The 143,082-nt window shown below is 61.6% G+C and overlaps 2 protein-coding genes across 3 annotated transcripts; both read right to left on the reverse strand.

Moving 5' to 3' along the window:
* Positions 1–303: 303 nt before the first annotated feature.
* chmp7 (charged multivesicular body protein 7) lies at positions 304–17,964 on the reverse strand. 2 transcript variants are annotated; one of them, XM_072485924.1, is made up of 10 exons: positions 17,664–17,964; positions 15,441–15,612; positions 15,172–15,357; positions 5,667–5,800; positions 4,800–4,848; positions 3,003–3,122; positions 2,743–2,841; positions 2,131–2,191; positions 1,577–1,701; positions 304–1,098 (listed from the first exon to the last, which is right to left on the reverse strand). In XM_072485924.1, the coding sequence occupies exons 1-10, from the start codon at positions 17,936–17,938 to the stop codon at positions 1,069–1,071; spliced, it is 1,251 nt and encodes a 416-aa protein (XP_072342025.1). In that variant the 5' UTR covers positions 17,939–17,964; the 3' UTR covers positions 304–1,068. The 2 variants fall into 2 exon arrangements, with proteins under 2 accessions (XP_072342025.1, XP_072342024.1); XM_072485923.1 differs by having other exon boundaries at positions 1,522–1,701; positions 17,664–17,963.
* Positions 17,965–26,414: 8,450 nt separating this feature from the next.
* lgi3 (leucine-rich repeat LGI family, member 3) lies at positions 26,415–61,904 on the reverse strand. Its single transcript, XM_072485925.1, has 8 exons — positions 61,348–61,904; positions 51,890–51,961; positions 48,494–48,565; positions 48,331–48,402; positions 47,624–47,695; positions 44,927–45,096; positions 32,052–32,216; positions 26,415–29,486 (listed from the first exon to the last, which is right to left on the reverse strand). The coding sequence occupies exons 1-8, from the start codon at positions 61,554–61,556 to the stop codon at positions 28,669–28,671; spliced, it is 1,650 nt and encodes a 549-aa protein (XP_072342026.1). The 5' UTR covers positions 61,557–61,904; the 3' UTR covers positions 26,415–28,668.
* Between the last annotated feature and the right edge of the window lie 81,178 nt (positions 61,905–143,082).

A 143,082-nucleotide genomic window follows, 5' to 3' on the forward strand; every position in this document is an offset into this window, starting at 1 on the left:
TGCATGTCGAAGTAACCCTTGTGTGTAAATAAACCATCTTTGGACTTGAACTGACTAACTGGTTGTGTGGTCATTTGACCGATATACGGGAAGCCTTGTGGTTCAGTAAGAGAAACAGAAACACCCACAGCATAGGCGACGTTGTTGGGACATAACATAAAGAGAGCCTCAGTACCATATTGGCGACTCTAAAGAGCAACATTATTGGCGACTCTCGTATTGCATTGCATCAAATTGGCAACAGTTACCACGCACCAAACAGACGTCTTCACCAATGAAGAAAAGAGGAGAGGCGGAATGATGCACAGTTTAAAAAAAAAACCAAATCTTTATTTCAATCAGACGAACCAATATTCTACAATCCCTGGTTTTGGCTACCACGTTCGACAGAAACAAGACATTACATTGACCACAAAGACTTCATACAACGATGAGAATGGAAACCAACGCCAGTGCGCCTGGCTGCTCTTGCTAAGATCCAGAGACTGGACAATTCCGAGTCGCCAGGGCCACGCGGCGTAGAAACGCCACTGAAATCGTGCTCAATGATTAGAGTGAAAATTAGGGTCAGGCCCACAACTTCAGCATTACTTCCCGGGGAAACCTGTCACACGTCGGGCATGCAAAGCGTCATCATTTGAACATGGATTTTAATTCATCAATCCGCTGTATATCTGCTTTGAGCTCAGCCCAGTCCCATGGAGGGACGCCATTCCGCCCAGCGGTATCCTTGATGGTCGGAAGGCCAGAATCAGTGCGGCCTCCTGGACGCCCCATGGTAGCAACTGACGCGTCAGAAGGGGGGGGGGGGGGGGAAAGAGAGCGATCAAGTGCAGGTTTGAGGATCCAGGAGTGGATCTGTGTCCGACAAACAAAACTTCCGATTAATCCGAGCTCCCAAGGCAAATCCAAAAGGACGGAAACGCGTCTTCCTTGGACACAAGTGTTGGCTTTGCGAGTCTCTCGGCTTCCCAAAAGGGTCAGTGGGGAGGGGGGGGGGGGGGGGGGGTGGGAAACGCCACCATTTCCTCCGTGGTTACTGCGCCAGTTCTAGCGAGGTCGAGCTTTTCACGGTGGGGCCAGTGCTGGCTTCGGCACCTGAGAACGAGAAGGAGAAGACTTTCATACTGGCTGCAAGACCAAATGTCAAAACGTGAAGCCCACCAGAGCCTCGGCAGATGTCGCGGAGCCACCCCCCCCCCCCCCCTCAATTTTTGGGTTAAGTGTCACCATTGCAAACAGACAAGGGGGCCACAGGAAGGGTTGTCAATGAAGGGGACCGGACGCCCCGTTTGAAGAAGGCTCCACCCCGCCCCATTGTCGGACTGAACGGTTAGAGGTTTACTTACTTGCACGTCGGAGTCTCCATCTGAGCGGGAATTCTGTAAGGGTCTGCGTAACAGGCTCGGCCTGGAAAATTAGTGAGAGCTGTCGCCCCCCCCCCCCCCCCCACCACCCCGCCTCCCCCACCCACACCGCCACCGCACGCCCCAGCTCTCAAACAGGGAGCTGCAGGTTTACCAGTTTCCGAGAGCATGAGCTTCGCGAGCCGGGCTTCCAGTTCACCATCCATCACCTCAGGCAGCTTCACGCTGGGCGATCCGGGGAGCGGCCTGGTCGGGGCGTCCGGGAGCACGTGGGTCTTCTCCGGCGCGTCTTCCAGCAGCGCGTTCAACTCGGCTTCCAGTTCGTCCTCGTCCCCTACATCGGAACGGGGGGGGGGGGGGAAGAAAAGGCAACCGTTACTTGGCAGACCACCGACATCCCAACAACTCCCAGAGGGGTGGGCGGGCGGGGGGGGGGGGGTCCGACAGTCACGCGCGCATCCATCGACCCGCTGAAACAGCTAAAAGCTGCTCGGAACGTGCGCGGGCCACCCAGGGGGGAGCACGGGATTAACCAGCCCACTGCATCGCAGACAGATGAAACCGCACGGCGGGGACGGGCCAGCTCGGAGACTGGGAACCTCGGCTGCAGGGCAGAAAGCAGCACCGGACAGATTAGGATTGAAGGCAGAACAATTTGAAGTCGCCGCTGAACCTTGGGAGAGGAATCGAGTGCAGGAATCTGGCAGGCCCTGCTTGGAGCAATCCGGTCGAATAGAACATTGCACTCGGCTGCAGAACTCACCCATCGCGTTCAGGTTTTCACCAGCAAGGGTCTGGTTTATGTCATCCTGTGTCTCACAGAACTGGGGGGGGGGGGGGGGGGGGGAGGAAAAAGAAAAGACAAACGGTGAGATCGCCCATATCAGTCCTCACGATGACCCCCAACCCACTCGACACTGTCTCCGCTGAACACTGACTTACTGAACACGGTTTCACTTTAACATCAGTAATTCCGTGTTCGTGTGCGCTTTCAACAGATTCATGTTAACGTCGTTTGCCTTCGTGTGGCCTGCCTGCTGGCACGACCTTCCGCCCTGGCCCAGAGCCCCTCTTCGTCGACCCAGCACACCCCCCCCCCCCCCGTTTCTGCTCTAGGCCGCTCTTCAGCTGGCCCCTCTACACCCCCCCCCCCCGCCCGCCCGGCTTCCGCTCCGACCCCGCTCTGCGGTCCTGGGCTCCACCTGGTGGCAGAGGTGGGTGGGTGCAGGCCGCCTGCGACCGCTCGACGTCCGCCGACAGACGGGTGGTCAGGGGGACCCAGCGTGCCACTTTCCCAGTCCTCGCTCCAGGGTGCGGCGGCGAGGCGGGCTCCCCGATTCCCCGTGGAAAGAAAAAAGGGGGCAGGTCTCCTCACCTGTTCGATTTGATCCATCAGCCTGTCCACTTTCTCCACAGTGACGTCTTTCATCGACTTTCGCAACGCTCCCAGCCCAGCCTGATAGGCCTCCACCACCTGGCAACAAGCAGGGGGGGGGAGAAAAGAGGACACAGTTTTGTTTAATAACAGGGAATCATAATGGGATCTTTCTTCCCCCAACCAAGGATTTCATACGTCGAACTCCAGCAGTGGGCTGCGAAGTCAGGGAGCGCGCGGATAAGGGAAGCTTTCCTTACTGTTTTATCAGTCTGGGAAGAGTAAATGCGATCCAGGATGGCCTGAATGGTGTGGAGCTTGGCTTCAATGCTCGCCAAGCGTTTGTCTGTCCTCTTCTTCACTCTCAGGGATTTCAGTGCCTGCAAGACAAGCCAGCAAAGAGGAGGTTATCTTGTACACCCCAAAGCTACAGCAACGAACCCACCCGCCACACACTGTCTGGCTGCCCCTTGCAGCCTCCCGAGCGGGACGATACTGCCCTGGGCTGGCATTCATGTGCTGCTCTCTGACACAACAGGAGGGAGGGTGTGCAAGATACAGGAGCAGAATGAGACCATTTGGCCCGTCCTCTCTCCTCCGCCATTCGATCTTGGCTGATCTCACCCCCCCCCCCCGCCTCAACTCCACCCACCTGCCCCAACTCCAAGTCTGCACAAGGCTCTCATCGAATTTACAGTGCAGAAGGAGGCCATTCGGCCCATCGAGTCCGCACCGGCTCTTGGAAAGAGCACCCTACCCAAGGTCAACACCTCCACCCTATCCCCATAACCCAGTAACCCCACCCAACACCAAGGGCAATTTTGGACACTAAGGGCAATTTATTATGGCCAATCCACCTAACCCGCACATCTTTGGACTGTGGGGGGAAACCGGAGCACCCGGAGGAAACCCACGCACACACGGGGGAGGACGTGCAGACTCCGCACAGACAGTGACCCAAGCCGGAATCGAACCTGGGACCCTGGAGCTGTGAAGCAATTGTGCTACCCACAATTCTACCGTGCTGCCCCTAGGGCAGCCCCTCTCCTGTCCAAAGACAACCGCTGCCTTGCTCTGCCTGGGAATAAGCTCTCTCGGGTTTCCCAGCATTGCAATGGGTAACTTCGTCCTTCCCTTTTCTCGTTCATTTCCACATAACCAATCAATTTCTCAACTTGCTGCCCCCCCCCCCTCCACTGTTGACCACAGCCTCTGACTAGTTCTGGGCCAGATGTTCAAGTCCTAGTAAGACAATAGAGGACTGCCAGCCAGCAACAATATACAGAGAGGGGAGAAAAGGAACAGGCACTCAAAACCCCTTGGTGGGGTAAGACCCCACCGCTTGCGGCTCCGACACGATCCTGAAACTTTTGAAAAGTGCGACGCCAAAATACAATTACCCGTGCTGAAAACAAAACGATGGCAGCAGACACGGTTCAATCAAATTCCTCTGGAATACAGAGCCAGCAGGGTTTTTAGAAGCGTTTGGCAAGCCAGGGAGCTCAGAATGCTGTACTGAGAGGCTGCAAGGAAGCCGTCACTCGGTATCTTGAAAGTGTTGCGCCCGGTTTTGCAAAGTAGCCCCCCTGAGAAGGAATCTACTGCCGATCAGAGATCTTTGGGGGAAAATCCGCTCCGTGCAAGTACACCCAGGAAGACAACTGAATCAAACGGCCAAGTCAAGACCAGCCCAAGGACAGTGAACTGTATACTCCTTTCTTTGACCTTCTTCACGAATGGCAAAAAAAATCTTTATGCTTTGTTCTGCCTTGTGTACTAGTGTGTGTGTGTGTGTGTGGGCACGAACGGCGGTTATGATTCACCGAACTATTTATAAATTCGGGAAGTAGCTTCAATAAACCCATCTTGTTCCTCGTTTGAACTCAGAAAACACGCCTGGCTAATTCTTCATCATCTGAAAGTGTTAATGGTGGGACTCCAGCAATATGGAGTCGAAACGTGGTAATGTTCATGCGGACAATCGACAGGGGCCCAGGAAAGGGGGGAGCCAGCACCAAAATAGCATTAAATGGTCAACCGAGAGCGCCGTTACTCACCAGGTTCTTTTTGCCAGCTCTCAAATGGCTCCTTGCGTCCTCCATGCATCTGGGGAAAAGATTTTTTCTTTCAGTGAACGGGCTTGATTAAGCGGCTAAGTTCATTTCAAAAAGAAACGCACAAATATCAACGCTCTCTTTTTCTCTCCCTCCCGCTCGTGCCCCCGCCTCGGGCGACCGTCTGGGTTGGGGTTCGCACCCTGTACCTAGAACCTAGTCGGTGAGAGGCGACTGCACTCAGTCCCAGGTTCCCCACCGCACAGCCGGAGAAAGCACCGACGCGGAGATCGCGAGACGGCAATGTGCTTGGCTGAATCTCCCGCCCGTCTAAAAGGACACCCACATGGAGCCTGATCAGCAACCTTGGCTAAGTTACTCTTGGACACCTCTTGAAATGGCCACGCCCCAAGTACTCATTCCTGGAGAACTAGTTACCAGCTTGCTAACCTGTTAACCTATCCTCCACCCACACAAATATATCGCCACCCCCCACCAATCCCATGTGACTAATTGTACACAATAATCTCTTTTGTCGCACCTTACTGAATGTTTTTTTAAAAATCCAAATATACTACATCGACTGGTTTCCCTTTATCCACCCTTCGAGTGACATTGCCAAAAAAACAAGATGTGTCGAACAAGTGTCCATGTGTTTGGATAGACACGGGGCAATGGTTGCACTATTGGTCAGAGGCCATTGAGGGACGTAGCAAATTTCATTGGGGAATGGAGAGATTAAACACAACTGCATTTTGGCCAACGGGTGAACTCGGGTTTTGCTCTGGACTTGAAACACAATATTGACCAAGGAAAAATCTCTCGGCCAGACAGCACTGCAAAGTCAGGGTTTTCGTTTCCTCGATGTACCTTTCGCCTTCCTGCGCCAGAGCTTCTATTTTCTGTGTCAATGTCTTTTCACACTTCACCAGCTGGTACACTCCGACATCGACCTCAGTGACTGCTGAAACTTCCTTAGCAGGGGAGTGGCTGAACTTCACAATCTGTACGGCAGGTTAAAAGGAAACAGTCAGTCTGGGAAAACTCTCCTACTGGCTCGAAAGTACAAAACTGCACTCATTCACAATTACTCCACCAGACATCAGGGTGATCAGCACTAACTAATATGTCAAACCGAGGGCTGATATGCATTGGTGGATAACGTAGAGGGAGCTTCACTCTGTATCTAACCCCGTGCTGTACGTGTCCTGGGAGTGTTTGATGGGGACAGTGTAGAGGGAGCTTTACTCTGTATCTAACCCCGTGCTGTACCTGTCCTGGGAGTGTTTGATGAAGACAGTGTAGAGGGAACTTTACTCTGTATCTAACCCCGTGCTGTACCTGTCCTGGGAGTGTTTGATGCGGACAGTGTAGAGGGAGCTTTACTCTGTATCTAACCCCGTGCTGTACCTGTCCTGGGAATGTTTGGTGGGGACAGTGTAGAGGGAGCTTTACTCTGTATCTAACCCCGTGCTGTACCTGTCCTGGGAGTGTTTGATGGGGACAGTGTAGAGGGAGCTTTACTCTGTATCTAACCCCGTGCTGTACCTGTCCTGGGAGTGTTTGATGGGGACAGTGTAGCGGGAGCTTTACTCTGTATCTAACCCCGTGCTGTACCTGTCCTGGGAGTGTTTGGTGGGGACAGTGTAGCGGGAGCTTTACTCTGTATCTAACCCCGCGCTGTACCTGTCCTGGGAGTGTTTGATGGGACAGTGTAGAGGGAGCTTTACTCTGTATCTAACCCCGTGCTGTACCTGTCCTGGGAGTGTTTGGTGGGGACAGTGTAGCGGGAGCTTTACTCTGTATCTAACCCCGTGCTGTACCTGTCCTGGGAGTGTTTGATGAGGACCAGTGTCGAGGGAGCTTTACTCTGTATCTAACCCCGTGCTGTACGTGTCCTGGGAGTGTTTGATGGGGACAGTGTAGAGGGAGCTTTACTCTGTATCTAACCCCGCGCTGTACCTGTCCTGGGAGTGTTTGATGGGACAGTGTAGAGGGAGCTTTACTCTGTATCTAACCCCGTGCTGTACCTGTCCTGGGAGTGTTTGATGGGGACAGTGTAGAGGGAGCTTTACTCTGTATCTAACCCCGTGCTGTACCTGTCCTGGGAGTGTTTGATGCGGACAGTGTAGAGGGAGCTTTACTCTGTATCTAACCCCGTGCTGTACCTGTCCTGGGAATGTTTGATGGAGACAGTGTAGAGGGAGCTTTACTCTGTATCTAACCCCGTGCTGTACCTGTCCTGGGAGTGTTTGATGGGGACAGTGTAGCGGGAGCTTTACTCTGTATCTAACCCCGTGCTGTACCTGTCCTGGGAGTGTTTGATGGAGACAGTGGAGAGCTTGACTCTGTATCTAACCCCGTGCTGTACCTGTCCTGGGAGTGTTTGGTGGGGACAGTGTAGCGGGAGCTTTACTCTGTATCTAACCCCGCGCTGTACCTGTCCTGGGAGTGTTTGATGGGACAGTGTAGAGGGAGCTTTACTCTGTATCTAACCCCGTGCTGTACCTGTCCTGGGAGTGTTTGGTGGGGACAGTGTAGCGGGAGCTTTACTCTGTATCTAACCCCGTGCTGTACCTGTCCTGGGAGTGTTTGATGAGGACCAGTGTCGAGGGAGCTTTACTCTGTATCTAACCCCGTGCTGTACGTGTCCTGGGAGTGTTTGATGGGGACAGTGTAGAGGGAGCTTTACTCTGTATCTAACCCCGCGCTGTACCTGTCCTGGGAGTGTTTGATGGGACAGTGTAGAGGGAGCTTTACTCTGTATCTAACCCCGTGCTGTACCTGTCCTGGGAGTGTTTGGTGGGGACAGTGTAGCGGGAGCTTTACTCTGTATCTAACCCCGTGCTGTACCCGTCCTGGGAGTGTTTGATGAGGACCAGTGTCGAGGGAGCTTTACTCTGTATCTAACCCCGTGCTGTACCTGTCCTGGGGGTGTTTGATGGGACAATGTAGAGGGAGCTTTACTCTGTATCTAACCCCGTGCTGTACCTGCTCTGGGAGTGTTTGATGGGGACAGTGTAGAGGGAGTTTACTCTGTATCTAACCCCGTGCTGTACCTGTCCTGGGAGTGTTTGACAGGGACAGTGTAGAGGGAGCTTTACGGACCGTTTAGCACAGAGCTAAATCGCTGGCTTTGAAAGCAGACCAAGGCAGACCAGCAGCATGGTTCGATTCCCGTAACAGCCTCCCCGAACAGGCGCCGGAATGTGGCGACTAGGGGCTTTTCACAGGAACTTCATTTGAAGCCTACTTGTGACAATTAGCGATTTTCGTTTCATTTCATTTTTCACTCTGTCTCTAACCCCGTGCTGTACCTGTCCTGGGAGTGTTTGATGGGGACAGTGTAGAGGGAGCTTTACTCTGTATCTAACCCTGTGCTGTACCTGTCCTGGGAGTGTTTGATGGGGACAGTGTAGAGGGAGCTTTACTCTGTATCTAACCCAGTGCTGTGCCTGTCCTGGGGGTGTTTGATGGGGACAGTGTAGAGGGAGCTTCACTCTGTATCTAATCCCATGCTGTACCTGTCCTGGGAGTGTTTGATGGAGACAGTGTAGAGAGAGCTTTAATCTGTATCTAACCCCGTGCTGTACCTGTCCTGGGAGTGTTTGATGGGGACAGTGTAGAGGGAGCTTTACTCTGTATCTAACCCAGTGCTGTGCCTGTCCTGGGGGTGTTTGATGGGGACAGTGTAGAGGGAGCTTCACTCTGTATCTAATCCCATGCTGTACCTGTCCTGGGAGTGTTTGATGGAAACAGTGTAGAAGGAGCTTTACTCTGTATCTAACCCCGTGCTGTACCTGTCCTGGGAGTGTTTGATGGGGACAGTGTAGAGGGAACTTTACTCTGTATCTAACCCCCGTGCTGTACCTGTCCTGGGAGTGTTTGATGGGGACAGTGTAGAGGGAGCTTTACTGTGTATCTAACCCTGTGCTGTACCGGTCCTGGGAGTGTTTGATGTGGACAGTGTAGAGGGAGATTTACTCTGTATCTAACCCCGTGCTGTACCTGTCCTGGGAGTGTTTGATGGGGACAGTGTAGAGGGAGCTTTACTCTGTATCTAACCCCGTGCTGTCCCTGTCCTGGGAGTGTTTGATGGGGACAGTGTAGAGGGAGCTTCACTCTGTATCTAACCCCGTGCTGTACCTGTCCTGGGAGTGTTTGATGGGGACAGTGTAGAGGGAGCTTTACTCTGTATCTAACCCCGTGCTGTACCTGTCCTGGGAGTGTTTGATGGGTACAGTATAGAGGGAGCTTTACTCTGTATCTAACCCCGTGCTGTACCTGTCCTGCGAGTGTTTGATGGGGACAGTACAGAGGGAGCTTTACTCTGTATCTAACCCCGTGCTGTACCTGTCCTGGGAGTGTTTGATGGGGACAGTGTAGAGGGAGCTTTACTCTGTATCTAACCCCGTGCTGTACCTGTCCTGGGAGTGTTTGATGGGGTCAGTGTAGAGGGAGCTTTACTCTGTATCTAACCCCGTGCTGTACCTGTCCTGGGAGTGTTTGATGGGGACAGTGTAGAGGGAGTTTTACTCTGTATCTAACCCCATGCTGTACCTGTCCTGGGAGTGTTTAATGGGGACAGTGTAGAGGGAGCTTTACTCTGTATCTAACCCGGTGCTGTACCTGTCCTGGGAGTGTTTAATGGGGACAGTGTAGAGGGAGCTTTACTCTGTATCTAACCCCGTGCTGTACCTGTCCTGGGAGTGTTTGATGGGGACGGTGTAGAGGGAGCTTTACTCTGTATCTAACCCCGTGCTGTACCTGTCCTGGGAGTGTTTGATGGGGACAGTGTAGAGGGAGCTTTACTCTGTATCTAACCCCGTGCTGTACCTGTCCTGGGAGTGTTTGATGGGGACAGTGTAGAGAGAGATTTACTCTGTATCTAACCCCGCGCTGTACCTGTCCTGGGAGTGTTTGATGGGGACAGTGTAGAGGGAGCTTTACTCTGTATCTAACCCCGTGCTGTACCTGTCCTGGGAGTGTTTGATGGGGACAGTGTAGAGGGAGCTTCACTCTGTATCTAACCCAGTGCTGTACCTGTCCTGGGAGTGTTTGATGGGGACAGTATAGAGGGAGCTTTACTCTGTATCTAACCCCGTGCTGTACCTGTCCTGGGAGTGTTTGATGGGGTCAGTGTAGAGGGAGCTTTACTCTGTATCTAACCCCGTGCTGTACCTGTCCTGGGAGTGTTTGATGGGGACAGTGTAGAGGGAGTTTTACTCTGTATCTAACCCCATGCTGTACCTGTCCTGGGAGTGTTTAATGGGGACAGTGTAGAGGGAGCTTTACTCTGTATCTAACCCGGTGCTGTACCTGTCCTGGGAGTGTTTAATGGGGACAGTGTAGAGGGAGCTTTACTCTGTATCTAACCCCGTGCTGTACCTGTCCTGGGAGTGTTTGATGGGGACGGTGTAGAGGGAGCTTTACTCTGTATCTAACCCCGTGCTGTACCTGTCCTGGGAGTGTTTGATGGGGACAGTGTAGAGGGAGCTTTACTCTGTATCTAACCCCGTGCTGTACCTGTCCTGGGAGTGTTTGATGGGGACAGTGTAGAGAGAGATTTACTCTGTATCTAACCCCGCGCTGTACCTGTCCTGGGAGTGTTTGATGGGGACAGTGTAGAGGGAGCTTTACTCTGTATCTAACCCCGTGCTGTACCTGTCCTGGGAGTGTTTGATGGGGACAGTGTAGAGGGAGCTTCACTCTGTATCTAACCCAGTGCTGTACCTGTCCTGGGAGTGTTTGATGGGGACAGTATAGAGGGAGCTTTACTCTGTATCTAACCCCGTGCTGTACCTGTCCAGGGAGTGTTTGATGGGGACAGTGTAGAGGGAGCTTTACTCTGTATCTAACCCCATGCTGTACATGTCCTGTGATTGTTTGATGGAGACAGTGTAGAGGGAGCTTCACTCTGTATCTAACCCAGTGCTGTACCTGTCCTGGGAGTGTTTGATGGGGACAGTATAGAGGGAGCTTTACTCTGTATCTAACCCCGTGCTGTACCTGTCCTGGGAGTGTTTGATGGGGACAGTGTAGAGGGAGCGTTACTCTGTATCTAACCCCGTGCTGTACCTGTCCTGGGAGTGTTTGATGGGGACAGTGTAGAGGGAGCTTTACTCTGTATCTAACCCCGTGCTGTACCTGTCCTGGGAGTGTTTGATGGGGACAGTGTCGAGGGAGCTTTACTCTGTATCTAACCCCGTGCTGTACCTGTCCTGGGAGTGTTTGATGGGGACAGTGTAGAGGGAGCTTTACTCTGTATCTAACCCCGTTCTGTACCTGTCCTGGGATGGTTTGATGGGGACAGTGTAGAGGGAGCTTTACTCTGTATCTAACCCCGTGCTGTACCTGTCCTGGGAGTGTTTGATGGGGACAGTGTAGAGGGAGCTTTACTCTGTATCTAACCCCGTGCTGTACCTGTCCTGTGAGTGTTTGATGGGGACAGTGTAGAGGGAGCTTTACTCTGTATCTAACCCCGTGCTGTACCTGTCCTGGGAGTGTTTGATGGGGACAGTGTAGAGGGAGCTTTACTCTGTATCTAACCCCGTGCTGTACCTGTCCTGGGAATGTTTGATGGGGACAGTGTAGAGGGAGCTTTACTCTGTATCTAACCCCGTGCTGTACCTGTCCTGGGAGTGTTTGATGGGACAGTGTAGAGGGAGCTTTACTCTGTATCTAACCCCGTGCTGTACCTGTCCTGGGAGTGTTTGATGGGGACAGTGTAGAGGGAGCTTTACTCTGTATCTAACCCCGTGCTGCAACCGGCCAGCACTTTATCGTAGTCAACAGTGAATACAGAACTATTCCCGGACTCTCATATCCCTCACCATGATCAATTAAACTCAGCAAAGGAAAAAGGTGAACGCAAACCACATGTGGACAGAAACAGTGATCTGCTGCTGCCGAGAATGCCCAAACTGCTGTTGGCGGACGAGGAGGTGAGCGAGCGGGTCCGAGGAAGTATAGAGAGGTACTTGGAGACCAACGACAACGGGGAGGTCCGAGTGGGGATGGTGTGGGAGGCACTGAAGGCATTGGTGAGGGGAGAGCTGATCTCCATTAGGACCCACAAAGAGCGGAGGGAGTGGGGGGAGAGGGAGAGGCTGGTGGGGGAGATGGTGAGGGTAGACAGGAGGTATGCGGAAGAGCCTGAGGAAGGATTGTTGAGGAAGAGGCGCAGCCTCCAGGTCGAATTTGACCTAGTGACCACCAGGAAGGCGGAGGTGCAGTGGAGGAAGGCCCAGGGGGCGGTCTACGAGTATGGGGAAAAGGCAAGCCGGATGCTGGCGCATCAGCTTCGGAAGCTGGACGCAGCTAGGGAGATCGGGGGAGTTAAGGACAGGGGAGGGAGCGTGGTGCGGAGTGGGGTTGGCAATGGGGTCTTCAGGGACTTTTATGAGGAATTGTACCGATCCGAGCCCCCACGGGAGGAGGGAGGGATGGGCCATTTCCTGGACCAATTGAGGTTTCCAAAGGTGGAAGAGGGACTGGTGGCGGGACTGGGGGCCCCGATTGGGCTGGAGGAGCTGATCAAAGGGATAGGAAGCATGCAGGCGGGGAAGGCACCGGGGCCGGACGGTTTCCCGGTCGAGTTCTATAAAAAATATATGGACCTGTTGGGCCCGCTGTTAGTTAGGACCTTCAATGAGACAAGGGAGGAGGGGGCTTTACCCCCGACGATGTCCCGGGCACTGATCTCCTTGATCCTGAAGCGGGACAAGCATCCCCTACAATGTGGGTCTTACAGACCGATTTCCGTGCTAAATGTAGATCTTAGTCCCGAGGATTGAGGATTGTGTGCCGCAGATAATCCATGAAGACCAGACGGGGTTTGTGAAGGGGAGACAGTTGAACGTGAATGTGCGGAGGCTTTTGAACGTTATCATGATGCCGGCGAGGGAGGGGGAGGCGGAGATAGTGGTGGCGATGGATGCTGAGAAAGCCTTCGATAGGGTAGAGTGGGGGTACCTGTGGGAGGTGCTGAAGAGTTTCGGGTTTGGGGAGGGGTTTGTCAGGTGGGTTAGGCTGTTGTATGAGGTCCCGATGGCGAGTGTGGCCACAAATAGGAGGAGGTCCGAGTATTTTCGGTTGCACCGAGGGACGAGACAGGGGTGTCCCCTGTCCCCCCTGCTCTTCGCACTGGCGATTGAACCCCTGGCTATGGCACTGAGGGAGTCGAGGAACAGGAGGGGGTTGGTGCGGGGTGGGGAGGAGCATAGGGTGTTGCTTTATGCGGACGACCTGCTGCTGTATGTGGCGGACCCGGTGCGAGGAATGCCAGAGGTAATGAGGATCCTTAGGGAATTCGGGGACTTTTCGGGGTACAAACTCAATATGGGGAAGAGCGAGCTGTTCGTAGTTCAGCTAAGGGACCAGGAGAGTGGGATTGGCGAGCTCCCACTAAAAAGGGCGGAGAGGAGCTTCAGATATTTGGGGGTCCAAGTGGCCAGGAGCTGGGGGGCCCTGCATAGGCTTAACTTTACAAGGCTGGTGGAGCAAATGGAGGAGTTCAAGAGGTGGGACGCGTTGCCACTGTCCCTGGCGGGTAGGGTGCAGTCAATCAAAATGACGGTGCTCCCAAGGTTTTTGTTCCTGTTCCAGTGCCTCCCCGTGTTTATTCCGAAGGCTTTTTTCAGGTGGGTTAACAGGAGTATAATGGGTTTTGCGTGGGCTAGAGGGACTCCGATGGTGAGAAGGGTGCTCCTGGAGCGGAGTAGTGATAGGGGGGGGCTGGCGCTGCCCAACCTCTGTGGGTACTACTGGGCCGCCAATGCGACAATGGTGTGCAAGTGGGTGATGGAGGGGGAGGGGGCTGCATGGAAGAGGCTGGAGACGGCATCTTGTGTGGGTACGAGTCTGGGGGCGCTGGCAACGGCACCGCTGCCACTCCCTCCAAGGAGGTATACCACGAGCCCGGTGGTGGTGGCGGCCCTCAAAATTTGGGGGCAGTGGAGGCGGCATAGGGGGGAAGTTAGGGCCTCGGCGTGGACCCCATTACGGGGGAACCACCGGTTCGCCCCAGGAAGAACAGGTGGAGGGTTTGCGGGGTGGCACAGGGCAGGCATACGAAAGTTGGGGGACCTGTTTGTGGACGGGAAGTTCGCGAGCTTGGGTGAGCTGGAGGAGAAGTACGGGCTCCCCCCGGGGAACACCTTCAGGTACTTACAGGTAAGGGCGTTTGCCAGACGGCAGGTGGTGGAATTCCCGCGGCTACTGCCACACACAGTACAGGACAGGGTGCTCTCGGGGGGGGGGGGGGGGGGGGAGATCTTGGAAACTTACCAGGTGATGCAAGAGGAGGAGGAGGCCTCGGTGGAGGAGCTGAAAGGTAAGTGGGAGGAGGAGTTGGGAGGGGATATCGAAGAGGGGGCGTGGGCAGATGCCCTAGGGAGGGTGAACTCTTCCTCTTCATCCGCGAGGCCCAGCCTCACACAGTTTAAGGTGCTGCACAGGGCACACATGACCGGGACAAGGATGAGCAGGTTCTTTGGGGGTGAGGACATGTGTGTTACGTGCTCAGGGAGCCCAGCAAATCACACCCATATGTTCTGGGCATGCCCAGCGCTGGAGGAATTTTGGAAGGGCGTAGCGAGGACGGTGTCGAGGGTGGTAGGATCCAGGGTCAAACCGGGCTGGGGGATCGCAATATTTGGGGTGGCTGAGGAGCCGGGAGTACAGGAGGCGAAAGAGGCCTTTACGTCCCTGGTAGCCCGGCGGAGGATTCTTCTTCAGTGGAAGGATGCGAGGCCCCCAAGTGTGGAACCCTGGATCAACGATATGGCAGGGTTCATTAAATTGGGGAGGGTGAAATTCGCCTTGAGAGGGTCAGTACAAGGGCTCTTGAGGCGGTGGCAACCATTCTTGGACTTTCTGGCAGAACGATAGACATTGGTCAACGGCAGCAGCAGCTCGGGGGTGGGGGGGGGGGGTGGACTTTATTTTGGTTTATTTTATTTACACTGGAGAGTCTGAGAGGGTGTATACACCTGTTGTCTTAAGTCGGGGTGTTAATGTTAATTTATTATTTAGGTACGGGGGGGGGGGTTTGGGGGTTTGCTTTTTTTAGATTGTGTTTTGTACTTAACCCTGTTGGGTTCTTTATTCTTTCTCATTTTATTGTTGATATTTTATGAAAACCTTTAATAAACATTATTTTCTTTAAAAAAAAGAGAATGACCAAACTCAGAGTAATGATAGGAACATGGAGGAACAGCCCAGCTGCAGCTCCACATTCCACCAGCAGTACACCCAAAGCATCCGCGTTTCAGAGAAGCACACGGCTGCTGAACAGCCCGTGGCAACTGCGCGGGAGCCGCTCTCCGTGCGCCCAGCACTGCTCAGAACCCGTCGCCTGCCCGCGCGTGCTCACCTTATCGCCATCGACTTCAGTAACCATGACCCGCTTCTCTTTCTGCAGCTGCAGCAGGCACAGACAGAAGGTCTTCTCGTCGGCGCACACACTCTGACACACCTCCTGCAGCCTGGCGAAGGCGACCACGGGCTGCGAGGGCTCCAGGGAATTCTGGCAGAGCTGCAGGACCTCGGCCGCCTTCTCCTGGGGGCGGGGACAAAGCGTTACGGTCGGAATGATCGTTATCGCGACACCCGGGAACACATATAAACGTGCACCGTTCTCACCTTAATACGCTCGACAATGACATAAGCTTCATCCGGCGAAATGGCGTTGTTCCCGAACAAAGAGCCCAGCGTCCACTTTAGGGGCTTAATCAGAAACAAGCCCACACTCCAGGCCAGCCAGCCGGCATCCACGCTGGCTGCAAAACTCGACTCCTTCTGAATCAGCCCTCGCCTTGGGAGTGACAGAGAGGGTGGACAAAGGAGTCAACACGCGCAACAGACCTATACAGAATGAGCAAATGTTATCAACAGTAAATGGGGTGGGGTAAGAAAGGGGAACAGAGGAGGGGACCATAGAAAGAGGGGAAATGGACATAGGGGAGAGGCACGTGTTGGAGGGGGGGCACTGTGCAGACCGAGGGGTGGGGGGGGGAACATTGCGGACTGGGGTGGGTGGGGTACCATGCGACCGGGGGGGGGGGGGGGCACCTCGTGTACCGAGGGCAGGGGCACTGTGCAGACCGAGTTGGGGGGGTTGGAGCACCACACAGACTGGGGAGGGGGGGGGGCCGCACAGGTCAGGGTGGGGCTGTTTGAGGGGGGGGGGGGGCGGGGGGAGTGGTGTGTGGAAGGGCACAGAGCGGAACTGGGGGGTGAGTGCACTGCATGGGCCAGGGAGACGGCAGTGTGGAGGCTGGTGGCACCACATGGAACGAGGGGTCGGGGCACAGGACAGGGAGGGGGCAGTGTGAACCGCAGGCGGAGGAGGTGCGTTCACCGGAACTTGACCCAAGTGGATGGGGGAATGGACCCTAACCCCGCTGGCAGAACATTCTGCAGCATTGCACCATGGAGTCATCTCACACTGCGTTACTGCCTCACCTCACTCACCGGGGAGGGGCCGCACCCTCACTCACCGGGGAGGGGCCGCACCCTCACTCACCGGGGAGGGGCCCGCACTCACCGGGGAGGGGCCGCACCCTCACTCACCGGGGAGGGGCCCGCACTCACCGGGGAGGGGCCGCACCCTCACTCACCGGGGAGGGGCCCGCACCCTCACTCACCGGGGAGGGGCCGCACCCTCACTCACCGGGGAGGGGCCGCACCCTCACTCACCGGGGAGGGGCCCGCACCCTCACTCACCGGGGAGGGGCCTGCACCCTCACTCACCGGGGAGGGGCCCGCACCCTCACTCACCGGGGAGGGGCCGCACCCTCACTCACCGGGGAGGGGCCGCACCCTCACTCACCGGGGAGGGGCCGCACCCTCACTCACCGGGGAGGGGCCGCACCCTCACTCACCGGGGAGGGGCCCGCACTCACCGGGGAGGGGCCGCACCCTCACTCACCGGGGAGGGGCCCGCACTCACCGGGGAGGGGCCGCACCCTCACTCACCGGGGAGGGGCCCGCACCCTCACTCACCGGGGAGGGGCCGCACCCTCACTCACCGGGGAGGGGCCGCACCCTCACTCACCGGGGAGGGGCCCGCACCCTCACTCACCGGGGAGGGGCCTGCACCCTCACTCACCGGGGAGGGGCCCGCACCCTCACTCACCGGGGAGGGGCCGCACCCTCACTCACCGGGGAGGGGCCGCACCCTCACTCACCGGGGAGGGGCCGCACCCTCACTCACCGGGGAGGGGCCGCACTCACCGGGGAGGGGCCGCACCCTCACTCACCCGGCTGTTGAACCAGGGAGTCCTCACCCCCACTCACCTGGCTGTTGAACTGTGTGGGCCCTCACCCCCTTGCCCTTTCTCACCTGGCTGTTGAACTGTGTGGGCCCTCACCCCCTTGCCCTTTCTCACCGGGCTATTGAACTGTGTGGGCCCTCACCCCCTCGCCCTCTCTCACCGGGCTGTTGAACTGTGTGGGCCCTCACCCCCTTGCCCTCTCTCACCCCCTTGCCCTCTCTCACCGGGCTGTTGAACTGTGTGGGCCCTCACCCCCTTGCCCTCGCTCACCTGGCTGTTGAACTGTGTGGGCCCTCACCCCCTTGCCCTCGCTCACCGGGCTGTTGAACTGTGTGGGCCCTCACCCCCTTGCCCTCTCTCACCGGGCTGTTGAACTGTGTGGGCCCTCACCCCCTTGCCCTCTCTCACCGGGCTGTTGAACTGTGTGGGCCCTCACCCCCTTGCCCTCACTCACCTGGCTGTTGAACTGTGTGGGCCCTCACCCCCTTGCCCTCTCGCCCCGGGCTGCTGGACCGGGTGCCCCCTCGCCCCCCCGCCCCGGGCCCGGGCGCCCCCCCGCCCCGCGCGCCCCCCGCCCCGCCCCCCTCACCTGGCCATGTCGTGCAGCACGGTGCCGAGGCCGAGCGGCGCGGCCCCCTTCCTGCGGAACCAGGCGCCGAGCTCCCGGGGCCGGAAGGCCAGCCGGCCGCGGCGGGCCGCCTCCCGCAGCACCAGCGGCGCCCAGAAGGCCAGCTTGGCGTCCCAGTCCGAGCTGTTCACCTCGCGGCTCCGCTTGAAGGCCGAGAAGAGGAAGGCCATGCGCTGCTCATCGGCCCAGTCCGGGCAGGGCTCCCCGGGCGGCTCCCCGGCGCCGGCCGCCGCCATCGCTCCGGGCTCGGGGGTGCAGTGCGCAGCGGCGCCCGGCGGGGGGCGACAGAGCGCAGTACCAGCAACTGCATTCCTATATCTCCTTCCCCGTCCTCCGCAGCGTCCCCCAGTCTCCCCGAGCCGGAGCTGCGCCCTCTTTACTGACATTTCTGCAAAAAAAAAATGTTTTTAGAGCCCCCCCGATTCTTATTTCCCCCCCAATTAAGGGTCAACTTAGCGTTGCCTGTCCACCTCTTCTTTGGGTTGTGGGGGGGGGGGCGACCCACGCCGACACGGGGAGAACGCGCAAACTCCACACGGACTAGGGCGGCAGGGCGGGGCAGTGGTTAGCGCCGCCGCCTCGCGCCGCGGTTCCTACATTACAGCGGTGACCGACGCAGCAAAAAGAGGGCGCTCGGGCGGCGCAGTGGGTTAGCACCGCTGCCTCGCGCCGCCCAGGGCCCCGGGGTCGATCCCGGCCCCGGGCCACTGCCCGTGTGGGGTTTGCGCATTCTCCCCGTGTCTGCGTGGGTCTCGCCCCCACAAACGTCAAAAGATGTGCAGGGCGGGGGGATCGGGCCGCGCGACATTCCCCACTTCACTGGAAAAAGTGAATTGGGCGCTCTAAATTTAAACCAAACTCCATACGGACAGTGACCCAGAACCGGGATCGAACCCGAGTCCTCGGCGCCGTGAGGCAGCAGGGCTAACCATTGCGCCACCCTAGCACCCTCTTTCTTTTTGCTGTGTTAGTCACTGTTGTAATGGAGGAACCGTGGCTGACAACAATTAGGTCAACTTACTTTGGCTTTCAATTTATTTTGTTATGTTCTGACTCCTCCCGAGTTAGAAGCCAACGGTTCAGAGAATCATAGAATCCCTACAGTGAAGAAAGAGGCCATTCTGCCCATCGAGTCTGCACCGACATTTAGAAAGACCACCTCACCTAGGCCCAAACCCCCACCCTGTCACTCCGCTCTTCAGGGACAATTTAGCGTGGCCAATCCACCGAACCTGCACAACTTTGGACTGTGGGAGGAAACCGGAGCGCCCGGAGGAAACCCCCGCAGACACGGGGAGAACGTGCAGACTCCGCACAGTCACCCCAGGCCGGAATGGAACCCGGATCCTTGCTGAACCCAGGATTCCCGAACTCAGTTTCAAATTCCTAGGTGTGCACATCACCCAACAATCAGTCCTGGTCCACCCACTGTTGAGAAATAATAAATTCTTTCCCCGTCAGTCTGGCCTCAATAAAACTCGAGATGGATTTGTAGGCATAGCATTAGTTATTTTTATTTGACTTCACAAAAACCCAGACCGCAAGCTGCCTCCTGGGTCTCCAGAATCGAGTGATTCTGCAGAACAAAGAAATCTCTACCAACACATTCAAATGGCATCAAGTTTCACATACACGATTCCCAGAGGTCATCCTATACCCCTCCTGACCTGGCCATACATCCTAATTGGCTCACTTCTCATTCCTTAACCCTGGGCCTCTTGTTACCCAGCATCCTTTTCTCCTCATACTCTAAACACCCCATCCCCCCCTCCTTTGCCATGCTCTCTGAAATCCTTTGTCTGTGAACTAACATGAATTAGACTGGCCTATATCTACGTTACAGCAACTAATATCTTTAAAGTAACTATTTTATATCACATTCGTCTCTGTGAGGCAGCCGTGCTAACCACCATGTGTGGTTCTCCCTCAGTAATACAGAGAAAAGAACCGGCAACTTTCCACCTTAAACTAAATGGAGAGCTCCTGACGGTAATCTAAATTGCGCTTTGAACTTCTAACTTTCAATTCAGGGCCCAAAGATTTGATGCCCGCTTTCCCAAAGCCGACGGAGAACTAGGAGCTCCTTTCAGTGAAAGTTGGGGAACAGGAATTACTTCAAAGGCATGACAGAGCAAATGGCCTCCTTCAGCTGTGCTTGCTTGGACTGTATTTATATAGAAGACTGTACAGATATCAGAATACAGGAGGGGGATTGAGAACCTAGTGGAGTGGCGCAGAGACAACAATCTCTCCCTCAATGCCAGCAAAACTAAAGAGCTGGTCATTGACTTCAGGAAGCAAAGTACTGTACACACCCCTGTCAGCATCAACGGGGCCGAGGTGGAGATGGTTAGCAGTTTCAAATTCCTAGGGGTGCACATCACCAACAATCTGTCCTGGTCCACCCACGTCGACGCTACGGCCAAGAAAGCACAACAGCACCTTCACTTCCTCAGGAAACTAAGGAAACTCGGCATGTCCACATTAACCCTTACCAACTTTTACAGATGCACCATAGAAAGCATCCTATCAGGCTGCATCACAGCCTGGTATGGCAACTGCTCGGCCCAAGACCGTAGGAAATTCCAGAGAGTCGTGAACACCGCCCAGTCCATCACACGAACCCGCCTCCCATCCATCGACTCCGTCTACACCTCCTGCTGCCTGGGGAAAGCGGGCAGCATAATCAAAGACCCCCTCCCACCCGGCTTACTCACTCTTCCAACCTCTTTCATCGGGCAGGAGACACAGAAGTCTGAGAACACGATTCAAAAACAGCTCCTTCCCCGCTGTTAGCAGACTCCTGAGTGAGCCTCTTATGGACTGAGCTGTTCTCCCCACGCATCTTCTCTACTGAGTAGCACTACCCTCGGTATGCTCACCCTGAGCCTGTGTCTGTATTTACATTGTGTATTTATTGTACGTCCTAAGTTTTCATGTATGGAGTGATCTGCCTGGACTGAACACAGAACAATACTTTTCACTGTAACTCGGTACACGTGACATTAAATCCAATCCAATTCAAAGAGACTTCCGGGTGCGGCGATGACCAGCTGAGTCGCACGTTTCGGCAGCTCCCGGTGGAACGGACTTTTGGGCTCTTGATAGGAGCCCCAACGGCAATTTTAACGGCTAAAAACACCGTGCGGTAAACCAGAAGGGTGTTCCCCCTGGACACGGATGGAAAAAGGAGAGGAAAGTGGCCGGATTGCAGTGGATCCTTTGGAACAACGGCAAGGAAGGCAAGCAGAAACCAAGATGGCGTCGGAAGGTGGCAGTTTCATATGGGGCCCTGAACAACAAGAGTTCTTGAAACGCTGCGTGGAGGAGATAAAAAAGGAAATGAAGAAAGAGTTGTTGGCCCCGATATTACAGGCGATTGAAGGGCTGAAAGAGGAACAAAAGACCCAGGAGCAGGAGCTTCGGGTCGTGAAGGCGAAAGCAGCAGAGAATGAGAACGATATACAGGGCCTGGTGGTGAAGTCGGAGATACAGGAGGCACACCAGAAACGATCTGTGGAGAGGTTGGAGGCACTGGAAAACAACGCAAGGAGGAACTTGAGGATTCTTGGCCTTCCTGAAGGTGTGGAGGGGGCGGACGTCGGGGCATATGTGAGCACGATGCTGCACTCGTTAATGGGAGCGGAGGCCCCGACGGGTCCGTTGGAGGTGGAGGGAGCATACCGAGTTATGGTGCGAGGATCGAGAGCAGGAGAAACTCCCAGAGCCATAGTGGTGAGATTCCTCCGTTTTAAGGATAGAGAAATGGTCCTTAGATGGGCGAAGAAAACTCGGTGTAGTAAATGGGAGAACGCGGTGATCCGCGTTTATCAAGATTGGAGTGCGGAGGTGGCGAGAAGGAGGGCGAGCTTTAATCGGGCCAAAGCGGTACTTCACAAAAAGAAGATAAAATTTGGAATGCTGCAACCGGCAAGACTGTGGGTCACATATCAAGGGAGGCACCACTACTTTGAAACGGCGGATGAAGCGTGGACTTTTATTGTAGAAGAAAAATTGGAATGATTGGATTATGAAAATGAACGTTTGGACAAAGTGGTGGGGCGAATGGGGGGGGGGCGAAGAGGGGTTTTATGTTTTAATCCTGCGGTATGGTAACTTTTCTTTCTCCCACAGGTGGTGATGGGGGAGGTGGGGAGGGAGAGGAGATGGGGCGTTGGCCATGGGAGGCGGGGCCGAGGGAGAGGCGCGGGCTTGGTTCCCGCGCTATGATAATTATGGCGGGAATAGAGAAGCAGGAAGGAGGGGGCGTCGCACGGTGCGAGCCGTGATCACGGGGGGAAGCCGAGGTCAGCCAGAGTTTGCTGACTTCTGGGAGCAACATGGGGGGAGTAATTACGCTAGCGGGGGGTCTAGCAGGGGGGGGGGAGGGGGGAATTACTGGGTTGCTGCTGCTGGGGAAAGGGGGGAGAGGGTACGGGAAAGGATGGGCGGGGGGGCACCGTCTGGGAGAGATACAGCTGCGTGGGAACTGGGTGAGAAGCTGGAAAAAGATGATGGCTAACCGGCAAGGGGGGGGGTGGTGGGAAGCCCCCCAACTCGGCTGATCACGTGGAACGTGAGGGGGCTTAACGGGCCGATAAAGAGGGCACGAGTACTCGCACACCTTAAGAAACTTAAAGCAGATGTGGTTATGCTACAGGAAACGCACCTGAAACTGATAGACCAGGTTAGGTTGCGCAAAGGATGGGTGGGGCAGGTGTTCCATTCGGGGCTAGATGCGAAAAACAGGGGGGTGGCTATATTAGTGGGGAAGCGGGTAATGTTCGAGGCGAAGACTATAGTGGCGGATAACGGGGGCAGATACGTGATGGTGAGTGGCAAATTACAGGGAGAGATGGTGGTTTTGGTAAACGTGTATGCCCCGAACTGGGACGATGCCAACTTTATGAGGCGAATGCTGGGACGCATTCCGGACCTAGAGACCGGAAAGCTGATAATGGGGGGAGACTTTAACACGGTGTTGGAACCAAGGCTGGATAGGTCGAAGTCCAGGACTGGTAGGAGGCCGGCAGCAGCCAAGGTGCTTAAGGATTTTATGGAGCAGATGGGAGGGGTGGACCCGTGGAGATTCAGTAGACCTAGGAGTAAGGAGTTCTCATTTTTCTCCAATGTCCATAAAGTCTATTCACGCATAGACTTTTTTGTGTTGGGTAGGGCATTGATCCCGAGGGTGAGGGGAACGGAATATACGGCTATAGCCATTTCGGATCATGCCCCACACTGGGTAGACTTGGAGATAGGGGAGGAAACAAGAGGGCGCCCACCCTGGAGAATGGACATGGGACTAATGGCGGATGAGGGGGTGTGCCTAAGGGTGAGGGGATGCATTGAAAAGTACTTGGAACTCAATGACAATGGGGAGGTTCAGGTGGGAGTGGTCTGGGAGGCGTTGAAGGCGGTGGTTAGAGGGGAGCTGATATCAATAAGGACACATAAAGGGAAGCAGGAGAGTAAGGAACGGGAGCGGTTGCTGCAAGAACTTTTGAGGGTGGATAGACAATATGCGGAAGCACCGGAGGAGGGACTGTACAGGGAAAGGCAAAGGCTGCATGTGGAATTTGACTTGCTGACTACAGGCACTGCAGAGGCACAATGGAGGAAGGCGCAGGGTGTACAGTATGAATATGGAGAGAAGGCGAGCAGATTGCTGGCACACCAATTGAGGAAAAGGGGAGCAGCGAGGGAAATAGGGGGGGTGAGGGACGAGGAAGGAGAGACGGAGCGGGGAGCGGAGAGAGTGAACGAAGTGTTCAAGACATTTTATAAAAAATTGTATGAAGCTCAACCCCCGGATGGGAGGGAGAGAATGATGGATTTTTTGGATCGGCTGGAAATTCCCAAGGTGGAAGAGCAGGAAAGGGTGGGACTGGGAGCACAGATCACGGTAGAAGAAGTGGTGAAAGGAATTAGGAACATGCAGACGGGAAAGGCCCCGGGTCTGGACGGATTCCCAGTTGAATTTTACAGAAAATATTTGGACTTGCTTGCCCCGCTACTGACGAGGACCTTTAACGAGGCAAAGGAAAGGGGACAACTGCCCCCGACTATGTCAGAAGCAACGATATCGCTTCTCTTAAAGAAGGAAAAGGATCCGCTACAATGCGGGTCCTACAGACCAATTTCCCTCCTCAAATTGGATGCCAAGGTCCTGGCCAAGGTAATGGCAATGAGAATAGAGGAATGTGTCCCGGGGGTGGTTCATGAGGACCAAACTGGGTTTGTGAAGGGGAGACAGCTGAACACGAATATACGGAGGCTGTTAGGGGTAATGATGATGGCCCCACCAGAGGGTGAAACGGAGATAGTAGTGGCGATGGATGCCGAGAAAGCATTTGATAGAGTGGAATGGGATTATCTGTGGGAGGTGTTGAGGAGATTTGGGTTTGGAGAGGGGTATGTTAGATGGGTGCAGCTGTTGTATAGGGCCCCAGTGGCGAGTGTGGTCACGAATGGACGGGGATCGGCATATTTTCGGCTCCATAGAGGGACAAGGCAGGGATGTCCTCTGTCCCCATTACTGTTTGCACTGGCGATTGAGCCCCTGGCGATAGCGCTGAGAGGTTCCAAGAGATGGAGGGGAATACTTAGGGGAGGAGAAGAACACCGGGTATCTTTATATGCGGATGATCTGCTACTATATGTGGCGGATCCAGCGGAGGGGATGCCAGAAATAATGCGGATACTTGGGGAGTTTGGGGATTTTTCAGGGTATAAATTGAACATGGGGAAGAGTGAGCTGTTTGTGGTGCATCCAGGGGAGCAGAGTAGAGAAATAGAAGACCTACCGTTGAGGAAGGTAACAAGAGACTTTCGTTACCTGGGGATCCAGATAGCTAAGAATTGGGGCACATTGCACAGGCTAAATTTGACGCGGTTGGTGGAACAGATGGAGGAAGATTTCAAGAGATGGGATATGGTAGCATTGTCAATGGCAGGGAGGGTGCAGGCGGTTAAGATGGTGGTCCTCCCGAGATTCCTCTTTGTGTTTCAGTGCCTCCCGGTGGTGATCACGAAGGCTTTTTTCAAAAGGATAGAAAAGAGTATCATGGGTTTTGTTTGGGCCGGGAAGACTCCGAGAGTGAGGAAGGGATTCTTACAGTGTAGTAGGGATGGGGGGGGGGGCTGGCACTACCGAGCCTAAGTGAGTATTATTGGGCCGCTAATATTTCAATGGTGAGTAAGTGGATGGGAGAGGAGGAAGGAGCGGCGTGGAAGAGATTAGAGAGGGCGTCCTGTAGGGGGACCAGCCTGCAGGCTATGGTGACAGCCCCATTGCCGTTCTCACCAAGGAACTATACCACAAGTCCGGTGGTGGTAGCTACACTGAAGATTTGGGGACAGTGGAGACGACATAGGGGAAAGACCGGAGCATTGGGGGGGTCCCCGATAAGAAACAACCATAGGTTTGCCCCGGGGGGAATGGATGGGGGATGTGGAATGTGGCAAAGAGCAGGTATAACGCAATTGAAAGATCTATTTGTGGATGGGAAGTTCGCGAGTCTGGGAGCGCTGACTGAGAAATATGGGTTGCCCCAAGGGAATGCATTCAGGTACATGCAATTGAGGGCTTTTGCGAGGCAACAGGTGAGGGAATTCCCGCAGCTCCCGACACAAGAGGTGCAGGACAGAGTCATCTCGAAGAAATGGGTGGGGGACGGTAAGGTGTCGGATATATATATAGGGAAATGAGGGATGAAGGGGAGACTATGGTGGACGAACTAAAAGGGAAATGGGAAGAAGAGCTAGGGGAGGAGATCGAGGAGGGGCTGTGGGCAGATGCCCTAAACAGGGTAAACTCGTCGTCCTCGTGCGCCAGGCTAAGCCTGATTCAGTTTAAGGTATTACACAGGGCACATATGACTGGAACACGGCTCAGTAAATTTTTTGGGGTGGAGGATAGGTGTGCGAGGTGCTCGAGAAGCCCAGCGAATCATACCCATATGTTTTGGTCATGCCCGGCACTACAGGGGTTTTGGATGGGGGTGACAAAGGTGCTTTCGAAAGTAGTAGGAGTCTGGGTCTAACCAAGCTGGGGGTTGGCTATATTTGGGGTTGCACAAGAGCCGGGAGTGCAGGAGGCGAGAGAGGCCGATGTTTTGGCCTTTGCGTCCCTAGTAGCCCGGCGCAGGATATTGCTAATGTGGAAAGAAGCCAAGCCCCCGGGGGTGGAGACCTGGATAAATGATATGGCGGGGTTCATAAAGTTAGAGCGGATTAAGTTCGTCCTAAGGGGGTCGGCTCAAGGGTTTACCAGGCGGTGGCAACCGTTCGTCGAATATCTTGCGGAAAGATAGATGGGGGAAAAAAGAAGGCAGCAGCAGCAGCCCAGGACTTGGGGGGGGGGGGGGTGGCCTGAGACAAGGCAGTTGCCAATTAGGGCTAGTTTTTATTTTTGTTATTTAATATTTATTTATTTGTTGTTGTTTTCTTTTGTTCTTGTTTAAATAAAAAAGGTCATTATTATCTGTATTGTTATAATGTTGTGTAAAGGATGCACAATGTACTGTGTTGGTTGACCAAAAATTTTCAATAAAATATTATTTTTAAAAAAAAAAAAATCCAATCCAATTCCAAGGACTTCACTCTCGTTTGAAGACCGTTCCCTCGTCGCCAGCATTCCAGCTCCTTCTGGCCACATCTCCGAGACTGCGAGGAAGATGAACTCCAAAGTACAGGCAATTAACAATTGCGGGAATTTATTTCTCCAGTTTATTCAAGAACACCATGAAAGGAGAGATGCTACATTGTTCTAAACAATTCTGACAATCTGTTTCAAAATATACGGCATGAAGACATTTTCAGAAATGTATTTTGCCGCTGTTGACAGGACTGTAAACACTTCCATATTTGGAAAGATCAAACAAAATGCTCCTAACTTGTGTTTTCAGCAGAGAAACAGCTCCATGAAACAGGGATTTTTAAAAAAAATGGGTCTCCTGCATGGTCTGAACTCTTTCAAAGAGTTCGGAGTCCCAGGATGTTTAAAATGTCTATGACAAGATTAAGAAATTAAAATATGGGCCAGCGAAAGCCAAATACAACCATCCGTTTGTGGTGAGGTACACACGCAAAGGTATACAGTTGGATGTATGACCTCTGACCAGCAGGTGGGGACGGTGATCCACCATGTGACTCCACAGATTGGGCAGTTGGTAGTAAGTCGTATTAGAGGACAGTTCGCATTAGAAGTAGTTCCATGAGAATTCACTTATTCGTTACCGTTTGTGTTATAGTTCGTTAGTTATCTTTCCACGTGTTCCTTTTGTTAATAAACTACTTTATTAGTCAAAGAACTAGATGTTCGGTGTGCATCTGTATCACGGGCACAGCACAGAACATAACGTTGGGCAGCTCAAACATCAACATCGGGTTGAATCAGAACCGGTAAAGGTGACAGGAAGAAAGACCTGCACTTTTATCGGGCCTTTCACAATGTTCCAAAGTACTTTCTGGTCAATCAAATACTTTTTAGTCACCATTGAAATCTGGAAACCAATTGGTGCACAATGAGCTCCCACAAACAGCAATGCAATAACCGTATGTCAACAGATAGCTTAATCGTAACTGATAACTTCACGGGATCCATGCTTGATAACCGGTTCTGAAAGGGGGGAAGTGGAAGCGAGCGCACAGAGGGAGTGTTGGTGGAATCATCATACAATTAGAGGGGACAAGGACCTACGCCTGAGGAGCATAAAGGGTGGGGCCCGAGGAAAGTGAGAACAAGACACAAAGAACCCTCGTTTATCTGGCGAGTTTCACATTCATTGGACGGCATCCCACAGGTTACTCCATGTTCGGAAATGTTAATTCGGGGGATGCATATTCACCAGGACAAGCCCCCCCCCCCTCTCCTTTCCAGAGTTTCGTGGGGGTCTTTGACATCCGCCTGAGGGGGCCGATGATGCTGACGATTGTTTTGCGAATGAGATTGTGGCGTGAATAGCGCAGCTACCCATTTGTCGAGTCCCGTCCCACCTCCCGCCCCCCCCTGTGTCAGAATAACCCATTCCAAATCTGGCCAGCTCAATGGGTGAGCCAATTCTCTAGAGAGGAAGCAGAGGAGGGCGGATTCTGGATAAGGCAAAGGGGGAGGTGGGCGGTGTGGCAGTTGGTAGTAAGTCGTATTAGAGGATAGTCGCGTTAGAAGTAGCTCCATGAGAATTCACTTATTCGTTCCCATTTGTGTTATAGTTCGTTAGTTATCGGGTTGTGGGGGATGTAGTTAGGCTGGATGCCGATTTGAGGTTACCATCAAATCGGCCGTGATCTTATAAAATGGGAGAGCAGGCTCGAGGGGCTGAGTGGCCTCCTCCTTATTCGTATGCTCGGATATTGATAATCAGTTGATAATTCAGGAGGGATCTAGGGATCGGGGTAGCGGCGAATCCATCGAAGCCATACAGCGCTGAAGGAGGTCCATTGAGTCTGCACTGACCCTCCAAAAGAGCACCCGGCCTAGACCCATTCCCCCGGCCTATCCCTGTAACCCCATAACCTCCACATCTTTGGACTGCGGGAGGAAACCGGAGCACCCGGAGGAAACCCACGCAGACACGGGGGAGAACGCGCAGACTCCGCACAGGCAGTGACCCAAGCCGGGAATCGAACCCGGGACCCTGGCGCTGTGAGGCAGCAGGGCTAACCACCGTGCCGTGAGTGAGGGTTGGGAGCGGTTGAGTATTAGAAGGCCACAAAAAAAGGCGGAGGCGAGGTTGGATCATTGGCGTAGGTCCGGACGATTCGCTCGGCTGAGGATCTGACTTCGCCTCAAAAAAACCTTGCTGACTGTACAGACTCGGATTTCGTGAGAAAAGCTGGGGACGATTTTCACGCCTAGTTTGCATTTGGGAAACATTTGGGACATCCCCTCAGAAACGGGGCTGTCTCGTCTGAACCGGACGAGTGACAATCTGGAAGTAAGCTGCTGCTTTGAAGGTCTGAGTTAAACACTGGTGTCGACCACCATGTGTCTGTAGATAACTGTGTTCCCTTTGAAACTGGGGGCCAGCACAAGGTGCATGCCGTCGATGGAGACCAGTTGGAAAGCGCGTGGAGCTCGCACGCTCCAGTCCTGGAAGCGGTCGAAGCCCAGCTTCTCGGCATCCCACAGGTAGACGTGGGAGAACGAGAAGTCGCTCCCGAGGACCACGTACTGCCACTGCGCCACCCGGAAAGGCTGCACGACCATGGCGCCCCGGGAGGGCAGCGCCTGGATTTCGGTGAAACGCTGGCTCTCCCACTTGACCACCCTGGAGTCGCCGATGAAGTGGGACAGGCAGAGGTAGACCGCCTTCCTGACCCGGAAGTGCTTCACGGCGTGGACGTCCAGCATGTTGGGGATCTCGGTGAGATAGGCAAACTGACGTTGGGCGCGGTTCCACTGGTAGATGACGGGCGTCTGAGTGCTGCTGGAGAGGATCAGCTTGGGTTTATTGTCCACGTCAACGTACTCGACGTCTGTGTCCCTGTGCCACGGGTGCAGAGAGTGGTGGGAATAAAAGCCCCCGTTGCTCCACTTGTAAATGGTGCTCACCCCGGCCTTTGAGCTGTCCGCGATGACAAAGTACTGCTCCCCCTCGATGGTGAAGGCCACAATGTCGTTAGGCTTGCGAATTCTGGTGGGGTCAATGTCCTGGATCCTGATGAAGGTGCCCCCGTAGCTGTCCCAGCGGTAGATGTGCGAGCCACGGAACAACTGGGCCACCACGACGTAGAGTTGTCCCTCGATCACCAGCGGTTTGCAGTACACAGCGGAGTGAGCTGCCGGGGACAAAAAGAAGCTTATTTCCCTGGCTGGCAACCCGGAAGAAATTCAACACCAAAGCTCGCCTTGCCCGCAGGCTCCTCCTCGACCACCACCGCCCCCCCCCACTCTTATACTATCCCACTTGCTACCTTACGCTGTCTTGTCAATCTGTGAGCCTGGACTGCGAGAGTGGGCTGGCTACTTCAATACGAAGGGCGTCACGGGTGAGGTCGAAACGGTCGTCGCCAACTGCTTGGACATCCACATTCAAATTGGGGATCGTAAGTGGCTTGCTGGGGGCTGAAGGTGGGGATCAATGCTGGGGAGGGAAGGGCCAGGAAGTGCACAGAAGTCAGAGGAATAGAGAGGGGGGGGCAATTGCATTCCGCAGCTATGTTCGTGGCCGATTAGACCTGGATGAGGGAGCATGCGGTGTCCATCGGGAACATTCCATGGCCGTTGGGTACCGCGGGGTTTGTGAGGGCCTGGCTTTCCCCCATCAATCACATTTTGATTTCACGTCTTAAATTTCCTGCGCTTTTATTATTTTATCCATTTGCGACAGTCTCTTCAATTTGCCCCTCGGATAATGTGATTCCCTTTACTTAGTTCTTTATGATGTGGAGATGCCGGCGTTGGACTGGGGTGAGCACAGTACGAAGTCTTACAACACCAGGTTAAAGTCCAACAGGTTTGTTTCGATGTCACTAGCTTTCGGAGCGCTGCTCCTTCCTCACTGACACGGCTACACAATGACATTAATAAGTTCCATCCAACCATCAGACTCACCATGGACTACTCTCCAAAATCAGTCGCATTCTTGGACACACTCGTCTCCATCAAGGACGGTCACCTCAGCACTTCGCTTTACCGCAAACCCACGGATAACCTCACGATGCTCCACTTCTCCAGCTTCCACCCTAAACACATTCAAGAAGCCATCCCCTATGGACAAGCGCTCCGTAGACACAGGATTTGCTCAGACGAGGAGGAGCGTAACAGACATCTACAGACGTTGAAAGATGCCCTCGTACGAACGGGATATGGCACTCGACTCATCGATCGACAGTTCCAACTCGCCACAGCGAAAAACCGGACCGACCTCCTCAGAAGACAAACATGGGACACAACCGACAGAATACCCTTCGTTGTCCAGTACTTCCCCGGAGCGGAGAAACTACGTCATCTTCTTCACAGCCTTCAACACGTCATTGATGACGATGAACATCTTGCCAAGGTCATCCCCACACCCCCACTACTTGCCTTCAAACAACCGCGCAACCTCAAACGAACCATTGTTTGCAGCAAACTACCCAGTCTTCAGAACAGTGACCACGACACCACACAACCCTGTCATGGCAATCTCTGCAAGACGTGCCAGATCATCGACATGGATACCACTATTACACGTGAGAACACCACCCACCAGGTACGCGGTACATACTCGTGCGACTCGGCCAACGTTGTCTACCTCATACGCTGCAGGAAAGGATGTCCCGAAGCGTGGTACATTGGCGAGACCATGCAGACGCTGCGACAACGAATGAACGGACATCGCGCGACAATCACCAGGCAGGAATGTTCCCTTCCAGTCGGGGAACACTTCAACAGTCAAGGGCATTCAGCCTCTGATCTCCGGGTAAGCGTTCTCCAAGGCGGCCTTCAGGACCCGCGACAACGCAGAATCGCCGAGCAGAAACTTATAGCCAAGTTCCGCACACATGAGTGCGGCCTCAACCGGGAGTTGGGATTCATGTCGCATTACATTCATCCCCCACCATCTGGCCTGCGAAATCCTACCAACTGTCCTGGCTTGAGACAATTCACACCTCTTTAATCTGGGGTTACCCCATCTCTGGATCTGTAAAGATTTAATCACCTGCGAATGCTCGCATTCCAAGCATTGTTTGGCATCTTTGAATCTGTCTATATATGTGTTTCTGGAACAGACCTCTCCATTCACCTGAGGAAGGAGCAGCGCTCCGAAAGCTAGTGACATCGAAACAAACCTGTTGGACTTTAACCTGGTGTTGTAAGACTTCGTACTTAGTTCTTTATGTTATACAAAATAGTTGGCGGGGCGGGGGTGCTGTTTGACCGGCTGGGGAATGTTACAGAGCTAATAATAATCTTTATTATTGTCACAAGTAGGCTTACATTAACGCTGCAATGAGGTTACTGTGAAAATCCCCTCGTCGCCACATTCCGGCGCCTGTTCGGGTACACAGAGGGAGAATTCAGAATGTCCAATTCACCTAACAAGCACGTCTTTCGGGACTTGTGGGAGGAAACCGGAGCACCCGGAGGAAACCCACGCAGACACGGGAGAACGTGCAGACTCCGCACAGACTGTGAACCAAGCCGGGAATCGAACCCGGGACCCCGGCGCTGTGGAGCAACAGTGCTAACCACTGTGCTACCGCGCCGCCCATTCGGGATAACTATTCCATGACCTCAATCTCTGCAGGGAAAGTTAGGGAATCCAGCGACTGGAATGCAGGCGATCATCTTGGGACAGCAGAACAGACTCCCACCGTGCCAACCAGTCAAACTGTCTCAGGTAGATTCGGAATGCTTACCAGAGATATTATCTGACTTCCTGAAGACCATTTCGACATGGTCCCACATGAAGAAAGTGCAGTTCCCATTGTTTATTTGGGCAAATGTTATGTACAGGTCATCAGCGTACGTGAAGGACTCAATGGAGATAGCCTGGAATGGTAGGGTCTGATACATCGTGAATTCTGAAAGATAAATCAAAAATAATGTCAATTTGTTACTGCTTTATGTGGTATTTGATCAGGACATCATGATATTGGAGCTTGATATAAATTGGCTGCAGTATACGCTGGGATTCATAAAGAACACACACACATCCACCAAGTCACGCTTCGGCACCTCAACTGCAAAGCTCCCTCTTCAATAGTCATTTAAACCCTCCCAGGACAGGTACAGCACGGGGTTAGATACAGAGTAAAGCTCCCTCTACACTGTCCCCATCAAACACTCCCAGGACAGGTACAGCACGGGGTTAGATACAGAGTAAAGCTCCCTCTACACTGTCCCCATCAAACACTCCCAGGACAGGTACAGCACGGGGTTAGATACAGAGTAAAGCTCCCTCGACACTGTCTCCATCAAACACTCCCAGGACAGGAACAGCACGGGGTTAGATACAGAGTAAAGCTCCCGCTACACTGTCCCCATCAAACACTCCCAGGACAGGTACAGCACGGGGTTAGATACAGAGTAAAGCTCCCTCTACACTGTCCCCATCAAACACTCCCAGGACAGGTACAGCACGGGGTTAGATACAGAGTAAAGCTCCCTCTACACTGTCCCCATCAAACACTCCCAGGACAGGTACAGCACGGGGTTAGATACAGAGTAAAGCTCCCTCGACACTGTCTCCATCAAACACTCCCAGGACAGGTACAGCACGGGGTTAGATACAGAGTAAAGCTCCCTCTACACTGTCCCCCATCACACACTCCCAGGACAGGTACAGCACGGGGTTAGATACTGAGTAAAGCTCCCTCTACACTGTCCCCATCAAACTCTCCCAGGACGGGTACAGCACGGTGTTAGATACAGAGTAAAGCTCCCTCTACACTGTCCCCATCAAACACTCCCAGGACAGGTACAGCACGGGGTTAGATACAGAGTAAAGTTCCCTCTACACTGTCCCCATCAAACACTCCCAGGACAGGTACAGCACGGAGTTAGATACAGAGTAAAGCTCCCTCTACACTGTCCCCATCAAACACTCCCAGGACAGGTACAGCATGGGGTTAGATACAGAGTAAAGCTCCCTCTATACTGTCCCCATCACACACTCCCAGGACTGGTACAGCACGGGGTTAGGTACAGAGTAAAGCTTCCTCTACACTGTCCCCATCACACACTCCCAGGACAGATGAAGCACGGGGGTAGATACAGAGTAAAGCTTCCTCTACACTGTCCCCATCAAACACTCCCAGGACAGGTACAGCACAGGGTTAGTGTGGTAGTATGTATTAGGGGTCATGTGGGACTGGAAGCCCTAATGTCATTGGCTGACAGATCCCGGGTCCTGGTTGGCCGTTGACCTCTAGCTCCGCCCTAAAGGCGGAGTATAAGAAGCCGAAGTCCTCCCCCGCAGGCCATTCTACTAACGAGCTGCGGGGGAACAGACACGCTTAATAAAGCCTCATCGACTTCACTCTATTCGTCTCACGGAGTCTTTGTGCGCTACAATTTATTAAGCGTGCCTAAAAAGGACTATGGAGCTCAGGATCATTCCGGAATGCCTGAGGATCAGCCCCCACGCAGTGAACGCGGCAGCAGCCTTCAAGCACTGGCAGACTTGTTTCGAGGCCTACCTCAGAACGGCCACCGGCCGGGTCACAGAAGACCAAAAACTACAGGTCCTGCACTCGAGGGTAAGCACGGAGATCTTCTCCCTCATCGAAGACTCGGAGGATTTCCAGACGGCGTTCGCAGCACTGAAAAGTCTCTATGTCCGCCCAGTTAACCAAATCTACGCTCGCTACCAGCTCGCGACGAGGCGGCAAGGTCCCGGAGAATCGATGGATGAGTTCTACGCCGCGCTGCTGATTTTGGGACGAGCCTGTAGCTGCCCTTCGGTGAACGCAAATGAACACACGGACATGTTAATGCGCCATGCTTTTGTGGCAGGTATGAATTCCTCCCAAATCCGCCAAAGACTTCTAGAAAGAGAGTCGCTAGGACTCTCAGAGGCCCGAGCCCTAGCAGCCTCCCTAGACATGGCCGCGCGTAATACCCGCGCCTACGGCCCTGACCGCGCGGCAACCCATTGGGCTCCGTACGTACCCGTCGCGACAAACCCCCCCCCCCCGGACACCCCACAGGCTTGCGCGGTCCAAACGCCAAGTCGCACCGGGGGCGCCCGCTGCTATTTCTGCGGCCAGGCGAAACACCCCCGGCAGCGCTGCCCAGCCCGCACAGCAATCTGCAAGAGCTGCGGGAAAAAGGGCGATTTCGCGGTTGTGTGCCGGTCCCGCGAGGTCGCCGCTGTCCCGGGAGAACAGGGAGCCCTGCAAGCCGTTTACGCTCCCCAACCCCCCCAGCGCCCCATGTACGACCCGCAGACGCAGCCGCTCTGGGTCCCGACCACCGCGGTCCCGGGAGAACAGGGAGCCCTGCACGCCGCTTACGCTCCCCAACCCCTCCCCCCGCACCCCATGTATGACCCGCCGGCGCTACCACTTTGGGTCCCGACCACCACTCCCCACGGAGAAGAGGGAGTTCTGGGCGTCTCTAACGCCCTCCTAACCCCCCCCCCCCGCGCCCCACGTCTGACCCGCCGGCGCTACCAACTTGGGTCCCGACCACCGCTGTCCCCGGAGATGAGGGAGCCCCGCGCGGTCCTAACGCTCCCCAACCCCCCCAGCGCCCCATGTGCGACCTGCAGGCACCGCCATTTTGGGTCCCGGCCACCACGAGGGGAGGAAGGGCGCCGCCATCTTGGACCACCCCAAACCTCTATGACGCGTGGGGGTGGCCATTTTGTCCACCCCCGCCGCCATCTTGTGACCCCCCAGCCATGTGCGATGTATGGGGGCGGCCATTTTGTTCATCCCCGACGCCATCTTGGACGGCAACAAAGGACCCCACTCCGCTACTACAACCACGTCTCGCTTCAATTACGCTCGATCAAGCTCGGCCCCGGACACTCCAGACGACGACGACAACGGTGCTAATAAACGGCCACGAGACACCATGCCTAGTCGACTCCGGGAGCACGGAGAGCTTTATCCACCCCGACACGGTAAGACGCTGTTCCTTGACCACCTATCCCAGCGCACAAAAGATTTCCCTAGCTGCAGGATCCCACTCCGTACAGATCCAAGGATTCTGCATAGTTACCCTAACGGTGCAGGGGAGGGAATTCAAAAACTACAAACTAAACGTCCTTCCCCAACTCTGCGCCCCCACTTTACTGGGATTAGATTTCCAATGCAATCTACAGAGCCTTACGTTCAAATTCGGCGGCCCCATACCCCCACTCACTATCTGCGGCCTCGCAACCCTCAAGGTGCAACCCCCGTCCTTGTTTGCGAACCTCACCCCGGATTGCAAACCCGTTGCCACTAGGAGCAGACGGTACAGCGCCCAGGACCGGACCTTCATTTGGTCCGAAGTCCAGCGGCTACTAAAGGAAGGCATAACCCAGGCCAACAATAGTCCCTGGAGAGCGCAGGTGGTAGTAGTGAAGACAGGGGAGAAACAAAGGATGGTCACGACGAATGTGATATAAAATAGTTACTTTAGAGATATTAGTTAATGTAATGTAAAAATAAGCCACTTTGATTCTGGCAAGTAGTGACAAAGGATTTTAGACCGCATGGAAAAAAGCAGGAAGAGGTGTGTCTATGAGAGTGATGCTGAATTGATAGGGGCCGGAGAAAGGGATTGGAAGTGAGCCAATCAGAATAGATCAAACAAGTCAGGAGGGACATATGATGACCTATGGGTGTCGAGTATGTGAAACTTGATGCCATTTGAATGTATCAGTACTGATCTCTTTGTCTGGGACATTCACTTAGTCCCGGGGCTGCAGAGAGCAACATGTTATCTGTATCACTGTGGACTAGGTAGCTTGCAAGCTGAATAAAATAACTATTGTTATACTTGCAAATCCATCTCGACTTTTATTGAGGCCAGACTGACGGATAAAGAAATTTGGGATTCAACAGTCATAGACTATAGCCAGACCATCAACAGGTACACACAACTAGACGCGTACCCTCTCCCCCGCATATCCGACATGGTCAATCGGATTGCCCAATATAAAGTCTTCTCCACAGTGGACCTCAAGTCCGCCTACCATCAGCTCCCCATCCGCCCAAGTGACCGCAAGTACACAGCCTTCGAGGCAGACGGGCGATTATACCATTTCCTAAGGGTCCCATTTGGCGTCACAAACGGGGTCTCGGTCTTCCATCGGGAGATGGACCGAATGGTTGATCAACATGGGTTGCGGGCCACGTTCCCGTATCTCGACAATGTAACCATCTGCGGCCACGACCAGCAGGACCATGACGCCAACCTCCAAAAATTCCTCCAGACCGCCAAAGCCTTGAACCTCACGTACAACGAGGACAAGTGCGTTTTTAGCACCAATCGGCTAGCCATTCTGGGCTACGTAGTGCGCAATGGGATAATGGGCCCCGACCCCGAACGTATGCGCGCACTCATGGAATTTCCCCTCCCGCACTGCTCCAAAGCCCTGAAACGCTGCCTGGGGTTTTTTTCATACTACGCCCAGTGGGTCCCCCAGTACGCAGACAAGGCCCGCCCCCTAATACAGACCACGACCTTCCCTCTGTCGACAGAGGCTTGCCAGGCCTTCAGCCGCATCAAAGCGGATATCGCAAAGGCCACGATGCGCGCCATCGACGAGTCCCTCCCCTTCCAGGTCGAGAGCGACGCCTCAGACATAGCTCTAGCGACCACCCTTAACCAAGCGGGCAGACCCGTGGCCTTTTTCTCCCGGACCCTCCACTCCTCAGAAATCCGCCACCCCTCAGTGGAAAAGGAAGCCCAAGCCATAGTGGAAGCTATGCGACATTGGAGGCATTACCTAGCCGGCAGGAGATTCACTCTCCTCACTGACCAACGGTCGGTAGCCTTCATGTTCGATAATGCACTGCGGGGCAAAATCAAAAACGACAAGATCTTAAGGTGGAGGATCGAGCTCTCCACCTTCAACTACGAGATTTTGTATCGTCCCGGAAAGCTGAACGAGCCGTCCAATGCCCTATCCCGCGGCACATGTGCCAACGCACAAATTAACCGCCTCCAAATCCTCCACGAGGACCTCTGCCACCCGGGGGTCACTCGGTTTTTCCACTTTATCAAGTCCCGCAACCTCCCGTACTCTTTAGAGGAGGTCCGTACAGTCACAAGGGACTGCCACATCTGCGCGGAATGCAAACCGCATTTTTTCAGGCCGGATGGTGCGCACCTGATTAAGGCTTCCCGCCCCTTTGAACGCCTTAGTCTCGATTTCAAAGGGCCCCTCCCCTCCACCGACCGCAACACATACATTCTTAATGTGGTGGATGAATACTCCCGCTTCCCATTCGCCATTCCCTGCTCTGACATGACCGCGGCCACAGTCATTAAAGCCCTGAACACCATCTTCACACTGTTCGGTTGCCCCGCATACGTCCACAGCGACAGGGGGTCCTCTTTCATGAGTGACGAGCTGCGCCAGTTCCTGCTCAGCAAGGGCATAGCCTCAAGCAGGACGACCAGCTACAACCCCCGGGGGAACGGCCAAGTAGAAAGGGAGAACGGCACGGTCTGGAAGACCGTCCTACTGGCCCTACGGTCCAGGGACCTCCCAGTTTCACGGTGGCAGGAGGTCCTCCCGGACGCTCTCCACTCCATCCGGTCGCTATTATGTACGAGCACTAATCAAACGCCTCACGAGCGTCTCCTTGTCTTCCCTAGGAGGTCCTCCTCTGGAACGTCGCTGCCGACCTGGCTGGTGGCCCCAGGACCCATCTTGCTCCGAAAGCATGTGCGGGCACATAAGGCGGACCCGTTGGTCGAAAGGGTTCACCTCCTCCACGCGAACCCTCAGTACGCTTACGTGGAGTACCCCGACGGCCGACAGGACACGGTCTCCCTGCGGGATCTGGCGCCCGCCGGCAACACACACACCCCCCCGACACCATTCACCCAACCCCCCCCCTTCCTGCCACCGCCGCACCCCGCGACCGCCCCCTTCCCAGGAGGATCGGTTCCCCTCCCCTCAGGCCCGACCAAGAATAAACCCCAAGCGGAAACCGTAAGGCTCCCGGAGACGACAACACCGATACAAGCACCACCACCACCACCGGGGCCGAGGCGATCGACACGGACGACCAGACCGCCCGACCGACTCGTGGCATCGATCTAAATCAATATATGGACTTTTCACAAGAACATTTTGCTTTTCTCCCGATACCTTCTGTAAATAGTTGAAACAGGACAAAATTGTACAATACTGTATTGCCATGTGAATTTTTTTTTTCCTCCCAGGACCAGCCCTGTAAACCCTTACCACCATACGAAGCATCACCCCGCCGGGTTCATTTTTGACAAGGGGTGAATGTGGTAGTATGTATTAGGGGTCATGTGGGACTGGAAGCCCTAATGTCATTGGCTGACAGATCCCAGGTCCTGGTTGGCCGTTGACCTCTAGCTCCGCCCTGAAGGCGGAGTATAAGAAGCCGGAGTCCTCCACTGCAGGCCATTCTACTATCGAGCTGTGGGGGAACAGACACGCTTAATAAAGCCTCATCGACTTCACTCTATTCGTCTCACGGAGTCTTTGTGCGCTACAGTTAGATACAGAGTAAAGCTCCCTCTACACTGTCCCCAATAAACACTCCCAGGACAGGTACAGCACGGGGATAGATACAGAGTAAAGCTCCCTCTACACTGTCCCCAACACACACTCCCAGGATCGGTACAGCACGGGGTTAGATACAGAGTAAAGCTCCCTCTACACTGTCCCCATCAAACACCCTCAGGACAGGTATTGCACGGGGTTAGATACAGAGTAAAGCTCCCTCTACACTGTCCCCATCAAACACACCCACGACAGGTACAGCATGGTGTTAGATACAGAGTAAAGCTCCCAATACACTGTCCCCATCAAACACTCCCAGGACAGGTACAGCATGGGGTTAGATACAGAGTAAAGCTCCCTCTACACTGTCCCCAACACACACTCCCAGGACAGATACAGCACGGGGTTAGATACAGAGTAAAGGTCCCTCTACTCTGTCCCCATCAAACACTCCCAGGACAGGTACAGCACGAGGTTAGATACAGTGTAAAGCTCCCTCTACACTGTCCCCATCAAACACACCCACGACAGGTACAGCATGGTGTTAGATACAGAGTAAAGCTCCCAATACACTGTCCCCATCAAACACTCCCAGGACAGGTACAGCATGGGGTTAGATACAGAGTAAAGCTCCCTCTACACTGTCCCCAACACACACTCCCAGGACAGGTACAGCACGGGGTTAGATACAGAGTAAAGGTCCCTCTACTCTGTCCCCATCAAACTCTCCCAGGACAGGTACAGCACGGGGTTAGATACAGAGTAAAGCTCCCTCTACACTGTCCCCATCACACACTCCCAGGACAGGTACAGCACGGGGTTAGATACTGAGTTAAGCTCCCTCGACACTGTCCCCCATAACACTCCCAGGACTGGTACAGCACGGGGTTAGGTACAGAGTAAAGCTTCCTCTACACTGTCCCCATCACACACTCCCAGGACAGGTACAGCACGGTGTTAGATACAGTGTAAAGCTCCCTCTACACTGTCCCCATCAAACACTCAAAGGACAGGTACAGCACGGGGTTAGATACAGAGTAAAGCTCCCTCTACACTTCCCCATCAAACACTCCCAGGACAGGTACAGCACGGGGTTAGATACAGAGTAAAGCTCCCTCTACACTGTCCCCATCACACAATCCCAGGACAGGTACAGCACGGGGTTAGATACAGAGTAAAGCTCCCTCCACACTGTCCCCCATCAAACACTCCCAGGACTGGTACAGCACGGGGTTAGATACAGAGTAAAGCTCCCTCTACACTGACCCCATCAAACACTCCCAGGACAGACGCAGCACGGGGGTAGATACAGAGTGAAGCTCCCTCTACACTGTCCCCAATAAACACTCCCAGGACAGGTACATCACAGGGTTAGATACAGAGTAAAGCTCCCTCTACACTGTCCCCAATAAACACTCCCAGGACAGGTACAGCACGGGGTTAGATACAGAGTAAAGCTCCCTCTACACTGTCCCCATCAAACACTCCCAGGACAGGTACAGCACGGGGTTAGATACAGAGTAAAGCTCCCTCTACACTGTCTCCATCAAACACTCCCAGGACAGGTACAGCAGTGGGTTAGATACAGAGTAAAGCTCCCTCTCCACTGTCTCCATCAAACACTCCCAGGACAGGTACAGCACGGAGTGAGATACAGAGTAAAGCTCCCTCTACACTGTCCCCATCAAACACTCCCAGGACAGGTACAGCACGGGGTTAGATACAGGGTAAAGCTCCCTCTACACTGTCCCCACCAAACACTCCCAGGACAGGTACCGCACGGGGTTAGATACAGAGTAAAGCTCCCTCTACACTGTCCCCTCAAACACTCCCAGGACAGGTACAGCACGGGGTAGATACAGACTAAAGCTCCCTCTACACTGTCCCCATCAAACACTCCCAGGACAGGGACAGCACGCGGTTAGATACAGAGTAAAGCTCCCTCTACACTGTCCCCATCAAACACTCCCAGGACAGGTACAGCACGGGGTTAGATACAGAGTAAAGCTCCCTCTGCACTGTCCCCATCAAACACTCCCAGGACAGGGACAGCACGGGGTTAGATACAGAGTAAAGTTCCCTCTACACTGTCCCCATCAAACACTCCCAGGACAGGTACAGCATGGGGTTAGATACAGAGTAAAGCTCCCTCTACACTGTCCCCATCAAACACTCCCAGGACAGGGACAGCACGGGGTTAGATACAGAGTAAAGCTCCCTCTACACTGTCCCCATCACACACTCCCAGGACAGATACAGCACGGGGTTAGATACAGAGTAAAGCTCCCTCTACACTGTCATAGAACATAGAACATAGAACAATACAGCGCAGTACAGGCCCTTCGGCCCACGATGTTGCACCGAAACAAAAGCCATCTAACCTACACTCTGCCATTATCATCCATATGTTTATCTAATAAACTTTTAAATGCCCTCAATGTTGGCGAGTTCACTACTGTAGCAGGTAGGGCATTCCACGGCCTCACTACTCTTTGCGTAAAGAACCTACCTCTGACCTCTGTCCTATATCTATTACCCCTCAGTTTAAAGTTATGTCCCCTCGTGCCAGCCATATCCATCCGCGGGAGAAGGCTCTCACTGTCCACCCTATCCAACCCCCTGATCATTTTGTATGCCTCTATTAAGTCTCCTCTTAACCTTCTTCTCTCCAACGAAAACAACCTCAAGTCCATCAGCCTTTCCTCATAAGATTTTCCCTCCATACCAGGCAACATCCTGGTAAATCTCCTCTGCACCCGCTCCAAAGCCTCCACGTCCTTCCTATAATGCGGTGACCAGAACTGTACGCAATACTCCAAATGCGGCCGTACCAGAGTTCTGTACAGCTGCAACATGACCTCCCGACTCCGGAACTCAATCCCTCTACCAATAAAGGCCAACACTCCATAGGCCTTCTTCACAACCCTATCAACCTGGGTGGCAACTTTCAGGGATCTATGTACATGGACACCTAGATCCCTCTGCTCATCCACACTTTCAAGAACTTTACCATTAGCCAAATATTCCGCATTCCTGTTATTCCTTCCAAAGTGAATCACCTCACACTTCTCTACATTAAACTCCATTTGCCACCTCTCAGCCCAGCTCTGCAGCTTATCTATATCCCTCTGTAACCTGCTACATCCTTCCACACTATCGACAACACCACCGACTTTAGTATCGTCTGCAAATTTACTCACCCACCCTTCTGCGCCTTCCTCTAGGTCATTGATAAAAATGACAAACAGCAACGGCCCCAGAACAGATCCTTGTGGTACTCCACTTGTGACTGTACTCCATTCTGAACATTTCCCATCAACCACCACCCTCTGTCTTCTTTCAGCTAGCCAATTTCTGATCCACATCTCTAAATCACCCTCAATCCCCAGCCTCCGTATTTTTTGCAATAGCCTACCGTGGGGAACCTTATCAAATGCTTTGCTGAAATCCATATACACCACATCAACTGCTCTACCCTCGTCTACCTGTTCAGTCACCTTCTCAAAGAACTCAATAAGGTTTGTGAGGCATGACCTACCCTTCACAAAGCCATGCTGACTATCCCTGATCATATTATTCCTATCTAGATGATTATAAATCTTGTCTCTTATAATCCCCTCCAAGACTTTACCCACTACAGACGTGAGGCTCACCGGTCTATAGTTGCCGGGGTTGTCTCTGCTCCCCTTTTTGAACAAAGGGACCACATTTGCTGTCCTCCAGTCCTCTGGCACTATTCCTGTAACCAATGATGACATAAAAATCAAAGCCAAAGGTCCAGCAATCTCTTCCCTGGCCTCCCAGAGAATCCTAGGATAAATCCCATCAGGTCCCGGGGACTTATCTATTTTCAGCCTGTCCAGAATTGCCAACACCTCTTCCCTACGTACCTCAATGCCATCTATTCTATTAGCCTGGGGCTCAGCATTCTCCTCCACAACATTATCTTTTTCCTGAGTGAATACTGACGAAAAATATTCATTTAGTATCTCGCCTATCTCTTCAGACTCCACACACAATTTCCCATCCCTGTCCTTGACTGGTCCTACTCTTTCCCTAGTCATTCGCTTATTCCTGACATATTCCTGTCCCCATCAAACACTCCCAGGACAGGTACAGCACGGGGTGAGATACAGAGTAAAGCTCCCTCTACACTGTCCCCATCAAACACTCCCAGGACAGGTACAGCACGGGGTTAGATACAGAGTAAAGCTCCCTCTACACTGTCCCAATCAAACACTCCCAGGACAGGTACAGCACGGGGTTAGATACAGAGTAAAACTCCCTCTACGCTGTCCCCATCAAACACTCCCAGGACAGGTACAGCACGGGGTTTTATACAGAGTAAAGCTCCCTCTACACTGTCTCCATCAAACACTCCCAGGACAGGTACAGCACGGGGTTAGATACAGAGTAAAGTTCCCTCTACACTGTCCCCCATCAAACACTCCCAGGGCAGGTGCAGCACGGGGTTAGATACAGAGTAAAGCTCCCTCTACACTGTCCCCATCAAACACTCCCAGGACAGGTACAGCACGGGGTTAGATACAGAGTAAAGCTCCCTCTACACTGTCTCCATCAACACTCCCAGGACAGGTACAGCACGGGGTTAGATACAGAGTAAAGCTCCCTCTACACTGTCCCCATCAAACACTCCCAGGACAGGTACAGCATGGGATTAGATACAGAGTAAAGCTCCCTCTACACTGCCCCCATTAAACACTCCCAGGGCAGGTACAGCACGGGGTTAGATACAGAGTAAAGCTCCCTCTACACTGTCCCCATCAAACACTCCCAGGACAGGTACAGCACGGGGTTAGATACAGAGTAAAGCTCCCTCTACACTGTCCCCATCAAACACTCCCAGGACAGGTACAGCACGGGGTTAGATACAGAGTAAAGCTCCCTCTACACTGTCTCCATCAACACTCCCAGGACAGGTACAGCACGGGGTTAGATACAGAGTAAAGCTCCCTCTACACTGTCCCCATCAAACACTCCCAGGACAGGTACAGCATGGGATTAGATACAGAGTAAAGCTCCCTCTGCACTGTCCCCATCATAGACTCCCAGGACAGGTACAGCACGGGGTTAGATACAGAGTAAAGCTCCCTCTACACTGTCCCCATCAAACACTCCCAGGACAGGTACAGCACGGGGTTAGATACAGAGTAAAGCTCCCTCTGCACTGTCCCCATCAAACACTCCCAGGGCAGGTACAGCACGGGGTTAGATACAGAGTAAAGCTTCCCTCTACACTGTCCCCATCAAACACTCCCAGGACAGGTACAGCACGGGGTTAGATACAGAGTAAAGCTCCCTCTACACTGTCCCCATCAAACACTCCCAGGACAGGTACAGCACGGGGTTAGATACAGAGTAAAGCTCCCTCTACACTGTCCCAATCAAACACTCCCAGGACAGGTACAGCACGGGGTTAGATACAGAGTAAAGCTCCCTCTACACTGTCCCCATCAAACACTCCCAGGACAGGTACAGCATGGGATTAGATACAGAGTAAAGCTCCCTCTGCACTGTCCCCATCATAGACTCCCAGGACAGGTACAGCACGGGGTTAGATACAGAGTAAAGCTCCCTCTACACTGTCCCCATCAAACACTCCCAGGACAGGTACAGCACGGGGTTAGATACAGAGTAAAGCTCCCTCTGCACTGTCCCCATCAAACACTCCCAGGGCAGGTACAGCACGGGGTTAGATACAGAGTAAAGCTTCCCTCTACACTGTCCCCATCAAACACTCCCAGGACAGGTACAGCACGGGGTTAGATACAGAGTAAAGCTCCCTCTACACTGTCCCCATCAAACACTCCCAGGACAGGTACAGCACGGGGTTAGATACAGAGTAAAGCTCCCTCTACACTGTCCCCATCAAACACTCCCAGGACAGGTACAGCACGGGGTTAGACAGGTTGAATGGGCTGAAATGCTTTAGGAATTAACCTGATAGCGAGTGAACTGAACAGCCTCTCCAATGCCAGAGTGGTGCTGAGGAGACGGAACAGCAACTCGACCTGGAATCAGTTGACCCATTCGGGAAGGTTTACAGAAATAGCATTACGTGCCAACCTGTTCTGACGCACTCAAAGTCCTTGATTGGGAGCTGGTTGATCCTGACGTTCTGGTATCTGTTTGGACTGGTACAGTACACTGTCGGCACTGTGGAATTGGTTGTCTGTAGCCATGCAATCAGCCATTTTACCTGACAGTCACAATGGAAAGCGTTCCCACGGAGATCCCTGCAAAGGATTCAGAGGTACAAGTTGCGTTGTGCAGTATCAAAGTAAGTTTGAGTACAAACGGGTGACAGGAGTGGTGCAGGGAGGAATCTCACGCAGGATTGGCAATTGTGTAAAAGCAGTGCCAATGCATTTTGGGTAGCACGGTGACACAACGCCAGGGACCCTCACATCTTCCAGGGTTCGATTCCGGCCTCGGGTGACTGTGTGGAGTTTGCACGTTCTCCCCCGTGTGTGCGAGGGTTTCCTCCTGGTGTTCCGGTTTCCTCCCACAGTCCAAGGATGTGCAGGTTAGGTGGATCGGCCGCGCTAAATTGCCCCTTAGTGTCCAAAAAAAGGTCAAGTGGGATTGCTGGGTTATGGGGATAGGGTGGAGGTGTGGGCTTGGGTCGGGTGCTCTTTCCAAGGCCCGGTGCAGACTCGATGGGCCGAATGGCCTCCTTCTGCACTGTAAATTCCGTGAGGATAAAATTTGTGACTTTGATAAAAGGTGATTCTGTGTCCGGGAGGGCTGGGGACCTGATTGCAAGGCCTCTGTGGGCACAATGGGCAAGTATTTGAGGTGGGTGGTGGGCCGGGAGGTTACCACAAAGCCGTCAGACAACGTGAAATGGTGGGCAGATGCCCCACGCCAACAGATCACCAGATTCATTTCTGAGTGGAAGGAGTGAGTCCTCCTACAGTGCAGAAGGAGGCCATTTGGCCCATCGAGTCTGCACCGACCCTCCAAAAGAGCACCAAGGCCCACTCCCCCACCCTATCCCTGTAACCCTGTCTAACCTGCACATTGCTGGACACTCAGGGGCAATTGATCGCGGCCGATCCACCTAACCTGCTCATCTTTGGACGGCGGGAGGAAACCGGAGCGCCGGAGGAAACCCACGCAGACACGGGGGAGGACGTGCAAGCTCTACACGTGCACTCACCCGAGGCCGGAATAGAACCCGGGACCCTGGCGCTGTGAGGCAGCAGTGCTAACCACCGTGCCATTTTGAAATGGAGGAGCATTCGCAGGAGCCTTTGCTGAACTGGATTGTAGTTTATTTTTGTTCTGCTGACCTTTTCTCAGATGCTGGCACTTTGCACTGCCGGGAAAGGGCAAACCGGCGTTCAGGGTTTCACTGTCTACAGAATGGGTGAACCCACTGTTACGGTTCCGGACCACACTCCAATCAGACGAGACCCCAACAATCTTTCAATGTAAAACTGTGAGGAGAGGAGAATTCACCCCACGAGTCATTCCACTGATAAATAGGGACCTTTCATATTAAAAACAAACTTCATTATTAACGCAGTATTAACCTTCTTTATCTTATCTCCAATTAAGCAAAACCCATTACTGATCAAAAGCCGCTTGTAAATAAAGTGAGCAAACACAGGGATGCTTGCTGCATACTTGTGTCGGGATTTCCTTTCAGAAATGTGGAGAGATCCCCTTTTGGCACCGGCTGCAAATCCTTCTGTCTCTGACAGCAAGGTCTGCTGCTCAATTTTTAAACTCCTTGCATAGTGCCAAATCTATAAATTCCAAAACTACAGCCAGACCTGGCTCCTCCCATTAAGTACATCATCTTTATCACACTCAGTTCCTATGACCTGCTTACCCAAGTGGAAACTCAATGTCTCAAATTATCTACTCTCCAGCAATCATAATAAAGTTCCATTAGCCCCCTCTTTCGTGCACAAGCAAATGGTTGAAATGAATGATCCCATTTTAACGGCAGCTTAATTGCACCTTTTGCAGACATACTGCGTATCTGTATGCTAAACCAAGATTTTGAAAATACGACTGCAACTCGTTAACTCGGACCTCCAATAATATTGTTGCAACAGATTATATATAATACAATCTATATAACAATTACATACATTTGACACAACAGATTAACCAATAAATCTGTGGGATGTGCCTGGATGATGCTCACGAGTGCAGAGGCGGATTGCAATGAAACACACCATGCCTCGGCACAGGATCCCAGCCAATGTGGCAGGGCCCCCACGCCAGTGCAATGGGCGTCTAATCATGAGCCTGATTATTCTGCATTTGCTGGTAGGCCCCAGGGGAGGCCTCCAACAGCGTTGGCGCGTCAGCCGCGTTGGGATGTCGAGTGAGGCAGGACGGGTCCTTGAAGGCTCCAGGCCTGTGAGATGGTGAGGTTGGGAGAGGGTGAGTGGTGGGAGATGGGGTGGGGGATGGGTTGAGGGTAAGAGTATGAGGGCGTGAGGGTGAGAGTGTGACGGGCCTGAGAAACGAAGGTGAGAACGGAGCCCTGCGAACTGTAAATCCACCTCTGCATGAGTGACCATTTTGATTCAGGAATATTGCAATATGATTGAAACAGGGAGTTTATATTGCAAATGTATTGCTTATCCTCAACTGTTGAAAATTCTCCTGAGATAGAATTCAGCTCTGAAATAATTGCATTCGAACGTGGCAAGATTGCGCCCTGCGATTTCACTCCATGCCTCTGTTTTGTCAACGAAATACTGCTCTCGTCTTCAAACTGTGAAGAAACAAGTCACTCACAAATGTGTCAGGACGGGTAGGTCCGCGAAGATGTCCCTGGGAAGCGTCAGCAAATTGTTGTTTCCCAATGAGCTGGAAAGGGAATAAATGATTAAATATGGCGTGACAGAAAAACAAGAAATTTTAGTGGATAAGAACATATACGAGCAGGAGTCGGCCACCTGGCCCCTCGAGCCTGCTCCACCATTCAATGAGATCATGGCTGATCTTTTGTGGACTCAGCTCCACTTTCCGGCCCGAACACCATAACCCTTAATCCCTTTATTCTTCAAAAAACTATCTATCTTTATCTTAAAAACATTTAATGAAGGAGCCTCAACTGCTTCACTGGGCAGGGAATTCCATAGATTCACAACCCTTTGGGTGAAGAAGTTCCTCCTAAACTCAGTCCTAAATCTACTTCCTCTTATTTTGAGGCTAAGCCCCCTAGTTCTGCTTTCACCCGCCAGTGGAAACAACCTGCCTGCATCTATCCTATCCCCTTCATAATTTTATATGTTTCTATAAGATCCCCCCTCATCCTTCTAAATTCCAACGAGTACAGTCCCAGTCTCCTCAACCTCTCCTCGTAATCCAACTGCAAAATTTATTGCCCGTCCCTAATTGCCCTGCAGAAGGTGGTGGTGATCATCCCTCGCTGATCCTCACTGGTGGCTCCATCTGTTAGAACCCAGGGTGCAGTAGCCGCTCACTGCCGAAAGACTTACAGGTGATTCAGAGACTTGAGTCCTCGGAAGGCGTATTTGGAGAGCGCCTGGATGCTGTTGTTCTCGATGAAGCTGCGGACGTACAAAGATAGGGCAGAGTTCAGCACAGGCGTTTCCCCGCAGAGCTTGACTGAAGCTCCGTCGAAAGAAGGCAGCTACTTACAGGTACTGAAGGTGAGATAAGCCATCGAACGCATCATTCCCAATCAGGCTGAAGGAGTTTGAGTTCATCAAGCTGAAGGGGAGAGAGAGCGGAGAGAAAACATATCACCAGCATCGTGTTACCTCTTTCGGACTGCTAGATAACTTGTGACCTGATGCCTACCCTCCTTGACCGCGAGCTATCGATTTCTTGCCTTTGTGAATTCAAATGACTTTAGGTGGGCGCACAATTTTTCACGTGTTTTTTTTCAAATAAATCTAGTACACCCAATTCATTTTTTCCAATTAAGGGACAATTTAGCCTGGCCAATCCACCTACCCTGCACATCTTTCGGTGGTGCGGGCTGTAAAAGTAAAAATGGGAAAACATGCCATTTTAAACATGGAAGTCTGGCAATACCTGGAGACGGCTGCATGAAATGAAAATCGCTGATTGTCACAAGTAGGCTTCAAATGAAGTGACTGTGAAAAGCCCCGAGTCGCCACATTCCGGCGCCTGTTCGGGGAGGCTGGTACGGGAATCGAACCGTGCTGCTGGCCTGCCTTGGTCTGCTTTCAAAGCCAGCGATTCAGCCCTGTGCTAAACAGCCGCTACATGAGAGAACGCAGGGAAAAATCCCGAGAAGGGTTAACAGTAGCTGCAAAAGAAGGTTTTGAGATGCAGACAGCCTTCATCAAACAGGTGTTAAGAAAACAGCTGGTGACTATTCAAGCTGCAAAATTGACGCAAGTCTTTTAAGTCACAGCAGATTGGACTTTTAGTCAGATGGGGAAAAAAAGCAATATTTCGCACCTTATTTGAAGTTAATTATTTTAGTAAGCAGCTAAAAAAGAATTGCTAGGATCTTCGGTTGAATTGGGTGACAAATGTTTAGGTGTGAAATTCTGCTGACACTGGGTGAATATGGGAAGCTGGAGACAACGTGACAACGGGAACACACGTTAACCCCAAATCGGAGTCAGAGTTCTGACAAGTTAAGGGCACTATCTGGTAATAAAGCAACTTTAGAAGTGACAGAAACCAGATGTAACACCCCTCTGGGATCAAAGCACTTTTGAACACCACAAGGGAAACAATGTAATCAGAGTTCTATGAGCTGAAGTCATGCTCAATATGAATACATAGTCGTGTTAGAAATAATTCAGATTAAAGGTGCCTTGTGCAATCAAGAGTAAAATAAAGTTACTTTACGATAATGTCATATAAACTTAATAACTGCTAGAAGGAGAATATAAACCCTTAAACCGGGGACAACCAGCAGAGTCAGCTCTCATAGCTGCCCTCGGTCATGGGAAGGAGAGAGCACAGAAACCGAGCAGAACAGCGAATCCATCTGAGGAAGACCAGAAGCTAAAGAAGAGAGATTGCCAAGGTGGACCTGAAGGTCTTTTCAACCAACCAAGAGATCCAGAAGCAAGATCTTTTTACTTTTCTGTGAAGACAGTGATTGCATCTTTTAAAAGAAAAAATATAACAAAAAAATAACAAAGTTTTAACCTGAAACAGTGGTTATTACAAATTCTACTTTACTTACTGAGCAATGCGGGACCCAGGATCAATGCTACTAAGTGGTAAGTAGATAACATTCTTCTATGAAGATATGGGTTATACCGGGGGATAACTTGAAAATATAGTTTGACTTGAATAGCACCCACCTAAGTCTTCATAGGAGTCAGGGAGTGAGAATCCCTGTTCACCATTTCGACTGTCTTATTGGCCCTTTTTGGTACAGGGGGAATCCTAAGAGTAGTGGTGAGTTTTTTTACTTCAGGGCGAAACCCACGCAAACACAGGGAGAAAATGCAAACTCCACACGGCCAGTGACCCAGAGCCGGGATCGAACCTGGGACCTCGGCGCCGTGAGGCAGCAGCGCTAACCACTGCGCCACCGTGCTGCCCCTCAAGTGATTTTTTAAAAAGTGATAACTTAAAAACTTTTATGGTAAGTCGCACAGCGCTTAAGTGGGCCTCATTAAGCCTTTATTCAGCTCATTAAATGTGACGCATACTCTGACAGTGTTACTGTCTGCTGACTGGGAGATTGAGACTGGGAGACTATTACACTTTGCCAAGCATTATTGCTGAACAGTCAAAGAGAGAAAGCAAATTGATAACTGATCGACGAATGCAATGAACTGGGTGGGTCTGATAATCTCTGAAGCTAATGTGAGCCTAATGGCCTGCTGTTCTGATGTGGTGACTCGATAGCTCTCACCTGAGCGCAGGACATGTGGGGCAGTCGGTAGCGCCCTTGCCAACCTGTAAAACCACCTGACACATGACAACGGCAGGCAGGTAAGAACGGGAGAGATCCCTGATCAGCATGTGGCGGAGAGAAGTTGGAGCCTCTGCCATCAATATCCACAGCGGCCTGCATGTTGCCGCGGCAACAAAATTAAATCACTGGTCCGGGGGGGGGGGGGGGGGGAGACTCCAGTGTTGACCATTTTTCCCAGCAGCCACCATGGGATCTTTGAACAAGTTTTCCTGAGGAAAACATTTGCCCGATCCATAAGGAAAAGTCCGGAGAATATCTTTTGGAGTTATAGTTGGGATCAGGTCAGATTCTTGAGGCGAGGCGCAGAGGTATCTGAGAATGTTTATCCAATATTATCAAATTAAATGAAATGAAATGAAATGGAAATCGCTTATTGTCACAAGTAGGCTTCAAATGAAGTTACTGTGAAAAACCCCTAGTCGCCACATTCCGGCGCCTGTTCGGGGAGGCTGTTACGGGAATAAAACACAGCACATTAGTTCAGGCGCTCCAGACTGGTTTCTAATAAAACATCTAATGCCTACGATTGCAGGATCAACGAAACCCTAAATCCTTTCCACATCCCATGTACCAAGCGTATCCGATCAATGACTCCAGTGTCAGGAGCCTGACTCGGAAAATTAATCCCATTTAATCACTGGATTCCTCTGTTTGAATTCTTTAAGAAACAAAAATTTCAAATAAATTTAAAGTACCCAGTAATTTTGTTTCCCACTGAAGGGGCAATTTAGCGCGGCCAATCCACCTACCCTGCACATCTTTTTGGGTTGTGGGGGTGAGGCCCACGCAGACACGGGGAGAATGCGCAAACTTCACACGGACAGTGACCCAGAGCCGGGATCGAACCCGGGTCCTCCGCGCCGTGAGGCAGCAGTGCTAACCACTGCGTCGCCGTGCCGCCCTGTCCTGTTTGAATTCTGAAGATTTGGAAAGAGCTTTCCTCAAACAATCTTGATTCATTGATGGGGCAACTTGTAAATCAGAAGGCCAAGACCAGTCCGTTTCTGGGGTTTGAGCGACGCACAACTGAAGGGGGATGTTTAAGATGATGCACAGAGACAAAGACTTGTTCAGTCCGTGAAGGACAAAACCATCCAATTCCCCCATTCTATACTTACAGGAATTGCAGAGTTCGGAGGTGGGAAAAGGCACGTTCGGGAATTTGACTGAATTTTGCTTTGACGAAAGTTCTGGAAGACCAAAATGACACATTGTTGAATAACTCACACCCGACAGTAACTTAACAATGACAATGCTCTTTGGAAATATGGTGAAACGTTCTTTAGTGTAACGCAAGTAACACTTGCACAACTATCTATTCTGTCATTCAATTGTTATTTTTAAAAATAATGCACCAGACTACGTTTGACATTAAATGTACACTGTAAATCTAACCTGTTAACAGCACGGGGTTAGATACCGAGTAAAGCTCCCTCTCCACTGTCCCCATCAAACACTCCCAGGACAGGTACAGCACGGGGTTAGATACAGAGTAAAGCTCCCTCTACACTGTCCCCATCAAACACTCCCAGGACAGGTACAGCATTGGGTTAGATACAGAGTAAAGCTCCCTCTACACTGTCCCCATCAAACACTCCCAGGACAGGTACAGCATGGGGTTAGATACAGAGTAAAGCTCCCTTACACTGTCCCCATCAAACACTCCCAGGACAGGTACAGCACGGTGTTAGATACAGAGTAAAGCTCCCTCTACACTGTCCCCATCAAACACTCCCAGGACAGGTACAGCACGGGGTTAGATACAGAGTAAAGCTCCCTCTACACTGTCCCCATCAAACACTCCCAGGACAGGTACAGCACGGTGTTAGATACAGAGCGAAGCTCCCTCTACACTGTCCCCATTAAACATTCCGAGGACTGGTACAGCACGGGGTTAGATACAGAGTAAAGCTCCCTCTACACTGTCCCCATCAAACACTCCCAGGACAGGTACAGCACGGGGTTAGATACAGAGTAAAGCTCCCTCTACACTGTCCCCATCAAACACTCCCAGGACAGGTACAGCATGCGGTTAGATACAGAGTAAAGCTCCCTCTACACTGTCCCCATCAAACACTCCCAGGACAGGTACAGCACGGGGTTAGATACAGAGTAAAGCTCCCTCTCCACTGTCCCCATCAAACACTCCCAGGACAGGTACAGCACGGTGTTAGATACAGAGTAAAGCTCCCTCTACACTGTCCCCATCAAACACTCCCAGGACTGGTACAGCACGGGGTTAGATACAGAGTAAAGCTCCCTCTACACTGTCCCCATCAAACACTCCCAGGACAGGTACAGCACGGGGATAGATACAGAGTAAAGCTCCCTCTACACTGTCCCCATCAAACACTCCCAGGACAGGTACAGCATGCGGTTAGATACAGAGTAAAGCTCCCTCTACACTGTCCCCATCAAACACTCCCAGGACAGGTACAGCACGGGGTTAGATACAGAGTAAAGCTCCCTCTCCACTGTCCCCATCAAACACTCCCAGGACAGGTACAGCACGGGGTTAGATACAGAGTAAAGCTCCCTCTACACTGCCCCCATCAAACACTCCCAGGACAGGTACAGCACGGGGTTAGATACCGAGTAAAGCTCCCTCTATACTGCCCCCATCAAACTCTCCCAGGACAGGTACAGCACAGGGCTGGATGCCGAGTAAAGCTCCCTCTGCACTGCCCCCATCAAACATTCCCAGGAATGGTACAGCACGGGGTTAGATACAGAGTAAAGCTCTCTCTACACTGTCCCCATCAAACACTCCCAGGACACGTACAGCATGGGGATAGATACAGAGTAAATTTCCCTCTACACTGTCCCCTTCAAACATTCCCAGGACAAGTACAGCACGGGTTAGATACAGAGTAAAGCTCCCTCTACACTGTCTCCATCAAACACTCCCAGGGCAGGTACAGCACGGGATTAGATACAGAGTAAAGCTCCCTCTACACTGTCCCCATCAAACACTCACAGGACAGGTACAGCACGGGGTTAGATACAGAGTAAAGCTCCCTCTGCACTGTCCCCACCAAACACTCACAGGACAGGTACAGCACGGAGTTAGATACAGAGTAAAGCTCCCTCTACACTGTCCCCATCAAACACTCCCAGGGCAGGTACAACACGGGTTAGATACAGAGTAAAGCCCCTCTACACTGGCCCCAGCAAACACTCCCAGGACAGGTACAGCACGGGGATAGAAACAGAGTAAATTTCCCTCTACACTGTCCCCTTCAAACATTCCCAGGACAAGTACAGCACGGGTTAGATACAGAGTAAAGCTCCCTCTACACTGTCTCCATCAAACACTCCCAGGGCAGGTACAGCACGGGGTTAGATACAGAGTAAAGCTCCCTCTACACTGTCCCCATCAAACACTCACAGGACAGGTACAGCACGGGGTTAGATACAGAGTAAAGCTCCCTCTGCACTGTCCCAATCAAACACTCTCAGGACAGGGACAGCACGGGGTTAGATACAGAGTAAAGCTCCCTCTGCACTGTCCCCACCAAACACTTCCAGGACAGGTACAGCACGGAGTTAGATACAGAGTAAAGCTCCCTCGACACTGTCCCCATCAAACACTCCCAGGGCAAGTACAACACGGGTTAGATACAGAGTAAAGCCCCCTCTACACTGGCCCCATCAAACACTCCCAGGACAGGTACAGCACGGGGTTAGATACAGAGTAAAGCTTCCTCTACACTGTCCCCATTAAACACTCCCAGGGCAGGTACAACACAGGGTTAGATACAGAGTAAAGCCCCCTCTACACTGTCCCCATCAAACATTCCCAGGACAGGTACAGCACAGGGCTAGATACAGAGCAAAGCTCCCTCTCCACTGTCCCCATCAAACACTCCCAGGACAGTTACAGCACGGGGTTAGATACAGAGTAAAGCTCCCTCCACACTGACCCCATCAAACACTCCCAGGACAGGTGGAGCAGTGTTAGATACAGAGTAAAGCTCCCTCTACACTGTCCCCATCAAACACTCCCAGGACTAGTACAGCACAGGGTTAGATACAGAGTAAAGCTCCCTCTACACTGCCCCCATCAAACACTCCCAGGAAAGGTACAGCACGAGGTTAGATGCAGAGTAAGCTCCCTCTACACTGGCCCCATCAAACACTCACAGGACAGGTACAGCACGGGGATAGATACAGAGTAAAGCTCCCTCTACACTGTCCCATCAAACACTCCCAGGACTGGTACAGCACGAGGTTAGATACAGAGTAAAGCTCCCTCTACACTGTCCCCATCAAACACTCCCAGGACAGGTACAGCACGGGGTTAGATACAGAGTAAAGCTCCCTCTACACTGTCCCCATCAAACACTCCCAGGACAGGTACAGCACGGGGTTAGATACAGAGTAAAGCTCCCTCTACACTGTCTCCATCAACACTCCCAGGACAGGTACAGCACGGGGTTAGATACAGAGTAAAGCTCTCTCTACACTGTCCCCATCAAACACTCCCAGGACACGTACAGCATGGGGATAGATACAGAGTAAATTTCCCTCTACACTGTCCCCTTCAAACATTCCCAGGACAAGTACAGCACGGGTTAGATACAGAGTAAAGCTCCCTCTACACTGTCTCCATCAAACACTCCCAGGGCAGGTACAGCACGGGATTAGATACAGAGTAAAGCTCCCTCTACACTGTCCCCATCAAACACTCCCAGGACAGGTACAGCACGGGGTTAGATACAGAGTAAAGCTCCCTCTGCACTGTCCCCACCAAACACTCACAGGACAGGTACAGCACGGAGTTAGATACAGAGTAAAGCTCCCTCTACACTGTCCCCATCAAACACTCCCAGGGCAGGTACAACACGGGTTAGATACAGAGTAAAGCCCCTCTACACTGGCCCCAGCAAACACTCCCAGGACAGGTACAGCACGGGGATAGATACAGAGTAAATTTCCCTCTACACTGTCCCCTTCAAACACTCTCAGGACAGGGACAGCACGGGGTTAGATACAGAGTAAAGCTCCCTCTGCACTGTCCCCACCAAACACTTCCAGGACAGGTACAGCACGGAGTTAGATACAGAGTAAAGCTCCCTCGACACTGTCCCCATCAAACACTCCCAGGGCAAGTACAACACGGGTTAGATACAGAGTAAAGCCCCCTCTACACTGGCCCCATCAAACACTCCCAGGACAGGTACAGCACGGGGTTAGATACAGAGTAAAGCTTCCTCTACACTGTCCCCATTAAACACTCCCAGGGCAGGTACAACACAGGGTTAGATACAGAGTAAAGCCCCCTCTACACTGTCCCCATCAAACATTCCCAGGACAGGTACAGCACAGGGCTAGATACAGAGCAAAGCTCCCTCTCCACTGTCCCCATCAAACACTCCCAGGACAGTTACAGCACGGGGTTAGATACAGAGTAAAGCTCCCTCCACACTGACCCCATCAAACACTCCCAGGACAGGTGGAGCAGTGTTAGATACAGAGTAAAGCTCCCTCTACACTGTCCCCATCAAACACTCCCAGGACTAGTACAGCACAGGGTTAGATACAGAGTAAAGCTCCCTCTACACTGCCCCCATCAAACACTCCCAGGAAAGGTACAGCACGAGGTTAGATGCAGAGTAAGCTCCCTCTACACTGGCCCCATCAAACACTCACAGGACAGGTACAGCACGGGGATAGATACAGAGTAAAGCTCCCTCTACACTGTCCCATCAAACACTCCCAGGACTGGTACAGCACGAGGTTAGATACAGAGTAAGCTCCCTCTACACTGGTCCCATCAAACACTCCCAGGACAGGAACAGCACGGGGTTAGATACAGAGATAAGCTCCCTCCACACTGTCCCCCGGTGTGTCATTATATAATATACACCGGAGTGTGATACACAGTAACACGGTGTGTTATTATATAATATACACAGGAGTACGATACACAGTAACACGGTGTGTTGTTATATAATATACACAGGAGTGTTGTACACAGTAACACGGTGTGTTATTATATAATATACACAGGAGTGTTGTACACAGTAACACGGTGTGTCATTATATAATATACACAGGAGTGTTATACACAGTAACACGGTGTGTTATTATATAATATACACAGGAGTGTTGTACACAGTAACACGATGTGTCATTATATAATATACACCGGAGTGTGATACACAGTAACACGGTGTGTTATTATATAATATACACAGGAGTATTATACACACTAACACGGTGTGTCATTATATAATTTACACAGGAGTGTGATACACAGTAACACGGTGTGTTTTTATATAATATACACAGGAGTGTGATACACAGTAACACGGTGTATCATTATATAATATACACAGGAGTGTGATACACAGTAACACGGTGTGTTATTATATAATATACACAGGAGTGTGATACACAGTAACACAGTGTGTTACTATATAATAGACACAGGAGTGTGATACACAGTAACACGCTGTGTTATTATATAATATACACAGGAGTGTGATACACAGTAACACGGTGTGTTATTGTATAATATACACAGGAGTGTTATACACAGTAACACGGTGTGTTGTTATATAATATACACAGGAGTGCTATACACAGTAACACGGTGTGTTAATATATAATATACACAGGAGTGTTATACACAGTAACACGGTGTGTCATTATATAATATACACAGGAGTGTGATACACAGTAACATGGTGTGTTATTATATAATATACACAGGAGTGTTATACACAGTAACACGGTGTGTTTTTATATAATATACACAGGAGTGTGATACACAGTAACACGGTGTATCATTATATTATATACACAGGAGTGTGATACACAGTAACACAGTGTGTTATTATATAATATACACAGGAGTGTGATACACAGTAACATAGTGTGTTACTATATAATAGACACAGGAGTGTGATACACAGTAACACGGTGTGTTACTATATAATAGACACAGGAGTGTGATACACAGTAACACGGTGTGTTATTATATAATATACACAGGAGTGTGATACACAGTAACACGGTGTGTTATTGTATACTATACACAGGAGTGTTATACACAGTAACACGGTGTGTTTTTATATAATATACACAGGAGTGTGATACACAGTAACACGGTGTGTCATTATATAATATACACAGGAGTGTGATACACAATAACACAGTGTGTTACTATATAATATACGCAGGAGTGTTATACACAGTAACACGGTGTGTTATTATATAATATACACTGGAGTGTTATACACAGTAACACGGTGTGTTATATAATATACACAGGAGTGTTATACACAGTAACACGGTGTGTTATTATATAATATACACAGGAGTGTTATACACAGTAACACGGTGTGTTATTATATAATATACACAGGAGTGTTATACACACTAACACGGTGTGTCATTATATAATATACACAGGAGTGTGATACACAGTAACACGGTGTGTTATTATATAATATACACAGGAGTGTGATACACAGTAACACGGTGTGTTATTATATAATATACACAGTAGTGTGATACACAGTAACACGGTGTGTTATATAATATACACAGGAGTGTGATACACAGTAACACGGTGTGTTATTATATAATATACACAGGAGTGTTATACACAGTAACACAGTGTGTTATATAATATACACAGGAGTGTTATACACAGTAACATGGTGTGTTATTATATAATATACACAGGAGTGTTGTACACAGTAACACGGTGTGTTATTATATAATATACACAGGAGTGTGATACACAGTAACACGGTGTGTTATGATATAATATACACAGTAGTGTGATACACAGTAACACGGTGTGTTATATAATATACACAGGAGTGTGAAACACAGTAACACGGTGTGTTATTATATAATATACACAGGAGTGTTATACACAGTAACACAGTATGTTTTATATAATATACACAGGAGTGTGATACACAGTAACACGGTGTGTTATGATATAATATACACAGTAGTGTGATACACAGTAACACGGTGTGTTATTATATAATATACACAGGAGCGTTGTACACAGTAACACGGTGTGTCATTATATAATATACACAGGAGTGTGATACACAGTAACACGGTGTGTTATTATACAATATACACAGGAGTGTGACAGACAGTAACACGGTGTGTCATTATATAATATACACAGGAGTGTTATACACAGTAACACGGTGTGTTTTTATATAATATACACAGGAGTGTTATACACAGTAACACGGTGTGTTATTATATAATATACACAGGAGTGTGATACGCAGTAACACGGTGTGTTATTATATAATATACACAGGAGTGTTATACACAGTAACACGGTGTGTTATTATATAATATACACAGGAGTGTTATACACAGTAACACGGTGTATTTTTATATAATATACACAGGAGTGTTATACACAGTAACACGGTGTGTTTTTATATAATATACACAGGAGTGTGATACACTTTAACACGGTGTGTTATTATATAATATACACAGGAGTGTGATACACAGTAACACGGTGTGTCATTATATAATATACACAGGAGTGTTGTACACAGTAACACGGTGTGTCATTATATAATATACACAGGAGTGTGATACACAGTAACACAGTGGTTATTACATAATATACACAGGAGTGTTATACACAGTAACACTGTGTGTTACTATATAATATACACAGGAGTGTGATACACAGTAACAAGGTGTGTTATTATATAATATACACAGGAGTGTTATACACAGTAACACGGTGTGTTATTATATAATATACACAGGAGTGTGATACACAGTAACACGGTGTGTCATTATATAATATACACAGGAGTGTTTTCCACAGTAACACGGTGTGTTATTATATAATAGACACAGGAGTGTGATACACAGTAACATGGTGTGTTATTATATAATATAAACAGGAGTGTTGTACACAGTAACACGGTGTGTCATTATATAATATACACAGGAGTGTGATACACAGTAACACAGTGGTTATTACATAATATACACAGGAGTGTTATACACAGTAACACAGTGTGTTACTATATAATATACACAGGAGTGTGATACACAGTAACAAGTTGTGTTATTATATAATATACACAGGAGTGTTATACACAGTAACACGGTGTGTTATTATATAATATACACAGGAGTGTGATACACAGTAACACGGTGTGTCATTATATAATATACACAGGAGTGTGATACACAGTAACAAGGTGTGTTATTATATAATATACACAGGAGTGTGATACACAGTAACACGGTGTGTCATTATATAATATACACAGGAGTGTTTTCCACAGTAACACGGTGTGTTATTATATAACATACACAGGAGTGTGATACACAATAACATGGTGTGTTATTATATAATATAAACAGGAGTGTTGTACACAGTAACACGGTGTGTTATTATATAATATACACAGGAGTGTGATACACAGGAACACGGTGTGTTATTATATAATATAAACAGGAGTGTTGTACACAGTAACACGGTGTGTTATTATATAATATAAACAGGAGTGTTGTACACAGTAACACGGTGTGTTATTATATAATATACACAGGAGTGTGATACACAGGAACACGGTGTGTTATTATATAATATAAACAGGAGTGTTGTACACAGTAACACGGTGTGTTATTATATAATATATACAGGAGTGTGATACCACAGTAACACGGTGTGTTATTATATAATATACACAGAAGTGTTTTCCACAGTAACACGGTGTGTTATTATATAATATACACAGGAGTGTGATACACAATAACATGGTGTGTTATTATATAATATACACAGGAGTGTGATACACAGTAACACGGTGTGTTATTATATAATATACACAGGAGTGTGATACCACAGTAACACGGTGTGTTATTATATAATATACACAGGAGTGTTTTCCACAGTAACACGGTGTGTTATTATATAATATACACAGGAGTGTGATACACAGTAACACGGTGTGTTATTATATAATATACACAGGAGTGTTATACACAGTAACACAGTGTGTTACTTCTTTAATAGACACAGGAGTGTTATACACAGTAACACAGTGTGTTGTTATATAATATATGCAGGAGTGCTTTGTCTAAAACAACATGCATGTGTACAGCAACTGGCCCAGCAGAAAAATGCCAGAAAAATACTCCTTTATAAAATCTTGGTGCAGAATTCTGAAGGGGCAGTAACAACAGAGTCGATATTAATGGTTAGAGTGCTGTGATAATCCCTCCCAAATAAGCAAATCTCTCTGTTATTTTTCTGGCTGCATTCTCTGCAGCAATAGTTCAGCAATTTATTTTACGCCTCTTATGTTACCCTGGGACAGCGAGGCTTTGTTGTTCTCCGTCCTTTGAGTTTAAATGAGGTGATCCCCACTGTGATGCTCCCCACAGTCGAGCAGCTGCCAGCACTCACTGCCCAGCCTGACGCACGAGGGATGTCCATGATGACGAGGTAACACAGAGGACTGGCCCTCAAACCCTCCAAGGCGACAAAACTGGGGAGAAAGTGGAACATTGTTAGGCCGCGCCGATCCGGCCTCTCGACCCTGGCTTTACTTACAAGGAGGTCAAGTGGTCAGCAAAGGCTTGCGGGATGGATCTCGATGCGACGCAGAACGCACCGTCCTTGGTGCAGGAGCAGGATGCGGGACACAGGGAGTCTTTGGGCCACCTCTTCGCGTCCACTGAGAGACACAGGCAGAGGATACAAAACAGGAACATGACCGTCATCACCCAGCACTTGGAAATACTGCCGTCTGGCCTACTCATCCTGCGCGACTGAAGCCAAACAGCGCAACCCTTCAATACAGATTATGGTTCCTTACTGACACGACCGGCTTTGAGGGAGGTCGTGCGTCGCTGGCCGTGACCCACTTCACAGGCAGACGTGGCCACTTTGTCGGCGAGCTGTCTTGAATACCAATGCCTCTTGCTCACATCTCTCCCCTGTGAGGCGGGCTCAGGGGTCTGACAGCCCTCGCCAAGCTGAAGGGGGAACTCAGTGATGGAAGCCTTTTTGCTGATGTCAGGCGGTCTCAATGGGCTCAATTGTTCCGGAGGCCGTGCCGTGTGCCAGGAGCTGCGGCTGGTGAACTGACAGCGCTGCGCAGACTGCGAGAGAGAGAGAGAGAGAGAAATCTCACAGCTCACAAAACACGGCTCTGCCAGGAGAAACCAGCATTGCCAAGGCTGCGCCTCCTTCGCATCCCCTGCAGTGGAGTAGCCACACTCCTGCAATGTGTCGGTGGCTGGGTGGGGTGGGGAGGGGGGACCATTCACTCCTGTGTCTCACGCAGTCCTGTGCGGTTCTGCACCTTTGGGTCCACGCCATCACCGCCACGGTAGCACAGCGCTTAGCACTGTTGCTTTCCAGCGCCGGGGTCCCGGATTCGATTCCCGGCTTGGGTCACTGTCTGTGCGGAGTCTGCACGTTCTCCCCCGTGTCTGCGTGGGTTTCCTCCGGGCGCTCCGGTTTCCTCCCACAAGCCCCGAAAGACGTGCTTTTTGGGTGAATCGGACATTCTGAATTCCCCCTCTGTGACCCGAACAGGCGCCGGAATGTGGCGACGAGGAGATTTTCACAGTAACTTCATTGCGGTGTTAGTGTAAGCCCACTTGTGACACTAGCAAAGATTAAAATTATTATGCTACAATCTGAGCATTCATCCCGTAGTGTTCACCGTGCACAGTTATTGCTGTGTTGGTATATTCCAGACATTGAGGACAGAGTTGGAGGAGGCTGACCGTTTGGCGATAACCCTGAATCACAACACCAAGCTCTGTTGCCATCAGTGTCTCGACTCAGGCACGTTGGGCTGGACGCCTTCTGCGCATTGCGCCGTCAAATTGGTGAGAAGTTTGGGTTTCACACATTGCATAATCCTCAATCACCCAAAGATTTGGATGGCCCAGCTGCAATGCGACCCTTCCACATCTGGATCATTCACTGGGCCCTCTGGACAACACCCAACACTCTCGTTATCCCCTTTGACAAAGAATCATCCAGACTCGAAACGTGAGCTCCCTTCACTCTCCACAGACATCTCTCTCCCAACAGATGCTGTCAGACCTGCCGAGGTTGTCCGAGGTTGTTTCTGCTCATGTTTCAGATCATCGACTCTATACGGTGCAGAAGGAGGCCATTCGGCCCATCGAGTCTGCACCAGCCCTCTGAAAGAACATCCTACCTGGGCCCAATCCCCCACAAACCCAGAACACAACCTAAAGTTTGGACAGTAAGGGGCAATTTTAGCACGGCCAATCCACCTGACCTGCACATCTTATGATAATAATCTTTATTATTGTCACAAGTCGGCTTACATTAACTGCAATGAAGTTACTGTGAAAAGCCCCTAGTCGCCACATTCTGGCGCCTGTTCGGGTACACAGAGGGAGAATTCAGAATGTCCGATTCACCCAACAGCACGTCTTTCGGGGACTTGTGGGAGGAAACCGGAGCACCCGGAGGAAACCCACGCAGACACGAGGAGAACGTGCAGACTCCGCACAGACAGTGACCCAAGCCGGGAATCGAACCCGGGCCCCTGGCGCTGTGAAGCAGCAGTGCTAACCACTGTGCCGCCCTTGTCGACCCAGTGATTCTCGATGCTGATTTTTGAAGGAAGAAGAGGAATCTCTCTCGGGGAGCTGAATACCGCCCATTGCACATGCAGGCAGTGCTTTGAATCCAGCAAGTATCCATCAGCCCCGACTCAAAACCAGGCGCTGCATTGCACTGCTCCTGACAATGGCTGTCTTATCCACAGAGTCCCCAGCCCGCCTCACTATCCCTCCTGCAGCTGGCTTCGCTCAATGGGGTAGCTTATTCTGAAGATGCGATCAACCGAAACATTTGAAACCATCCTCTCTTGTGTGCAGCAGGGTCACTGTCGATGAGAATGCAACGGAAGACCTGAGAATGTTCCGCAGTGACTTTGTCAGCCGACAGCGTCACTTTTGATCATTTTTCTTGATTCGCAAGTTGCAAAGGCAGTCATAAATTTAGCTTTGCTCGGTAGATTTCCTCACTCGCCTCTCCGAAATGACAAATATGTTGTCCTAAAAGACTACCTCCTCCCTGCCTCTGAGAGTTCGAATCCATGCTCGCTGTATCATTCCAGCTCCAATTCATTTAGATCCCGAGTATCCCGACAGTGCAGAAGAAGGTCATTCGGCCCATCGAGTCTGCACCGACCCTCTGAAAGAGCACACTATCCTAGGCCCAATCCCCCACCCTATCCCGGTAACTGCAGAACCTGCACATTGGAAACAAAGGGAAAATTTATCACGGCCAATCCCCTTAACCTGCACATCTTGGGACTGTGGGAGGAAACCAGAGCACCCGGAGGAAACCCACGCAGACACGGGGAGAACGTGCAGACTCCGCACAGACAGTGACCCAAGCTGGGAATCGAACCCGGGACCCTGGTGTGTGAGGCAGCCGTGCTAACCACTGTGCTACCGTGCTGCCCTCGCTGTGTCACCCTCACTGTGTCACCCACGCTGTGTCACCGTGCTGCCCTCGCTGTGTCACCGTGCTGCCCTCGCTGTGTCGCCGTGCTGCCCTCGCTGTGTCACCGTGCTGCCCTCGCTGTGTCACCGTGCTGCCCTCGCTGTGTCACCGTGCTGCCCTCGCTGTGTCACCGTGCTGCCCTCGCTGTGTCACCGTGCTGCCCTCTCTGTGTCACCGTGCTGCCCTCGCTGTGTCACCGTGCTGCCCTCGCTGTGCTGCCCTCGCTGTGTCACCGTGCTGCCCTCGCTGTGTCACCGTGCTGCCCTCGCTGTGTCACCGTGCTGCCCTCGCTGTGCTGCCCTCGCTGTGTCGCCGTGCTGCCCTCGCTGTGTCGCCGTGCTGCCCTCGCTGTGTCGCCGTGCTGCCCTCGCTGTGTCGCCGTGCTGCCCTCGCTGTGTCGCCGTGCTGCCCTCGCTGTGTCTCCGTGCTGCCCTCGCTGTGCCACCGTGCTGCCCTCGCTGTGTCTCCGTGCTGCCCTCGCTGTGTCACCGTGCTGCCCTCGCTGTGTCATCGTGCTGCCCTCGCTGTGTCACCGTGCTGCCCTCGCTGTGTCACCGTGCTGCCCTCGCTGTGTCGCCGTGCTGCCCTCGCCGTGCTGCCCTCGCTGTGTCGCCGTGCTGCCCTCGCTGTGTCACCGTGCTGCCCTCGCTGTGTCACCGTGCTGCCCTCGCTGTGTCGCCGTGCTGCCCTCGCTGTGTCACCGTGCGGCCCTCGCTGTGTCACCGTGCTGCCCTCGCTGTGTCACCGTGCTGCCCTCGCTGTGTCACCGTGCTGCCCTCGCTGTGTCACCGTGCTGCCCTCGCCGTGCTGCCCTCGCTGTGTCGCCGTGCTGCCCTCGCTGTGTCGCCGTGCTGCCCTCGCTGTGTCGCCGTGCTGCCCTCGCTGTGTCACCGTGCTGCCCTCGCTGTGTCACCGTGCTGCCCTCGCTGTGTCTCCGTGCTGCCCTCGCTGTGTCACCGTGCTGCCCTCGCTGTGTCACCGTGCTGCCCTCGCTGTGTCGCCGTGCTGCCCTCGCTGTGACACCGTGCTGCCCTCGCTGTGACACCGTGCTGCCCTTGCTGTGTCACCGTGCTGCCCTCGCTGTGTCGCCGTGCTGGCCTCGCTGTGTCACTGTGCTGCCCTCGCTGTGTCGCCGTGCTGCCCTCGCTGTGTCACCGTGCTGCCCTCGCTGTGTCACCGTGCTGCCCTCGCTGTGTCACCATGCTGCCCTCGCTGTGTCGCCGTGCTGCCCTCGCTGTGTCGCCGTGCTGCCCTCGCTGTGTCGCCGTGCTGCCCTCGCCGTGCTGCCCTCGCTGTGTCACCGTGCTGCCCTCGCTGTGTCGCCGTGCTGCCCTCGCTGTGTCACCGTGCGGCCCTCGCTGTGTCACCGTGCTGCCCTCGCTGTGTCACCGTGCTGCCCTCGCTGTGTCGCCGTGCTGCCCTCGCTGTGTCACCGTGCTGCCCTCGCTGTGTCACCGTGCTGCCCTCGCTGTGTCACCGTGCTGCTCTCGCTGTGTCACCGTGCTGCCCTCGCTGTCTCGCCGTGCTGCCCTCGCTGTGTCACCGTGCTGCCCTCGCTGTGTCCCCGTGCTGCCCTCGCTGTGTCACCGTGCTGCTCTCGCTGTGTCGCCATGCTGCCCTCGCTGTGTCACCGTGCTGCCCTCGCTGTGTCGCCGTGCTGCCCTCGCTGTGTCACCGTGCTGCCCTCGCTGTGTCACCGTGCTGCCCTCGCTGTGTCACCGTGCTGCCCTCGCTGTGTCACCGTGCTGCCCTCGCCGTGCTGCCCTCGCTGTGTCGTCGTGCTGCCCTCGCTGTGTCACCGTGCTGCCCTCGCTGTGTCCCCGTGCTGCCCTCGCTGTGTCACCGTGCTGCCCTCGCCGTGCGGCCCTCGCTGTGTCACCGTGCTGCCCTCGCTGTGTCACCGTGCTGCCCTCGCTGTGTCCCCGTGCTGCCCTCGCTGTGTCACCGTGCTGCCCTCGCTGTGTCACCGTGCTGCCCTCGCCGTGCTGCCCTCGCTGTGTCACCGTGCTACCCTCGCTGTGTCACCGTGCTGCCCTCGCTGTGTCGCCGTGCTGCCCTCGCTGTGTCGCCGTGCTGCCCTCGCTGTGTCGCCGTGCGGCCCTCGCTGTGTCACCGTGCTGCCCTCGCTGTGTCACCGTGCTGCCCTCGCTGTGTCACCGTGCTGCCCTCGCTGTGTCACCCTGCTGCCCTCGCTGTATCACCGTGCTGCCCTCGCTGTGTCACCGTGCTTCCCTCGCTGTGTCACCGTGCTGCCCTCGCTGTGTCACCGTGCTGCCCTCGCTGTGTCCCCGTGCTGCCCTCGCTGTGTCACCGTGCTGCCCTCGCCGTGCTGCCCTCGCCGTGCTGCCCTCGCTGTGTCACCGTGCTACCCTCGCTGTGTCACCGTGCTGCCCTCGCTGTGTCACCGTGCTGCCCTCGCTGTGTCACCGTGCTGCCCTCGCTGTGTCACCGTGCTGCCCTCGCTGTGTCACCGTGCTGCCCTCGCTGTGTCACCGTGCTGCCCTCGCTGTGTCACCGTGCTGCCCTCGCTGTGTCGCCGTGCTGCCCTCGCTGTGTCGCCGTGCTGCCCTCGCTGTGTCGCCGTGCTGCCCTCGCTGTGTCGCCGTGCTGCCCTCGCTGTGTCGCCGTGCTGCCCTCGCTGTGTCGCCGTGCTGCCCTCGCCGTGCTGCCCTCGCTGTGTTGCCGTGCTGCCCTCGCTGTGTCTCCGTGCTGCCCTCGCTGTGTCGCCGTGCTGCCCTCGCTGTGTCGCCGTGCTGCCCTCGCTGTGTCGCCGTGCTGCCCTCGCTGTGTCGCCGTGCTGCCCTCGCTGTGTCGCCGTGCTGCCCTCGCTGTGTCGCCGTGCTGCCCTCGCTGTGTCGCCGTGCTGCCCTCGCTGTGTCGCCGTGCTGCCCTCGCTGTGTCACCGTGCTGCCCTCGCTGTGTCGCCGTGCTGCCCTCGCTGTGTCGCCGTGCTGCCCTCGCTGTGTCACCGTGCTGCCCTCGCTGTGTCACCGTGCTGCCCTCGCTGTGTCACCGTGCTGCCCTCGCTGTGTCACCGTGCTGCCCTCGCTGTGTCACCGTGCGGCCCTCGCTGTGTCACCGTGCTGCCCTCGCTGTGTCACCGTGCTGCCCTCGCTGTGTCACCGTGCTGCCCTCGCTGTATCACCGTGCTGCCCTCGCTGTGTCACCGTGCTGCCCTCGCTGTGTCACCCTGCTGCCCTCGCTGTGTCACCCTGCTGCCCTCGCTGTCTCACCGTGCTGCCCTCGCTGTGTCACCGTGCTGCCCTCGCTGTGTCACCGTGCTGCCCTCGCTGTGTCGCCGTGCTGCCCTCGCTGTGTCGCCGTGCTGCCCTCGCTGTGTCGCCGTGCTGCCCTCGCTGTGTCGCCGTGCTGCCCTCGCTGTGTCGCCGTGCTGCCCTCGCTGTGTCACCGTGCTGCCCTCGCTGTGTCTCCGTGCGGCCCTCGCTGTGTCACCGTGCTGCCCTCGCTGTGTCACCGTGCTGCCCTCGCTGTATCGCCGTGCTGCCCTCGCTGTGTCACCGTGCTGCCCTCGCTGTGTCGCCGTGCTGCCCTCGCCGTGCTGCCCTCGCTGTGTCGCCGTGCTGCCTTCGCTGTGTCACCGTGCTGCCCTCGCTGTGTCGCCGTGCTGCCCTCGCTGTGTCACCGTGCTGCCCTCGCTGTGTCACCGTGCTGCCCTCGCCGTGCTGCCCTCGCTGTGTCACCGTGCTGCCCTCGCTGTGTCACCGTGCTGCCCTCGCTGTATCACCGTGCTGCCCTCGCTGTGTCACCGTGCTGCCCTCGCTGTGTCGCCGTGCTGCCCTCGCTGTGTCGCCGTGCTGCCCTCGCTGTGTCGCCGTGCTGCCCTCGCTGTGTCGCCGTGCTGCCCTCGCTGTATCACCGTGCTGCCCTCGCTGTGTCACCGTGCTGCCCTCGCTGTGTCACCGTGCTGCCCTCGCTGTGTCACCGTGCTGCCCTCGCTGTGTCACCGTGCTGCCCTCGCTGTGTCGCCGTGCTGCCCTCGCTGTATCACCGTGCTGCCCTCGCTGTGTCGCCGAGCTGCCCTCGCTGTGTCACCGTGCTGCCCTCGCTGTGTCACCGTGCTGCCCTCTCTGTGTCACCGTGCTGCCCTCGCTGTGTCCCCGTGCTGCCCTCGCTGTGTCGCCGTGCTGCCCTCGCTGTGTCACCGTGCTGCCCTCGCTGTGTCACCGTGCTGCCCTCGCTGTGTCACCGTGCTGCCCTCGCTGTGTCACCGTGCTGCCCTCGCCGTGCTGCCCTCGCTGTGTCACCGTGCTGCCCTCGCTGTGTCACCGTGCTGCCCTCGCTGTGTCTCCGTGCTGCCCTCGCTGTGCCTCCGTGCTGCCCTCGCTGTGTCGCCGTGCTGCCCTCGCTGTGTCGCCGTGGTGCCCTCGCTGTGTCACCGTGCTGCCCTCGCTGTGTCCCCGTGCTGCCCTCGCTGTGTCACCGTGCTGCCCTCGCTGTATCGCCGTGCTGCCCTCGCTGTGTCGCCGTGCTGCCCTCGCTGTGTCGCCGTGCTGCCCTCGCTGTGTCACCTTGCTGCCCTCGCTGTGTCACCGTGCTGCCCTCGCTGTGTCCCCGTTCTGCCCTCGCTGTGTCACCGTGCTGCCCTCGCTGTATCGCCGTGCTGCCCTCGCTGTGTCACCGTGCTGCCCTCGCTGTGTCTCCGTGCTGCCCTCGCTGTGTCACCGTGCTGCCCTCGCCGTGCTGCCCTCGCTGTGTCACCGTGCTGCCCTCGCTGTGTCGCCGTGCTGCCCTCGCTGTGTCACCGTGCTGCCCTCGCTGTGTCACCGTGCTGCCCTCGCCGTGCTGCCCTCGCTGTGTCGCCGTGCTGCCCTCGCTGTGTCGCCGTGCTGCCCTCGCTGTGTCGCCGTGCTGCCCTCGCTGTGTCACCGTGCTGCCCTCGCTGTGTCTCCGTGCTGCCCTCGCTGTGTCACCGTGCTGCCCTCGCTGTGTCTCCGTGCTGCCCTCGCTGTGTCACCGTGCTGCCCTCGCTGTGTCACCGTGCTGCCCTCGCCGTGCTGACCTCGCTGTGTCACCGTGCTGCCCTCGCTGTGTCGCCGTGCTGCCCTCGCTGTGTCACCGTGCTGCCCTCGCTGTGTCTCCGTGCTGCCCTCGCTGTGTCACCGTGCTGCCCTCGCTGTGTCGCCGTGCTGCCCTCGCTGTGTCTCCGTGCTGCCCTCGCTGTGTCGCCGTGCTGCCCTCGCTGTGTCGCCGTGCTGCCCTCGCTGTGTCACCGTGCTGCCCTCGCTGTGTCACCGTGCTGCCCTCGCTGTGTCGCCGTGCTGCCCTCGCTGTGTCTCCGTGCTGCCTTCGCTGTGTCACCGTGCTGCCCTCGCTGTGTCACCGTGCTGCCCTCGCTGTGTCTCCGTGCTGCCTTCGCTGTGTCACCGTGCTGCCCTCGCCGTGCTGCCCTCGCTGTGTCACCGTGCTGCCCTCGCTGTGTCACCGTGCTGCCCTCGCTGTGTCGCCGTGCTGCCCTCGCTGTGTCGCCGTGCTGCCCTCGCTGTGTCGCCGTGCTGCCCTCGCTGTGTCACCGTGCTGCCCTCGCTGTGTCGCCGTGCTGCCCTCGCTGTGTCGCCGTGCTGCCCTCGCTGTGTCTCCGTGCTGCCCTCGCTGTGTCACCGTGCTGCCCTCGCTGTGTCACCGTGCGGCCCTCGCTGTGTCACCGTGCTGCCCTCGCTGTGTCACCGTGCTGCCCTCGCTGTGTCACCGTGCTGCCCTCGCTGTGTCACCGTGCTGCCCTCGCTGTGTCGCCGTGCTGCCCTCGCTGTGTCACCGTGCTGCCCTCGCTGTGTCACCGTGCTGCCCTCGCTGTGTCCCCGTGCTGCCCTCGCTGTGTCGCCGTGCTGCCCTCGCTGTGTCGCCGTGCTGCCCTCGCTGTGTCGCCGTGCTGCCCTCGCTGTGTCGCCGTGCTGCCCTCGCTGTGTCGCCGTGCTGCCCTCGCTGTGTCGCCGTGCTGCCCTCGCTGTGTCGCCGTGCTGCCCTCGCTGTGTCGCCGTGCTGCCCTCGCTGTGTCGCCGTGCTGCCCTCGCTGTGTCACCGTGCTGCCCTCGCTGTGTCACCGTGCTGCCCTCGCTGTGTCACCTTGCTGCCCTCGCTGTGTCACCGTGCTGCCCTCGCTGTGTCGCCGTGCTGCCCTCGCTGTGTCGCCGTGCTGCCCTCGCTGTGTCGCCGTGCTGCCCTCGCTGTGTCGCCGTGCTGCCCTCGCTGTGTCGCCGTGCTGCCCTCGCTGTGTCTCCGTGCTGCCCTCGCTGTGTCACCGTGCTGCCCTCGCTGTGTCACCGTGCTGCCCTCGCTGTGTCGCCGTGCTGCCCTCGCTGTGTCGCCGTGCTGCCCTCGCTGTGTCTCCGTGCTGCCCTCGCTGTGTCACCGTGCTGCCCTCGCTGTGTCACCGTGCTGCCCTCGCTGTGTCGCCGTGCTGCCCTCGCTGTGTCGCCGTGCTGCCCTCGCTGTGTCACCGTGCTGCCCTCGCTGTGTCACCGTGCTGCCCTCGCTGTGTCACCGTGCGACCCTCGCTGTGTCACCGTGCTGCCCTCGCTGTGTCGCCGTGCTGCCCTCGCTGTGACACCGTGCTGCCCTCGCTGTGCTGCCCTCGCTATGTCACCGTGCTGCCCTCGCTGTGTCACCGTGCTGCCCTCGCTGTGTCACCGTGCTGCCCTCGCCGTGCTGCCCTCGCTGTGTCGCCGTGCTGCCCTCGCCGTGCTGCCCTCGCTGTGTCACCGTGCTACCCTCGCTGTGTCACCGTGCTGCCCTCGCTGTGTCTCCGTGCTGCCCTCGCTGTGTCACCGTGCTGCCCTCGCTGTGTCACCGTGCTGCCCTCGCTGTGTCACCGTGCTGCCCTCGCTGTGTCGCCGTGCTGCCCGCGCCGTGCTGCCCTCGCTGTGTCGCCGTGCTGCCCTCGCCATGCTGCCCTCGCTGTGTCGCCGTGCTGCCCTCGCCGTGCTGCCCTCGCTGTGTCACCCTGCTGCCCTCGCTGTGTCACCGTGCTGCCCTCGCTGTGTCGCCGTGCTGCCCTCGCTGTGTCGCCGTGCTGCCCTCGCTGTGTCACCCTGCTGCCCTCGCTGTGTCACCGTGCTGCCCTCGCTGTGTCGCCGTGCTGCCCTCGCTGTGTCGCCGTGCTGCCCTCGCTGTGTCTCCGTGCTGCCCTCGCTGTGTCACCGTGCTGCCCTCGCCGTGCTGCCCTCGCTGTGTCGCCGTGCTGCCCTCGCTGTGTCACCGTGCTGCCCTCGCTGTGTCGCCGTGCTGCCCTCGCTGTGTCGCCGTGCTGCCCTCGCTGTGTCGCCGTGCTGCCCTCGCTGTGTCGCCGTGCTGCCCTCGCTGTGTCACCGTGCTGCCCTCGCTGTGTCACCGTGCTGCCCTCGCTGTGTCGCCGTGCTGCCCTCGCTGTGTCGCCGTGCTGCCCTCGCTGTGTCACCGTGCTGCCCTCGCTGTGTCACCGTGCTGCCCTCGCCGTGCTGCCCTCGCTGTGTCGCCGTGCTGCCCTCGCTGTGTCACCGTGCTGCCCTCGCTGTGTCACCGTGCTGCCCTCGCTGTGTCGCCGTGCTGCCCTCGCTGTGTCGCCGTGCTGCCCTCGCTGTGTCGCCGTGCTGCCCTCGCTGTGTCACCGTGCTGCCCTCGCTGTGTCACCGTGCTGCCCTCGCCGTGCTGCCCTCGCTGTGTCGCCGTGCTGCCCTCGCTGTGTCACCGTGCTGCCCTCGCTGTGTCACCGTGCTGCCCTCGCTGTGTCACCGTGCTGCCCTCGCTGTGTCGCCGTGCTGCCCTCGCTGTGTCGCCGTGCTGCCCTCGCTGTGTCACCGTGCTGCCCTCGCTGTGTCACCGTGCTGCCCTCGCCGTGCTGCCCTCGCTGTGTCGCCGTGCTGCCCTCGCTGTGTCACCGTGCTGCCCTCGCTGTGTCACCGTGCTGCCCTCGCTGTGTCGCCGTGCTGCCCTCGCTGTGTCGCCGTGCTGCCCTCGCTGTGTCGCCGTGCTGCCCTCGCTGTGTCGCCGTGCTGCCCTCGCTGTGTCCCCGTGCTGCCCTCGCTGTGTCGCCGTGCTGCCCTCGCTGTGTCGCCGTGCTGCCCTCGCTGTGTCACCGTGCTACCCTCGCTGTGTCCCCGTGCTGCCCTCGCTGTGTCGCCGTGCTGCCCTCGCTGTGTCGCCGTGCTGCCCTCGCTGTGTCGCCGTGCTGCCCTCGCTGTGTCGCCGTGCTGCCCTCGCTGTGTCACCGTGCTGCCCTCGCTGTGTCGCCGTGCTGCCCTCGCTGTGTCTCCGTGCTGCCCTCGCTGTGTCACCGTGCTGCCCTCGCTGTGTCGCCGTGCTGCCCTCGCTGTGTCGCCGTGCTGCCCTCGCTGTGTCACCGTGCTGCCCTCGCTGTGTCGCCGTGCTGCCCTCGCTGTGTCCCCGTGCTGCCCTCGCTGTGTCGCCGTGCTGCCCTCGCTGTGTCACCGTGCTGCCCTCGCTGTGTCACCGTGCTGCACTCGCTGTGTCACCGTGCTGCCCTCGCTGTGTCACCGTGCTGCCCTCGCTGTGTCGCCGTGCTGCCCTCGCTGTGTCGCCGTGCTGCCCTCGCTGTGTCCCGTGCTGCCCTCGCTGTGTCACCGTGCTGCCCTCGCTGTGTCACCGTGCTGCCCTCGCTGTGTCACCGTGCTGCCCTCGCTGTGTCACCCTGCTGCCCTCGCTGTGTCGCCGTGCTGCCCTCGCTGTGTCGCCGTGCTGCCCTCGCTGTGTCGCCGTGCTGCCCTCGCTGTGTCGCCGTGCTGCCCTCGCTGTGTCGTCGTGCTGCCCTCGCTGTGTCACCGTGCTGCCCTCGCTGTGTCGCCGTGCTGCCCTCGCTGTGTCGCCGTGCTGCCCTCGCTGTGTCGCCGTGCTGCCCTCGCTGTGTCACCGTGCTGCCCTCGCTGTGTCACCGTGCTGCCCTCGCTGTGTCACCGTGCTGCCCTCGCTGTGTCGCCGTGCTGCCCTCGCTGTGTCGCCGTGCTGCCCTCGCTGTGTCGCCGTGCTGCACTCGCTGTGTCGCCGTGCTGCCCTCGCTGTGTCGCCGTGCTGCCCTCGCTGTGTCACCGTGCGGCCCTCGCTGTGTCGCCGTGCTGCCCTCGCTGTGTCGCCGTGCTGCCCTCGCTGTGTCACCGTGCTGCTCTCGCTGTGTCACCGTGCTGCCCTCGCTGTGTCACCGTGCTGCCCTCGCTGTGCTGCCCTCGCTGTGTCTCCGTGCTGCCCTCGCTGTGTCACCGTGCTGCCCTCGCTGTGTCGCCGTGCTGCCTTCGCTGTGTCACCGTGCTGCCCTCGCTGTGTCACCGTGCTGCCCTCGCTGTGTCACCGTGCTGCCCTCGCTGTGTCACCGTGCTGCCCTCGCTGTGTCGCCGTGCTGCCCTCGCTGTGTCGCCGTGCTGCCCTCGCTGTGTCGCCGTGCTGCCCTCGCTGTGTCGCCGTGCTGCCCTCGCTGTGTCGCCGTGCTGCCCTCGCTGTGTCGCCGTGCTGCCCTCGCTGTGTCGCCGTGCTGCCCTCGCTGTGTCGCCGTGCTGCCCTCGCTGTGTCGCCGTGCTGCCCTCGCTGTGTCGCCGTGCTGCCCTCGCTGTGTCGCCGTGCTGCCCTCGCTGTGTCACCGTGCTGCCCTCGCCGTGCTGCCCTCGCTGTGTCACCGTGCTGCCCTCGCTGTGTCACCGTGCTGCCCTCGCTGTGTCGCCGTGCTGCCCTCGCTGTGTCACCGTGCTGCCCTCGCTGTGTCACCGTGCTGCCCTCGCTGTGTCACCGTGCTGCCCTCGCTGTGTCACCGTGCTGCCCTCGCTGTGTCACCGTGCTGCCCTCGCTGTGTCACCGTGCTGCCCTCGCTGTGTCGCCGTGCTGCCCTCGCTGTGTCACCGTGCTGCCCTCGCCGTGCTGCCCTCGCTGTGTCTCCGTGCTGCCCTCGCCGTGCTGCCCTCGCTGTGTCGCCGTGCTGCCCTCGCTGTGTCACCGTGCTGCCCTCGCTGTGTCGCCGTGCTGCCCTCGCTGTGTCACCGTGCTGCCCTCGCTGTGTCACCGTGCTGCCCTCGCTGTGTCTCCGTGCTGCCCTCGCTGTGTCACCGTGCTGCCCTCGCTGTGTCACCGTGCTGCCCTCGCTGTGTCGCCGTGCTGCCCTCGCTGTGTCTCCGTGCTGCCCTCGCTGTGTCGCCGTGCTGCCCTCGCTGTGTCGCCGTGCTGCCCTCGCTGTGTCCCCGTGCTGCCCTCGCTGTGTCACCGTGCTGCCCTCGCTGTGTCACCGTGCTGCCCTCACTGTGTCACCGTGCTGCCCTCGCTGTGTCACCGTGCTGCCCTCGCTGTGTCGCCGTGCTGCCCTCGCTGTGTCACCGTGCTGCCCTCGCTGTGTCACCGTGCTGCCCTCGCTGTGTCACCGTGCTGCCCTCGCTGTGCTGCCCTCGCTGTGTCGCCGTGCTGCCCTCGCTGTGTCACCGTGCTGCCCTCGCTGTGTCACCGTACTGCCCTCGCCGTGCTGCCCTCGCTGTGTCGCCGTGCTGCCCTCGCCGTGCTGCCCTCGCTGTGTCACCGTGCTGCCCTCGCTGTGTCACCGTGCTGCCCTCGCTGTGTCTCCGTGCTGCCCTCGCCGTGCTGCCCTCGCTGTGTCGCCGTGCTGCCCTCGCCGTGCTGCCCTCGCTGTGTCACCGTGCTGCCCTCGCTGTGTCACCGTGCTGCCCTCGCTGTGTCTCCGTGCTGCCCTCGCTGTGTCTCCGTGCTGCCCTCGCTGTGTCTCCGTGCTGCCCTCGCTGTGTCACCGTGCTGCCCTCGCTGTGTCACCGTGCTGCCCTCGCTGTGTCCCCGTGCTGCCCTCGCTGTGTCGCCGTGCTGCCCTCGCTGTGTCACCGTGCTGCCCTCGCTGTGTCACCGTGCTGCCCTCGCTGTGTCACCGTGCTGCCCTCGCTGTGTCGCCGTGCTGCCCTCGCTGTGTCGCCGTGCTGCCCTCGCTGTGTCGCCGTGCTGCCCTCGCTGTGTCACCGTGCTGCCCTCGCTGTGTCACCGTGCTGCACTCGCTGTGTCACCGTGCTGCCCTCGCTGTGTCACCGTGCTGCCCTCGCTGTGTCGCCGTGCTGCCCTCGCTGTGTCGCCGTGCTGCCCTCGCTGTGTCCCGTGCTGCCCTCGCTGTGTCACCGTGCTGCCCTCGCTGTGTCACCGTGCTGCCCTCGCTGTGTCACCGTGCTGCCCTCGCTGTGTCACCCTGCTGCCCTCGCTGTGTCGCCGTGCTGCCCTCGCTGTGTCGCCGTGCTGCCCTCGCTGTGTCGCCGTGCTGCCCTCGCTGTGTCGCCGTGCTGCCCTCGCTGTATCACCGTGCTGCCCTCGCTGTGTCACCGTGCTGCCCTCGCTGTGTCACCGTGCTGCCCTCGCTGTGTCGCCGTGCTGCCCTCGCTGTGTCGTCGTGCTGCCCTCGCTGTGTCACCGTGCTGCCCTCGCTGTGTCGCCGTGCTGCCCTCGCTGTGTCGCCGTGCTGCCCTCGCTGTGTCACCGTGCTGCCCTCGCTGTGTCACCGTGCTGCCCTCGCTGTGTCACCGTGCTGCCCTCGCTGTGTCGCCGTGCTGCCCTCGCTGTGTCGCCGTGCTGCCCTCGCTGTGTCGCCGTGCTGCCCTCGCTGTGTCGCCGTGCTGCCCTCGCTGTGTCGCCGTGCTGCCCTCGCTGTGCTGCCCTCGCTGTGTCTCCGTGCTGCCCTCGCTGTGTCACCGTGCTGCCCTCGCTGTGTCGCCGTGCTGCCTTCGCTGTGTCACCGTGCTGCCCTCGCTGTGTCACCGTGCTGCCCTCGCTGTGTCACCGTGCTGCCCTCGCTGTGTCACCGTGCTGCCCTCGCTGTGTCGCCGTGCTGCCCTCGCTGTGTCGCCGTGCTGCCCTCGCTGTGTCGCCGTGCTGCCCTCGCTGTGTCGCCGTGCTGCCCTCGCTGTGTCGCCGTGCTGCCCTCGCTGTGTCGCCGTGCTGCCCTCGCTGTGTCGTCGTGCTGCCCTCGCTGTGTCGCCGTGCTGCCCTCGCTGTGTCGCCGTGCTGCCCTCGCTGTGTCGCCGTGCTGCCCTCGCTGTGTCGCCGTGCTGCCCTCGCTGTGTCGCCGTGCTGCCCTCGCTGTGTCGCCGTGCTGCCCTCGCTGTGTCGCCGTGCTGCCCTCGCTGTGTCGCCGTGCTGCCCTCGCTGTGTCGCCGTGCTGCCCTCGCTGTGTCGCCGTGCTGCCCTCGCTGTGTCGCCGTGCTGCCCTCGCTGTGTCGCCGTGCTGCCCTCGCTGTGTCGCCGTGCTGCCCTCGCTGTGTCGCCGTGCTGCCCTCGCTGTGTCGCCGTGCTGCCCTCGCTGTGTCGCCGTGCTGCCCTCGCTGTGTCGCCGTGCTGCCCTCGCTGTGTCACCGTGCTGCCCTCGCCGTGCTGCCCTCGCTGTGTCACCGTGCTGCCCTCGCTGTGTCACCGTGCTGCCCTCGCTGTGTCGCCGTGCTGCCCTCGCTGTGTCACCGTGCTGCCCTCGCTGTGTCACCGTGCTGCCCTCGCTGTGTCACCGTGCTGCCCTCGCTGTGTCACCGTGCTGCCCTCGCTGTGTCACCGTGCTGCCCTCGCTGTGTCACCGTGCTGCCCTCGCTGTGTCGCCGTGCTGCCCTCGCTGTGTCACCGTGCTGCCCTCGCCGTGCTGCCCTCGCTGTGTCTCCGTGCTGCCCTCGCCGTGCTGCCCTCGCTGTGTCGCCGTGCTGCCCTCGCTGTGTCACCGTGCTGCCCTCGCTGTGTCGCCGTGCTGCCCTCGCTGTGTCACCGTGCTGCCCTCGCTGTGTCACCGTGCTGCCCTCGCTGTGTCTCCGTGCTGCCCTCGCTGTGTCACCGTGCTGCCCTCGCTGTGTCACCGTGCTGCCCTCGCTGTGTCGCCGTGCTGCCCTCGCTGTGTCTCCGTGCTGCCCTCGCTGTGTCGCCGTGCTGCCCTCGCTGTGTCGCCGTGCTGCCCTCGCTGTGTCCCCGTGCTGCCCTCGCTGTGTCACCGTGCTGCCCTCGCTGTGTCACCGTGCTGCCCTCACTGTGTCACCGTGCTGCCCTCGCTGTGTCACCGTGCTGCCCTCGCTGTGTCGCCGTGCTGCCCTCGCTGTGTCACCGTGCTGCCCTCGCTGTGTCACCGTGCTGCCCTCGCTGTGTCACCGTGCTGCCCTCGCTGTGCTGCCCTCGCTGTGTCGCCGTGCTGCCCTCGCTGTGTCACCGTGCTGCCCTCGCTGTGTCACCGTACTGCCCTCGCCGTGCTGCCCTCGCTGTGTCGCCGTGCTGCCCTCGCCGTGCTGCCCTCGCTGTGTCACCGTGCTGCCCTCGCTGTGTCACCGTGCTGCCCTCGCTGTGTCTCCGTGCTGCCCTCGCCGTGCTGCCCTCGCTGTGTCGCCGTGCTGCCCTCGCCGTGCTGCCCTCGCTGTGTCACCGTGCTGCCCTCGCTGTGTCACCGTGCTGCCCTCGCTGTGTCTCCGTGCTGCCCTCGCTGTGTCTCCGTGCTGCCCTTGCTGTGTCTCCGTGCTGCCCTCGCTGTGTCACCGTGCTGCCCTCGCTGTGTCACCGTGCTGCCCTCGCTGTGTCCCCGTGCTGCCCTCGCTGTGTCGCCGTGCTGCCCTCGCTGTGTCACCGTGCTGCCCTCGCTGTGTCACCGTGCTGCCCTCGCTGTGTCACCGTGCTGCCCTCGCTGTGTCGCCGTGCTGCCCTCGCTGTGTCGCCGTGCTGCCCTCGCTGTGTCGCCGTGCTGCCCTCGCTGTGTCGCCGTGCTGCCCTCGCTGTGTCACCGTGCTGCACTCGCTGTGTCACCGTGCTGCCCTCGCTGTGTCACCGTGCTGCCCTCGCTGTGTCGCCGTGCTGCCCTCGCTGTGTCGCCGTGCTGCCCTCGCTGTGTCACCGTGCTGCCCTCGCTGTGTCACCGTGCTGCCCTCGCTGTGTCACCGTGCTGCCCTCGCTGTGTCTCCGTGCTGCCCTCGCTGTGTCACCGTGCTGCCCTCGCTGTGTCACCGTGCTGCCCTCGCTGTGTCACCGTGCTGCCCTCGCTGTGTCACCGTGCTGCCCTCGCTGTGTCCCGTGCTGCCCTCGCTGTGTCACCGTGCTGCCCTCGCTGTGTCACCGTGCTGCCCTCGCTGTGTCACCGTGCTGCCCTCGCTGTGTCACCCTGCTGCCCTCGCTGTGTCGCCGTGCTGCCCTCGCTGTGTCGCCGTGCTGCCCTCGCTGTGTCGCCGTGCTGCCCTCGCTGTGTCGCCGTGCTGCCCTCGCTGTATCACCGTGCTGCCCTCGCTGTGTCACCGTGCTGCCCTCGCTGTGTCACCGTGCTGCCCTCGCTGTGTCGCCGTGCTGCCCTCGCTGTGTCGTCGTGCTGCCCTCGCTGTGTCACCGTGCTGCCCTCGCTGTGTCGCCGTGCTGCCCTCGCTGTGTCGCCGTGCTGCCCTCGCTGTGTCACCGTGCTGCCCTCGCTGTGTCACCGTGCTGCCCTCGCTGTGTCACCGTGCTGCCCTCGCTGTGTCGCCGTGCTGCCCTCGCTGTGTCGCCGTGCTGCCCTCGCTGTGTCGCCGTGCTGCCCTCGCTGTGTCGCCGTGCTGCCCTCGCTGTGTCGCCGTGCTGCCCTCGCTGTGCTGCCCTCGCTGTGTCTCCGTGCTGCCCTCGCTGTGTCACCGTGCTGCCCTCGCTGTGTCGCCGTGCTGCCTTCGCTGTGTCACCGTGCTGCCCTCGCTGTGTCACCGTGCTGCCCTCGCTGTGTCGCCGTGCTGCCCTCGCTGTGTCACCGTGCTGCCCTCGCTGTGTCGCCGTGCGGCCCTCGCTGTGTCACCGTGCTGCCCTCGCTGTGTCGCCGTGCTGCCCTCGCTGTGTCGCCGTGCTGCCCTCGCTGTGTCGCCGTGCTGCCCTCGCTGTGTCGCCGTGCTGCCCTCGCTGTGTCGCCGTGCTGCCCTCGCTGTGTCGCCGTGCTGCCCTCGCTGTGTCACCGTGCTGCCCTCGCTGTGTCGCCGTGCTGCCCTCGCTGTGTCACCGTGCTGCCCTCGCTGTGTCACCGTGCTGCCCTCGCTGTGTCTCCGTGCTGCCCTCGCTGTGTCACCGTGCTGCCCTCGCTGTGTCACCGTGCTGCCCTCGCTGTGTCGCCGTGCTGCCCTCGCTGTGTCTCCGTGCTGCCCTCGCTGTGTCGCCGTGCTGCCCTCGCTGTGTCGCCGTGCTGCCCTCGCTGTGTCCCCGTGCTGCCCTCGCTGTGTCACCGTGCTGCCCTCGCTGTGTCACCGTGCTGCCCTCACTGTGTCACCGTGCTGCCCTCGCTGTGTCACCGTGCTGCCCTCGCTGTGTCGCCGTGCTGCCCTCGCTGTGTCACCGTGCTGCCCTCGCTGTGTCACCGTGCTGCCCTCGCTGTGTCACCGTGCTGCCCTCGCTGTGCTGCCCTCGCTGTGTCGCCGTGCTGCCCTCGCTGTGTCACCGTGCTGCCCTCGCTGTGTCACCGTACTGCCCTCGCCGTGCTGCCCTCGCTGTGTCGCCGTGCTGCCCTCGCCGTGCTGCCCTCGCTGTGTCACCGTGCTGCCCTCGCTGTGTCACCGTGCTGCCCTCGCTGTGTCTCCGTGCTGCCCTCGCCGTGCTGCCCTCGCTGTGTCGCCGTGCTGCCCTCGCCGTGCTGCCCTCGCTGTGTCACCGTGCTGCCCTCGCTGTGTCACCGTGCTGCCCTCGCTGTGTCTCCGTGCTGCCCTCGCTGTGTCTCCGTGCTGCCCTCGCTGTGTCTCCGTGCTGCCCTCGCTGTGTCACCGTGCTGCCCTCGCTGTGTCACCGTGCTGCCCTCGCTGTGTCCCCGTGCTGCCCTCGCTGTGTCGCCGTGCTGCCCTCGCTGTGTCACCGTGCTGCCCTCGCTGTGTCACCGTGCTGCCCTCGCTGTGTCACCGTGCTGCCCTCGCTGTGTCGCCGTGCTGCCCTCGCTGTGTCGCCGTGCTGCCCTCGCTGTGTCGCCGTGCTGCCCTCGCTGTGTCACCGTGCTGCCCTCGCTGTGTCACCGTGCTGCACTCGCTGTGTCACCGTGCTGCCCTCGCTGTGTCACCGTGCTGCCCTCGCTGTGTCGCCGTGCTGCCCTCGCTGTGTCGCCGTGCTGCCCTCGCTGTGTCCCGTGCTGCCCTCGCTGTGTCACCGTGCTGCCCTCGCTGTGTCACCGTGCTGCCCTCGCTGTGTCACCGTGCTGCCCTCGCTGTGTCACCCTGCTGCCCTCGCTGTGTCGCCGTGCTGCCCTCGCTGTGTCGCCGTGCTGCCCTCGCTGTGTCGCCGTGCTGCCCTCGCTGTGTCGCCGTGCTGCCCTCGCTGTATCACCGTGCTGCCCTCGCTGTGTCACCGTGCTGCCCTCGCTGTGTCACCGTGCTGCCCTCGCTGTGTCGCCGTGCTGCCCTCGCTGTGTCGTCGTGCTGCCCTCGCTGTGTCACCGTGCTGCCCTCGCTGTGTCGCCGTGCTGCCCTCGCTGTGTCGCCGTGCTGCCCTCGCTGTGTCACCGTGCTGCCCTCGCTGTGTCACCGTGCTGCCCTCGCTGTGTCACCGTGCTGCCCTCGCTGTGTCGCCGTGCTGCCCTCGCTGTGTCGCCGTGCTGCCCTCGCTGTGTCGCCGTGCTGCCCTCGCTGTGTCGCCGTGCTGCCCTCGCTGTGTCGCCGTGCTGCCCTCGCTGTGCTGCCCTCGCTGTGTCTCCGTGCTGCCCTCGCTGTGTCACCGTGCTGCCCTCGCTGTGTCGCCGTGCTGCCTTCGCTGTGTCACCGTGCTGCCCTCGCTGTGTCACCGTGCTGCCCTCGCTGTGTCACCGTGCTGCCCTCGCTGTGTCACCGTGCTGCCCTCGCTGTGTCGCCGTGCTGCCCTCGCTGTGTCGCCGTGCTGCCCTCGCTGTGTCGCCGTGCTGCCCTCGCTGTGTCGCCGTGCTGCCCTCGCTGTGTCGCCGTGCTGCCCTCGCTGTGTCGCCGTGCTGCCCTCGCTGTGTCGTCGTGCTGCCCTCGCTGTGTCGCCGTGCTGCCCTCGCTGTGTCGCCGTGCTGCCCTCGCTGTGTCGCCGTGCTGCCCTCGCTGTGTCGCCGTGCTGCCCTCGCTGTGTCGCCGTGCTGCCCTCGCTGTGTCGCCGTGCTGCCCTCGCTGTGTCGCCGTGCTGCCCTCGCTGTGTCGCCGTGCTGCCCTCGCTGTGTCGCCGTGCTGCCCTCGCTGTGTCGCCGTGCTGCCCTCGCTGTGTCGCCGTGCTGCCCTCGCTGTGTCGCCGTGCTGCCCTCGCTGTGTCGCCGTGCTGCCCTCGCTGTGTCGCCGTGCTGCCCTCGCTGTGTCGCCGTGCTGCCCTCGCTGTGTCGCCGTGCTGCCCTCGCTGTGTCGCCGTGCTGCCCTCGCTGTGTCACCGTGCTGCCCTCGCCGTGCTGCCCTCGCTGTGTCACCGTGCTGCCCTCGCTGTGTCACCGTGCTGCCCTCGCTGTGTCGCCGTGCTGCCCTCGCTGTGTCACCGTGCTGCCCTCGCTGTGTCACCGTGCTGCCCTCGCTGTGTCACCGTGCTGCCCTCGCTGTGTCACCGTGCTGCCCTCGCTGTGTCACCGTGCTGCCCTCGCTGTGTCACCGTGCTGCCCTCGCTGTGTCGCCGTGCTGCCCTCGCTGTGTCACCGTGCTGCCCTCGCCGTGCTGCCCTCGCTGTGTCTCCGTGCTGCCCTCGCCGTGCTGCCCTCGCTGTGTCGCCGTGCTGCCCTCGCTGTGTCACCGTGCTGCCCTCGCTGTGTCGCCGTGCTGCCCTCGCTGTGTCACCGTGCTGCCCTCGCTGTGTCACCGTGCTGCCCTCGCTGTGTCTCCGTGCTGCCCTCGCTGTGTCACCGTGCTGCCCTCGCTGTGTCACCGTGCTGCCCTCGCTGTGTCGCCGTGCTGCCCTCGCTGTGTCTCCGTGCTGCCCTCGCTGTGTCGCCGTGCTGCCCTCGCTGTGTCGCCGTGCTGCCCTCGCTGTGTCCCCGTGCTGCCCTCGCTGTGTCACCGTGCTGCCCTCGCTGTGTCACCGTGCTGCCCTCACTGTGTCACCGTGCTGCCCTCGCTGTGTCACCGTGCTGCCCTCGCTGTGTCGCCGTGCTGCCCTCGCTGTGTCACCGTGCTGCCCTCGCTGTGTCACCGTGCTGCCCTCGCTGTGTCACCGTGCTGCCCTCGCTGTGCTGCCCTCGCTGTGTCGCCGTGCTGCCCTCGCTGTGTCACCGTGCTGCCCTCGCTGTGTCACCGTACTGCCCTCGCCGTGCTGCCCTCGCTGTGTCGCCGTGCTGCCCTCGCCGTGCTGCCCTCGCTGTGTCACCGTGCTGCCCTCGCTGTGTCACCGTGCTGCCCTCGCTGTGTCTCCGTGCTGCCCTCGCCGTGCTGCCCTCGCTGTGTCGCCGTGCTGCCCTCGCCGTGCTGCCCTCGCTGTGTCACCGTGCTGCCCTCGCTGTGTCACCGTGCTGCCCTCGCTGTGTCTCCGTGCTGCCCTCGCTGTGTCTCCGTGCTGCCCTTGCTGTGTCTCCGTGCTGCCCTCGCTGTGTCACCGTGCTGCCCTCGCTGTGTCACCGTGCTGCCCTCGCTGTGTCCCCGTGCTGCCCTCGCTGTGTCGCCGTGCTGCCCTCGCTGTGTCACCGTGCTGCCCTCGCTGTGTCACCGTGCTGCCCTCGCTGTGTCACCGTGCTGCCCTCGCTGTGTCGCCGTGCTGCCCTCGCTGTGTCGCCGTGCTGCCCTCGCTGTGTCGCCGTGCTGCCCTCGCTGTGTCGCCGTGCTGCCCTCGCTGTGTCACCGTGCTGCACTCGCTGTGTCACCGTGCTGCCCTCGCTGTGTCACCGTGCTGCCCTCGCTGTGTCGCCGTGCTGCCCTCGCTGTGTCGCCGTGCTGCCCTCGCTGTGTCACCGTGCTGCCCTCGCTGTGTCACCGTGCTGCCCTCGCTGTGTCACCGTGCTGCCCTCGCTGTGTCTCCGTGCTGCCCTCGCTGTGTCACCGTGCTGCCCTCGCTGTGTCACCGTGCTGCCCTCGCTGTGTCACCGTGCTGCCCTCGCTGTGTCACCGTGCTGCCCTCGCTGTGTCCCGTGCTGCCCTCGCTGTGTCACCGTGCTGCCCTCGCTGTGTCACCGTGCTGCCCTCGCTGTGTCACCGTGCTGCCCTCGCTGTGTCACCCTGCTGCCCTCGCTGTGTCGCCGTGCTGCCCTCGCTGTGTCGCCGTGCTGCCCTCGCTGTGTCGCCGTGCTGCCCTCGCTGTGTCGCCGTGCTGCCCTCGCTGTATCACCGTGCTGCCCTCGCTGTGTCACCGTGCTGCCCTCGCTGTGTCACCGTGCTGCCCTCGCTGTGTCGCCGTGCTGCCCTCGCTGTGTCGTCGTGCTGCCCTCGCTGTGTCACCGTGCTGCCCTCGCTGTGTCGCCGTGCTGCCCTCGCTGTGTCGCCGTGCTGCCCTCGCTGTGTCACCGTGCTGCCCTCGCTGTGTCACCGTGCTGCCCTCGCTGTGTCACCGTGCTGCCCTCGCTGTGTCGCCGTGCTGCCCTCGCTGTGTCGCCGTGCTGCCCTCGCTGTGTCGCCGTGCTGCCCTCGCTGTGTCGCCGTGCTGCCCTCGCTGTGTCGCCGTGCTGCCCTCGCTGTGCTGCCCTCGCTGTGTCTCCGTGCTGCCCTCGCTGTGTCACCGTGCTGCCCTCGCTGTGTCGCCGTGCTGCCTTCGCTGTGTCACCGTGCTGCCCTCGCTGTGTCACCGTGCTGCCCTCGCTGTGTCGCCGTGCTGCCCTCGCTGTGTCACCGTGCTGCCCTCGCTGTGTCGCCGTGCGGCCCTCGCTGTGTCACCGTGCTGCCCTCGCTGTGTCGCCGTGCTGCCCTCGCTGTGTCGCCGTGCTGCCCTCGCTGTGTCGCCGTGCTGCCCTCGCTGTGTCGCCGTGCTGCCCTCGCTGTGTCGCCGTGCTGCCCTCGCTGTGTCGCCGTGCTGCCCTCGCTGTGTCGCCGTGCTGCCCTCGCTGTGTCGCCGTGCTGCCCTCGCTGTGTCGTCGTGCTGCCCTCGCTGTGTCGCCGTGCTGCCCTCGCTGTGACTCCATGCTGCCCTCGCTGTGTCGCCGTGCTGCCCTCGCTGTGTCTCCGTGCTGCCCTCGCTGTGTCGCCGTGCTGCCCTCGCTGTGTCGCCGTGCTGCCCTCGCTGTGTCGCCGTGCTGCCCTCGCTGTGTCACCGTGCTGCCCTCGCCGTGCTGCCCTCGCTGTGTCACCGTGCTGCCCTCGCTGTGTCACCGTGCTGCCCTCGCTGTGTCGCCGTGCTGCCCTCGCTGTGTCACCGTGCTGCCCTCGCTGTGTCACCGTGCTGCCCTCGCTGTGTCACCGTGCTGCCCTCGCTGTGTCACCGTGCTGCCCTCGCTGTGTCACCGTGCTGCCCTCGCTGTGTCACCGTGCTGCCCTCGCTGTGTCGCCGTGCTGCCCTCGCTGTGTCACCGTGCTGCCCTCGCCGTGCTGCCCTCGCTGTGTCACCCTGCTGCCCTCGCTGTGTCGCCGTGCTGCCCTCGCTGTGTCGCCGTGCTGCCCTCGCTGTGTCGCCGTGCTGCCCTCGCTGTGTCGCCGTGCTGCCCTCGCTGTATCACCGTGCTGCCCTCGCTGTGTCACCGTGCTGCCCTCGCTGTGTCACCGTGCTGCCCTCGCTGTGTCGCCGTGCTGCCCTCGCTGTGTCGTCGTGCTGCCCTCGCTGTGTCGCCGTGCTGCCCTCGCTGTGTCGCCGTGCTGCCCTCGCTGTGTCACCGTGCTGCCCTCGCTGTGTCACCGTGCTGCCCTCGCTGTGTCACCGTGCTGCCCTCGCTGTGTCGCCGTGCTGCCCTCGCTGTGTCGCCGTGCTGCCCTCGCTGTGTCGCCGTGCTGCCCTCGCTGTGTCGCCGTGCTGCCCTCGCTGTGTCGCCGTGCTGCCCTCGCTGTGCTGCCCTCGCTGTGTCTCCGTGCTGCCCTCGCTGTGTCACCGTGCTGCCCTCGCTGTGTCGCCGTGCTGCCTTCGCTGTGTCACCGTGCTGCCCTCGCTGTGTCACCGTGCTGCCCTCGCTGTGTCGCCGTGCTGCCCTCGCTGTGTCACCGTGCTGCCCTCGCTGTGTCGCCGTGCGGCCCTCGCTGTGTCACCGTGCTGCCCTCGCTGTGTCGCCGTGCTGCCCTCGCTGTGTCGCCGTGCTGCCCTCGCTGTGTCGCCGTGCTGCCCTCGCTGTGTCGCCGTGCTGCCCTCGCTGTGTCGCCGTGCTGCCCTCGCTGTGTCGCCGTGCTGCCCTCGCTGTGTCGCCGTGCTGCCCTCGCTGTGTCGCCGTGCTGCCCTCGCTGTGTCGTCGTGCTGCCCTCGCTGTGTCGCCGTGCTGCCCTCGCTGTGACTCCATGCTGCCCTCGCTGTGTCGCCGTGCTGCCCTCGCTGTGTCTCCGTGCTGCCCTCGCTGTGTCGCCGTGCTGCCCTCGCTGTGTCGCCGTGCTGCCCTCGCTGTGTCGCCGTGCTGCCCTCGCTGTGTCACCGTGCTGCCCTCGCCGTGCTGCCCTCGCTGTGTCACCGTGCTGCCCTCGCTGTGTCACCGTGCTGCCCTCGCTGTGTCGCCGTGCTGCCCTCGCTGTGTCACCGTGCTGCCCTCGCTGTGTCACCGTGCTGCCCTCGCTGTGTCACCGTGCTGCCCTCGCTGTGTCACCGTGCTGCCCTCGCTGTGTCACCGTGCTGCCCTCGCTGTGTCACCGTGCTGCCCTCGCTGTGTCGCCGTGCTGCCCTCGCTGTGTCACCGTGCTGCCCTCGCCGTGCTGCCCTCGCTGTGTCTCCGTGCTGCCCTCGCCGTGCTGCCCTCGCTGTGTCGCCGTGCTGCCCTCGCTGTGTCACCGTGCTGCCCTCGCTGTGTCGCCGTGCTGCCCTCGCTGTGTCACCGTGCTGCCCTCGCTGTGTCACCGTGCTGCCCTCGCTGTGTCTCCGTGCTGCCCTCGCTGTGTCACCGTGCTGCCCTCGCTGTGTCACCGTGCTGCCCTCGCTGTGTCGCCGTGCTGCCCTCGCTGTGTCTCCGTGCTGCCCTCGCTGTGTCGCCGTGCTGCCCTCGCTGTGTCGCCGTGCTGCCCTCGCTGTGTCCCCGTGCTGCCCTCGCTGTGTCACCGTGCTGCCCTCGCTGTGTCACCGTGCTGCCCTCACTGTGTCACCGTGCTGCCCTCGCTGTGTCACCGTGCTGCCCTCGCTGTGTCGCCGTGCTGCCCTCGCTGTGTCACCGTGCTGCCCTCGCTGTGTCACCGTGCTGCCCTCGCTGTGTCACCGTGCTGCCCTCGCTGTGCTGCCCTCGCTGTGTCGCCGTGCTGCCCTCGCTGTGTCACCGTGCTGCCCTCGCTGTGTCACCGTACTGCCCTCGCCGTGCTGCCCTCGCTGTGTCGCCGTGCTGCCCTCGCCGTGCTGCCCTCGCTGTGTCACCGTGCTGCCCTCGCTGTGTCACCGTGCTGCCCTCGCTGTGTCTCCGTGCTGCCCTCGCCGTGCTGCCCTCGCTGTGTCGCCGTGCTGCCCTCGCCGTGCTGCCCTCGCTGTGTCACCGTGCTGCCCTCGCTGTGTCACCGTGCTGCCCTCGCTGTGTCTCCGTGCTGCCCTCGCTGTGTCTCCGTGCTGCCCTCGCTGTGTCTCCGTGCTGCCCTCGCTGTGTCACCGTGCTGCCCTCGCTGTGTCACCGTGCTGCCCTCGCTGTGTCCCCGTGCTGCCCTCGCTGTGTCGCCGTGCTGCCCTCGCTGTGTCGCCGTGCTGCCCTCGCTGTGTCACCGTGCTGCCCTCGCTGTGTCACCGTGCTGCCCTCGCTGTGTCACCGTGCTGCCCTCGCTGTGTCACCGTGCTGCCCTCGCTGTGTCGCCGTGCTGCCCTCGCTGTGTCGCCGTGCTGCCCTCGCTGTGTCGCCGTGCTGCCCTCGCTGTGTCGCCGTGCTGCCCTCGCCGTGCTGCCCTCGCTGTGTCGCCGTGCTGCCCTCGCTGTGTCACCGTGCTGCCCTCGCTGTGTCACCGTGCTGCCCTCGCTGTGTCGCCGTGCTGCCCTCGCTGTGTCTCCGTGCTGCCCTCGCTGTGCCACCGTGCTGCCCTCGCTGTGTCTCCGTGCTGCCCTCACTGTGTCACCGTGCTGCCCTCGCTGTGTCACCGTGCTGCCCTCGCTGTGTCACCGTGCTGCCCTCGCTGTGTCACCGTGCTGCCCTCGCTGTGTCGCCGTGCTGCCCTCGCTGTGTCACCGTGCTGCCCTCGCTGTGTCGCCGTGCTGCCCTCGCTGTGTCACCGTGCGGCCCTCGCTGTGTCACCGTGCTGCCCTCGCTGTGTCACCGTGCTGCCCTCGCTGTGTCGCCGTGCTGCCCTCGCTGTGTCGCCGTGCTGCCCTCGCTGTATCGGCGTGCTGCCATCGCTGTGTCACCGTGCTGCCCTCGCTGTGTCGCCGTGCTGCCCTCGCTGTGTCGCCGTGCTGCCCTCGCTGTGTCACCGTGCTGCCCTCGCTGTGTCACCGTGCTGCCCTCGCTGTGTCACCGTGCTGCCCTCGCTGTGTCACCGTGCTGCCCTCGCTGTGTCTCCGTGCTGCCCTCGCTGTGTCACCGTGCTGCCCTCGCTGTGTCACCGTGCTGCCCTCGCTGTGTCACCGTGCTGCCCTCGCTGTGTCACCGTGCTGCCCTCGCTGTGTCACCGTGCTGCCCTCGCTGTGTCTCCGTGCTGCCCTCGCTGTGTCACCGTGCTGCCCTCGCTGTGTCACCGTGCTGCCCTCGCTGTGTCACCGTGCTGCCCTCGCTGTGTCACCGTGCTGCCCTCGCTGTGTCACCGTGCTGCCCTCGCTGTGTCACCGTGCTGCCCTCGCTGTGTCGCCGTGCTGCCCGCGCTGTGTCACCGTGCTGCCCTCGCTGTGTCACCGTGCTGCCCTCGCTGTGTCACCGTGCTGCCCTCGCTGTGTCACCGTGCTGCCCTCGCTGTGTCACCGTGCTGCCCTCGCTGTGTCACCGTGCTGCCCTCGCTGTGTCTCCGTGCTGCCCTCGCTGTGTCACCGTGCTGCCCTCGCTGTGTCACCGTGCTGCCCTCGCTGTGTCACCGTGCTGCCCTCGCTGTGTCACCGTGCTGCCCTCGCTGTGTCACCGTGCTGCCCTCGCTGTGTCTCCGTGCTGCCCTCGCTGTGTCACCGTGCTGCCCTCGCTGTGTCACCGTGCTGCCCTCGCTGTGTCACCGTGCTGCCCTCGCTGTGTCACCGTGCTGCCCTCGCTGTGTCACCGTGCTGCCCTCGCTGTGTCACCGTGCTGCCCTCGCTGTGTCGCCGTGCTGCCCGCGCTGTGTCACCGTGCTGCCCTCGCTGTGTCACCGTGCTGCCCTCGCTGTGTCACCGTGCTGCCCTCGCTGTGTCACCGTGCTGCCCTCGCTGTGTCGCCGTGCTGCCCTCGCTGTGTCACCGTGCTGCCCTCGCTGTGTCACCGTGCTGCCCTCGCTGTGTCGCCGTGCTGCCCTCGCTGTGTCACCGTGCTGCCCTCGCTGTGTCACCGTGCTGCCCTCGCTGTGTCACGGTGCTGCCCTCGCTGTGTCACCGTGCTGCCCTCGCTGTGTCTCCGTGCTGCCCTCGCTGTGTCTCCGTGCTGCCCTCGCTGTGTCGCCGTGCTGCCCTCGCTGTGTCGCCGTGCTGCCCTCGCTGTGTCTCCGTGCTGCCCTCGCTGTGTCGCCGTGCTGCCCTCGCTGTGTCGCCGTGCTGCCCTCGCCGTGCTGCCCTCGCTGTGTCGCCGTGCTGCCCTCGCTGTGTCACCGTGCTGCCCTCGCTGTGTCACCGTGCTGCCCTCACTGTGTCGCCGTGCTGCCCTCGCTGTGTCACCGTGCTGCCCTCGCTGTGTCACCGTGCTGCCCTCGCTGTGTCGCCGTGCTGCCCTCGCTGTGTCGCCGTGCTGGCCTCGCTGTATCACCGTGCTGCCCTCGCTGTGTCACCGTGCTGCCCTCGCTGTGTCACCGTGCTGCCCTCGCTGTGTCACCGTGCTGCCCTCGCTGTGTCGCCGTGCTGCCCGCGCTGTGTCACCGTGCTGCCCTCGCTGTGTCACCGTGCTGCCCTCGCTGTGTCACCGTGCTGCCCTCGCTGTGTCACCGTGCTGCCCTCGCTGTGTCACCGTGCTGCCCTCGCTGTGTCACCGTGCTGCCCTCGCTGTGTCTCCGTGCTGCCCTCGCTGTGTCACCGTGCTGCCCTCGCTGTGTCACCGTGCTGCCCTCGCTGTGTCACCGTGCTGCCCTCGCTGTGTCACCGTGCTGCCCTCGCTGTGTCACCGTGCTGCCCTCGCTGTGTCTCCGTGCTGCCCTCGCTGTGTCACCGTGCTGCCCTCGCTGTGTCACCGTGCTGCCCTCGCTGTGTCACCGTGCTGCCCTCGCTGTGTCACCGTGCTGCCCTCGCTGTGTCACCGTGCTGCCCTCGCTGTGTCACCGTGCTGCCCTCGCTGTGTCGCCGTGCTGCCCGCGCTGTGTCACCGTGCTGCCCTCGCTGTGTCACCGTGCTGCCCTCGCTGTGTCACCGTGCTGCCCTCGCTGTGTCACCGTGCTGCCCTCGCTGTGTCGCCGTGCTGCCCTCGCTGTGTCACCGTGCTGCCCTCGCTGTGTCACCGTGCTGCCCTCGCTGTGTCGCCGTGCTGCCCTCGCTGTGTCACCGTGCTGCCCTCGCTGTGTCACCGTGCTGCCCTCGCTGTGTCACGGTGCTGCCCTCGCTGTGTCACCGTGCTGCCCTCGCTGTGTCTCCGTGCTGCCCTCGCTGTGTCTCCGTGCTGCCCTCGCTGTGTCGCCGTGCTGCCCTCGCTGTGTCGCCGTGCTGCCCTCGCTGTGTCTCCGTGCTGCCCTCGCTGTGTCACCGTGCTGCCCTCGCTGTGTCGCCGTGCTGCCCTCGCCGTGCTGCCCTCGCTGTGTCGCCGTGCTGCCCTCGCTGTGTCACCGTGCTGCCCTCGCTGTGTCACCGTGCTGCCCTCACTGTGTCGCCGTGCTGCCCTCGCTGTGTCACCGTGCTGCCCTCGCTGTGTCACCGTGCTGCCCTCGCTGTGTCGCCGTGCTGCCCTCGCTGTGTCGCCGTGCTGGCCTCGCTGTATCACCGTGCTGCCCTCGCTGTGTCACCGTGCTGCCCTCGCTGTGTCACCGTGCTGCCCTCGCTGTGTCACCGTGCTGCCCTCGCTGTGTCACCGTGCTGCCCTCGCTGTGTCACCGTGCTGCCCTCGCTGTGTCACCGTGCTGCCCTCGCTGTGTCACCGTGCTGCCCTCGCTGTGTCGCCGTGCTGCCCTCGCTGTGTCGCCGTGCTGCCCTCGCTGTGTCGCCGTGCTGCCCTCGCTGTGTCGCCGTGCTGCCCTCGCTGTGTCGCCGTGCTGCCCTCGCTGTGTCTCCGTGCTGCCCTCGCTGTGTCGCCGTGCTGCCCTCGCTGTGTCACCGTGCTGCCCTCGCTGTGTCACCGTGCTGCCCTCGCTGTGTCACCGTGCTGCCCTCGCTGTGTCACCGTGCTGCCCTCGCTGTGTCTCCGTGCTGCCCTCACTGTGTCACCGTGCTGCCCTCGCTGTGTCACCGTGCTGCCCTCGCTGTGTCGCCGTGCTGCCCGCGCCGTGCTGCCCTCGCTGTGTCGCCGTGCTGCCCTCGCCGTGCTGCCCTCGCTGTGTCGCCGTGCTGCCCTCGCCGTGCTGCCCTCGCTGTGTCGCCGTGCTGCCCTCGCTGTGTCTCCGTGCTGCCCTCGCTGTGTCGCCGTGCTGCCCTCGCTGTGTCACCGTGCTGCCCTCGCTGTGTCACCGTGCTGCCCTCGCTGTGTCTCCGTGCTGCCCTCGCTGTGTCGCCGTGCTGCCCTCGCCGTGCTGCCCTCGCTGTGTCGCCGTGCTGCCCTCGCTGTGTCACCGTGCTGCCCTCGCTGTGTCGCCGTGCTGCCCTCGCTGTGTCACCGTGCTGCCCTCGCTGTGTCACCGTGCTGCCCTCGCTGTGTCTCCGTGCTGCCCTCGCTGTGTCGCCGTGCTGCCCTCGCTGTATCACCGTGCTGCCCTCGCTGTGTCGCCGTGCTGCCCTCGCTGTGTCGCCGTGCTGCCCTCGCTGTGTCGCCGTGCTGCCCTCGCTGTGTCGCCGTGCTGCCCTCGCTGTGTCACCGTGCTGCCCTCGCTGTATCGCCGTGCTGCCCTCGCTGTGTCGCCGTGCTGCCCTCGCTGTGTCTCCGTGCTGCCCTCGCTGTGTCTCCGTGCTGCCCTCGCTGTGTCCCCGTGCTGCCCTCGCTCTGTCACCGTGCTGCCCTCGCTGTGTCGCCGTGCTGCCCTCGCTGTGTCACCGTGCTGCCCTCGCTGTGTCACCGTGCGGCCCTCGCTGTGTCTCCGTGCTGCCCTCGCTGTGTCTCCGTGCTGCCCTCGCTGTGTCGCCGTGCTGCCCTCGCTGTGTCGCCGTGCTGCCCTCGCTGTGTCGCCGTGCTGCCCTCGCTGTGTCACCGTGCTGCCCTCGCTGTGTCTCCGTGCTGCCCTCGCTGTGTCGCCGTGCTGCCCTCGCTGTGTCGCCGTGCTGCCCTCGCTGTGTCGCCGTGCTGCCCTCGCTGTGTCACCGTGCTGCCCTCGCTGTGTCGCCGTGCTGCCCTCGCTGTGTCACCGTGCTGCCCTCGCTGTGTCGCCGTGCTGCCCTCGCTGTGTCACCGTGCTGCCCTCGCTGTGTCACCGTGCTGCCCTCGCTGTGTCTCCGTGCTGCCCTCGCTGTGTCGCCGTGCTGCCCTCGCTGTATCACCGTGCTGCCCTCGCTGTGTCGCCGTGCTGCCCTCGCTGTGTCGCCGTGCTGCCCTCGCTGTGTCGCCGTGCTGCCCTCGCTGTGTCGCCGTGCTGCCCTCGCTGTGTCACCGTGCTGCCCTCGCTGTATCACCGTGCTGCCCTCGCTGTGTCGCCGTGCTGCCCTCGCTGTGTCTCCGTGCTGCCCTCGCTGTGTCTCCGTGCTGCCCTCGCTGTGTCCCCGTGCTGCCCTCGCTGTGTCACCGTGCTGCCCTCGCTGTGTCGCCGTGCTGCCCTCGCTGTGTCACCGTGCTGCCCTCGCTGTGTCACCGTGCGGCCCTCGCTGTGTCTCCGTGCTGCCCTCGCTGTGTCTCCGTGCTGCCCTCGCTGTGTCGCCGTGCTGCCCTCGCTGTGTCGCCGTGCTGCCCTCGCTGTGTCGCCGTGCTGCCCTCGCTGTGTCACCGTGCTGCCCTCGCTGTGTCACCGTGCTGCCCTCGCTGTGTCGCCGTGCTGCTCTCGCTGTGTCACCGTGCTGCCCTCGCTGTGTCACCGTGCTGCCCTCGCTGTGTCGCCGTGCTGCCCTCGCTGTGTCGCCGTGCTGCCCTCGCTGTGTCACCGTGCTGCCCTCGCTGTGTCACCGTGCTGCCCTCGCTGTGTCACCGTGCTGCCCTCGCTGTGTCGCCGTGCTGCCCTCGCTGTGTCACCGTGCTGCCCTCGCTGTGTCACCGTGCTGCCCTCGCTGTGTCGCCGTGCTGCTCTCGCTGTGTCACCGTGCTGCCCTCGCTGTGTCACCGTGCTGCCCTCGCTGTGTCGCCGTTCTGCCCTCGCTGTGTCGCCGTGCTGCCCTCGCTGTGTCTCCGTGCTGCCCTCGCTGTGTCACCGTGCTGCCCTCGCTGTGTCACCGTGCTGCCCTCGCTGTGTCGCCGTGCTGCCCTCGCTGTGTCGCCGTGCTGCCCTCGCTGTGTCACCGTGCTGCCCTCGCTGTGTCACCGTGCTGCCCTCGCTGTTTCACCGTGCTGCCCTCGCTGTGTCACCGTGCTGCCCTCGCGGGCAGCACGGTGACACAGCGAGGGCAGCACGGTGACACCGTGCTGCCCTCGCTGCGTCGCCGTGCTGCCCTCGCTGTGTCACCGTGCTGCCCTCGCTGTGTCGCCGTGCTGCCCTCGCTGTGTCGCCGTGCTGCCCTCGCTGTGTCATCATGCTGCCCTCGCTGTGTCGCCGTGCTGCCCTCGCTGTGTCACCGTGCTGCCCTCGCTGTGTCACCGTGCTGCCCTCGCTGTGTCGCCGTGCTGCCCTCGCTGTGTCACCGTGCTGCCCTCGCTGTGTCACCGTGCTGCCCTCGCTGTGTCGCCGTGCTGCCCTCGCTGTGTCGCCGTGCTGCCCTCGCTGTGTCACCGTGCTGCCCTCGCTGTGTCGCCGTGCTGCCCTCGCTGTGTCGCCGTGCTGCCCTCGCTGTGTCGCCGTGCTGCCCTCGCTGTGTCTCCGTGCTGCCCTCGCTGTGTCCCCGTGCTGCCCTCGCTGCGTCGCCGTGCTGCCCTCGCTGTGTCACCGTGCTGCCCTCGCTGTGTCGCCGTGCTGCCCTCGCTGTGTCACCGTGCTGCTCTCGCTGTGTCGCCGTGCTGCCCTCGCTGTGTCACCGTGCTGCTCTCGCTGTGTCGCCGTGCTGCCCTCGCTGTTTCACCGTGCTGCCCTCGCTGTGTCACCGTGCTGCCCTCGAGGGCAGCACGGCGACGCAGCGAGGGCAGCACGGTGTCACCGTGCTGCCCTCGCTGTGTCACCGTGCTGCCCTCGAGGGCAGCACGGTGACACAGCGAGGGCAGCACGGTGAAACAGCGAGGGCAGCACGGCGACACAGCGAGAGCAGCACGGTGACACAGCGAGGGCAGCACGGCGACACAGCGAGAGCAGCACGGTGACACAGCGAGGGCAGCACGGCGACACAGCGAGGGCAGCACGGTGACACAGCGAGGGCAGCACGGCGACGCAGCGAGGGCAGCACGGGGACACAGCGAGGGCAGCACGGAGACACAGCGAGGGCAGCACGGCGACACAGCGAGGGCAGCACGGCGACACAGCGAGGGCAGCACGGCGACACAGCGAGGGCAGCACGGTGACACAGCGAGGGCAGCACGGCGACACAGCGAGGGCAGCACGGCGACACAGCGAGGGCAGCACGGTGACACAGCGAGGGCAGCACGGTGACACAGCGAGGGCAGCACGGCGACACAGCGAGGGCAGCACGGTGACACAGCGAGGGCAGCACGGTGACACAGCGAGGGCAGCACGGCGACACAGCGAGGGCAGCATGATGACACAGCGAGGGCAGCACGGCGACACAGCGAGGGCAGCACGGCGACACAGCGAGGGCAGCACGGTGACACAGCGAGGGCAGCACGGCGACGCAGCGAGGGCAGCACGGTGTCACCGTGCTGCCCTCGCTGTGTCACCGTGCTGCCCGCGAGGGCAGCACGGTGACACAGCGAGGGCAGCACGGTGAAACAGCGAGGGCAGCACGGTGACACAGCGAGGGCAGCACGGTGACACAGCGAGGGCAGCACGGCGACACAGCGAGGGCAGCACGGCGACACAGCGAGGGCAGCACGGTGACACAGCGAGGGCAGCACGGTGACACAGCGAGGGCAGCACGGTGACACAGCGAGGGCAGCACGGTGACACAGCGAGGGCAGCACGGTGACACAGCGAGGGCAGCACGGTGACACAGCGAGGGCAGCACGGTGACACAGCGAGGGCAGCACGGTGACACAGCGAGGGCAGCACGGTGACACAGCGAGGGCAGCACGGTGACACAGCGAGGGCAGCACGGTGACACAGCGAGGGCAGCACGGTGACACAGCGAGGGCAGCACGGTGACACAGCGAGGGCAGCACGGCGACACAGCGAGGGCAGCACGGCGAGGGCAGCACGGTGACACAGCGAGGGCAGCACGGTGAAACAGCGAGGGCAGCACGGTGACACAGCGAGGGCAGCACGGTGACACAGCGAGGGCAGCACGGCGACACAGCGAGGGCAGCACGGCGACACAGCGAGGGCAGCACGGTGACACAGCGAGGGCAGCACGGTGACACAGCGAGGGCAGCACGGAGACACAGCGAGGGCAGCACGGCGACACAGCGAGGGCAGAACGGCGACACAGCGAGGGCAGCACGGTGACACAGCGAGGGCAGCACGGTGACACAGCGAGAGCAGCACGGCGACACAGCGAGGGCAGCACGGTGACACAGCGAGGGCAGCACGGTGACACAGCGAGGGCAGCACGGCGACACAGCGAGGGCAGCACGGTGACACAGCGAGGGCAGCACGGTGACACAGCGAGGGCAGCACGGTGACACAGCGAGGGCAGCACGGCGACACAGCGAGGGCAGCACGGTGACACAGCGAGGGCAGCACGGTGACACAGCGAGGGCAGCACGGTGACACAGCGAGAGCAGCACGGCGACACAGCGAGGGCAGCACGGTGACACAGCGAGGGCAGCACGGTGACACAGCGAGGGCAGCACGGCGACACAGCGAGGGCAGCACGGCGACACAGCGAGGGCAGCACGGCGACACAGCGAGGGCAGCACGGAGACACAGCGAGGGCAGCACGGAGACACAGCGAGGGCCGCACGGTGACACAGCGAGGGCAGCACGGTGACACAGCGAGGGCAGCACGGCGACACAGCGAGGGCAGCACGGTGACACAGCGAGGGCAGCACGGTGACACAGCGAGGGCAGCACGGCGACACAGCGAGGGCAGCACGGAGACACAGCGAGGGCAGCACGGCGACACAGCGAGGGCAGCACGGTGATACAGCGAGGGCAGCACGGTGACACAGCGAGGGCAGCACGGCGACACAGCGAGGGCAGCACGGCGACACAGCGAGGGCAGCACGGCGACACAGCGAGGGCAGCACGGCGACACAGCGAGGGCAGCACGGTGATACAGCGAGGGCAGCACGGCGACACAGCGAGGGCAGCACGGAGACACAGCGAGGGCAGCACGGTGACACAGCGAGGGCAGCACGGTGACACAGCGAGGGCAGCACGGCGACACAGCGAGGGCAGCACGGCGACACAGCGAGGGCAGCACGGTGACACAGCGAGGGCAGCACGGCGACACAGCGAGGGCAGCACGGCGACACAGCGAGGGCAGCACGGCGACACAGCGAGGGCAGCACGGAGACACAGCGAGGGCAGCACGGTGACACAGCGAGGGCAGCACGGCGACACAGCGAGGGCAGCACGGCGACACAGCGAGGGCAGCACGGCGACACAGCGAGGGCAGCACGGAGACACAGCGAGGGCAGCACGGAGACACAGCGAGGGCCGCACGGTGACACAGCGAGGGCAGCACGGTGACACAGCGAGGGCAGCACGGCGACACAGCGAGGGCAGCACGGTGACACAGCGAGGGCAGCACGGGGACACAGCGAGGGCAGCACGGAGACACAGCGAGGGCAGCACGGAGACACAGCGAGGGCAGCACGGCGACACAGCGAGGGCAGCACGGTGATACAGCGAGGGCAGCACGGTGACACAGCGAGGGCAGCACGGCGACACAGCGAGGGCAGCACGGCGACACAGCGAGGGCAGCACGGCGACACAGCGAGGGCAGCACGGCGACACTGCGAGGGCAGCACGGTGATACAGCGAGGGCAGCACGGCGACACAGCGAGGGCAGCACGGAGACACAGCGAGGGCAGCACGGCGACACAGCGAGGGCAGCACGGCGACACAGCGAGGGCAGCACGGCGACACAGCGAGGGCAGCACGGCGACACAGCGAGGGCAGCACGGCGACACAGCGAGGGCAGCACGGCGACACAGCGAGGGCAGCACGGCGACACAGCGAGGGCAGCACGGAGACACAGCGAGGGCAGCACGGTGACACAGCGAGGGCAGCACGGTGACACAGCGAGGGCAGCACGGTGACACAGCGAGGGCAGCACGGTGACACAGCGAGGGCAGCACGGCGACACAGCGAGGGCAGCACGGTGACACAGCGAGGGCAGCACGGCGACACAGCGAGGGCAGCACGGCGAGGGCAGCACGGCGACACAGCGAGGGCAGCACGGAGACACAGCGAGGGCAGCACGGTGACACAGCGAGGGCAGCACGGTGACACAGCGAGGGCAGCACGGCGACACAGCGAGGGCAGCACGGAGACACAGCGAGGGCAGCACGGCGACACAGCGAGGGCAGCACGGCGAGGGCAGCACGGCGACACAGCGAGGGCAGCACGGCGAGGGCAGCACGGCGACACAGCGAGGGCAGCACGGCGCGGGCAGCACGGCGACACAGCGAGGGCAGCACGGTGACACAGCGAGGGCAGCACGGTGACACAGTGAGGGCAGCACGGAGACACAGCGAGGGCAGCACGGTGACACAGCGAGGGCAGCACGGTGACACAGCGAGGGCAGCACGGTGACACAGCGAGGGCAGCACGGTGACACAGCGAGGGCAGCACGGCGACACAGCGAGGGCAGCACGGTGACACAGCGAGGGCAGCACGGCGACACAGCGAGGGCAGCACGGCGACACAGCGAGGGCAGCACGGTGACACAGCGAGGGCAGCACGGCGACACAGCGAGGGCAGCACGGCGACACAGCGAGGGCAGCACGGTGACACAGCGAGGGCAGCACGGTGACACAGCGAGGGCAGCAGGGCGACACAGCGAGGGCAGCACGGTGACACAGCGAGGGCAGCACGGCGACACAGCGAGGGCAGCACGGCGACACAGCGAGGGCAGCACGGTGACACAGCGAGGGCAGCACGGTGACACAGCGAGGGCAGCACGGGGACACAGCGAGGGCTGCACGGCGACACAGCGAGGGCAGCACGGCGACACAGCGAGGGCAGCACGGTGACACAGCGAGGGCAGCACGGTGACACAGCGAGGGCAGCACGGCGACACAGCGAGGGCAGCACGGCGACACAGCGAGGGCAGCACGGTGACACAGCGAGGGCAGCACGGCGACACAGCGAGGGCAGCACGGCGACACAGCGAGGGCAGCACGGTGACACAGCGAGGGCAGCACGGCGACACAGCGAGGGCAGCACGGCGACACAGCGAGGGCAGCACGGCGACACAGCGAGGGCAGCACGGCGACACAGCGAGGGCAGCACGGTGACACAGCGAGGGCAGCACGGTGACACAGCGAGGGCAGCACGGTGACACAGCGAGGGCAGCACGGTGACACAGCGAGGGCAGCACGGTGACACAGCGAGGGCAGCACGGTGACACAGCGAGGGCAGCACGGTGACACAGCGAGGGCAGCACGGTGACACAGCGAGGGCAGCACGGTGACACAGCGAGGGCAGCACGGTGACACAGCGAGGGCAGCACGGTGACACAGCGAGGGCAGCACGGCGACACAGCGAGGGCAGCACGGCGAGGGCAGCACGGTGACACAGCGAGGGCAGCACGGTGAAACAGCGAGGGCAGCACGGTGACACAGCGAGGGCAGCACGGTGACACAGCGAGGGCAGCACGGCGACACAGCGAGGGCAGCACGGCGACACAGCGAGGGCAGCACGGTGACACAGCGAGGGCAGCACGGTGACACAGCGAGGGCAGCACGGAGACACAGCGAGGGCAGCACGGCGACACAGCGAGGGCAGAACGGCGACACAGCGAGGGCAGCACGGTGACACAGCGAGGGCAGCACGGTGACACAGCGAGAGCAGCACGGCGACACAGCGAGGGCAGCACGGTGACACAGCGAGGGCAGCACGGTGACACAGCGAGGGCAGCACGGCGACACAGCGAGGGCAGCACGGTGACACAGCGAGGGCAGCACGGTGACACAGCGAGGGCAGCACGGTGACACAGCGAGGGCAGCACGGCGACACAGCGAGGGCAGCACGGTGACACAGCGAGGGCAGCACGGTGACACAGCGAGGGCAGCACGGTGACACAGCGAGAGCAGCACGGCGACACAGCGAGGGCAGCACGGTGACACAGCGAGGGCAGCACGGTGACACAGCGAGGGCAGCACGGCGACACAGCGAGGGCAGCACGGCGACACAGCGAGGGCAGCACGGCGACACAGCGAGGGCAGCACGGAGACACAGCGAGGGCAGCACGGAGACACAGCGAGGGCCGCACGGTGACACAGCGAGGGCAGCACGGTGACACAGCGAGGGCAGCACGGCGACACAGCGAGGGCAGCACGGTGACACAGCGAGGGCAGCACGGTGACACAGCGAGGGCAGCACGGCGACACAGCGAGGGCAGCACGGAGACACAGCGAGGGCAGCACGGCGACACAGCGAGGGCAGCACGGTGATACAGCGAGGGCAGCACGGTGACACAGCGAGGGCAGCACGGCGACACAGCGAGGGCAGCACGGCGACACAGCGAGGGCAGCACGGCGACACAGCGAGGGCAGCACGGCGACACAGCGAGGGCAGCACGGTGATACAGCGAGGGCAGCACGGCGACACAGCGAGGGCAGCACGGAGACACAGCGAGGGCAGCACGGTGACACAGCGAGGGCAGCACGGTGACACAGCGAGGGCAGCACGGCGACACAGCGAGGGCAGCACGGCGACACAGCGAGGGCAGCACGGTGACACAGCGAGGGCAGCACGGCGACACAGCGAGGGCAGCACGGCGACACAGCGAGGGCAGCACGGCGACACAGCGAGGGCAGCACGGAGACACAGCGAGGGCAGCACGGTGACACAGCGAGGGCAGCACGGCGACACAGCGAGGGCAGCACGGCGACACAGCGAGGGCAGCACGGCGACACAGCGAGGGCAGCACGGAGACACAGCGAGGGCAGCACGGAGACACAGCGAGGGCCGCACGGTGACACAGCGAGGGCAGCACGGTGACACAGCGAGGGCAGCACGGCGACACAGCGAGGGCAGCACGGTGACACAGCGAGGGCAGCACGGGGACACAGCGAGGGCAGCACGGAGACACAGCGAGGGCAGCACGGAGACACAGCGAGGGCAGCACGGCGACACAGCGAGGGCAGCACGGTGATACAGCGAGGGCAGCACGGTGACACAGCGAGGGCAGCACGGCGACACAGCGAGGGCAGCACGGCGACACAGCGAGGGCAGCACGGCGACACAGCGAGGGCAGCACGGCGACACTGCGAGGGCAGCACGGTGATACAGCGAGGGCAGCACGGCGACACAGCGAGGGCAGCACGGAGACACAGCGAGGGCAGCACGGCGACACAGCGAGGGCAGCACGGCGACACAGCGAGGGCAGCACGGCGACACAGCGAGGGCAGCACGGCGACACAGCGAGGGCAGCACGGCGACACAGCGAGGGCAGCACGGAGACACAGCGAGGGCAGCACGGTGACACAGCGAGGGCAGCACGGTGACACAGCGAGGGCAGCACGGTGACACAGCGAGGGCAGCACGGTGACACAGCGAGGGCAGCACGGCGACACAGCGAGGGCAGCACGGTGACACAGCGAGGGCAGCACGGCGACACAGCGAGGGCAGCACGGCGAGGGCAGCACGGCGACACAGCGAGGGCAGCACGGAGACACAGCGAGGGCAGCACGGTGACACAGCGAGGGCAGCACGGTGACACAGCGAGGGCAGCACGGCGACACAGCGAGGGCAGCACGGAGACACAGCGAGGGCAGCACGGCGACACAGCGAGGGCAGCACGGCGAGGGCAGCACGGCGACACAGCGAGGGCAGCACGGCGAGGGCAGCACGGCGACACAGCGAGGGCAGCACGGCGCGGGCAGCACGGCGACACAGCGAGGGCAGCACGGTGACACAGCGAGGGCAGCACGGTGACACAGTGAGGGCAGCACGGAGACACAGCGAGGGCAGCACGGTGACACAGCGAGGGCAGCACGGTGACACAGCGAGGGCAGCACGGTGACACAGCGAGGGCAGCACGGTGACACAGCGAGGGCAGCACGGCGACACAGCGAGGGCAGCACGGTGACACAGCGAGGGCAGCACGGCGACACAGCGAGGGCAGCACGGCGACACAGCGAGGGCAGCACGGTGACACAGCGAGGGCAGCACGGCGACACAGCGAGGGCAGCACGGCGACACAGCGAGGGCAGCACGGTGACACAGCGAGGGCAGCACGGTGACACAGCGAGGGCAGCAGGGCGACACAGCGAGGGCAGCACGGTGACACAGCGAGGGCAGCACGGCGACACAGCGAGGGCAGCACGGCGACACAGCGAGGGCAGCACGGTGACACAGCGAGGGCAGCACGGTGACACAGCGAGGGCAGCACGGTGACACAGCGAGGGCTGCACGGCGACACAGCGAGGGCAGCACGGCGACACAGCGAGGGCAGCACGGTGACACAGCGAGGGCAGCACGGTGACACAGCGAGGGCAGCACGGCGACACAGCGAGGGCAGCACGGCGACACAGCGAGGGCAGCACGGTGACACAGCGAGGGCAGCACGGCGACACAGCGAGGGCAGCACGGCGACACAGCGAGGGCAGCACGGTGACACAGCGAGGGCAGCACGGCGACACAGCGAGGGCAGCACGGCGACACAGCGAGGGCAGCACGGCGACACAGCGAGGGCAGCACGGCGACACAGCGAGGGCAGCACGGTGACACAGCGAGGGCAGCACGGCGACACAGCGAGGGCAGCACGGCGACACAGCGAGGGCAGCACGGTGACACAGCGAGGGCAGCACGGTGACACAGCGAGGGCAGCACGGCGACACAGCGAGGGCAGCACGGTGACACAGCGAGGGCAGCACGGCGACACAGCGAGGGCAGCACGGCGACACAGCGAGGGCAGCATGGTGACACAGCGAGGGCAGCACGGTGACACAGCGAGGGCAGCACGGTGACACAGCGAGGGCAGCACGGTGACACAGCGAGGGCAGCACGGTGACACAGCGAGGGCAGCACGGTGACACAGCGAGGGCAGCACGGTGACACAGCGAGGGCAGCACGGTGACACAGCGAGGGCAGCACGGCGACACAGCGAGGGCAGCACGGCGACACAGCGAGGGCAGCACGGTGACACAGCGAGGGCAGCACGGCGACACAGCGAGGGCAGCACGGCGACACAGCGAGGGCAGCACGGTGACACAGCGAGGGCAGCACGGCGACACAGCGAGGGCAGCACGGTGACACAGCGAGGGCAGCACGGCGACACAGCGAGGGCAGCACGGCGACACAGCGAGGGCAGCACGGCGACACAGCGAGGGCAGCACGGTGACACAGCGAGGGCAGCACGGTGACACAGCGAGTGCAGCACGGTGATACAGCGAGGGCAGCAGGGTGACACAGCGAGGGCAGCACGGTGACACAGCGAGGGCAGCACGGCGACACAGCGAGGGCAGCACGGTGACACAGCGAGGGCAGCACGGCGACACAGCGAGGGCAGCACGGCGACACAGCGAGGGCAGCACGGCGACACAGCGAGGGCAGCACGGCGACACAGCGAGGGCAGCACGGTGACACAGCGAAGGCAGCACGGAGACACAGCGAGGGCAGCACGGTGACACAGCGAGGGCAGCACGGCGACACAGCGAGTGCAGCACGGCGACACAGCGAGGGCAGCACGGTGACACAGCGAGGGCAGCACGGTGACACAGCGAGGGCAGCACGGTGACACAGCGAGGGCAGCACGGCGACACAGCGAGGGCAGCACGGAGACACAGCGAGGGCAGCACGGTGACACAGCGAGGGCAGCACGGTGACACAGCGAGGGCAGCACGGTGACATAGCGAGGGCAGCACGGTGACACAGCGAGGGCAGCACGGCGAGGGCAGCACGGTGACACAGCGAGGGCAGCACGGTGACACAGCGAGGGCAGCACGGTGACACAGCGAGGGCAGCACGGTGACACAGCGAGGGCAGCACGGCGAGGGCAGCACGGTGACACAGCGAGGGCAGCACGGCGACACAGCGAGGGCAGCACGGTGACACAGCGAGGGCAGCACGGTGACACAGCGAGGGCAGCACGGCGACACAGCGAGGGCAGCACGGCGACACAGCGAGGGCAGCACGGTGACACAGCGAGGGCAGCACGGTGACACAGCGAGGGCAGCACGGCGACACAGCGAGGGCAGCACGGCGACACAGCGAGGGCAGCACGGTGACACAGCGAGGGCAGCACGGTGACACAGCGAGGGCAGCACGGTGACACAGCGAGGGCAGCACGGTGACACAGCGAGGGCAGCACGGTGACACAGCGAGGGCAGCACGGTGACACAGCGAGGGCAGCACGGTGACACAGCGAGGGCAGCACGGCGACACAGCGAGGGCAGCAGGGTGACACAGCGAGGGCAGCACGGCGACACAGCGAGGGCAGCACGGTGACACAGCGAGGGCAGCACGGCGACACAGCGAGGGCAGCACGGTGACACAGCGAGGGCAGCACGGTGACACAGCGAGGGCAGCACGGTGACACAGCGAGGGCAGCACGGTGACACAGCGAGGGCAGCACGGTGACACAGCGAGGGCAGCACGGTGACACAGCGAGGGCAGCACGGAGACACAGCGAGGGCAGCACGGAGACACAGCGAGGGCAGCACGGTGACACAGCGAGGGCAGCACGGCGACACAGCGAGGGCAGCACGGTGACACAGCGAGGGCAGCACGGTGACACAGCGAGGGCAGCACGGTGACACAGCGAGGGCAGCACGGCGACACAGCGAGGGCAGCACGGTGACACAGCGAGGGCAGCACGGTGACACAGAGAGGGCAGCACGGTGACACAGCGAGGGCAGCACGGCGACACAGCGAGGGCAGCACGGTGACACAGCGAGGGCAGCACGGCGACACAGCGAGGGCAGCACGGCGACACAGCGAGGGCAGCACGGCGACACAGCGAGGGCAGCACGGCGACACAGCGAGGGCAGCACGGTGACACAGCGAGGGCAGCACGGCGACACAGCGAGGGCAGCACGGCGACACAGCGAGGGCAGCACGGTGACACAGCGAGGGCAGCACGGCGACGCAGCGAGGGCAGCACGGTGACACAGCGAGGGCAGCACGGCGACACAGCGAGGGCAGCAGGGTGACACAGCGAGGGCAGCACGGTGACACAGCGAGGGAAGCACGGCGACACAGCGAGGGCAGCACGGTGACACAGCGAGGGCAGCACGGTGACACAGCGAGGGCAGCACGGTGACACAGCGAGGGCAGCACGGTGACACAGCGAGGGCAGCACGGAGACACAGCGAGGGCAGCACGGTGACACAGCGAGGGCAGCACGGCGACACAGCGAGGGCAGCACGGTGACACAGCGAGGGCAGCACGGTGACACAGCGAGGGCAGCACGGTGACACAGCGAGGGCAGCACGGCGACACAGCGAGGGCAGCACGGTGACACAGCGAGGGCAGCACGGTGACACAGAGAGGGCAGCACGGTGACACAGCGAGGGCAGCACGGCGACACAGCGAGGGCAGCACGGTGACACAGCGAGGGCAGCACGGCGACACAGCGAGGGCAGCACGGTGACACAGCGAGGGCAGCACGGCGACACAGCGAGGGCAGCACGGCGACACAGCGAGGGCAGCACGGTGACACAGCGAGGGCAGCACGGCGACACAGCGAGGGCAGCACGGCGACACAGCGAGGGCAGCACGGTGATACAGCGAGGCCAGCACGGCGACACAGCGAGGGCAGCACGGTGACACAGCGAGGGCAGCACGGTGACACAGCGAGGGCAGCACGGTGACACAGCGAGGGCAGAACGGCGACACAGCGAGGGCAGCACGGTGACACAGCGAGGGCAGCACGGCGACACAGCGAGGGCAGCACGGTGACACAGCGAGGGCAGCACGGCGACACAGCGAGGGCAGCACGGCGACACAGCGAGGGCAGCACGGTGACACAGCGAGGGCAGCACGGTGACACAGCGAGGGCAGCACGGTGACACAACGAGGGCAGCACGGTGACACAGCGAGGGCAGCACGGTGACACAACGAGGGCAGCACGGTGACACAACGAGGGCAGCACGGCGACACAGCGAGGGCAGCACGGCGACACAGCGAGGGCAGCACGGTGACACAACGAGGGCAGCACGGCGACACAGCGAGGGCAGCACGGTGACACAGCGAGGGCCGCACGGAGACACAGCGAGGGCAGCACGGCGACACAGCGAGGGCAGCACGGCGACACAGCGAGGGCAGCACGGAGACACAGCGAGGGCAGCACGGCGACACAGCGAGGGCAGCACGGCGACACAGCGAGGGCAGCACGGCGACACAACGAGGGCAGCACGGCGACACAGCGAGGGCAGCACGGTGACACAGCGAGGGCAGCACGGTGACACAGCGAGGGCAGCACGGTGACACAGCGAGGGCAGCACGGTGACACAGCGAGGGCAGCACGGTGACACAGCGAGGGCAGCACTTTGACACAGCGAGGGCAGCACGGTGACACAGCGAGGGCAGCACGGTGACACAGCGAGGGCAGCACGGTGACACAGCGAGGGCAGCACGGTGACACAGCGAGGACAGCACGGCGACACAGCGAGGGCAGCACGGTGACACAGCGAGGGCAGCACGGTGACACAGCGAGGGCAGCACGGTGACACAGCGAGGGCAGCACGGCGACACAGCGAGGGCAGCACGGTGACACAGCGAGGGCAGCACGGTGACACAGCGAGGGCAGCACGGTGACACAGCGAGGGCAGCACGGTGACACAGCGAGGGCAGCACGGCGACACAGCGAGGGCAGCACGGTGACACAGCGAGGGCAGCACGGCGACACAGCGAGGGCAGCACGGTGACACAGCGAGGGCAGCACGGTGACACAGCGAGGGCAGCACGGTGACACAGCGACGGCAGCACGGTGACACAGCGAGGGCAGCACGGTGACACAGCGAGGGCAGCACGGTGACACAGCGAGGGCAGCACGGCGACACAGCGAGGGCAGCACGGCGACACAGCGAGGGCAGCACGGCGACACAGCGAGGGCAGCACGGTGACACAGCGAGGGCAGCACGGTGACACAGCGACGGCAGCACGGTGACACAGCGAGGGCAGCACGGTGACACAGCGAGGGCAGCATGGTGACACAGCGAGGGCAGCACGGTGACACAGCGAGGGCAGCACGGAGACACAGCGAGGGCAGCACGGTGACACAGCGAGGGCAGCACGGCGACACAGCGAGGGCAGCACGGCGAGGGCAGCACGGCGACACAGCGAGGGCAGCACGGCGACACAGCGAGGGCAGCACGGCGACACAGCGAGGGCAGCACGGCGTCACAGCGAGGGCAGCACGGCGAGGGCAGCACGGTGACACAGCGAGGGCAGCACGGCGACACAGCGAGGGCAGCACGGCGACACAGCGAAGGCAGCACGGCGACACAGCGAGGGCAGCACGGCGACACAGCGAGGGCAGCACGGTGACACAGCGAGGGCAGCACGGTGACACAGCGAGGGCAGCACGGCGACACAGCGAGGGCAGCATGGTGACACAGCGAGGGCAGCACGGTGACACAGCGACGGCAGCACGGTGACACAGCGAGGGCAGCACGGTGACACAGCGAGGGCAGCACGGTGACACAGCGAGGGCCGCACGGTGACACAGCGAGGGCAGCACGGTGACACAGCGAGGGCAGCACGGCGACACAGCGAGGGCAGCACGGAGACACAGCGAGGGCAGCACGGCGACACAGCGAGGGCAGCACGGCGACACAGCGAGGGCAGCACGGAGACACAGCGAGGGCAGCACGGCGACACAGCGAGGGCAGCACGGTGACACAGCGAGGGCAGCACGGAGACACAGCGAGGGCAGCACGGTGACACAGCGAGGGCAGCACGGTGACACAGCGAGGGCAGCACGGCGAGGGCAGCACGGTGACACAGCGAGGGCAGCACGGTGACACAGCGAGGGCAGCTCGGCGACACAGCGAGGGCAGCACGGCGACACAGCGAGGGCAGCACGGTGACACAGCGAGGGCAGCACGGCGACACAGCGAAGGCAGCACGGTGACACAGCGAGGGCAGCACGGCGACACAGCGAGGGCAGCACGGCGAGGGCAGCACGGCGACACAGCGAGGGCAGCACGGCGAGGGCAGCACGGCGACACAGCGAAGGCAGCACGGAGACACAGCGAGGGCAGCACGGTGACACAGCGAGGGCAGCACGGTGACACAGCGAGGGCAGCACGGCGACACAGCGAGGGCAGCACGGTGACACAGCGAGGGCAGCACGGTGACACAGCGAGGGCAGCACGGTGACACAGCGAGGGCAGCACGGTGACACAGCGAGGGCAGCAAGGCGACACAGCGAGGGCAGCACGGTGACACAGCGAGGGCAGCACGGTGACACAGCGAGGGCAGCAGGGTGACACAGCGAGGGCAGCACGGTGACACAGCGAGGGCAGCACGGCGACACAGCGAGGGCAGCATGGAGTCACAGCGAGGGCAGCACGGTGACACAGCGAAGGCAGCACTTTGACACAGCGAGGGCAGCATGGTGACACAGCGAGGGCAGCACGGTGACACAGCGAGGGCAGCATGGAGTCACAGCGAGGGCAGCACGGTGACACAGCGAAGGCAGCACTTTGACACAGCGAGGGCAGCATGGTGACACAGCGAGGGCAGCACGGTGACACAGCGAGGGCAGCATGGAGTCACAGCGAGGGCAGCACGGTGACACAGCGAAGGCAGCACTTTGACACAGCGAGGGCAGCACGGTGACACAGCGAAGGCAGCACTTTGACACAGCGAGGGCAGCATGGTGACACAGCGAGGGCAGCACGGTGACACAGCGAGGGCAGCATGGAGTCACAGCGAGGGCAGCACGGTGACACAGCGAAGGCAGCACTTTGACACAGCGAGGGCAGCATGGTGACACAGCGAGGGCAGCACGGTGACACAGCGAGGGCAGCATGGAGTCACAGCGAGGGCAGCACGGTGACACAGCGAAGGCAGCACTTTGACACAGCGAGGGCAGCATGGTGACACAGCGAGGGCAGCATAGCGAGGGCAGCACGGTGACACAGCGAGGGCAGCACGGTGACACAGCGAGGGCAGCACTGTGACACAGCGAGGGCAGCACGGTGACACAGCGAGGGCAGCACGGCGACACAGCGAGGGCAGCACGGTGACACAGCGAGGGCAGCACGGTGACACAGCGAGGGCAGCACGGTGACACAGCGAGGGCAGCACGGTGACACAGCGAGGGCAGCACGGTGACACAGCGAGGGCAGCACGGCGACACAGCGAGGGCAGCACGGTGACACAGCGAGGGCAGCACGGTGACACAGCGAGGGCAGCACGGTGACACGGCGAGGGCAGCACGGTGACACAGCGAGGGCAGCACGGCGAGGGCGACACAGCGAGGGCAGCACGGGGACACAGCGAGGGCAGCACGGCGACACAGCGAGGGCAGCACGGCGACACAGCGAGGGCAGCACGGTGACACAGCGAGGGCAGCACGGTGACACAGCGAGGGCAGCACGGCGACACAGCGAGGGCAGCACGGGGACACAGCGAGGGTAGCACGGTGACACAGCGAGGGCAGCACGGTGACACAGCGAGGGCAGCACGGTGACACAGCGAGGGCAGCACGGTGACACAGCGAGGGCAGCACGGCGACACAGCGAGGGCAGCACGGTGACACAGCGAGGGCAGCACGGCGACACAGCGAGGGCAGCACGGCGACACAGCGAGGGCAGCACGGGGACACAGCGAGGGCAGCACGGGGACACAGCGAGGGTAGCACAGTGACACAGCGAGGGCAGCACGGTGACACAGCGAGGGCAGCACGGCGACACAGCGAGGGCAGCACGGTGACACAGCGAGGGCAGCACGGTGACACAGCGAGGGCAGCACGGTGACACAGCGAGGGCAGCACGGCGACACAGCGAGGGCAGCACGGTGACACAGCGAGGGCAGCACGGTGACACAGCGAGGGCAGCACGGTGACACAGCGAGGGCAGCACGGCGACACAGCGAGGGCAGCACGGCGACACAGCGAGGGCAGCACGGGGACACAGCGAGGGTAGCACGGTGACACAGCGAGGGCAGCACGGTGACACAGCGAGGGCAGCACGGTGACACAGCGAGGGCAGCACGGTGACACAGCGAGGGCAGCACGGCGACACAGCGAGGGCAGCACGGTGACACAGCGAGGGCAGCACGGTGACACAGCGAGGGCAGCACGGCGACACAGCGAGGGCAGCACGGGGACACAGCGAGGGCAGCACGGCGACACAGCGAGGGCAGCACGGCGACACAGCGAGGGCAGCACGGTGACACAGCGAGGGCAGCACGGTGACACAGCGAGGGCAGCACGGCGACACAGCGAGGGCAGCACGGTGACACAGCGAGGGCAGCACGGTGACACAGCGAGGGCAGCACGGCGACACAGCGAGGGCAGCACGGCGACACAGCGAGGGCAGCACGGCGACACAGCGAGGGCAGCACGGTGACACAGCGAGGGCAGCACGGTGACACAGCGAGGGCAGCACGGTGACACAGCGAGGGCAGCACGGTGACACGGCGAGGGCAGCACGGTGACACAGCGAGGGCAGCACGGTGACACAGAGAGGGCAGCACGGTGACACAGCGAGGGCAGCACGGTGACACAGCGAGGGCAGCACGGTGACACAGCGAGGGCAGCACGGTGACACAGCGAGGGCAGCACGGTGACACAGCGAGGGCAGCACGGCGACACAGCGAGGGCAGCACGGCGAGGGCAGCACGGTGACACAGCGAGGGCAGCACGGCGACACAGCGAGGACAGCACGGTGACACAGCGAGGGCAGCACGACGACACAGCGAGGGCAGCACGGCGACACAGCGAGGGCAGCACGGTGACACAGCGAGGGCAGCACGGTGATACAGCGAGGGCAGCACGGTGACACAGCGAGGGCAGCACGGCGACACAGCGAGGGCAGCCCGGTGACACAGCGAGGGCAGCACGGCGACACAGCGAGGGCAGCACGGTGACACAGCGAGGGCAGCACGGTGACACAGCGAGGGCAGCACGGTGACACAGCGAGGGCAGCACGGTGACACAGCGAGGGCAGCTCGGCGAGGGCAGCACGGTGACACAGCGAGGGCAGCACGGTGACACAGCGAGGGCAGCACGGTGACACAGCGAGGGCAGCACGGTGACACAGCGAGGGCAGCACGGTGACACAGCGAGGGCAGTACGGCGAGGGCAGCACGGTGACACAGCGAGGGCAGTACGGTGACACAGCGAGGGCAGCTCGGCGACACAGCGAGGGCAGCACAGCGACACAGCGAGGGCAGCAGGGTGACACAGCGAGGGCAGCACGGCGACACAGCGAGGGCAGCACGGTGACACAGCGAGGGCAGCACGGAGACACAGCGAGGGCAGCACGGTGACACAGCGAGGGCCGCACGGTGACACAGCGAGGGCAGCACGGTGACACAGCGAGGGCAGCACCGAGACACAGCGAGGGCAGCACGGTGACACAGCGAGGGCAGCACGGGGACACAGCGAGGGCAGCACGGTGACACAGCGAGGGCAGCACGGTGACACAGCGAGGGCAGCACGGTGACACAGCGAGGGCAGCACGGTGACACAGCGAAGGCAGCACGGTGACACAGCGAGGGCAGCACGGTGACACAGCGAGGGCAGCACGGCGACACAGCGAGGGCAGCACGGAGACACAGCGAGGGCAGCACGGTGACACAGCGAGGGCAGCACGGCGACACAGCGAGGGCAGCACGGTGACACAGCGAAGGCAGCACGGTGACACAGCGAGGGCAGGACGGTGACACAGCGAGGGCAGCACGGCGACACAGCGAGGGCAGCACGGTGACACAGCGAGGGCAGCACGGTGACACAGCGAGGGCAGCACGGCGACACAGCGAGGGCAGCACGGAGACACAGCGAGGGCAGCACGGCGACACAGCGAGGGCAGCACGGCGACACAGCGAGGGCAGCACGGAGACACAGCGAGGGCAGCACGGCGACACAGCGAGGGCAGCACGGTGACACAGCGAGGGCAGCACGGAGACACAGCGAGGGCAGCACGGTGACACAGCGAGGGCAGCACGGTGACACAGCGAGGGCAGCACGGCGAGGGCAGCACGGTGACACAGCGAGGGCAGCACGGTGACACAGCGAGGGCAGCTCGGCGACACAGCGAGGGCAGCACGGCGACACAGCGAGGGCAGCACGGTGACACAGCGAGGGCAGCACGGCGACACAGCGAGGGCAGCATGGAGTCACAGCGAGGGCAGCACGGTGACACAGCGAAGGCAGCACTTTGACACAGCGAGGGCAGCATGGTGACACAGCGAGGGCAGCATAGCGAGGGCAGCACGGTGACACAGCGAGGGCAGCACGGTGACACAGCGAGGGCAGCACTGTGACACAGCGAGGGCAGCACGGTGACACAGCGAGGGCAGCACGGCGACACAGCGAGGGCAGCACGGTGACACAGCGAGGGCAGCACGGTGACACAGCGAGGGCAGCACGGTGACACAGCGAGGGCAGCACGGTGACACAGCGAGGGCAGCACGGTGACACAGCGAGGGCAGCACGGCGACACAGCGAGGGCAGCACGGTGACACAGCGAGGGCAGCACGGTGACACAGCGAGGGCAGCACGGTGACACGGCGAGGGCAGCACGGTGACACAGCGAGGGCAGCACGGCGAGGGCGACACAGCGAGGGCAGCACGGGGACACAGCGAGGGCAGCACGGCGACACAGCGAGGGCAGCACGGCGACACAGCGAGGGCAGCACGGTGACACAGCGAGGGCAGCACGGTGACACAGCGAGGGCAGCACGGCGACACAGCGAGGGCAGCACGGGGACACAGCGAGGGTAGCACGGTGACACAGCGAGGGCAGCACGGTGACACAGCGAGGGCAGCACGGTGACACAGCGAGGGCAGCACGGTGACACAGCGAGGGCAGCACGGCGACACAGCGAGGGCAGCACGGTGACACAGCGAGGGCAGCACGGTGACACAGCGAGGGCAGCACGGCGACACAGCGAGGGCAGCACGGTGACACAGCGAGGGCAGCACGGGGACACAGCGAGGGTAGCACAGTGACACAGCGAGGGCAGCACGGTGACACAGCGAGGGCAGCACGGCGACACAGCGAGGGCAGCACGGTGACACAGCGAGGGCAGCACGGTGACACAGCGAGGGCAGCACGGTGACACAGCGAGGGCAGCACGGCGACACAGCGAGGGCAGCACGGTGACACAGCGAGGGCAGCACGGTGACACAGCGAGGGCAGCACGGTGACACAGCGAGGGCAGCACGGTGACACAGCGAGGGCAGCACGGCGACACAGCGAGGGCAGCACGGGGACACAGCGAGGGTAGCACGGTGACACAGCGAGGGCAGCACGGTGACACAGCGAGGGCAGCACGGTGACACAGCGAGGGCAGCACGGTGACACAGCGAGGGCAGCACGGCGACACAGCGAGGGCAGCACGGTGACACAGCGAGGGCAGCACGGTGACACAGCGAGGGCAGCACGGCGACACAGCGAGGGCAGCACGGGGACACAGCGAGGGCAGCACGGCGACACAGCGAGGGCAGCACGGCGACACAGCGAGGGCAGCACGGTGACACAGCGAGGGCAGCACGGCGACACAGCGAGGGCAGCACGGCGACACAGCGAGGGCAGCACGGTGACACAGCGAGGGCAGCACGGTGACACAGCGAGGGCAGCACGGCGACACAGCGAGGGCAGCACGGCGACACAGCGAGGGCAGCACGGCGACACAGCGAGGGCAGCACGGTGACACAGCGAGGGCAGCACGGTGACACAGCGAGGGCAGCACGGTGACACAGCGAGGGCAGCACGGTGACACGGCGAGGGCAGCACGGTGACACAGAGAGGGCAGCACGGTGACACAGCGAGGGCAGCACGGTGACACAGCGAGGGCAGCACGGTGACACAGCGAGGGCAGCACGGTGACACAGCGAGGGCAGCACGGCGACACAGCGAGGGCCGCACGGTGACACAGCGAGGGCAGCACGGCGAGGGCAGCACGGCGACACAGCGAGGGCAGCACGGTGACACAGCGAGGGCAGCACGGTGACACAGCGAGGGCAGCACGGTGACACAGCGAGGGCAGCACGGCGACACAGCGAGGGCAGCACGGTGACACAGCGAGGGCCGCACGGTGACACAGCGAGGGCAGCACGGTGACACAGCGAGGGCAGCACGGAGACACAGCGAGGGCAGCATGATGACACAGCGAGGGCCGCACGGTGACACAGCGAGGGCAGCACGGTGACACAGCGAGGGCAGCACGGCGACACAGCGAGGGCAGCACGGTGACACAGCGAGGGCAGCACGGCGAGGGCAGCACGGTGACACAGCGAGGGCAGCACGGCGACACAGCGAGGGCAGCACGGTGACACAGCGAGGGCAGCACGGCGAGGGCAGCACGGCGACACAGCGAGGGCAGCACGGTGACACAGCGAGGGCAGCACGGTGACACAGCGAGGGCAGCACGGTGACACAGCGAGGGCAGCACGGTGACACAGCGAGGGCAGCACGGCGAGACAGCGAGGGCAGCACGGCGACACAGCGAGGGCAGCACGGTGACACAGCGAGGGCAGCACGGTGACACAGCGAGGGCAGCACGGCGACACAGCGAGGGCAGCACGGCGACACAGCGAGGGCAGCACGGCGACACAGCGAGGGCAGCACGGCGACACAGCGAGGGCAGCACGGTGACACAGCGAGGGCAGCACGGTGACACAGCGAGGGCAGCACGGTGACACAGCGAGGGCAGCACGGTGACACGGCGAGGGCAGCACGGTGACACAGCGAGGGCAGCACGGTGACACAGAGAGGGCAGCACGGTGACACAGCGAGGGCAGCACGGTGACACAGCGAGGGCAGCACGGTGACACAGCGAGGGCAGCACGGTGACACAGCGAGGGCAGCACGGCGACACAGCGAGGGCCGCACGGTGACACAGCGAGGGCAGCACGGCGAGGGCAGCACGGCGACACAGCGAGGGCAGCACGGTGACACAGCGAGGGCAGCACGGTGACACAGCGAGGGCAGCACGGTGACACAGCGAGGGCAGCACGGCGACACAGCGAGGGCAGCACGGTGACACAGCGAGGGCCGCACGGTGACACAGCGAGGGCAGCACGGTGACACAGCGAGGGCAGCACGGAGACACAGCGAGGGCAGCATGATGACACAGCGAGGGCAGCACGGTGACACAGCGAGGGCAGCACGGCGACACAGCGAGGGCAGCACGGTGACACAGCGAGGGCAGCACGGCGAGGGCAGCACGGTGACACAGCGAGGGCAGCACGGCGACACAGCGAGGGCAGCACGGTGACACAGCGAGGGCAGCACGGCGAGGGCAGCACGGCGACACAGCGAGGGCAGCACGGTGACACAGCGAGGGCAGCACGGTGACACAGCGAGGGCAGCACGGTGACACAGCGAGGGCAGCACGGTGACACAGCGAGGGCAGCACGGCGAGACAGCGAGGGCAGCACGGCGACACAGCGAGGGCAGCACGGTGACACAGCGAGGGCAGCACGGTGACACAGCGAGGGCAGCACGGCGACACAGCGAGGGCAGCACGGTGACACAGCGAGGGCAGCACGGTGACACAGCGAGGGCAGCACGGTGACACAGCGAGGGCAGCACGGCGAGGGCAGCACGGTGACACAGCGAGGGCAGCACGGCGAGGGCAGCACGGTGACACAGCGAGGGCAGCACGGTGACACAGCGAGGGCAGCACGGCGACACAGCGAGGGCAGCACGGTGACACATCGAGGGCAGCACGGCGACACAGCGAGGGCAGCACGGTGACACAGCGAGGGCAGCACGGTGACACAGCGAGGGCAGCACGGTGACACAGCGTGGGCAGCACGGTGACACAGCGAGGGCAGCACGGCGAGGGCAGCACGGTGACACAGCGAGGGCAGCACGGTGACACAGCGAGGGCAGCACGGTGACACAGCGAGGGCAGCACGGAGACACAGCGAGGGCAGCACGGCGACACAGCGAGGGCAGCACGGTGACACAGCGAGGGCAGCACGGTGACACAGCGAGGGCAGCACGGCGACACAGCGAGGGCAGCACGGCGACACAGCGAGGGCAGCACGGTGACACAGCGAGGGCAGCACGGTGACACAGCGAGGGCAGCACGGTGACACAGCGAGGGCAGCACGGCGACACAGCGAGGGCAGCACGGCGACACAGCGAGGGCAGCACGGCGACACAGCGAGGGCAGCACGGCGACACAGCGAGGGCAGCACGGCGACACAGCGAGGGCAGCACGGTGACACAGCGAGGGCAGCACGGCGACACAGCGAGGGCAGCACGGCGACACAGCGAGGGCAGCACGGCGTCACAGGGAGGGCAGCACGGTGACACAGCGAGGGCAGCACGGTGACACAGCGAGGGCAGCACGGTGACACAGCGAGGGCAGCACGGCGAGGGCAGCACGGTGAAACAGCGAGGGCAGCACGGTGACACAGCGAGGGCAGCACGGCGACACAGCGAGGGCAGCACGGTGACACAGCGAGGGCAGCACGGTGACACAGCGAGGGCAGCACGGAGACACAGCGAGGGCAGCACGGTGACACAGCGAGGGCAGCACGGTGACACAGCGAGGGCAGCACGGCGACACAGCGAGGGCAGCACGGTGACACAGCGAGGGCAGCACGGCGACACAGCGAGGGCAGCACGGTGACACAGCGAGGGCAGCACGGTGACACAGCGAGGGCAGCACGGTGACACAGCGAGGGCAGCACGGTGACACAGCGAGGGCAGCACGGTGACACAGCGAGGGCAGCACGGAGACACAGCGAGGGCAGCACGGTGACACAGCGAGGGCAGCACGGTGACACAGCGAGGGCAGCACGGCGAGGGCAGCACGGTGACACAGCGAGGGCAGCACGGTGACACGGCGAGGGCAGCACGGCGAGGGCAGCACGGCGACACAGCGAGGGCAGCACGGTGACACAGCGAGGGCAGCACGGTGACACAGCGAGGGCAGCACGGTGACACAGCGAGGGCAGCACGGTGACACAGCGAGGGCAGCACGGTGACACAGCGAGGGCAGCACGGCGACACAGCGAGGGCAGCACGGCGACACAGCGAGGGCAGCACGGTGACACAGCGAGGGCAGCACGGCGACACAGCGAGGGCAGCATGGAGTCACAGCGAGGGCAGCACGGTGACACAGCGAAGGCAGCACTTTGACACAGCGAGGGCAGCATGGTGACACAGCGAGGGCAGCATAGCGAGGGCAGCACGGTGACACAGCGAGGGCAGCACGGTGACACAGCGAGGGCAGCACGGCGACACAGCGAGGGCAGCACGGCGACACAGCGAGGGCAGCATAGCGAGGGCAGCACGGTGACACAGCGAGGGCAGCACGGTGACACAGCGAGGGCAGCACGGTGACACAGCGAGGGCAGCACGGCGACACAGCGAGGGCAGCATGGTGACACAGCGAGGGCAGCATAGCGAGGGCAGCACGGTGACACAGCGAGGGCAGCACGGCGACACAGCGAGGGCAGCACGGTGACACAGCGAGGGCAGCACGGTGACACAGCGAGGGCAGCACGGTGACACAGCGAGGGCAGCACGGCGACACAGCGAGGGCAGCACGGTGACACAGCGAGGGCAGCACGGCGACACAGCGAGGGCAGCATGGAGTCACAGCGAGGGCAGCACGGTGACACAGCGAGGGCAGCACGGCGACACAGCGAGGACAGCACGGTGACACAGCGAGGGCAGCACGGCGACACAGCGAGGGCAGCATGGAGTCACAGCGAGGGCAGCACGGTGACACAGCGAAGGCAGCACTTTGACACAGCGAGGGCAGCATGGTGACACAGCGAGGGCAGCATAGCGAGGGCAGCACGGTGACACAGCGAGGGCAGCACGGTGACACAGCGAGGGCAGCACGGTGACACAGCGAGGGCAGCACGGTGACACAGCGAGGGCAGCACGGCGACACAGCGAGGGCAGCACGGTGACACAGCGAGGGCAGCACGGCGACACAGCGAGGGCAGCATGGAGTCACAGCGAGGGCAGCACGGTGACACAGCGAAGGCAGCACTTTGACACAGCGAGGGCAGCATGGTGACACAGCGAGGGCAGCATAGCGAGGGCAGCACGGTGACACAGCGAGGGCAGCACGGTGACACAGCGAGGGCAGCACGGTGACACAGCGAGGGCAGCACGGTGACACAGCGAGGGCAGCACGGCGACACAGCGAGGGCAGCACGGAGACACAGCGAGGGCAGCACGGCGACACAGCGAGGGCAGCACGGTGACACAGCGAGGGCAGCACGGTGACACAGCGAGGGCAGCACGGTGACACAGCGAGGGCAGCACGGTGACACAGCGAGGGCAGCACGGCGAGGGCAGCACGGCGACACAGCGAGGGCAGCACGGTGACACAGCGAGGGCAGCACGGTGACACAGCGAGGGCAGCACGGTGACACAGCGAGGGCAGCACGGTGACACAGCGAGGGCAGCACGGTGACACAGTGAGGGCAGCACGGCGACACAGCGAGGGCCGCACGGTGACACAGCGAGGGCAGCACGGAGACACAGCGAGGGCAGCACGGTGACACAGCGAGGGCAGCACGGCAGGGGCAGCACGGTGACACAGCGAGGGCAACACGGTGACACAGCGAGGGCAGCACGGCAGGGGCAGCACGGTGACACAGCGACGGCAGCACGGTGACACAGCGAGGGCAGCACGGTGACACAGCGAGGGCAGCACGGTGACACAGTGAGGGCAGCACGGCGACACAGCGAGGGCAGCACGGCGACACAGCGAGGGCAGCACGGTGACACAGCGAGGGCAGCACGGTGACACAGCGAGGGCAGCACGGGGACACAGCGAGGGCAGCACGGCGACACAGCGAGGGCAGCACGGCGACACAGCGAGGGCAGCACGGTGACACAGCGAGGGCAGCACGGTGACACAGCGAGTGCAGCACGGCAGGGGCAGCACGGTGACACAGCGAGGGCAGCACGGTGACACAGCGAGGGCAGCACGGTGACACAGCGAGGGCAGCACGGTGACACAGCGAGGGCAGCACGGCGACACAGCGAGGGCAGCACGGTGACACAGCGAGGGCAGCACGGCGACACAGCGAGGGCAGCACGGTGACACAGCGAGGGCAGCACGGTGACACAGCGAGGGCAGCACGGCAGGGGCAGCACGGTGACACAGCGAGGGCAGCACGGTGACACAGCGAGGGCAGCACGGTGACACAGCGAGGGCAGCACGGTGACACAGCGAGGGCAGCACGGTGACACAGCGAGGGCAGCACGGCGAGGGCAGCACGGCGACACAGCGAGGGCAGCACGGTGACACAGCGAGGGCAGCACGGCGACACAGCGAGGGCAGCACGGAGAGGGCAGCACGGTGACACAGCGAGGGCAGCACGGCGACACAGTGAGGGCAGCACGGTGACACAGCGAGGGCAGCACGGCGACACAGCGAGGGCAGCACGGCGACACAGCGAGGGCAGCACGGCGACACAGCGAGGGCAGCACGGCGACACAGCGAGGGCAGCACGGCGACACAGCGAGGGCAGCACGGCGACACAGCGAGGGCAGCACGGTGACACAGCGAGGGCAGCACGGCGACACAGCGAGGGCAGCACGGTGACACAGCGAGGGCAGCACGGCGACACAGCGAGGGCAGCACGGCGACACAGCGAGGGCAGCACGGCGACACAGCGAGGGCAGCACGGCGACGCAGCGAGGGCAGCACGGTGACACAGCGAGGGCAGCACGGCGACACAGCGAGGGCAGCACGGCGACACAGCGAGGGCAGCACGGTGACACAGCGAGGGCAGCACGGTGACACAGCGAGGGCAGCACGGTGACACAGCGAGGGCAGCACGGCGACACAGCGAGGGCAGCACGGTGACACAGCGAGGGCAGCACGGCGAGACAGCGAGGGCAGCACGGAGACACAGCGAGGGCAGCACGGTGACACAGCGAGGGCAGCACGGTGACACAGCGAGGGCAGCACGGTGACACAGCGAGGGCAGCACGGTGACACAGCGAGGGCAGCACGGTGACACAGCGAGGGCAGCACGGTGACACGGCGAGGGCAGCACGGAGACACGGCGAGGGCAGCACGGTGACACAGCGAGGGCAGCACGGCGACACAGCGAGGGCAGCACGGTGACACAGTGAGGGCAGCACGGTGACACAGCGAGGGCAGCACGGTGACACAGCGAGGGCAGCACGGCGACACAGCGAGGGCAGCACGGCGACACAGCGAGGGCAGCACGGTGACACAGCGAGGGCAGCACGGCGACACAGCGAGGGCAGCACGGTGACACAGTGAGGGCAGCACGGTGACACAGCGAGGGCAGCACGGTGACACAGCGAGGGCAGCACGGCGACACAGCGAGGGCAGCACGGTGACACAGCGAGGGCAGCAAGGCGAGGGCAGCACGGTGACACAGCGAGGGCAGCAAGGCGAGGGCAGCACGGTGACCCAGCGAGGGCAGCACGGTGACACAGCGAGGGCAGCACGGTGACACAGCGAGGGCAGCACGGAGACACAGCGAGGGCAGCATGGTGACACAGCGAGGGCAGCACGGCGACACAGCGAGGGCAGCACGGTGACACAGCGAGGGCAGCACGACGACACAGCGAGGGCAGCACGGTGACACAGCGAGGGCAGCACGGTGACACAGCGAGGGCAGCACGGTGACACAGCGAGGGCAGCACGGTGACACAGCGAGGGCAGCACGGTGACACAGCGAGGGCAGCAAGGCGAGGGCAGCACGGTGACACAGCGAGGGCAGCACGGTGACACAGCGAGGGCAGCACGGTGACACAGCGAGGGCAGCACGGTGACACAGCGAGGGCAGCACGGAGACACAGCGAGGGCAGCACGGAGACACAGCGAGGGCAGCACGGCGACACAGCGAGGGCAGCACGGCGACACAGCGAGGGCAGCACGGTGACACAGCGAGGGCAGCACGGCGACACAGCGAGGGCAGCACGGTCACACAGCGAGGGCAGCACGGTGACACAGCGAGGGCAGCACGGCGACACAGCGAGGGCAGCACGGTGACACAGCGAGGGCAGCACGGCGACACAGCGAGGGCAGCACGGTGACACAGCGAGGGCAGCACGGTGACACAGCGAGGGCAGCACGGTGACACAGCGAGGGCAGCACGGCGACACAGCGAGGGCAGCACGGCGAGGGCAGCACGGCGACACAGCGAGGGCAGCACGGCGACACAGCGAGGGCAGCACGGTGACACAGCGAGGGCAGCACGGTGACACAGCGAGGGTAGCACGGCGACACAGCGAGGGCAGCACGGTGACACAGCGAGGGCAGCACGGTGACACAGCGAGGGCAGCACGGTGACACAGCGAGGGCAGCACGGTGACACAGCGAGGGCAGCACGGTGACACAGCGAGGGCAGCACGGCGACACAGCGAGGGCAGCACGGTGACACAGCGAGGGCAGCACGGTGACACAGCGAGGGCAGCACGGTGACACAGCGAGGGCAGCACGGCGACACAGCGAGGGCAGCACGGTGACACAGCGAGGGCAGCACGGTCACACAGCGAGGGCAGCACGGCGACACAGCGAGGGCAGCACGGCGACACAGCGAGGGCAGCACGGTGACACAGCGAGGGCAGCACGGTGACACAGCGAGGGCAGCACGGTGACACAGCGAGGGCAGCACGGCGACACAGCGAGGGCAGCACGGTGACACAGCGAGGGCAGCACGGTCACACAGCGAGGGCAGCACGGCGACACAGCGAGGGCAGCATGATGACACAGCGAGGGCCGCACGGTGACACAGCGAGGGCAGCACGGAGACACAGCGAGGGCAGCACGGTGACACAGCGAGGGCAGCACGGTGACACAGCGAGGGCAGCACGGTGACACAGCGAGGGCCGCACGGTGACACAGCGAGGGCAGCATGGTGACACAGCGAGGGCAGCACGGTGACACAGCGAGGGCAGCACGGTGACACGGCGAGGGCAGCACGGCGACACAGCGAGGGCAGCACGGCGACACAGCGACGGCAGCACGGTGACACAGCGAGGGCAGCACGGCGAGGGCAGCACGGTGACACAGCGAGGGCAGCACGGTGACACAGCGAGGGCAGCACGGTGACACAGCGAGGGCAGCACGGTGACACAGCGAGGGCAGCACGGCGACACAGCGAGGGCAGCACGGTGACACAGCGAGGGCAGCACGGTGACACAGCGAGGGCAGCACGGTGACACAGCGAGGGCAGCACGGTGACACAGCGAGGGCAGCACGGCGACACAGCGAGGGCAGCACGGCGACACAGCGAGGGCAGCACGGTGACACAGCGAGGGCAGCACGGCGACACAGCGAGGGCAGCACGGAGAGGGCAGCACGGCGACACAGCGAGGGCAGCACGGCGACACAGCGAGGGCAGCACGGTGACACAGCGAGGGCAGCACGGTGACACAGCGAGGGCAGCACGGTGACACAGTGAGGGCAGCTCGGCGACACAGCGAGGGCAGCACGGTGAGACAGCGAGGGCAGCACGGTGACACAGCGAGGGCAGCACGGTGACACAGCGAGGGCAGCAAGGCGAGGGCAGCACGGTGACACAGCGAGGGCAGCACGGTGACACAGCGAGGGCAGCACGGTGACACAGCGAGGGTAGCACGGAGACACAGCGAGGGCAGCACGGAGACACAGCGAGGGCAGCACGGTGACACAGCGAGGGCAGCACGGCGACACAGCGAGGGCAGCACGGTGACACAGCGAGGGCAGCACGGTGACACAGCGAGGGCAGCACGGTGACACAGCGAGGGCAGCACGGCGACACAGCGAGGGCAGCACGGCGACACAGCGAGGGCAGCACGGCGAGGGCAGCACGGCGACACAGCGAGGGCAGCACGGCGACACAGCGAGGGCAGCACGGCGACACAGCGAGGGCAGCACGGCGACACAGCGAGGGCAGCACGGTGACACAGCGAGGGCAGCACGGTGACACAGCGAGGGCAGCACGGTGACACAGCGAGGGCAGCACGGCGACACAGCGAGGGCAGCACGGTGACACAGCGAGGGCAGCACGGCGACACAGCGAGGGCAGCACGGTGACACAGCGAGGGCAGCACGGCGACACAGCGAGGGCAGCACGGTGACACAGCGAGAGCAGCACGGTGACACAGCGAGGGCAGCACGGTGACACAGCGAGGGCAGCACGGTGACACAGCGAGGGCAGCACGGCGACACAGCGAGGGCAGCACGGTGACACAGCGAGGGCAGCACGGTGACACAGCGAGGGCAGCACGGCGACACAGCGAGGGCAGCACGGTGACACAGCGAGGGCAGCACGGTGACACAGCGAGGGCAGCACGGAGACACAGCGAGGGCAGCACGGCGACACAGCCTGGGCAGCACGACGACACAGCGAGGGCAGCACGGTGACACAGCGAGGGCAGCACGGCGACACAGCGAGGGCAGCACGGTGACACAGCGAGGGCAGCACGGCGACACAGCGAGGGCAGCACGGTGACACAGCGAGGGCAGCACGGTGACACAGCGAGGGCAGCACGGTGACACAGCGAGGGCAGCACGGCGACACAGCGAGGGCAGCACGGTGACACAGCGAGGGCAGCACGGTGACACAGCGAGGGCAGCACGGTGACACAGCGAGGGCAGCACGGCGACACAGCGAGGGCAGCACGGCGAGGGCAGCACGGCGACACAGCGAGGGCAGCACGGCGACACAGCGAGGGCAGCACGGTGACACAGCGAGGGCAGCACGGTGACACAGCGAGGGCAGCACGGTGACACAGCGAGGGCAGCACGGTGACACAGCGAGGGCAGCACGGTGACACAGCGAGGGCAGCACGTTGACACAGCGAGGGCAGCACGGCGACACAGCGAGGGCAGCACGGCGACACAGCGAGGGCAGCACGGTGACACAGCGAGGGCAGCACGGTGACACAGCGAGGGCAGCACGGTGACACAGCGAGGGCAGCACGGCGACACAGCGAGGGCAGCACGGTGATACAGCGAGGGCAGCACGGTGATACAGCGAGGGCAGCACGGCGACACAGCGAGGGCAGCACGGCGACACAGCGAGGGCAGCACGGTGACACAGCGAGGGCAGCACGGTGACACAGCGAGGGCAGCACGGTGACACAGCGAGGGCAGCACGGTGACACAGCGAGGGCAGCACGGCGACACAGCGAGGGCAGCACGGCGACACAGCGAGGGCAGCACGGTGACACAGCGAGGGCAGCACGGCGACACAGCGAGGGCAGCACGGTGACACAGCGAGGGCAGCACGGTCACACAGCGAGGGCAGCACGGCGACACAGCGAGGGCAGCATGATGACACAGCGAGGGCCGCACGGTGACACAGCGAGGGCAGCACGGAGACACAGCGGCAGCACGGCGACAAAGCGAGGGCAGCACGGCGACACAGCGAGGGCAGCACGGTGACACAGCGAGGGCAGCACGGTGACACAGCGAGGGCAGCACGGCGAGGGCAGCACGGTGACACAGCGAGGGCAGCACGGTGACACAGCGAGGGCAGCACGGTGACACAGCGAGGGCAGCACGGTGACACAGCGAGGGCAGCACGGCGACACAGCGAGGGCAGCACGGTGACACAGCGAGGGCAGCACGGCGACACAGCGAGGGCAGCACGGCGACACAGCGAGGGCAGCACGGTGACACAGCGAGGGCAGCACGGCGACACAGCGAGGGCAGCACGGTGACACAGCGAGGGCAGCACGGTGACACAGCGAGGGCAGCACGGTGACACAGCGAGGGCAGCACGGTGACACAGCGAGGGCAGCACGGTGACACAGCGAGGGCAGCACGGCGACACAGCGAGGGCAGCACGGCGACACAGCGAGGGCAGCACGGTGACACAGCGAGGGCAGCACGGCGACACAGCGAGGGCAGCACGGAGAGGGCAGCACGGCGACACAGCGAGGGCAGCACGGCGACACAGCGAGGGCAGCACGGTGACACAGCGAGGGCAGCACGGTGACACAGCGAGGGCAGCACGGTGACACAGTGAGGGCAGCTCGGCGACACAGCGAGGGCAGCACGGTGACACAGCGAGGGCAGCACGGTGACACAGCGAGGGCAGCACGGTGACACAGCGAGGGCAGCATGGTGACACAGCGAGGGCAGCAAGGCGAGGGCAGCACGGTGACACAGCGAGGGCAGCACGGTGACACAGCGAGGGCAGCACGGTGACACAGCGAGGGTAGCACGGTGACACGGCGAGGGCAGCACGGTGACACAGCGAGGGCAGCACGGTGACACAGCGAGGGCAGCACGGTGACACAGCGAGGGTAGCACGGAGACACAGCGAGGGCAGCACGGAGACACAGCGAGGGCAGCACGGTGACACAGCGAGGGCAGCACGGCGACACAGCGAGGGCAGCACGGTGACACAGCGAGGGCAGCACGGTGACACAGCGAGGGCAGCACGGTGACACAGTGAGGGCAGCACGGCGACACAGCGAGGGCAGCACGGTCACACAGCGAGGGCAGCACGGTGACACAGCGAGGGCAGCACGGCGACACAGCGAGGGCAGCACGGTGACACAGCGAGGACAGCACGGTGACACAGCGAGGGCAGCACGGCAACACAGCGAGGGCAGCACGGCGACACAGCGAGGGCAGCACGGCGACACAGCGAGGGCAGCACGGTGACACAGCGAGGGCAGCACGGTGACACAGCGAGGGCAGCACGGTGACACAGCGAGGGCAGCACGGCGACACAGCGAGGGCAGCACGGCGAGGGCAGCACGGCGACACAGCGAGGGCAGCACGGCGACACAGCGAGGGCAGCACGGCGACACAGCGAGGGCAGCACGGTGACACAGCGAGGGCAGCACGGTGACACAGCGAGGGCAGCACGGTGACACAGCGAGGGCAGCACGGCGACACAGCGAGGGCAGCACGGTGACACAGCGAGGGCAGCACGGCGACACAGCGAGGGCAGCACGGTGACACAGCGAGGGCAGCACGGCGACACAGCGAGGGCAGCACGGTGACACAGCGAGAGCAGCACGGTGACACAGCGAGGGCAGCACGGTGACACAGCGAGGGCAGCACGGTGACACAGCGAGGGCAGCACGGCGACACAGCGAGGGCAGCACGGTGACACAGCGAGGGCAGCACGGAGACACAGCGAGGGCAGCACGGCGACACAGCCTGGGCAGCACGACGACACAGCGAGGGCAGCACGGTGACACAGCGAGGGCAGCACGGCGACGGCAGCACGGTGACACAGCGAGGGCAGCACGGTGACACAGCGAGAGCAGCACGGTGACACAGCGAGGGCCGCACGGTGACACAGCGAGGGCAGCACGGCGAGGGCAGCACGGTGACACAGCGAGGGCAGCACGGTGACACAGCGAGAGCAGCACGGCGACACAGCGAGGGCAGCACGGTGACACAGCGAGGGCAGCACGGCGAGGGCAGCACGGTGACAAAGCGAGGGCAGCACGGCGACACAGCGAGGGCAGCACGGCGAGGGCAGCACGGTGACACACCGAGGGCAGCACGGTGACACAGCGAGAGCAGCACGGTGACACAGCGAGGGCAGCACGGCGACACAGCGAGGGCAGCACGGTGACACAGCGAGGGCCGCACGGTGACACAGCGAGGGCAGCACGGCGACACAGCGAGGGCAGCACGGCGACACAGCGAGGGCAGCACGGTGATACAGCGAGGGCAGCACGGCGACACAGCGAGGGCAGCACGGCGACACAGCGAGGGCAGCACGGTGACACAGCGAGGGCAGCACGGCGACACAGCGAGGGCAGCACGGCGACACAGCGAGGGCAGCACGGTGACACAGCGAGGGCAGCACGGTGACACAGCGAGGGCAGCACGGTGACACAGCGAGGGCAGCACGGTGACACAGCGAGGGCAGCACGGTGACACAGCGAGGGCAGCACGGCGAGGGCAGCACGGTGACACAGCGAGGGCAGCACGGTGACACAGCGAGGGCAGCACGGTGACACAGCGAGGGCAGCACGGCGACACAGCGAGGGCAGCACGGTGACACAGCGAGGGCAGCACGGCGACACAGCGAGGGCAGCACGGCGACACAGCGAGGGCAGCACGGCGACACAGCGAGGGCAGCACGGCGACACAGCGAGGGCAGCACCGGGACACAGCGAGGGCAGCACGGAGACACAGCGAGGGCAGCACGGAGACACAGCGAGGGCAGCACGGCGACACAGCGAGGGCAGCACGGTGACACAGCGAGGGCAGCACGGTGACACAGCGAGTGCAGCACGGTGACACAGCGAGGGCAGCACGGCGACACAGCGAGGGCAGCACGGTGACACAGCGACGGCAGCACGGCGAGGGCAGCACGGTGACACAGCGAGGGCAGCACGGCGACACAGCGAGGGCAGCACGGAGAGGGCAGCACGGTGACACAGCGAGGGCAGCACGGCGACACAGCGAGGGCAGCACGGTGACACAGCGAGGGCAGCACGGTGACACAGCGAGGGCAGCACGGTGACACAGCGAGGGCAGCACGGCGACACAGCGAGAGCAGCACGGTGACACAGCGAGGGCAGCACGGCGACACAGCGAGGGCAGCACGGTGACACAGCGAGGGCAGCACGGCGACACAGCGAGGGCAGCACGGTGACACAGCGAGGGCAGCACGGTGACACAGCGAGGGCAGCACGGTGACACAGCGAGGGCAGCTCGGCGACACAGCGAGGGCAGCACGGTGACACAGCGAGGGCAGCACGGTGACACAGCGAGGGCAGCACGGTGACACAGCGAGGGCAGCACGGTGGCACAGCGAGGGCAGCACGGCGACACAGCGAGGGCAGCACGGCGACACAGCGAGGGCAGCACGGTGACACAGCGAGGGCAGCACGGAGACACAGCGAGGGCAGCACGGCGAGGGCGACACGGCGAGGGCAGCACGGTGACACAGCGAGGGCAGCACGGTGACACAGCGAGGGCAGCACGGCGACACAGCGAGGGCAGCACGGCGACACAGCGAGGGCAGCACGGTGACACAGCGAGGGCAGCACGGTGACACAGCGAGGGCAGCAGGGTGACACAGCGAGGGCAGCACGGCGACACAGCGAGGGCAGCACGGTGACACAGCGAGGGCAGCACGGTGACACAGCGAGGGCAGCACGGCGACACAGCGAGGGCAGCACGGCGAGGGCAGCACGGTGACACAGCGAGGGCAGCACGGTGACACAGCGAGGGCAGCAAGGTGACACAGCGAGGGCAGCACGGCGACACAGCGAGGGCAGCACGGCGACACAGCGAGGGCAGCACGGTGACACAGCGAGGGCAGCACGGCGACACAGCGAGGGCAGCACGGTGACACAGCGAGGGCAGCAAGGTGACACAGCGAGGGCAGCACGGCGACACAGCGAGGGCAGCACGGTGACACAGCGAGGGCAGCACGGTGACACAGCGAGGGCAGCATGGTGACACAGCGAGGGCAGCACGGTGACACAGCGAGGGCAGCACGGTGACACAGCGAGGGCAGCACGGCGACACAGTGAGGGCAGCACGGTGACACAGCGAGGACAGCACGGTGACACAGCGAGGGCAGCACGGTGACACAGCGAGGGCAGCACGGCGACACAGCGAGGGCAGCACGGCGACACAGCGAGGGCAGCACGGCGACACAGCGAGGGCAGCACGGCGACACAGCGAGGGCAGCACGGTGACACAGCGAGGGCAGCACGGCGACACAGCGAGGGCAGCACAGCGACACAGCGAGGGCAGCACGGCGAGGGCGACACGGCGAGGGCAGCACGGCGACACAGCGAGGACAGCACGGTGACACAGCGAGGGCAGCACGGTGACACAGCGAGGGCAGCACGGCGACACAGCGAGGGCAGCACAGCGACACAGCGAGGGCAGCACGGCGAGGGCGACACGGCGAGGGCAGCACGGTGACACAGCGAGGGCAGCACGGCGACACAGCGAGGACAGCACGGTGACACAGCGAGGGCAGCACGGTGACACAGCGAGGGCAGCACGGCGACACAGCGAGGGCAGCACGGCGAGGGCAGCACGGTGACACAGCGAGGGCAGCACGGCGACACAGCGAGGGCAGCACGGCGACACAGCGAGGGCAGCACGGTGACACAGCGAGGGCAGCACGGTGACACAGCGAGGGCAGCACGGAGACACAGCGAGGGCAGCACGGTGACACAGCGAGGGCAGCACGGCGAGGGCAGCACGGTGACACAGCGAGGGCAGCACGGTGACACAGCGAGGGCAGCACAGCGACACAGCGAGGGCAGCACGGCGAGGGCGACACGGCGAGGGCAGCACGGTGACACAGCGAGGGCAGCACGGCGACACAGCGAGGACAGCACGGTGACACAGCGAGGGCAGCACGGTGACACAGCGAGGGCAGCACGGCGACACAGCGAGGGCAGCACGGCGAGGGCAGCACGGTGACACAGCGAGGGCAGCACGGCGACACAGCGAGGGCAGCACGGCGACACAGCGAGGGCAGCACGGTGACACAGCGAGGGCAGCACGGTGACACAGCGAGGGCAGCACGGAGACACAGCGAGGGCAGCACGGTGACACAGCGAGGGCAGCACGGCGAGGGCAGCACGGTGACACAGCGAGGGCAGCACGGCGACACAGCGAGGGCAGCACGGCGACACAGCGAGGGCAGCACGGCGACACAGCGAGGGCAGCACGGTGACACAGCGAGGGCAGCACGGCGACACAGCGAGGGCAGCACGGTGACACAGCGAGGGCAGCACGGTGACACAGCGAGGGCAGCACGGCGACACAGCGAGGGCAGCACGGCGACACAGCGAGGGCAGCACGGCGACACAGCGAGGGCAGCACGGCGAGGGCAGCACGGCGACACAGCGAGGGCAGCACGGCGACACAGCGAGGGCAGCACGGTGACACAGCGAGGGCAGCACGGTGACACAGCGAGGGCAGCACGGCGACACAGCGAGGGCAGCACGGCGACACAGCGAGGGCAGCACGGTGACACAGCGAGGGCAGCACGGTGACACAGCGAGGGCAGCACGGCGAGGGCAGCACGGTGACACACCGAGGGCAGCACGGTGACACAGCGAAGGCAGCACGGTGACACAGCGAGGGCAGCACGGTGACACAGCGAGTAAGCACGGCGAGGGCAGCACGGCGACACAGCGAGGGCAGCACGGCGACACAGCGAGGGCAGCACGGCGACACAGCGAGGGCAGCAGGGTGACACAGCGAGGGCAGCACGGCGAGGGCAGCACGGTGACACAGCGAGGGCAGCACGGTGACACAGCGAGGGCAGCACGGTGACACAGCGAGGGCAGCACGGCGACACAGCGAGGGCAGCACGGCGACACAGCGAGGGCAGCAGGGTGACACAGCGAGGGCAGCACGGCGAGGGCAGCACGGCGACACAGCGAGGGCAGCACGGCGACACAGCGAGGGCAGCACGGCGACACAGCGAGGGCAGCAGGGTGACACAGCGAGGGCAGCACGGCGAGGGCAGCACGGTGACACAGCGAGGGCAGCACGGTGACACAGCGAGGGCAGCACGGTGACACAGCGAGGGCAGCACGGTGACACAGCGAGGGCAGCACGGCGACACAGCGAGGGCAGCACGGTGACACAGCGAGGGCAGCAGGGTGACACAGCGAGGGCAGCACGGCGAGGGCAGCACGGTGACACAGCGAGGGCAGCACGGTGACACAGCGAGGGCAGCACGGTGATACAGCGAGGGCAGCACGGTGACACAGCGAGGGCAGCACGGTGACACAGCGAGGGCAGCACGGTGACACAGCGAGGGCAGCACGGTGACACAGCGAGGGCAGCACGGTGACACAGCGAGGGCAGCACGGTGACACAGCGAGGGCAGCACGGCGAGGGCAGCACGGTGACACAGCGAGGGCATCACGGTGACACAGCGAGGGCAGCACGGTGACACAGCGAGGGCAGCAAGGTGACACAGCGAGGGCAGCACGGCGACACAGCGAGGGCAGCACGGTGACACAGCGAGGGCAGCACGGCGACACAGCGAGGGCAGCACGGCGACACAGCGAGGGCAGCACGGTGACACAGCGAGGACAGCACGGTGACACAGCGAGGGCAGCACGGTGACACAGCGAGGGCAGCACGGCGACACAGTGAGGGCAGCACGGTGACACAGCGAGGACAGCACGGTGACACAGCGAGGGCAGCACGGTGACACAGCGAGGGCAGCACAGCGACACAGCGAGGGCAGCACGGCGAGGGCGACACGGCGAGGGCAGCACGGTGACACAGCGAGGGCAGCACGGCGACACAGCGAGGACAGCACGGTGACACAGCGAGGGCAGCACGGTGACACAGCGAGGGCAGCACGGCGACACAGCGAGGGCAGCACGGCGAGGGCAGCACGGTGACACAGCGAGGGCAGCACGGCGACACAGCGAGGGCAGCACGGCGACACAGCGAGGGCAGCACGGTGACACAGCGAGGGCAGCACGGTGACACAGCGAGGGCAGCACGGCGACACAGCGAGGGCAGCACGGCGACACAGCGAGGGCAGCACGGTGACACAGCGAGGGCAGCACGGTGACACAGCGAGGGCAGCACGGAGACACAGCGAGGGCAGCACGGTGACACAGCGAGGGCAGCACGGCGAGGGCAGCACGGTGACACAGCGAGGGCAGCACGGCGACACAGCGAGGGGAGCACGGCGACACAGCGAGGGCAGCACGGCGACACAGCGAGGGCAGCACGGCGACACAGCGAGGGCAGCACGGTGACACAGCGAGGGCAGCACGGTGACACAGCGAGGGCAGCACGGCGACACAGCGAGGGCAGCACGGCGACACAGCGAGGGCAGCACGGCGACACAGCGAGGGCAGCACGGCGAGGGCAGCACGGCGACACAGCGAGGGCAGCACGGCGACACAGCGAGGGCAGCACGGTGACACAGCGAGGGCAGCACGGTGACACAGCGAGGGCAGCACGGCGACACAGCGAGGGCAGCACGGTGACACAGCGAGGGCAGCACGGCGACACAGCGAGGGCAGCACGGTGACACAGCGAGGGCAGCACGGCGAGGGCAGCACGGTGACACACCGAGGGCAGCACGGTGACACAGCGAAGGCAGCACGGTGACACAGCGAGGGCAGCACGGTGACACAGCGAGTAAGCACGGCGAGGGCAGCACGGCGACACAGCGAGGGCAGCACGGCGACACAGCGAGGGCAGCACGGCGACACAGCGAGGGCAGCAGGGTGACACAGCGAGGGCAGCACGGCGAGGGCAGCACGGTGACACAGCGAGGGCAGCACGGTGACACAGCGAGGGCAGCACGGTGACACAGCGAGGGCAGCACGGCGACACAGCGAGGGCAGCACGGTGACACAGCGAGGGCAGCAGGGTGACACAGCGAGGGCAGCACGGCGAGGGCAGCACGGTGACACAGCGAGGGCAGCACGGTGACACAGCGAGGGCAGCACGGTGATACAGCGAGGGCAGCACGGTGACACAGCGAGGGCAGCACGGTGACACAGCGAGGGCAGCACGGTGACACAGCGAGGGCAGCACGGTGACACAGCGAGGGCAGCACGGTGACACAGCGAGGGCAGCACGGTGACACAGCGAGGGCAGCACGGCGAGGGCATCACGGTGACACAGCGAGGGCAGCACGGTGACACAGCGAGGGCAGCAAGGTGACACAGCGAGGGCAGCACGGCGACACAGCGAGGGCAGCACGGTGACACAGCGAGGGCAGCACGGCGACACAGCGAGGGCAGCATGGTGACACAGCGAGGGCAGCACGGTGACACAGCGAGGGCAGCACGGTGACACAGCGAGGGCAGCACGGCGACACAGTGAGGGCAGCACGGTGACACAGCGAGGACAGCACGGTGACACAGCGAGGGCAGCACGGTGACACAGCGAGGGCAGCACAGCGACACAGCGAGGGCAGCACGGCGAGGGCGACACGGCGAGGGCAGCACGGTGACACAGCGAGGGCAGCACGGCGACACAGCGAGGACAGCACGGTGACACAGCGAGGGCAGCACGGTGACACAGCGAGGGCAGCACGGCGACACAGCGAGGGCAGCACGGCGAGGGCAGCACGGTGACACAGCGAGGGCAGCACGGCGACACAGCGAGGGCAGCACGGCGACACAGCGAGGGCAGCACGGTGACACAGCGAGGGCAGCACGGTGACACAGCGAGGGCAGCACGGAGACACAGCGAGGGCAGCACGGTGACACAGCGAGGGCAGCACGGCGAGGGCAGCACGGTGACACAGCGAGGGCAGCACGGCGACACAGCGAGGGCAGCACGGCGACACAGCGAGGGCAGCACGGTGACACAGCGAGGGCAGCACGGCGACACAGCGAGGGCAGCACGGTGACACAGCGAGGGCAGCACGGTGACAGAGCGAGGGCAGCACGGTGACACAGCGAGGGCAGCACGGCGACACAGCGAGGGCAGCACGGTGACACAGCGAGGGCAGCACGGAGACACAGCGAGGGCAGCACGGCGACACAGCGAGGGCAGCACGGTGACACAGCGAGCGCAGCACGGTGACACAGCGAGGGCAGCACGGTGACACAGCGAGGGCAGCACGGTGACACAGCGAGGGCAGCACGGCGAGGGCAGCACGGAGACACAGCGAGGGCAGCACGGTGACACAGCGAGGGCAGCATGCGGAGGGCAGCACGGTGACACAGCGAGGGCAGCACGGCGACACAGCGAGGGCAGCACGGTGACACAGCGAGGGCAGCACGGTGACACAGCGAGGGCAGCACGGTGACACAGCGAGGGCAGCACGGCGAGGGCGACACGGCGAGGGCAGCACGGTGACACAGCGAGGGCAGCACGGCGACACAGCGAGGGCAGCACGGTGACACAGCGAGGGCAGCAGGGTGACACAGCGAGGGCAGCACGGTGACACAGCGAGGGCAGCACGGCGACACAGCGAGGGCAGCACGGCGACACAGCGAGGGCAGCACGGCGACACAGCGAGGGCAGCACGGGGACACAGCGAGGGCAGCACGGTGACACAGCGAGGGCTGCACGGTGACACAGCGAGGGCAGCACGGCGACACAGCGAGGGCAGCACGGCGACACAGCGAGGGCAGCACGGCGACACAGCGAGGGCAGCACGGTGACACAGCGAGGGCAGCACGGTGACACAGCGAGGGCAGCACGGCGACACAGCGAGGGCAGCGAGGGCAGCACGGTGACACAGCGAGGGCAGCACGGTGACACAGCGAGGGCAGCACGGTGACACAGCGAGGGCAGCACGGTGACACAGCGAGGGCAGCACGGTGACACAGCGAGGGCAGCACGGCGAGGGCAGCACGGTGACACAGCGAGGGCAGCACGGTGACACAGCGAGGGCAGCACGGTGACACAGCGAGGGCAGCACGGCGACACAGCGAGGGCAGCACGGAGACACAGCGAGGGCAGCAAGGTGACACAGCGAGGGCAGCACGGTGACACAGCGAGGGCAGCACGGTGACACAGCGAGGGCAGCACGGTGACACAGCGAGGGCAGCACGGCGACACAGCGAGGGCAGCACGGCGACACAGCGAGGGCAGCACGGTGACACAGCGAGGGCAGCACGGTGACACAGCGAGGGCAGCACGGAGACACAGCGAGGGCAGCACGGCGACACAGCGAGGGCAGCACGGTGACACAGCGAGGGCAGCACGGCGACACAGCGAGGGCAGCATGGTGACACAGCGAGGGCAGCACGGCGAGGGCAGCACGGTGACACAGCGAGGGCAGCACGGTGACACAGCGAGGGCAGCACGGCGACAGAGCGAGGGCAGCACGGTGACACAGCGAGGGCAGCACGGCGACACAGCGAGGGCAACACGGTGACACAGCGAGGGCAGCACGGTGACACAGCGAGGGCAGCACGGTGACACAGCGAGGGCAGCACGGCGACACAGCGAGGGCAGCACGGTGACACAGCGAGGGCAGCACGGTGACACAGCGAGGGCAGCACGGAGACACAGCGAGGGCAGCACGGTGACACAGCGATGGCAGCACGGCGACACAGCGAGGGCAGCACGGTGACACAGCGAGGGCAGCACGGCGACACAGCGAGGGCAGCACGGCGACACAGCGAGGGCAGCACGGTGACACAGCGAGGGCAGCACGGTGACACAGCGAGGGCAGCACGGCGACACAGCGAGGGCAGCACGGCGAGGGCAGCACGGTGACACAGCGAGGGCAGCACGGTGACACAGCGAGGGGAGCACGGTGACACAGCGAGGGCAGCACGGCGACACAGCGAGGGCAGCACGGTGACACAGCGAGGGTAGCACGGCGACACAGCGAGGGCAGCACGGCGACACAGCGAGGGCCGCACGGTGACGCAGCGAGGGCAGCACCGTGACACAGCGAGGGCAGCACGGTGACACAGCGAGGGCAGCACGGCGACACACCGAGGGCAGCACGGTGACACAGCGAGGGCAGCACGGTGACACAGCGAGGGCAGCACGGTGACACAGCGAGGGCAGCACGGCGACACAGCGAGGGCAGCATGATGACACAGCGAGGGCAGCACGGCGACACAGCGAGGGCAGCACGGAGAGGGCAGCACGGTGACACAGCGAGGGCAGCACGGCGACACAGCGAGGGCAGCACGGTGACACAGCGAGGGCAGCACGGTGACACAGCGAGGGCAGCTCGGCGACACAGCGAGGGCAGCACGGTGACACAGCGAGGGCAGCACGGTGACACAGCGAGGGCAGCACGGTGACACAGCGAGGGCAGCACGGCGGCACAGCGAGGGCAGCACGGCGACACAGCGAGGGCAGCACGGCGACACAGCGAGGGCAGCACGGTGACACAGCGAGGGCAGCACGGAGACACAGCGAGGGCAGCACGGCGAGGGCGACACGGCGAGGGCACCACGGTGACACAGCGAGGGCAGCACGGTGATACAGCGAGGGCAGCACGGCGACACAGCGAGGGCAGCACGGCGACACAGCGAGGGCAGCACGGTGACACAGCGAGGGCAGCACGGTGACACAGCGAGGGCAGCAGGGTGACACAGCGAGGGCAGCACGGCGACACAGCGAGGGCAGCACGGTGACACAGCGAGGGCAGCACGGTGACACAGCGAGGGCAGCACGGCGACACAGCGAGGGCAGCACGGCGAGGGCAGCACGGTGACACAGCGAGGGCAGCAGGGTGACACAGCGAGGGCAGCACGGCGACACAGCGAGGGCAGCACGGTGACACAGCGAGGGCAGCACGGTGACACAGCGAGGGCAGCACGGTGACACAGCGAGGGCAGCAAGGTGACACAGCGAGGGCAGCACGGCGACACAGCGAGGGCAGCACGGTGACACAGCGAGGGCAGCAAGGTGACACAGCGAGGGCAGCACGGCGACACAGCGAGGGCAGCACGGTGACACAGCGAGGGCAGCACGGCGACACAGCGAGGGCAGCATGGTGACACAGCGAGGGCAGCACGGTGACACAGCGAGGGCAGCACGGTGACACAGCGAGGGCAGCACGGCGACACAGTGAGGGCAGCACGGTGACACAGCGAGGACAGCACGGTGACACAGCGAGGGCAGCACGGTGACACAGCGAGGGCATCACGGTGACACAGCGAGGGCAGCACGGTGACACAGCGAGGGCAGCACGGCGAGGGCGACACGGCGAGGGCAGCACGGTGACACAGCGAGGGCAGCACGGTGACACAGCGAGGGCAGCACAGCGACACAGCGAGGGCAGCACGGCGAGGGCGACACGGCGAGGGCAGCACGGTGACACAGCGAGGGCAGCACGGTGACACAGCGAGGGCAGCACGGCGACACAGCGAGGACAGCACGGTGACACAGCGAGGGCAGCACGGTGACACAGCGAGGGCAGCACGGCGACACAGCGAGGGCAGCACGGCGAGGGCAGCACGGTGACACAGCGAGGGCAGCACGGCGACACAGCGAGGGCAGCACGGCGACACAGCGAGGGCAGCACGGTGACACAGCGAGGGCAGCACGGTGACACAGCGAGGGCAGCACGGAGACACAGCGAGGGCAGCACGGTGACACAGCGAGGGCAGCACGGCGAGGGCAGCACGGTGACACAGCGAGGGCAGCACGGCGACACAGCGAGGGCAGCACGGCGACACAGCGAGGGCAGCACGGCGACACAGCGAGGGCAGCACGGTGACACAGCGAGGGCAGCACGGCGACACAGCGAGGGCAGCACGGTGACACAGCGAGGGCAGCACGGTGACACAGCGAGGGCAGCACGGTGACACAGCGAGGGCAGCACGGCGACACAGCGAGGGCAGCACGGCGACACAGCGAGGGCAGCACGGCGACACAGCGAGGGCAGCACGGCGAGGGCAGCACGGTGACACAGCGAGGGCAGCACGGCGACACAGCGAGGGCAGCACGGCGACACAGCGAGGGCAGCACGGTGACACAGCGAGGGCAGCACGGTGACACAGCGAGGGCAGCACGGCGAGGGCAGCACGGTGACACAGCGAGGGCAGCACGGTGACACAGCGAGGGCAGCACGGCGACACAGCGAGGGCAGCATGATGACACAGCGAGGGCAGCACGGTGACACAGCGAGGGCAGCACGGCGAGGGCAGCACGGTGACACAGCGAGGGCAGCACGGTGACACAGCGAGGGCAGCACGGCGACACAGCGAGGGCAGCATGATGACACAGCGAGGGCAGCACAGCGACACAGCGAGGGCAGCACGGAGAGGGCAGCACGGTGACACAGCGAGGGCAGCACGGCGACACAGCGAGGGCAGCACGGTGACACAGCGAGGGCAGCACGGTGACACAGCGAGGGCAGCACGGTGACACAGCGAGGGCAGCTCGGCGACACAGCGAGGGCAGCACGGTGACACAGCGAGGGCAGCACGGTGACACAGCGAGGGCAGCACGGTGACACAGCGAGGGCAGCACGGTGGCACAGCGAGGGCAGCACGGCGACACAGCGAGGGCAGCACGGCGACACAGCGAGGGCAGCACGGTGACACAGCGAGGGCAGCACGGAGACACAGCGAGGGCAGCACGGCGAGGGCGACACGGCGAGGGCAGCACGGTGACACAGCGAGGGCAGCACGGTGACACAGCGAGGGCAGCACGGCGACACAGCGAGGGCAGCACGGCGACACAGCGAGGGCAGCACGGTGACACAGCGAGGGCAGCACGGCGACACAGCGAGGGCAGCACGGTGACACAGCGAGGGGCAGCACGGTGACACAGCGAGGGCAGCACGGCGACACAGCGAGGGCAGCACGGCGAGGGCAGCACGGTGACACAGCGAGGGCAGCACGGTGACACAGCGAGGGCAGCAAGGTGACACAGCGAGGGCAGCACGGCGACACAGCGAGGGCAGCACGGTGACACAGCGAGGGCAGCAAGGTGACACAGCGAGGGCAGCACGGCGACACAGCGAGGGCAGCACGGTGACACAGCGAGGGCAGCACGGCGACACAGCGAGGGCAGCACGGCGACACAGCGAGGGCAGCACGGCGACACAGCGAGGGCAGCACGGTGACACAGCGAGGGCAGCACGGCGAGGGCAGCACGGCGACACAGCGAGGGCAGCAAGGTGACACAGCGAGGGCAGCACGGTGACACAGCGAGGGCAGCACGGTGACACAGCGAGGGCAGCACGGTGACACAGCGAGGGCAGCACGGCGACACAGTGAGGGCAGCACGGTGACACAGCGAGGACAGCACGGTGACACAGCGAGGGCAGCACGGTGACACAGCGAGGGCAGCACAGCGACACAGCGAGGGCAGCATGGCGAGGGCGACACGGCGAGGGCAGCACGGTGACACAGCGAGGGCAGCACGGTGACACAGCGAGGGCAGCACGGCGACACAGCGAGGGCAGCACGGTGACACAGCGAGGGCAGCACGGCGACACAGCGAGGGCAGCACGGCGACACAGCGAGGGCAGCACGGCGACACAGCGAGGGCAGCACGGTGACACAGCGAGGGCAGCACGGTGACACAGCGAGGGCAGCACGGAGACACAGCGAGGGCAGCACGGTGACACAGCGAGGGCAGCACGGCGAGGGCAGCACGGTGACACAGCGAGGGCAGCACGGCGACACAGCGAGTGCAGCACGGCGACACAGCGAGGGCAGCACGGCGACACAGCGAGGGCAGCACGGTGACACAGCGAGGGCAGCACGGCGACACAGCGAGGGCAGCACGGTGACACAGCGAGGGCAGCACGGTGACACAGCGAGGGCAGCACGGCGACACAGCGAGGGCAGCACGGCGACACAGCGAGGGCAGCACGGCGACACAGCGAGGGCAGCACGGCGAGGGCAGCACGGTGACACAGCGAGGGCAGCACGGCGACACAGCGAGGGCAGCACGGCGACACAGCGAGGGCAACACGGTGACACAGCGAGGGCAGCACGGTGACACAACGAGGGCAGCACGGCGACACAGCGAGGGCAGCACGGTGACACAGCGAGGGCAGCACGGCGACACAGCGAGGGCAGCACGGCGACACAGCGAGGGCAGCACGGTGACACAGCGAGGGCAGCACGGTGACACAGCGAGGGCAGCACGGTGACACAGCGAGGGCAGCACGGTGACACAGCGAGGGCAGCACGGAGACACAGCGAGGGCAGCACGGTGACACAGCGAGGGCAGCACGGTGACACAGCGAGGGCAGCACGGCGACACAGCGAGGGCAGCACGGCGACACAGCGAGGGCAGCACGGTGACACAGCGAGGGCAGCACGGTGACACAGCGAGGGCAGCACGGCGACACAGCGAGGGCAGCACGGTGACACAGCGAGGGCAGCACGGCGACACAGCGAGGGCAGCACGGTGACACAGCGAGGGCAGCACGGTGACACAGCGAGGGCAGCACGGCGAGGGCAGCACGGTGACACACCGAGGGCAGCACGGTGACACAGCGAAGGCAGCACGGTGACACAGCGAGGGCAGCACGGTGACACAGCGAGGGCAGCACGGTGACACAGCGAGTAAGCACGGCGAGGGCAGCACGGCGACACAGCGAGGGCAGCACGGCGACATAGCGAGGGCAGCACGGCGACACAGCGAGGGCAGCAGGGTGACACAGTGAGGGCAGCACGGTGACACAGCGAGGGCAGCAGGGTGACACAGCGAGGGCAGCACGGCGAGGGCAGCACGGTGACACAGCGAGGGCAGCACGGTGACACAGCGAGGGCAGCACGGTGACACAGCGAGGGCAGCACGGTGACACAGCGAGGGCAGCACGGTGACACAGCGAGGGCAGCACGGTGACACAGCGAGGGCAGCACGGCGACACAGCGAGGTCAGCACGGTGACACAGCGAGGGCAGCACGGTGACACAGCGAGGGCAGCACGGTGATACAGCGAGGGCAGCACGGTGACACAGCGAGGGCAGCACGGTGACACAGCGAGGGCAGCACGGCGACACAGCGAGGGCAGCACGGTGACACAGCGAGGGCAGCACGGTGACACAGCGAGGGCAGCACGGTGACACAGCGAGGGCAGCACGGTGACACAGCGAGGGCAGCACGGTGACACAGCGAGGGCAGCACGGCGACACAGCGAGGGCAGCACGGCGACACAGCGAGGGCAGCACGGTGACACAGCGAGGGCAGCACGGTGACACAGCGAGGGCAGCACGGTGACACAGCGAGGGCTGCACGGTGACACAGCGAGGGCAGCACGGTGACACAGCGAGGGCAGCACGGCGAGGGCAGCACGGTGACACAGCGAGGGCAGCACGGTGACACAGCGAGGGCAGCACGGTGACACAGCGAGGGCAGCACGGCGACACAGCGAGAGCAGCACGGCGACACAGCGAGGGCAGCACGGCGACACAGCGAGGGCAGCACGGTGACACAGCGAGGGCAGCACGGTGACACAGCGAGGGCAGCACGGTGACACAGCGAGGGCAGCACGGTGACACAGCGAGGGCAGCACGGTGGCACAGCGAGGGCAGCACGGCGACACAGCGAGGGCAGCACGGCGACACAGCGAGGGCAGCACGGTGACACAGCGAGGGCAGCACGGAGACACAGCGAGGGCAGCACGGCGAGGGCGACACGGCGAGGGCAGCACGGTGACACAGCGAGGGCAGCACGGTGACACAGCGAGGGCAGCACGGCGACACAGCGAGGGCAGCACGGCGACACAGCGAGGGCAGCACGGTGACACAGCGAGGGCAGCACGGCGACACAGCGAGGGCAGCACGGTGACACAGCGAGGGGCAGCACGGTGACACAGCGAGGGCAGCACGGCGACACAGCGAGGGCAGCACGGCGAGGGCAGCACGGTGACACAGCGAGGGCAGCACGGTGACACAGCGAGGGCAGCAAGGTGACACAGCGAGGGCAGCACGGCGACACAGCGAGGGCAGCACGGTGACACAGCGAGGGCAGCAAGGTGACACAGCGAGGGCAGCACGGCGACACAGCGAGGGCAGCACGGTGACACAGCGAGGGCAGCACGGCGACACAGCGAGGGCAGCATGGTGACACAGCGAGGGCAGCACGGTGACACAGCGAGGGCAGCACGGTGACACAGCGAGGGCAGCACGGCGACACAGTGAGGGCAGCACGGTGACACAGCGAGGACAGCACGGTGACACAGCGAGGGCAGCACGGTGACACAGCGAGGGCAGCACAGCGACACAGCGAGGGCAGCACGGCGAGGGCGACACGGCGAGGGCAGCACGGCGACACAGCGAGGGCAGCACGGTGACACAGCGAGGGCAGCACGGTGACACAGCGAGGGCAGCACGGTGACACAGCGAGGGCAGCACGGTGACACAGCGAGGGCAGCACGGCGACACAGCGAGGACAGCACGGTGACACAGCGAGGGCAGCACGGTGACACAGCGAGGGCAGCACGGCGACACAGCGAGGGCAGCACGGCGACACAGCGAGGGCAGCACGGCGACACAGCGAGGGCAGCACGGTGACACAGCGAGGGCAGCACGGTGACACAGCGAGGGCAGCACGGAGACACAGCGAGGGCAGCACGGTGACACAGCGAGGGCAGCACGGCGAGGGCAGCACGGTGACACAGCGAGGGCAGCACGGCGACACAGCGAGTGCAGCACGGCGACACAGCGAGGGCAGCACGGCGACACAGCGAGGGCAGCACGGTGACACAGCGAGGGCAGCACGGCGACACAGCGAGGGCAGCACGGTGACACAGCGAGGGCAGCACGGAGACACAGCGAGGGCAGCACGGCGACACAGCGAGGGCAGCACGGCGACACAGCGAGGGCAGCACGGCGAGGGCAGCACGGCGAGGGCAGCACGGTGACACAGCGAGGGCAGCACGGTGACACAGCGAGGGCAGCACGGCGACACAGCGAGGGCAGCACGGTGACACAGCGAGGGCAGCACGGAGACACAGCGAGGGCAGCACGGCGACACAGCGAGGGCAGCACGGCGAGGGCAGCACGGCGAGGGCAGCACGGTGACACAGCGAGGGCAGCACGGTGACACAGCGAGGGCAGCACGGCGACACAGCGAGGGCAGCACGGTGACACAGCGAGGGCAGCACGGTGACACAGCGAGGGCAGCACGGCGACACAGCGAGGGCAGCACGGCGACACAGCGAGGGCAGCACGGTGACACAGCGAGGGCAGCATGGTGACACAGCGAGGGCAGCACGGTGACACAGCGAGGGCAGCACGGTGACACAGCGAGGGCAGCACGGCGACACAGTGAGGGCAGCACGGTGACACAGCGAGGACAGCACGGTGACACAGCGAGGGCAGCACGGTGACACAGCGAGGGCAGCACGGCGACACAGCGAGGGCAGCACAGCGACACAGCGAGGGCAGCACGGCGAGGGCGACACGGCGAGGGCAGCACGGTGACACAGCGAGGGCAGCACGGCGACACAGCGAGGACAGCACGGTGACACAGCGAGGGCAGCAGGGTGACACAGCGAGGGCAGCACGGTGACACAGCGAGGGCAGCACGGCGACACAGCGAGGGCAGCACGGCGACACAGCGAGGGCAGCACGGCGACACAGCGAGGGCAGCACGGGGACACAGCGAGGGCAGCACGGTGACACAGCGAGGGCTGCACGGTGACACAGCGAGGGCAGCACGGCGACACAGCGAGGGCAGCACGGCGACACAGCGAGGGCAGCACGGCGACACAGCGAGGGCAGCACGGTGACACAGCGAGGGCAGCACGGTGACACAGCGAGGGCAGCACGGCGACACAGCGAGGGCAGCGAGGGCAGCACGGTGACACAGCGAGGGCAGCACGGTGACACAGCGAGGGCAGCACGGTGACACAGCGAGGGCAGCACGGTGACACAGCGAGGGCAGCACGGTGACACAGCGAGGGCAGCACGGCGAGGGCAGCACGGTGACACAGCGAGGGCAGCACGGTGACACAGCGAGGGCAGCACGGTGACACAGCGAGGGCAGCACGGCGACACAGCGAGGGCAGCACGGAGACACAGCGAGGGCAGCAAGGTGACACAGCGAGGGCAGCACGGTGACACAGCGAGGGCAGCACGGTGACACAGCGAGGGCAGCACGGTGACACAGCGAGGGCAGCACGGCGACACAGCGAGGGCAGCACGGCGACACAGCGAGGGCAGCACGGTGACACAGCGAGGGCAGCACGGTGACACAGCGAGGGCAGCACGGCGACACAGCGAGGGCAGCACGGTGACACAGCGAGGGCAGCACGGTGACACAGCGAGGGCAGCACGGCGACACAGCGAGGGCAGCACGGTGACACAGCGAGGGCAGCACGGCGACACAGCGAGGGCAGCATGGTGACACAGCGAGGGCAGCACGGCGAGGGCAGCACGGTGACACAGCGAGGGCAGCACGGTGACACAGCGAGGGCAGCACGGCGACAGAGCGAGGGCAGCACGGTGACACAGCGAGGGCAGCACGGCGACACAGCGAGGGCAACACGGTGACACAGCGAGGGCAGCACGGTGACACAGCGAGGGCAGCACGGTGACACAGCGAGGGCAGCACGGCGACACAGCGAGGGCAGCACGGTGACACAGCGAGGGCAGCACGGTGACACAGCGAGGGCAGCACGGAGACACAGCGAGGGCAGCACGGTGACACAGCGATGGCAGCACGGCGACACAGCGAGGGCAGCACGGTGACACAGCGAGGGCAGCACGGCGACACAGCGAGGGCAGCACGGCGACACAGCGAGGGCAGCACGGTGACACAGCGAGGGCAGCACGGTGACACAGCGAGGGCAGCACGGCGACACAGCGAGGGCAGCACGGCGAGGGCAGCACGGTGACACAGCGAGGGCAGCACGGTGACACAGCGAGGGGAGCACGGTGACACAGCGAGGGCAGCACGGCGACACAGCGAGGGCAGCACGGTGACACAGC

The sequence above is a fragment of the Scyliorhinus torazame genome, chromosome 20 (genome assembly GCF_047496885.1).
Source record: "Scyliorhinus torazame isolate Kashiwa2021f chromosome 20, sScyTor2.1, whole genome shotgun sequence".
In the NCBI taxonomy this organism is placed as follows: domain Eukaryota; kingdom Metazoa; phylum Chordata; class Chondrichthyes; order Carcharhiniformes; family Scyliorhinidae; genus Scyliorhinus; species Scyliorhinus torazame.

What these genes read in the sequence shown, in the direction of transcription:
- lgi3 (XM_072485925.1), bottom strand. Translation starts at nt 61,556, where the DNA reads ATGAGTAGGCCAGACGGCAGTATTTCCAAGTGCTGGGTGATGACGGTC. An exon ending in CTCAAGTCTCTGAATCACCT is followed by an intron (nt 47,696 to 48,330) that starts GTAAGTCTTTCG and finishes TTCCCTTTCCAG; the next exon opens with CTCATTGGGAAACAACAATT. An exon ending in GAAGTCAGATAATATCTCTG is followed by an intron (nt 29,487 to 32,051) that starts GTAAGCATTCCG and finishes TGTCCCCGGCAG; the next exon opens with CTCACTCCGCTGTGTACTGC.
- chmp7 (XM_072485923.1), bottom strand. Translation starts at nt 17,938, where the DNA reads ATGGCGGCGGCCGGCGCCGGGGAGCCGCCCGGGGAGCCCTGCCCGGAC. An exon ending in CTGAAGTCGATGGCGATAAG is followed by an intron (nt 5,801 to 15,171) that starts GTGAGCACGCGC and finishes CCTGCCGTACAG; the next exon opens with ATTGTGAAGTTCAGCCACTC. An exon ending in CTGGCGCAGGAAGGCGAAAG is followed by an intron (nt 4,849 to 5,666) that starts GTACATCGAGGA and finishes TCTTTTCCCCAG; the next exon opens with ATGCATGGAGGACGCAAGGA.